General features: G+C 51.1%; 3 protein-coding genes across 6 annotated transcripts in view; 1 reads left to right on the top strand and 2 right to left on the bottom strand.

The window, feature by feature from the left end:
- The window catches only part of PCBP3 (poly(rC) binding protein 3), a 76,355-nt gene extending 29,030 nt beyond the window's left edge, over window positions 1-47,325 (bottom strand). For both annotated transcript variants that reach the window (XM_062578391.1, XM_062578392.1), the window contains exons 1-5: window positions 47,250-47,325; window positions 28,657-28,780; window positions 2,745-2,816; window positions 1,683-1,706; window positions 590-622 (exon numbers count right to left, since the gene is read on the bottom strand). In XM_062578391.1, coding sequence (XP_062434375.1) covers window positions 590-622; window positions 1,683-1,706; window positions 2,745-2,816; window positions 28,657-28,722 — 195 coding nt within the window. In that variant the 5' untranslated portion in view covers window positions 28,723-28,780; window positions 47,250-47,325. The remainder of the gene's footprint in view (window positions 1-589; window positions 623-1,682; window positions 1,707-2,744; window positions 2,817-28,656; window positions 28,781-47,249) is intronic.
- Window positions 47,326-61,725: 14,400 nt separating this feature from the next.
- SLC19A1 (solute carrier family 19 member 1) lies at window positions 61,726-71,426 on the top strand. Its single transcript, XM_062579333.1, has 6 exons — window positions 61,726-61,828; window positions 66,890-67,212; window positions 68,688-69,432; window positions 69,694-69,886; window positions 70,010-70,151; window positions 70,410-71,426. Exons 2-6 carry the CDS (start codon window positions 67,036-67,038, stop codon window positions 70,596-70,598), a joined length of 1,446 nt encoding a protein of 481 aa, XP_062435317.1. The 5' UTR covers window positions 61,726-61,828; window positions 66,890-67,035; the 3' UTR covers window positions 70,599-71,426.
- On the bottom strand, window positions 71,222-136,363 carry COL18A1 (collagen type XVIII alpha 1 chain). Of its 3 annotated transcripts, XM_062579332.1 has the most exons (43): window positions 136,294-136,363; window positions 135,871-135,938; window positions 92,302-92,846; window positions 88,156-88,239; window positions 87,862-87,921; window positions 87,063-87,201; window positions 86,818-86,921; window positions 86,707-86,733; window positions 86,411-86,581; window positions 86,251-86,277; window positions 86,094-86,156; window positions 85,908-85,994; window positions 85,704-85,757; window positions 85,447-85,596; window positions 85,248-85,310; window positions 85,046-85,090; window positions 82,754-82,894; window positions 82,573-82,644; window positions 82,073-82,099; window positions 81,779-81,823; window positions 81,567-81,629; window positions 81,001-81,036; window positions 80,786-80,875; window positions 80,440-80,469; window positions 80,305-80,331; window positions 79,532-79,594; window positions 79,316-79,390; window positions 79,077-79,112; window positions 78,891-78,944; window positions 78,368-78,442; window positions 77,911-77,982; window positions 77,290-77,332; window positions 76,576-76,638; window positions 76,161-76,204; window positions 75,830-75,952; window positions 75,493-75,637; window positions 75,296-75,369; window positions 75,003-75,131; window positions 74,739-74,774; window positions 74,306-74,611; window positions 73,830-74,027; window positions 73,220-73,335; window positions 71,222-73,033 (listed from the first exon to the last, which is right to left on the bottom strand). In XM_062579332.1, exons 1-43 carry the CDS (start codon window positions 136,302-136,304, stop codon window positions 72,820-72,822), a joined length of 4,095 nt encoding a protein of 1,364 aa, XP_062435316.1. In that variant the 5' UTR covers window positions 136,305-136,363; the 3' UTR covers window positions 71,222-72,819. The 3 variants fall into 3 exon arrangements, with proteins under 3 accessions (XP_062435316.1, XP_062435314.1, XP_062435315.1); XM_062579330.1 differs by lacking the exons at window positions 135,871-135,938; window positions 136,294-136,363 and adding an exon at window positions 100,955-101,845; XM_062579331.1 differs by lacking the exons at window positions 135,871-135,938; window positions 136,294-136,363 and adding an exon at window positions 100,058-100,625.
- Window positions 136,364-141,172: the final 4,809 nt, after the last annotated feature.

Genomic DNA, 141,172 nt, shown 5'->3' with positions numbered 1-141,172 from the left:
CAGTCTCACAATATCCTGTCTAACCTCAAAAACTCCCAGCAATTTAGATCACACACCTGCCCCAAAGGTATATTCCAGTCCTTCCTTATCCCAGCCTTCAGAAAGGACTGACAAATATCTGCTCTGGATCTCTCTTACTGCAAGGTAAAACTACAAAGTCAAGACCAGACTGGTTCATGGGAACACTGCTTTTAAGAAGAGCATTTCCCGCTGGTATGATAACCCTTCAGTATCTAAAGATACAACAGTCTTACATGAACTCACACATCTTGCAAGTAAGTTCATTTTACTGTTTCATTAATATCAAGCTCTTGGCTCTGTAAAAATCCTATTAAATGTAGTAGAAGTTTGCTAGAGTATGGAGAACAGGAAAATGGATAAAATAGCTCTGGGGACAGCTGAGATTTTACTGCTATGTAGCCAGGTTTCTTTTCCTTACATTAAGACTGAAACTATGAGTAACTACACATTCTTTTATGGGGCAAATAATTGTCCACACTGCTGCTCCCCCAGACAGGACAGCCCAACTGGTCTTTCCGACACCTCTCTGCTTGTCTTACAAATTGTTTTACAAGTCAAGGTTGCTCACCTCCTCACGCATCTTTTTCACGGTCTCTCCTTTCTGAAATAAGAGACAGAAACACATACCACTGTAAAAAGTCAAGTTTAACCTTCAAAGCAACCCTTCTGAACATGTTCAAATCTTCCTCTCAGGCAGTTCACAACCAAACATTTGGGCAGCTCTCTGATGCCTGGCCCTCCATTCCCATGTGATGCATTTGCTAGGTAGGCTAAAGAGCTGACAGTACAAACCCACCCCTTTATGATCTGCTCCCATATCTTTAAGATACTACAGAGGCAAAATATCTACCAATATAGCTTCAATCTTCCTTTCTAAATTTCCTACTAGGAGAAAAACAGCACAGAAAAACCTCAGAAATCTGCCAAATGTTCAGAAAAGCTGATGTGTCAAAGTGCTTGGAAGGGCTGTTTTTCATCTAGTATCTGGAGTGATCTAGTATCTTTATATCCAGATATAAAGTGGGTAAAACTATGAATCTTTCCAGATCTGACAAACTAGAGGAAAAATTATGCACAAGCATAAAAAAGAAGGTGTTCTTGCAGCAAATCTTTGCCACCATGAACCTGCTTTTTAAAAACATTAGGAAATCAGTCCTATATAGTAAGGATTTTTCAAAATACCTCAGGAAGTATCAATAGCATCAGGGAACAGAGCCTCCCATTAAGCTTTCTGCACAAGCTATATGCTGTTTGGTGGTATTTAGAGGCAAGGGCCATGGGGTTTAAACTGTTTCCCATAACATTTCTTAATCTTTCTTAAGAAAGATTGCCCTTTACATATCAGGGCAAAATGATCATAAACATCTGCCTTAGCAGCCACAGTGAAGCAACTAAAAATGGCATGAGGTAAGGGTTGTGGTTTTGTTTTTTGTTTGTTGTTTTTTTGGGGGGTGGAGAAGTGGGGAAGGGTACTCTTTGATCTCTGTTGGTCTCCTAACATTTCCATCATGGAAACACCGTGATAAGCTCATACACAGAGAACATTTGAAGGGACATCTCAGAAAAACAGAAAAAGGTAATTAGCATCTATCAGAACACAGGTAGTAAACAGTGTAGGCAATTCAAGGAGCATCTAAATACATATTTAAAGACATCATTACCTTTCCAATGATGCTCCCGACTTCCTAGAAAAAAAAAAAAAAAAAAAAGCCAGACACAAAGGAAATGACATTACAAGATGTGAAGATAATCCAGTCAAATCTCATTATAGAATAGAGACCTGGTGCACACACTAAGTCACACTCGAATGCACTGTCCCTAGCTAAAGGACAGTGAGAGAACAGACAGGGAAGTATCTAAGAAGGTCCATGAGCACTATGCTGTGGAGACTATCAACACAGCTGCAGTTCCCGTGGCAAATGCAAGAAAAGTGCATGCTGCAACAGTGGCTGAAAAGGGAGAGAGTGATGCAGCCTTCTACAGAGGCTTCGCTGAGGGTCTATCTTTGTCCCCATCTCCCCAGTTCTTGCTCTGCAGAGGAGAAAAGAATCCAAAATACTGACTTGGGATAGTTCCCCTCCACATGGGATTGTAGAAAACCACCACCTCAAGCAGGAGTCCAGTGTTGAGATCTCAAGGCAAGCATGTCCAACCAGCTCCATCCCAGATGAGCACTACAGGAGTGTCCTCAATGAAGGTGTCTCCTGGTCCTGCCTAGGCAGTAGGAATCTACGGCTGGGGCTGCTGTGGTGCCTGCCTGGGTAGGCACTGGAATCTTTGCAGGTACGTGAGGCTGTGGGGATGCAAAGCAGTCCAAGTGACTTGCTAAGAGGCCACACAGGCAGAGGGAACAGTAATTCAACAGCATCTTGCATACACAGGCTGCCCCAGTGCCTCCTCAGGCCCACAGCAGCCCACAATATGGTAAGGAAGCAGTTGGAATGGGGTTGGGCGAAGCTCAGACACCTGGGAGAGAGGGCAAAAAGCCAAGGCCAGCACGGCCCAACCCTTCTACACATGGAAATAGCTCCTTATATCTGCTCCTCTTCTAACAGTCACAGCATGGGGCTTCAGAGATGCCAAACAGGCTGGCAGGACCTGGGCACAGCCAAACTGAAGACAAGAGAGGAAGCTACCTCCCTGAATTCTGCAAGGAGAACATCCTTCCCAAGGAGGCCTGTGGCAGGTGAAATGCAGGCACCTACATGCCAGACCCCTGTTACCTTGCCGTGCATCAGCAGCCGGATGGTGAGGGTAACGTTCAGGCCACCTTCAGAGACCTTCGATTCCATTTCCTAACGAGGGATGGGAGACGTGCGTTAGCTGGGAGGGGAGCCCCGGCGCAGAATGACCCAGCACCAGAACAGTATCACCTGCGAGGACAAAAAGGGAGAATGGCTCAGAACCACCTATACAAATGCTCCTCTTGGTCCCTCTTTTTGGCTTTTTCTCACCTTTCTCTGCTGACCCAGACATGAAAATATTGACCCCAGTGGAAAAATAACAACCTTTTCTCCTTTTCTGTCTCTTTTACTACAGCAGGGAGGGTGAGATGAGCACATTAGTTTTTTTCTCAAAACAGTTTTCTTCATGCAGGATGAACCCTGCAGAGTAGCAGCAGGTACATGAAAGCAATAGCAGGAGGAGTTGCAGGGGAGATGTTACAGCCTGAGAGCATTCATTGGTGCAAATCAGGCTGGCCTTTTACTGCAGAGATCATGCTAGGTGCAAATCCAGAAACACTGTGGAGTGCCAACTGCCACAGTTTGTCTCCAGCTTTAAGTAAAAGCCAAAGCAGAAACAAAAGATTCAAGCATCTGAAATGAAATAGCCACAGCACTAGCTCAAGCCCATTTGAGCTTAAAAGAAATTGTGTTCCAGCTGAGGGCATGGAAGCAAGAGCAGGAAGTCAGGGAAGCAGTAGACCAAAGACTGGCTGCTGAATTATGACTTTTAAAGACACAGAACACACATCCAGCAAAACCAAACTCATAATTTCAAGTGTGAATGGCGCTCAAAAAAATCTGGACTGGTTAGAGAAGCTGATACTTCAGTAACAGGGAAACATATACCAGGCCCAAAGAGCAAAAAGCAGGTAGGACCAAATTGGTGTCCTGATTACTACATTCCTGTGTTTCCTCCAGATTTTTAAGTTGGGCACAGCTTGGGCACTGTGTCTGAGGAATAGATGCCACTTCCACCCATACATGTTCTGCATGCTATTTAATGAAATATCTTAACTTTTTCCAAGTGTTGTTCTTTCCATTCCCTTGCTTTCCTTCTCTGACCACTATATGGAAAAATATCATTGCTATTTTAGAGGCAAGAGAAAAATCATAGTAAAGCAACTTTCTTCCCTAACACCTTAACACCTGAGCAGGGACCACATATATGAAATGTCCCTGCAGCCTACTATATGAGGATACTGTGCATGTGGTCCTGTCTCAAAGAAAGGTGTCACAATCCTCCTGTGTGCAATCCCCTGAGATTTGCAGTATTCTGTTCCATGTTACTTAATCCCTCAGTTTATTACTGATGGAAGGTTTTTCGTCACAGTTATGTGATGGCATCTGGCCTTTTCCTTTGCTCAAACAGGGACTTATGGGGCAAAAACAACAACAAAAACAAACAAACAAACAAAACAAAAACCTCAGAAGAGCTGCTTTGGGACCTAAACCAGTGCTCAAGTATTACTTTAATGCAAAGAGGCATATGGGATGTATAAAACAGTCAACAATACATAAAGCATGGCTGGAAGGCAGGGTTGATATAAAGCTTCCTCTTCCAATAGATTTTTATAAAAACCCAAAAGTGGATAAAAAATATGTGGTTAGCAGGGAGATGATATTCCCGTTGAACTAACAGGAGATCAATTCATTGGTAAAGAGGCCACTTGTAACCTACTTCTAAAAGTCAGTCTTGAGGCCTTTGACTTTCTTTTCATTTATAGCATCCTCACAAGAAAAATAAGAAATGAAATGTGATGAAGATATCAAGCTAAGATACTGGTAAGATATTATTAAGAGTGGAGAGAAGGAGAATATCACAGAGGAAGAAGCAGATGACCTTGGAGACCAGAGTAATGGAAATGGGATGAAATGCCATAATACAAAATGCGAGATCAGGAATTTTCTGTTTCAAGATCGAGTTCATTGCAGGCAAACAATAAAGGTAAATACATAACTGATTTTATTAGTCAATCCCAGGCTGACTCCCATGTATGGGAGGTAACCAGAAAAAGGACAAATGCGGTGGGAAAGGCAGAAATTTCAGGGCTGATTCACGAAGATCTGCATTGCCATTTGCTGTAGGTGAAGCTGACATGGTATGCCAAGAGATAGTGCCTGTACCAAAGAGATACTCCCTGTGAAGCAAAGCTCTGCCCCATGTCCCAGTGCAGCATGGCCCTTCCACAGGGATGTCTTATACAAGGATCAGTTTAGCTCTGCCACAAGGGAAGACACAGCAGCATAACTCCACTACAGCTACCTACAAGCCCAATGCACATCAATACAGATGCATAACATCCCTTCACAGCTGGTACACATCTGACTGATAACACAAACAGAAGAAGGTAGAGGCTGTCCACAAATAAGGCATATCCTCAGGTAGAGACTGTCCTGTCTTCCAGAGGCAGTGACTGCAAGGCCATCCTGCCACATACACTGTGCCTAGGGCTTCCCTGTGCAAGTTGCCTGATGACCATGGCCTAGGCAGCAATGATTCGGGCTGTCAGCCCAACAGCTAGGGGTAGACAGGCAGGTAAGAGCGGAATCCAGGAACAATTTGGATTTTGCCACTGGGGCAAAGGACTCCAAAACTCAGCTTGTTGGCAGAGCTGTTATAAAAACAAAGACATCCTCCTGCAGCACCAAGACAGCCACGGTACTTCTCCCTTTGCTCAGCACAAGAGCTAGCAGGCCCAAATAGATGGGTTACAGCTCGCCTTCTAAGAACTGGCCAGATTTGCTGTTTCGCTTTCACCAAATGTAGTGTAGCATAATCACTTACTGCTGCAATTTCTATCATGCCTTGCTCTGTATCCCTCACATGATGAGCTCTGAATCAGGCTGTTATGTAAATGTTTCCGATTGATTGAAAAAGTGGGTCATGTGTTAGCCAAATGCTCCTGGCTTTAAGATTTATCAGCATTATTAAATTAAACACGCTTCATGCTTCAGTGAATAGGAAAGCTACATTGGCCTTTTCTTAATCAGACTGATGAAAGGTATGTCTTTTATATAGGAGTTCATAAACTCAATGGAAATGATGGGAACAATAGGGTAGAGGCATTTACTCTATATACATGCCTTTCCCCACATAGTTAATTCTTCATGGACAAAGAATAGTTCTCTCCAAAACACCATTTTAAGCATTTCAGAGCATTTCCTGCCTGAAAAGAGACCCATCTAAGGCTCTTCCTCTTCACAGGACCATCATATTCTGCTTATTTCAAAGAAGGTTTGAAATTGCTTCTTTGTCTTTCTACTTGAAAGCCCTGAAGATACCATTATGTCCAGTCCAATGGATAAAATAGATAGGATGCCCAATTCCATCCCAGTGCAAAGCAGGTACAGCTCCACTGAAGTCAAACATGCTGCATCAGGAGACAGAAAATCAAAGTTTGGCCATGAGATGGAAGAAGCAGTATAGCCAAGCAAGGTTCTACCAAGTGCAATGACTGGATAAACACATACTGAGGACCAGTGCAACATCTTCCCAAGCATTGCCATCTTGGAGAGCAGCCTTTATTGGTCTTTGGAACAGGTTTCTATTGCAGTAAGGGAGGCTCTGCAGGGTACTCGCAGAGAATATGGTACTTGACACAACACTGATCTGCCCAAAAAGAGCTGGGGAACATTTTACAAGTGGCAACTAGCAACCCCACAAAAAAAAAAAAAAAAAAAAAAAAAAAAAAAAAAAGGCCTTTTAACTCCAGTTGTCTTTTGGAAGAATTCTCAGAGGTTTCACCAATATTCAGAATAATCCCATTCTTTCTTTCCCTCAGCATTGAGATTAAAAAATATTATATTAAATTATTAAATTCTGGAATTTTTTCTTAATCTTTCAGGAATTTCCTGCATCTGAAATCTGAAAAGGCTGTTTAATCACAACTGACACAACAGAGGAAGGAAAAGAAGAGAGAAAATGGAAAAATGAGAACAATGGAAGGACTGTCCCACAAACACATTGCTTTTTCTCCATATTAGTTTTTTGTGGGCTAGATTGATTGGTTAAATTAATGCTGTTTTAGGTTTGCTAATGCCTCAAATACCAAAATGCTCCTGAAGATCAAGTAAAACCTTATTATTAAAAAAATGCTGAAAATTATGTATTCAATTAAAGACTATCACTATTTTCACAGTTATTTCCCATACTGACCACTCCTGGCAGAAGCGTGTGAAGCAGAAGAGAGGAAAGGGAAACTGAGCTCTGGGCTGGATTATATTATCCAGTGGGGCTTCCATATGAGAGCTCAATAGACAGCTATTAGGATCCTGCACCCCACAGCCCCCATCAAATGGTGGGCAACAAGCAGCATTTTGTGCAGCAGGTTCAGCTGAGCCCCAGCAGACCATGGACCTGGGTTCACTGCCTGGCTCTGTGGTTGCTGGCAGTGTTGAGTGCATGCATTCACGTCACGTCAGAGTGCAGATAAGTCACCTCAAAAGGAAGACTAGCTCCTGTCACTACTGCAGCTGAGCTTGTGACACATTTGCCTGGGAAATACCTTGCTGGAACAACATCCAAATGCCTACACAGCTATACAGTAGTTCAGAGTACTTTGCTTTTCACTAAAATGCCATTTCATTTCCCTCCAGTCATGGGGGAAATTTTGAAAAAAAATCTCAAATGGCTCCTTTCCCACTTAAATGCTTTATTTCTTTGTTGCAAATGTTTTGCCTAAGTTCAAAGACAGCACTGTGTGAGCAGGAGGTTGGACTAGAGACCTCAAGAGGTTCCTGCCCACTTGAATTAGCCCATGATTCCCAATTCTTCACAGAATGAATTTTAACTCTTTCTCCTCCTAGAAAGTTGAGAAAAAAGGCTCTTCCTGGCTGTCCTGCAGTCTGTGCTTCTCTATCCCTGAAGTCATGCTGTGCCATGGGTACAGGTGCCTTCCCCATCCTCTGCCTCCTGTGAAAGCAGACAAACCTCATATCAAGCAGAAACACCCCCACCGCCTGCCTTTGCCATGCCAGCCCTCTTCCTCTCTAGTGCATCCACTTCTACTCCCTAGGCATGCTAGTCATGCATGAGTGAGTCCTGTGGCACAGCTATAACAAATGTTGCATGCACTACCTCTATAAATGTTCAGTGGAGACCCAAGGCATCTGCTACAAATACCAGTGGGCACATCTGGGATCAGCTCCCCAGTGATAACTGCCTCCTCTCCTGGGACACAGAAACATTGGCATGCATTTTAGAAGAGCTAGCTCAGGCTCTCCTCCCATAAATAAGGTCCATCACAAAACTGTTCCCTTTGCTTTGGTGCCAACATTGCTACTTCCTAAAGACTCTAAATTCGGAGCAGGAGTCTCCCTTCTCATCCTTTCAGGGCTGGGGTAACTGATTGAGCAAGGGCATGTACTTCCCAGCACAAACTCCTCTCTTCATGCCATGGGTTGGCACAGGTGTTTAGCGGGTGATTTCCTTCTTATATTTTCTCTTTGTGGCAAGGAGGTGTTTTTGATTTCTTCTCCAGAGATCTGTGAAGGCCATAGTAAAGTAAAATTACCCCTGTCCTAAGCTGACAGCATTTTTCAAATTCGTTCTCAAACCCTTCTTCAAAGCAGAGTAAGAAAAAACACAACAAAGGCAGAAAATATGCTTGGGTTATCTTCACTAGGTCACCCTGTTGCATCTGGGAGATACAGTCATGCCAGAAGTTGGACACGTGGTAGATTTTCTGTTGCAAATTTCATCATGGAATGCTCTCATCAGTATTACGGAGCCCAAAATTTATGGATTTAACTAGATATTTATTTGGGAGGATGAAAATGTTTTGTTCAAGCTGTCTGAAAATAAACAGAGAGGACAACTTGTTGCAAAAACATTCCACAGGCACAACTCACTCCCATCTCTGAAAAGTTTGAATGGAAATTTACAGGCACTGCCAAATCAAACTCAAGGAAGAATGTCTTTGTAGCCCACATCACCCATTACTTGCTTTTTTTTTTAAAAAAAAAAAAGAAAAAAAAAAAGGAGGAAAGAAAGAAATCACTGACAAGTTTTGTCAAGCTAGAGATTGCACTTAAAGCACAACACCCCTAGCCCCTTCTACCAAGGACTCTGGTAGATCCATACAGTCCAAGTGCTTTGCTGTAGGTCTGTGGACTCTGTTGATCTGGTGCTGAGGAAACCATGAAAGCCTGAGACCCTGCTAGATACTAAAGGCTTTACAATCAGTGTATATAATTTCCAGGGTTTTTTTTAAGCCTCAAAGGTTTGTAAGAACTTGCATCAGGCATCAACACTGGGCAAAGACAAACCAGCAAATATAATCATGAGACTTCCCTGAACTGAAAGTATAAAAGGAAATCATGTTCACTACCCTTGCATTAAGCAGAAGCTATATGGTTAGTACTTTTGCAAATATTTTTACATGCAAAGCTCCTGGGCTTTATCTAATTTCCCTCCTTTATGGGGAGGCTGTGCAGCCTGTCTCCTGGAATCTGGCCTAGGATCATCTTGCCAGTTGCTTAAAGGCACTATCACCATATTAAAAACATCCAACATGCTTCATGAACTCCTTGGTGCTTCAGGAGTCCCACCATCAGAAATCCAGGCATTAAAGACAACTGCAAAACTTCAGTGTCCTTCAGCACACCATGATATGTCGCAGCAAGGCCCATATTTCTAATGTGGCTGGTTTAGTTTCCTGCTGGGGATTAATATCTTGGCCAGAATGTCTATAACTCAAGAATGCTTTTTTTTTTTCCTGTGAGGAAGGAAATGTTTAAACACCTCTGACTTCTCAACACTCCCTGCACAAAATTCAGTTCAACGTTTTCTACTCTTTAGAGACTGAAAGTCCTGTGCTGAATGCACGTAAAAATGTATACAAAAGGGAAATTCCTCTATTTTACACTTTCTAGTTTGCTCTCCTGAGAAGAGTTGCCTGCTCACTTAAGTAGGAGCTTTCTCCCCACTCACCTCCCCGCAGCTTGATCCTGCCATTAAGACCTAATCTGGTGATTTTCAACATTGTGTTTTAGCAGCTGGAAAGCAGTGCAATGCAAGAAATTCAGGATTATGATGTCAATACAGTCTGGCCAGATCAGGTTGGAGATGGAAGGAGCAAGAAGATAAACTGCTATAGCAGAAAAAAAAAAAAAAATCTAATATTCCCTCAGACACAAACTCCATGTTGAAATGCATCAGCCATCAACAGAATTAAGTTGTCAGAAGGTCTGACGCTATAAGGAGAGAGCACTAGCAAAATCTACATGAATGATGCCAAACACTATTTCACAATAAAACTGCATTTCCAGCAGCTGCTCATTTTGGCAAAGCACAACCATTTTGGCTCACATTTCCTCTACTTGGTCTCCAGTTCCAATGGAACTGTTTTAGAAACCTCTTACCCAAGAAGAAAACCCTGCTGCCAACAGCACATCTCCACATCACCTCAGTATGTCAATGGTATTCCTGTTCCTCATCTGCCTGATTTTTAAAAGTGTCACAGGAGACAAATCTTCCTGCTCTTGCTCTCACAGCAAGCATCTCCTGAGGCTCCATTCTTGGTCACCTGCTCACATCTTCCTGCTCTCCTCCAGGCAATGTGTCACCACTCATGGCCCAGGATGTCAGTCGTTGGCTGCTGATGAGCAATTATAATCTGCTTCCCCCTCCTTGCTTGTGTACACCACAGAGCTCTTTCAGTCCCACTCACCTCTGCACTCATTGATCAAAAACTAATTACTCCAATTTCTATCACAGGTTTCCAGATATGACTTCCTCTGGGCCAGAGCCAGGCAAAATGCCTGCTGAGAGCCTCCCTCTGCTTCCTCCCTTACCCTCTCTGTTTTGCCAGCTTCTTGGCCTGCAGATTCAGAGCCAGGACCATGATTGCCATCAGCCCTTCTGACTTCTGTCAGTGCCTCCCCCACTCTCTTGGTTGCTACCTCCTTTCCTCATGTTGCTTAATTCTGCTTCTCTTACCAACCACTTTCCTAGCTGCAGCTCTTGGGAACGCTTGTCTCCTGTTTTATAAATAACCATTTTCTAATGCTGCTTAAGTCAGGATGCTTTTTTCTCACTAGCTCTGTTGATCCTTCCCATGCTTCTCTACCCTTGCCCTCTTGACAGCAGTTTTTTGTTTGTTTGGTTTTACACTGGATGACCTTGCACAGAGAGATTTGCTCTAGATATTATTACCTAGATATTGATATTAGCTGATACAGATACCTCTGAATGATGGCCCATGGATCCAGCCCTCTCAAACCACCATGGGCTCAGCTACATCCAAACCAAACCAAATGCACGTCTCTGCTCCGAACTCAGAATAAAGCTGTGCTAAATCTACTCTTCCCTTTGGGAAATTCCCTGCTGGTCACTCAATTTTCTTCTTTTATACGGCACATCCATAAGCTGGTTTAAACAATCCGCCTTCACTTGAATTTGTTTTTGGCTAGCAACAAGCTATGCACCTTGCTGTGGTTGTAGGGCATAGCAGATTGCTTCACTTCTGCTGAACCCACTGTAAATACACATGCTTTCAGCTGGATTGTTGAGTTAACTTTTGAAACAGAGCTCAGCTCCTCTTTTCTTTTCTAGAGAAAGAGGAAGAAGAAAAATTCTGTACAAACTGGAAACATTCCATAGTAATTTTAAAATCATTAAGTGACTGAACATTGTACCGATTCTTGCTCAAGATTTCAGGTATTTCAGAGTGATTTCTGGCCTGATCAACAAACCAAACGAACAGAAACATAGCATCATATACCTCTAACAGACCTGACTCATGAAGCAATGAAAGGTAGCAAGTCTCTGCACTGAAGAGCAACATAGACCCCTGGATTCAGCCACCAGACACCTCAGGTAGGGGAACATCCAGTATGAGTTTCCACAAAGCCATTGAGAGCCATGCTATTCATCACAACCCACTGCATCTCAAAAGCTAATGAAAACCAGCAGCAGTCTCCATCAGAGGTGAAACGCAGGCACAATTGATGCATGTTTGTCTAAGATAGGAAACTTCCATCAGATATGCTGGGAATATGGGTGGTGATATCATGGTCTAGTCTAGAACACAGCACAGAAATGTTGGAAGAACATTCAACAAATGTTGGAAGAACGGCTTTAATATAGCACATAACTCAATTGCAGGGTATTGCCTATGTTCTACTGATTTGAAGGCTTTCACAACAAGTGAAATCAGAATTAGGCCCCTCTTGTCAGATGGTATTAAAATCTCTGATTTCTAATGCAAGTCCCTTCTAAAAAGAACTGTTTTTGTTGCAACAGCTATGTCATTTTAGTGATCTTTCATGTAAAGGTTAGTGATAGAAACTGCAATTTTTCTTACTGATCACTGCAGGATGAAGAGGTCTTGCACACAACGAGGAGAGACTAGTAACTTCATTTGATATGACAAGCCAGCATAATTATAGTACCTGCTTTTTCCCCCGATGCATCAGAAGACAAACTCAGAGGTTTAGGCAAAATATCTCAAATACCTAAATATATCTGGACATATCTATAGAATACAGAATTTCCATTCATTCACATAAACCACTGCTGGGTTGCAAACAGGTTAGAAATAATAGTGAGCAAAAATAAGTTTAGTGTGACCAAGTAATTACATGCCCTTGTGCATCCTAGAAAATTTTCCCTATCTGAGCTGGTTTCAGTGCTCAAGCACAGTGGGACTATGAGCAAAATCAGTGAGTTAAACTTGTTAAAGCAGCATTTCACCAAGCTTAGATAACCCTGCTTGGAATAATAATGGATCTTCATTGAATTTAAGTTGTTCCATTTTGTAGTGAATTAAAATCATTTTTGGAAAATTGTCTACTTGGGGTTGGAGTAAGAGGGTGGGCAATGGAGTTCAATTCAGTCACTTTCAATTCACCCTGTTATTTAATTTTGGAACAATTTGCCAATATAAATAACACTTACAGTGAATGTTAAACTGCTTAAGTACCTCAGAGATTTCAATTCATTATATGTTTAGTCAACCAAAGTGAGAGCCAATGCTGTCTGCACTACTCTGTTGAAAGTATTATTGCTTAATGATCAAGAGCATCCTCAGATCTTGAGATGTCTTAGCTTTTAGCAAGTGCTAGGTAGACTCAAGAGCCCATGCCTTGAGAAATAACATTTCCTAGGACAAGGAAAACAGCTCCATCTCCTTGATCACAGTTTTTTTTGCTTTGCCAGTAGATAAAACCAATACATAAAACCAATCCATTAAAGATTTTCCTGAAATAATATGCCTGTCCCTCTATTCCTGAACCAACTTGCTGTAGAGGCTGTACAGCAACAGCCCTATCTGAGCACTGGAAAGAAGAGCTGCTGACAGACAGTCAGCTAGGACCAAATATTTGCTTGGTCTCCACTCACTATATGTACCCTGGACATCTCAAGTAGGCAGACCTGCAAGCACTGCATTGTGCAGTCAGGCTTGAATCCTGCTACAGGGCATAGTACTCTGCAGCAGGGCAGACTCTGCAGCAGTATCTGAGTAACAGAAACCCTACCAAAGCTTTAATTAGCTCAGTGGCATCACTTTACACTGCTGAGTCTTGGATTAACCTGGTTCAATGCCATGCTCCATGCTTGCACCCTTTAATATGTCAAAGGATCTGGAGAAACACTACCAACTATGCCAGGAAAGCAGCTGGGCTGAGCTACTGGAAAATGGAAAAACAGATGGAGTCAGGGTAGTCATCTGACATTTCAGCAAGAAACAGTAACAAACATGTCCTTCTGGATGAGTCCTTGCAGAAAGAAGAAAGGCCCTAGTTGGTAGTATAGTAATGAGACCATTAACACAGTCCAATGTGACATTGTCCTAAATGAGCTAGAGAAGCCTGGTGAAGATGGAACTATGGAAAGGTGGCCTGAAAATCGGCACTGTAAAAGACATTTACTAGTGATACGTGTGTTAATCTGTCATCTCAAAAGCCAAGAGAGGGAAGCCAGAGTAAGACCACCAAGATGCTTGACAAAGGGGGGGAAAATGAGATGCAGCTCATCAATGAAGAAATCTGAGCTTGGCTGCATGTAATTAAGTGCACAGAAATGGAACAAGAGTTCCCCATTCACCTCAAAAGGGCTGAGAAGGTTACACCAACTCAACATGAAAGTTCAGAATCTACAAAATAAAAACAAAAATGAAGAGGTCTTTCTTCATGCAAGATACAGACTAAAAATGACAAACCAAAGGAGAACAACCCACGTTCCCAAGGGCCAGGAAACAAAACCTATGAGGAAAAGCGTGGAGAAATTAAGGTTTTGGGCAATGGTCTTGAATCAGGGGCTTAAATTGCAGCTACTCAGATGCTCAAAAACAGCTTGCTAACAGAAAGGACACTCATATACTGTCAGTGAAAATGTTATGCTTCAGTCATATTTGTTTAAATCTTACAAATGGTTATTTTTTTTTTTTTTTTTTGCAAACAAAGCTCCTCTGAAGGACACGGACATGCGTAGCCTTGACATTAGGCTATGCCTACAATCAGTCATGATTCAGGGTATACATCAGATTTAGCCTTCTTTCTCCACTCAGAGAGTAAGGAACTGGAGCCAAGAAATGCTATCTCACACTAAGAGACACCACAAACAAGCTGCCCAGCAGCATCTCACAGAGGTGCAATTCCTGGCTTTCAACCCAGAGGAAGTGCGTACTGCTACATCTTAAGGTTGTTTCTTGCAAAAAGCCATAGCTCATTTCTGGAAGAGCTCCTTTATCAGTTGTATCCCCTCACAGGTTGCCAACCCCACTGTCAAGTCATGTTCATCCCCTCCACTTGGATTTGGTCCACATTATCCATACTGGAAGGCCTGCAATGGCAGTCCTCAGGTCACGCACATGCTATAGAGATCTGTCATTGCCCTGAGCAATGAAGTGATACAATAAATATTTACTGCTGAGGAGAAAGAATTGCCTCGTGCCTATGCACCACCAAGCAGAAACCTGCCTAAAACTCTAAATTTAATGAATATATTCAGTGTGAAGCTAATAAAAAACATATATTCTCAGCAACACAATTCAGACACTTCACTTTGGTTCAACATACATGTTCACTGTGATCCTGCTGCCTGAAAGCACTGTCAGGCACAGACACCACAGGGAGCCACTCTGCCAGGAATATACACCAGCTCTGAAGCACCTGCTTCTCACTCAAACCAAAGGATGCTAGGGCAGCCAACATTAGTTATATGCTGGATTGTCCCTTAGAGAGAGAAACAAGGACTGTCAAATTGCCATCATCTGCAGTTCCCTATCTGTAGTCTTTTACATGTAATTTTTCAGGGGAATGCCAAGACACCCAAAACAGAAACCGCACAGTCACAGGTCTGTGACAGCTGTTCACAAAGTGGCAAAGGCCACTGCTGAGCCACATGGAGAAAGGAAGACCTCAGAGGACAAGCTATTTGACCTCCAGCAGCCTGGAAATGAGAAATCACATTTTCTACAAAAACATCTCCAAATACACTCCTGGTATCCTATTAAACATCAGCACAGCTTAGAAGAGAGCACCTCTGAGAAAGACTCAGGAGAGGTCTCAAGACTGGGGTGGGTCTCAGGAGAAAGACCTACCCCAGAAAGAAAGCCCCCAAAAGGGCTTCAGAGAGCAACAGGCATGTTCATCCCATTCCCGTGCCACAGCCTACCATGTCCTTGACTATAACCGCCCATCCTTGACCCTCAGACATGGCCTCTTCCCCTCCTCCTCCTCCCTCCTCCCTACCTCCACCTGCCAGGCTGCACACCATTCCGGGCATCCTGGAGAATTGAGTTCATGCTTCCAAAGTGGAAGATGTCACTTCAGATCTCCTGACAGAGCAGCCTTGGAGATAGCTGATGCTCCTGTGTCTGCCTGCTTAGAGCATGGCGTGGGGCCAGACAGTAGCTGTTGTGAGTGGCCTTGCTTTTGCAGTCTTCACTCTCCTTGGCACACTGCAACAAGAGGCACTACTCCTCAGCCTAATGCAGGCATGCTGGAGCTTCACTTGGAGAAGGTAGGCAGCCATAGGCCTCTCCCTGAAGGAAGGAGGTATTCAGCCACTCAGACATTTTCAGCTTGTTGCACCATGTGCTTCAAGCCTCTCACACTACAGATGCTACAGGAAGACAAAGGAAATGAAGAACTGAGTAAAGGCTTGACTGAGTAGCAGGGAAGGGTAGAGGCAGTCCATATTCTCAGAGCTACATTTCTTGTTGCAACCTATCCTGCCAAGCTGAAGGTCCATTTGAAAAAACAAAACAAACAAACAAACAAAAAAAAACTATGCTTCATGGATTCCCCAAAATGAAAGGTCTTTGCATTCCGCTTCCAATATGAACCACTCTCCCTCTCCCCCACCATCATTCACCTTTGAAACAGATAGAGGTAGCCAGGACTATTTTCCCATAGCTTTTAGTTGCACACAAAACAGGCATTCCACAATCTCCCCATCTGGGATCCCCCTTAGGCCCCTCCACCAGAGCCTATTGACAGTCCTGCTTTTAATTCCACAGGCAGTATCATCCCAATAATCTCCCTCAGTTTTCAATCTACTGATCTGGGGGCAGCCCACAAATCCTCTCATCCTGAGAGCAAAGCAATCTTTACTGCTTCATCTCATCCCATCTCATTTTTTTCTCTCTAATCCTTGGAAATCGGAAAGAGCCCTGCAGAGGGTGGGCTGCCCTAGAGTGGTCTGTCCAAGAGAGACAGATACAGAGAAGGGAAGATGGGGAAAGGAGGGACCAGGTCAAGACCAGCAGGGAGAGTCACAGGAAGAGCAAGGCTCCATTTGACAGGCTGGGGAAGGACTGAAAACAGAGATATGAGATTATTTTCTATCCTTCACTCAGTAAAATTAGGTTTCCCATGATTATCAGCTGAACAGACATTCCCCAAGTAGGAGGAGAAAAAAAAAAATCTAGTTCACTGCTCTCTAAATCACCCATGAGATTTTAACCCGTTATTGGCAAGACCCACAAACTCAGCTAGGAAAACACCCATGTCCCTGAGATCAGGGACATGGGCTGAGAATTGGATCCATCCAGCCTCCTCCAGGAGCATCTCACCTACAGTTTTCAGGGATGAGAGGAGAGAAAGGCTGAAGAGAAAAAACAATTTTAGGGAGAAGGGAAGGAAGAAAATTTCTTTAAAAAAAAATAGGACATGCTTCTTCTCAGTTATAGTGGTTTGAAGTTGCTTTGTGACTTGGAGATGCTCCATACAGGGGACTTAACACAGACATCCCTGCTGACACTAAGCTCCCCATGCCTTAGTCTGCCAGGACATGGCTGATGACAGAATCTGGGCACAGTCTAGCTGCCCTGGCCATTACGACAAAGCAGGCAGGCCATGCAGTTATTCATTGTTGATGGTCAGGCAGGCTGTCTTGATGCCACAGCAACCCCTTGGCCTCTCTGCTTCTACAAGCCACTCTAACGTATGACATGGGCTGCTGCAAGGTGCCTATGGCCTTCTTACAGACAACAGGACTGATTTAAGCAGCAGCCTGACAGATTTGGCCTTGGTAGTAGCCATACTGGGCCAGACTCAATGCCCTGGCACAGTGTCTCCTTGATAGCTGAGGAAGGATTTTCTTCTGTTACCGCCTGGTCTCCTTAGATGTACTCAGGGATTCTTCTGATCATTCTCCAGTCTCTATAAAACATATATGATTCAGCCAATTTCCAATTGCATGCTTTTTAAAAAATTAGTTCAATGTCAAGCTGAGCATGAAACGGCAGGGATTTGGGGCAGGGATTTTTCAAAGCACCTCAAGGTTGGACTCAGATGCTTTCTTTTCCAGGGACAGCAGAAGCTGAAGGTGAAGGAAACCGGTGGGCATCCTCATTTTCCTGACCATGGGCTGTGTGTAGAAGAGATGGACTGGATGCAGTGTGGAAGCCATTATTCTGCCTGACAACTCTGCGCTTGGCAAAAATACTTGAGGACAAAGCAAGACTGACAGGGTGGCAAGGCAAGCTGCCCTACCCTGCTCGCTCCAGTCTTGTGCTACAAACCCCATCTTCCAGTGCCTGTGGGTTCAGGTCAAGATCCAAACATGTGCTCTACCTTAATTTCTCCCGTTTGTGCAGGGTCTCTGCAAACCCAAGCCCACCTTTTCCACCTACAATCAGAAACTCCTTGGTCTGTAGGCTGGATGAGTAGCTGCCAAGCAGGGCTCCTGGGAGATGCTCTTTGCGAGAGGGCATCTCATAAGAAGCATGGGGAGGGAGACCCTTGAGGCAGGGGTCTCTCCCAATCCTTAGAGAAGCATCCTGGCACTGCTCAGTTAAGATAGAGCAACTTCAGGGAGCTCAAATTGTCAGGAAACAGCAAAACAGCACTTAACAGGCTTTCCTCTTTTAAGCATCTATGCATAGAAAGCTGGAAAATTAAGCAAGATGAAGACAGGCTCAAAGAGCATGACATGCATACAGTTCACCTAATGCTATACCCCAGTAGTGTGACCCCCTTCCCACTCCTCCAGCTGAAAGCACTGTGAGGAACAAGGATGGCACATGAAACAAAGCTGACTGGTGGCCGGGCTGTGCAGGCAGCCCTCGGGCCACAATTTCTGCAATGCAGGAGGTGGAGCCAGGCCATACCACCCTCTCCACTCTGCTTGGTAGTCACCCCACGGAAAGGTTAGCTCACTGGGCAGCCTGATGCCAGCAAGGCCGTAGTGGGTCTTCGGGCCACCATCACGCCTGAATTCGGCTGGCAAGGACAAGGTACAGGGGAAGTCATTATGCAGCTCTCCACGGCCGAGGGTGGATCGCCGGCCGTGCTATGTTCAGACCCTGACAGCAGGCTCCAAAACTGTCACTCCCTATCTATTTTCACTTCAGCTAAATCTCAACCTCGATTAAAATCAAGGGGAGAGTTGTGTTTTCCTCTCTACTTCTCCCTGTAGTAGGTCCTCTATAACCTCAGGTCTAAACAGTGAGCAAAATACACCAATGAGTAAATTAGTCTGCTTGTAAAAATCTGCTAGCCCAGGATTCACCAGGAATCACCAGGAATCCAGGCTGTTGGCTATCAGGGAAGGGGCTATTCCCATCCACAACTCTGAGTGTGGCTGTTCCCACATTGTTCCTCCCTGGCCCTGGCTGCAAGGAGACTGCCACTGCAATAGTCCCAGCAACATGGGTCTAGGACTCACTGTCCCAAGCTGGCAGGCAGTCAGGGGAAGGATGCTCTGTAATTTGCCAGTCCAGACCTGGGCTGTTCCTCCTACCTTTCTGCAGCACGCTGAAGAGGGTCAAGATGCAGCTATGCCTTCCCACCTCCCTGAAAGTGCCTGCCAAAAAACAGGACAGGCTGAGCAACCCACACTGAGCTACCTCTGCCCTATGCTGAGTTGTACCCAAACAGCAACTCTGGTAGAAAGTACATTCAAGGGCTTGACCAGGTCTGATTTTAGTAGGATGCCCTGCATTGGCATTCACTGCACATTACCAACTCTTAGTAAAGCCTGAGTAACAAACATGCATATGCATATACATATATATGTACATATACACACACACACATATATGAACACACAAACAAAATTGCAGCACCGCAATGAATGCAAACTTCTTTCTGCCTTTCACTGTAATGCTACAGGGATAAAGACAGCTCTGACCCCCAGGGAAAACCCTGTTTAAATTTGCTTTCAGTTTCCGCTAGTCAAAAGGTGCCCATGGAGGCCTGGTAAATTCAGTCTGGACAGGCTACAGTCCACTGCTGTCACCCACCCTTCTGTTTCAAGGAAGGAGGCATTACGCCAGACACGCAACCCTGTGCAACCACCCCAGACAGGCAATGCAACATGTCCCCGGGCTTCAGCCACAACTGCAGTGCTGAGAAAGCATCCTTTGTTTTGCTTGCCAGGGACCCAGACAGCGAGACACAGCCACCACAATGGCAGACCTAGGGCTGCACAGTCATAAACCCCTTCATCATCCCCTCACCCAATCGTGGGGACCACCCTTACCCCCTGGAGCATAATGCTCTGCAAAAGCAAGGGAAAAAGCACACCCAGGACTATAAAAGCTTAATTTCTAACAGTATTCCAATCTGTTCGTCCCTGTGCCGTACAGAATGAGCTAGTGCTGCAATAAGAACCACAGAAACTCTTCTGACCACAAATGTGCTGCCACGATCTCAGCTTCTCCAAGCAGCCCTCTGTGGGCTCAAGATCAGGCTATAAGAGGTGCAAGGGGCCATATTTTTTCTCCTACCGCAGAACAAACTACTTCCTCTAATTGTGGGAAATTTTATTTCTCAGGTGGATGTCATACTTGATGAAAATAATTATCTGCTTGCTTTAGAAAAGCAGTTCCACATCTTTATGTAGAGACAAATAAGGACCACAGAAATGTGAGGAATGAAAGCATCATTTGTAAATTATCTAAAGGAACTTTCTACAATGTGATAAATGCCATCTCTTTAGGCAGCACAGGAATCCTTTACTTCCATCAAAAAATCATCGTACCCTACAAAAGATAGCTTGCTACATCCATTCCACACAAACTAATGCAGATCATGACAGCATTCATATTTTCCAATTATTTGCATTAAAATCCCACAGCTTCTTCAAAGCATTTTGAAGACAACTTACGTCAATTGCAATACAACCATTAAAATAATGTTTAAATTGTTTTAAGATCTTTCTTTTGATGTTGATCAAGTCTTTTCTTTTCGTCCTCCCCTGAAACAATCTATTTTGTTCAGAAAGAATATCCTTTTAATTTAGCTAGACTAAGAACACTTCCAAAGATTATTTTTTTAGGAAGAAAGAATTTTAAAATTCCCCTTTATATCTGCAAATACTAAAAATCTTCATATAAATTATTCCATAAGAGAAGAGTCTGTGATTGAGAACTTCACAAATATTACTGAACTGGTTGGGAATTCTATATTAAAAATGAAATCCCAGATATTACGCAAAATTGCTTTTTCAGAGTTTGATTTCTGTATCAAAATACAGGCTAGCATCTGTCTCTGCATCTGTCAAAACAAAGATCAGTCATTTTATGGAAACTTAAACACAATGCCCTTGATCCAATGCACCTGACTTATTTTTAAGCTAGACATGACTTTTGAATAATACAGTAAAATTTTCTAGTATTGCTCGAAGTTACATTAGCCAAGAAAATTCAAATTTCAAGAAAAATGTCAGAGTATTTTTCCTTTACAATAAGATGTTGATATTTTGGTGTTGATTTCAACAACACTTAAGCCCTTCAAAACATTTGAAGCTCATATTTTGTTTTCATATGTACATAAGAATGATTTAGCGAAAGAAAATGTAATAGAAATATAGTATCAGGAAAAAATTAGCTATGGAAAAAAAAACTTATCAAAAACTGGCAAACAGAGAAGAAAAAGTGAGCCTCAAAAGATACTCCTCTTTCCAAAAATCTAATTTCAGTCCATTTCCTCAGTGCATGAAAAGGGAGGAAAAAAGGAAACAGAATCCAAAGGTAAAAGCTAAATAGGTTTTATATATTTGTATCCTAAAAACATCTTGGTTTGGGGTTTTGCTAAATAGCCACAAAAAGAAATGATTAAAATCTATTTTAGCTGCAATTCCTTTCATCCCGATTGTGCTATTTACAATATCCAAAGCATACACCAGAAGTTATATGTAAGTAGAATATTTAAACTCTCCTAGTTTAATACAGAAACAAAAGCTTCACTACTCACTCAATGATACTCTCTTTAGCGTTAGCCGTTAATTATAAGGCAAAACTAAATTTCATGAAAATAAAGCGCACACTGCAACAAGTAATGACAATTTTTCAAATCTAAGTATTTTATGGGAGAGACTCGAAGAGTAGCCATTAACTACACTAAGGCATTTGATTATTTTTCCCATAATTCCACTTCCATTAACATAGACTTAAATTTTTCTCAACTCAAGAGATTCACTTCAGAAGGCTCTTAAGTGTTCAAAGCTCTTTTAACTCTTACTAAGTCCAAGCTCTGACTTCACGCTTCCTCACTATTTTTCATCTGTACGAAAAGTTACATGCAGCAGGTGGTCTTCCACCAATACAATCTTTTAAATCTTCTTACCTTCCCCAAAGAGCCGTGTTAGCAGTGATTCCGTGTGATGGGGTTTTGGACAGATGGCCACTCTTCACGTTTAGAAAAGACGAAAAATGCAACGGGGAAAAAAAATCCCAGTGATCTTTTGCTGTAAAGCACAGAAGGCTCAAACCCTCATTGGCCCTGGAATGGCAACCACGTGGCACAGGATGAAGAGCATGTGACCTATTTTCTCCCAAATCCCTTGGTCTGCTGGAAAGGGGGATGCTCCCACCACTGATGTTTGTCATTTCAGTGGATTTTTTTTCTTTTTTTAAAGGCCACTGAGCAAATCAAGTTGCCTCAAGGCAATGAGGACAAACCAGACAGTGCTTTCAACATGAAAGAGAAAGGAGCTCCAGTATGAGACAAGCAGTGGGATTCTGCCTGTTTATATGGAGAAATTTGAAGCCACTTTGGCAGGGTATCAGGAGAATGCTGTCTGCCCACGAGCTCCAGGGAAAGGGGTCTCTGGGAGGAATATTTTCTACAGTAACGCACATTTAACTGCTGGAGACGGGGCATATTAAAATACTTATCCTGGGAGGAGATCGTAATCAGTGAAAGGCTCAGCCCTCACTGTAAACCCCAGCACTCAAGTGGCACATTCCACCCACTGAGCCCAGTAGGAAGGGGACAAGGAGCGTAAATGTTACGACAGCTCCTTTGCAAAGAAAAAAAAAATAGGAAAAACCCCACTCACCTCCCCCTGCATTTCTCCAGACCTTTCTCAAACTGATCTCATTCTCTGCCCCCATCCTGGGTAACACACAATGGTTACACCAAAAAAAAATGCTCCTAGAGCCAATAAATCTTCTGTTTTACAGGCAGAGGGGCCATGAAATAGTTTTCTTGGGAGAAGAACCAAGAAGCACTGCACATACGGAACAGTGGAGGGATTGTGGGCAGGTTTCATGCGTTCTTGCTATACGGCCATGGCAGGCTTGGAGGATATTCCAAAGTTTCCCCAGTTGATACTTTCCAAACATGCAGAAGCTGGGAACCCAAAAACCAGAGAGTGGTTGCGGGCTCACTCTCAGCGGGCTTAGCATGCAGCATTTCCTAAGACAGAGCAGTTCAGTAGGTTTTTAGGAGAAAAGCCTCCTTGCCTACCTCGTATCTTGCAAAATTCAGTTCAAAGAGCAGATACCAAATCTGAGCCAGCAACAGTCCACAGACCAAGCAGCTTTTGGCCTTCCGTTGCTAACTGCAGGTCCTGGTGGCCTCACACACCAATGGTTAATAGGAACACAAGCCCCAGGAGTATCCTGAGGTCTGGAAGCTGATGGAGCAAAGAGCTGGAGTTTGCTCCCTTTTCTTTTAGGTGATTAAAGAGGAAATGTGCTTGAGCTCACTTTGCTTCTGATTTTCTTGGATTTTTTTTTCTTTCAAGTTAAACAATTCTTTCATACCAGCACATTAATTTGGAGTCAGAATGCTTCATGTGGGGAGGGAAAAAAAAAAAAGGAATTTCAGCTTTTTGGAGCCCAGGAGAATCTCTTATTTTTCCCAAAATTTATGTCCATAGTTTGCCTAGGTAAATTTTCTGGCAATTTAATTCTCCACCTGGAAAAATCTCTCAACTGTGCCATCTTGTCATGACAGTGATATGCTTATTTTTCACTCAGTCAAATGGAGGATCTCAAGTGAAGATACCTCTGGCATGGGGCCCTGAATTTCAATGAATTTACTTCTGCAAAGCAGCTGTCCCAATCTACAGTATTATCTAAGCGCTTGAACAACCAGCTGAACTTTGATTTCAGTGAGAAAGAATCACCTCAAGGCTTTCTAAGCATCACCACCATGTCCAAATCCAGTGCTCAGCACTGCTGTTAATTCTTCATCGTTGTTCTTCCCAAGCATGCAGCTCTACACTGGGACAGGAGAAGTCAGATGTTTCTTCAACTTCAACGCACAGCCTATTTTTCCAATTCCTTCCTGAGACTGGATCGTCTCACTGTGGTGTTATCAAAGACTGAAATAAAGTGATAAAGTGACCAGAACAGTGCAGAACTGCAGAGAGGTAGGTGCAGGAGCAGCACGTGGGCCAAAAGCAATTGATGTTATACGGCAATGGAAGTTATTCTAGGAAATATTTCAGGAAGACTACATTGGACATGGGTTCCCAGAGGCAGGGAGGGTGCTGTGCTCTAAGAGCATGGGAATAGCTGGTCCTACTATAGGGTCCCCCAGCTGTAAGGGGGACCAAGTGACCATGGCCCATCTTGGGCAGCCAGACACAGAAAACACTTTTGTTGGCCCCCATGCGCAGGCATGCAGAGCGTTAATCCACTTCCAATTTCTACTGAAATCCTATCCGGACTGGAGGCCCACACTTCTCCAGCTACCAGCCAGATGCTGGGGCATTTTAACCAATACCAACTGAGGGACAAACTTACTCACTATTGCATACTCAAATGCAAGTTTTTCATACAGCCAAAACTAACCAGCTCACTGCATTTCCCTGCTGCATTTTGAAATGGACAGCATTCAAAGAAGTAGTATGAGAAACACTCCACCTTTAGCACCATTTCTCTCCATTCAAAGCCCCCTCATCCTTCGCAGGCAATGTCCAGTTAAATCTGGCTCCAACGTAATCTTCTGAATAATTATATAATAGGCAGAGAAATAATTTTATGCTGCTGTGTCAGTAGAAAGCAAGCTGGATTAAAAGATCAGAACAATACAGAGATTAAAATGGTTGGTTACTTTCAACAGCAGAAAATCCGTAGCTAAGGGAAGAAAGATGTTGGGAGAGCATATAACATCTTTTTATTCTCCCCAAAATAATTTTATGTATTAGGTAAGGCAATTCTAGGTTTCCAGGTTATATTCAGGTTTTATGTGCTTTATTCTCCAACAGGCCAAAGAAAAATAATCTGCCAGATGATACGGCGTTTTATCTAAAGACTTCTCTAGGACTAGTAGAAAAATGCTTCGAGTTATTTTGCTCTGCAAACTGAGGCTAGATCAAACAACTAATATTTCATTGCTTGTTAAGACATCAATTTGAGTAATCGGTTCCCCTGAATAATCACCATGGAGTTTAACCCAAAATATCCTTACCTACAAGAAATGTGCTTCCTGACACACAGTTTGAATTGGATAAGTGCCAAGCAAATTCATTTTTCCAGTAGCCAGACAAGACCTGTGCTTTATCAATACACAGGCTTTCCTTTTAAAATATAAACCCCCAAACCCTCAAGCCAATACCAGGCAAACAATGAACTTACCAGTGCTGGAGATGTGACAGCGGATGGGAGAAGGGCCGTCAAACACCAGGGGCAGCTCTTTACATGCGCCTATATGCCATCCTCCCCCTGGCCCCCAGCAAGGTCAGCGGCACTCACAGCACGGGGGTGCTGTGCTGGGGTGCCCGCTTTGACTAATTGCTTTGGAAGGGCGTGAAGGGGAGGCAGGAAAAAACAGTGGGAAAGGGACCAACTGCTCGTGGCCATGCTCTCTGCAGAGCAGGGCACAGCACTGATAATTCACATCCCGGATCGATGTTGTTAACTTTGCTAGTTCACCTTCAAGTTCAGATTAAGCAGAAGGGTCAAACTAAAATTGTTTGTGGTTGACAGGAATGTTTCCTCCACAGACTTATCTAACACCACAGTCAATGTTTCTCCTTGCCAACATCATGGCCAGCACCTTGCTCATCCCACAACAACCCCAGCCTTCATTACTAACAGTGACTGCTTTTAGTATCACTTCAAACATAAGTGAAGCAGTAGCATTTACCTGATGCCAAATGGTCTGAAAAAAAAGGAATTATTTTCCAAGTTTCTCTAGTACCTGTAGTTCTGCTATAAAGTAACTGACATGCAATCAGCAAATCACTAAATTATATACATAGAATCAGCTCTGAGTTCAAAGGATGAAACACAGACCCATGTTTCCTTGCTTTTCGGAAAGAACCAGCTTTAAAGAAATAAAATGCAGTTTTGATTTCACAGATAGCTCTAGGCAGAGCAGCAGGTCCTAAATCATCATGTTGCTCCTTAGAAAATCCCAATACAGAGGTCACAAATGATAGCGAGGGCTGGAAGGGAAGAGAAAAGGCATTGCAGGCATGCTCAAGGTCACAGGGACAAACCACCATCACCAGACTGTCACTGCAGGGCTGTATAACCTATTGTTCCTATAGGTCCCATGGGAAAAGAGATCTGAGACACAATCTTGAAGATGACTTAGCATTTAAATGAAAAAAAGAGAGCTAAAGCAGACTTATTTCAACATTCCACTTCCATCTACCACTATCATGAGAAAGCTTTTAACTGTAGTAGCAGGAAGCTGCCAAGCTAGGAAGAACAAAGCACTTCCGCAGAACAAAGCTGTGATTTCACTACCATGCTGGTTTCTCAGTGTCATGTCAAGGAATAATTACGTGCCCTTAATAAGGGCAATCTTTCCTGACAAACTGGGAGATGATATTCAACAGGCCAAATACAACCTGGATATGCCACAGTCCTTCCATTACAGCTGTGCTGCCCTTCAAGCTACAGACAGCAAGGGCTTCTGAGCCACACTTCCCCTTAGAGTGGGCACAAATAGTCTCTAACCTCTGTTGTCAGGTATCTGCAGGTAAGCAGGGCAGAGCCATGCCACCGTGGTTGTGTGACCCAACCCTGTCACTACCAGGCTCGAAACCACAACCCTACATTACTACCAGCTGAACAGATCCACAGGTCACTAAACAGCCCTTGACCAACCACCTCTGCAAGGATCTTTGGACAGAATAAGAAGGGGCAGTCAAAGACAACCATGTGCTCAGCTCCTGTTGATGTCCTAATGAAGAAAAAAATAATAATCAAACCTTGTCTTGCATTTTGAGGTTGAAGAGCCAGAAATTGCTGGCTTCCACACAGGTATCAGTGTGTCTCCATATAAAGTGGCAGCTCCCGCAACCACGTGCACCTCTCCTGTCCACTTGGGGATGCAGGAGCAGGGCCAGGGGCATAGTCTTAGGAGAAACTATTGTATTTTTGACATCAGAGCATGGGAAGGTAGAAAAATGAGGTTGGAGACCTGCCAGGAGGAATTTGGGAGTTGCAGGGCATCATGGTGTTTGTACAAATGATGCTTTAATAGCTTGTTTGCAGAAGAGCGCCTTCACTAAAACTAGAGAGTAAAATGCAGGTGCCAGACAGACTACATAGTTATGGCAGCTTGTGGGAACTCAGCTTGGGGACTGGATCCCAAGCTGGTCCTCACTACACTCAGCTCCCCACAGCAAGGCTGTCCCCAGTTTTTGTCCATAGTATTTGGCTATGAAAAGCCCCCACCTGAAACCTGACTTGCACAAGCAGGAAGTCAGCTAGCAGAAAAGAGGCACAGCACTCAAGGGATGTACACCAAAGCACTATTACCAAACAGGCCCTTCCTTTAATTACGTTGAAGCTTCAAGCTCCTGGTAGGAAAGTCATGGCCTCCTGGAAAAACTATAGATGAATAGATTTCCCAGAGAGACTGCCCATAACACACAGGCGTAGTGGACCATGACAGCAGAGGCACTGTAGGTCCTGGCAGAACAGGATGCATCCTGGAGCATCTAGACAATGGCAAGTCCTTCCGGGATTCCTGCAACACGCAGCCAATGCTAGCGGCAGATCCCACACCCATGTCACGTAAGCTGCAACATCAGGCCTTGTATGAATCTGCTTTTTTCCAGTTCTTTCCATGCTTCCCTGGGAAGCCTGGGGCCTTCAAAAAGCTGCAAAACTTTAGCTGTCCTTCAGCTGAGTGTGTTCTTACAGACGAGGAAAAAACCTTCTTGTTCGGTGTTCCCTGACCTCTCCCAAACTCCCTGCCTGGAGGCCCAGGCACAGTGCAAAAAGGAGACCTGGGGCAGATTTATCCCCTCCCAACTTCACAAGCAAGTGCTTGCTCATGAGCTGAGGGAGGCAGAGTTGCAGCTCAGGTCAGGACTGCTTGAAACCTGGCACAAACAGCACTCACCACATAACCAGTGATTTTGTGTAAGACCTCCTCACAGTTTTTCGGGCAAACTCTACCCCTGCTAAGTGTCTTAGTGGATCACCCTGCATTTCCTCTAAGAAATTCTTGTAAAATTTTATCCACTTGTCCAAAACACATCATCTTTTCACAGGTATAAAGAATTCCTCTGGCAGCTCTCCCCCAATACTTTATGCTTAGAAAAATGGGAATCAGCAACCTTGGCACTTTTAAAAGTAAAATAAGAGAAGAGAGGTGGATTTATCTGTCGCCACAGCATTTCTGTTTTATGGAGCTGTCTTCTCACTGAGATGCATGTTCTCCTCTTTGCTAATGGAAAATGTTGCCCTGCCATCCATTTGCAATAGTCAATGCCTGGGACAACATGATGGCTTAAGGCCAAAGCAAATCTATTTTAGTAACAAAAGCAGAGCAGCTGATGAAAGTGACCCCATCTCTGCACTTCCTAAGCTTAGCTCTTTAGCTGGTTATAATGGACCCCTGTGACCAGTGTGGTGGAAAGTAAAGAGCAGAGTACAACCGAGGGCAGACGCGACAGGATGGAAAACCTTTGTGACAGCAGGGTAACACTGCCCCCTTCGCAAAAAGAGTCCCTGGCAGCAAAACACACCTAAAGACAAACGCTTCCCAGTGCGTTGATTTGCTGTTTTAATAGCAGCTCCTTTACTAGGGTTGCACTATGCAGGGTGCAAATCCCCTTCACATTTTTTACCATGTCACAGCACTGTCCCCTCATGCAGTCCAAGGTCCCCACGTTGCAGCACTATCTTTCTACCGGAGAGCCCAACCACAGCTTCTTTGCAAGTGTGTTATAGCCTAAGACTGTACTGCAGCTGCACAGACCACTCTGTCCCACACCCCCAGCATTTATAAAGGGACTGGTCTTGCCTTACCTTACCCTGCAGGCTGGCCTCAAGCTCCAGAGTGATTCCTTGGAAAGTCTGGTTTCAGCAGAATATAGCATGCTGAGCGCTGCACGGAGCCAAAACCTGCAGTCCACAGCACGAACAGACAGCACGGGCCTGCAGACCAGGGCAAGGAACAGGTTAGACACAAGGCAAACCAAGCCCAACAGCAGTTCAATCCAGCTAACGTGGGACTGCAGAGCCCTGCTCGAAGTCCTGAGCGGACAGAGCTGGCAAGAGCTCTTTTGGGGGAGTTGAAGGCTGATTGTTGATCACTTGCAACATTTCTCAGCCCCTGCTCTTTTGCTGGAGGCAAATTCCAAGCAGTTCTAGGTAGCATAACCCCTTTAAACAGTCCAGAACAGCATTGCCAGCTCAGTTCCTCTAACTCTGCAGGCAAAAATTCACCTTCACGGAATGGGTTTCTTGGAGGGTTGCTGCTAATGGAGCTGGGGCTTAGCTCAAACACCCTTCCCAGCAGTGTGACAGCTGCTTAGAAACTCCCCCATGAAGCAGATATCTGAGAGAAGAATAAAATGGCTTGAGGATTTTATTTTCTTCTTTTAGAGGGCTAAAATATAATTTGTATATCGCTAGTCAGAATCCAGGTGTTACTGGTATTTCACTACTGAGCCCACTGGATCCATCTTCTGTTGTCAGCTGTTCTCCACAACAGCCTTTCAGCTGACTAAAAAAACCCAATATATAAGCCCCATATATTTGGGATTGATTTCTTTGTCATCAAAATGCCACCACATTTACTGGTAACATTGGGACGTATGGGACATGACCCTAGTGACCCCTCCCCCCCCCGATAACCCACAGCCAGGTGGTGTGGCTGCAAAAAACTGCACCCATAGGGAGAAACAGAGCACAAACCGTGGCTCTGCTTTGTCCAGACATCAGATTACAAAGGCAATGGAAATAATCCAGCACATTCCTGTTACTTGGGTGCTGGGTTATTTTTATCCCTTTATTTTTGCTGCTGCTCCTGGTAAGTTAACTGGGGCATGCATTACCCATCAATAAAATCAATCAAGCAGCCTGGGATGCTAATAAGCTGTATGCCAGAGGGCAGAAAAAAACCTCTCCATTACCCAAAACTTCCTTTGAGCATCAGGATGGGAGAGCTGCAGTCCTTGCTCACTGCTTGGACTTAGCACTTCTCTTAACATGTCATGGCAGCTTATGCTTTTTAAGTGGAAGCATTTTATTTCCAAAGACTGAACCACCACTGGTGTAAGGAGCTACAGAAATATCCAAGGTTCCCAGATTTGTTTTCAATAAACTGAATGTGGGATGCTAATGCAGCTGCCATGGGAAAGAGTCTGATGGTGGGAAGGGAGCCCCCAGGACTCCCAAAGTTCGAAAGGACCTCAGGAAGTCTCTGGTCCAATGTGCTGCTCAGAGCAGGGTCAGCTCTGAAATCAGACCAGATTGCTCAGGGCTTTATCCCGTTGGACCTTGAAAAAATCTCCAGGAACAGAGACTGCAAAACTTCTGTGGACAGCCTGGGCTTCACACTTCACTGCCCTCACAGTGTTTTTTGGTTTTTGGTTTTTTTTTTCCTTTCCACCCTGATATCCCATTATCTAGGTCCCCCTGAACAGCAACCCTGCCTTCCAGTAAAGGACTACATCCCCAGTTGGTGTCATATGCAAACAGAAAAAGTCCCAGGATAGACCATGAGGACTTCCACTTGTAATCAATCTCTATGTGTAATGCAAACCACTGCTACCTTGTGAGCCTAAATAACTAACCTAAATTTGAAATTCCACAAACAAAATGTCAAAATATTGGAACACCCCCCCCCCCCCACAGACTGCCAGGAGATGGGGGGGGGGGGGGAGAAATCCAAACAAAAACAAATCACCAAAAAATGGAAAGGAACTTTCCAACCCACTGAGAATTCACAGCAATGTGATGGGGAATGGGAGAGCTTCCAAATACATTTCCTTGCAGCTGGCAGCAAATATTTACTCTCTCCCAAGCCTCTCCCAGGGAGAAGGCACCCTGCATGTGTAGTCAAGGGCCAAAAAGGTCTCCTGGCTTTTGCCTGGGGTGCAACCCTTGCTCTTGGCAAAGTAGGTCCCCAGCACAGCATCTTTTTCTGCCTGATTTATGGTGTCTTTCCAGCCTCTGTCCAGATAACTGCAGGCTCACCCTTGGAGGAGCAGGTGGCAGCAGAGCAGGGAGGCCAATGGGGACAGAGGGTTCTGGGGTCAGTGGTGGAGATGATGGGAGAAAACCTGGAAGAGCGAGCGAGACCTCAGCACCCTGGTGTGGGCCTGGTGAACTGCCCTCTGCCTCGCACAGGCAGGGTGACCTGCAGCTGACTGGCATCCCACCACTGTGGCCAGGTCTCTGGGAGGGCCAGGGAAGGGACAGCTTGGGGGAAGCAAACAAGCAGCCAGGGTCTGTTGAAGGGAAAACAGCCTCAAGTCAGTGGATTTAGGGTAATTTTGGTAATTTTGCCAGTCAGAACAAATTGCTGGTCATCAGTTGACCTACTGAGAAAAAGAAGAAACCCACCGAGTCTTAAACATCTATCCTCCATCTTTCTTAAGTCAAATTTATATATTTCTACCATGGTCATGGACCCTCAGGGGCATCTGTACCTCCTTTTAGCAACCTTCCTTCAGCTACTGACTTTTCTTAAGCATATTAGAGCAGGGGCACCACATGATCCTCTAATTGGCTGAAGCTTCAGCACAGAAAGATAAAGTTTTGAGTTTTCCTCTGTGTTTCAGAGCCAACAAGAACAGCTGTGAGCAGCACACTGCAGCCCAAGACCACCTCCTGCACCAGTCCACACCACATCCCTCTCCAGGATCACTCCCAACCTTATCTGAGCTTCATCAAAACACATGCAAAGGAGGAAGCTAAGATAAGGATTCAACCTGCAGGAGAAGAGAGGCTTCAAAGAAACCTGACTTGTACTTTCCACTGCCTGCACTGGGCCACCACCCCCTCCGTGCCCTGCACCAACTCTCAACCAGCTCTACAACTCCTCTCTCCCAGCCCCAAGGTCACATCCTACATAGCATGCAGCACCCTGCCACCCAGCACTGCCCTCCTGAGCACCACATTATGGGCACACAGACAAACAAGCTGCAGAGATGCAAGCAGCACTCACTGAAGGGCTCAGTGATGGATGGACTAATCCATTTGCTCTGGGGTACAAAGGTGTTAAAACTATTGCATCTGACTTTTTGCAGCACCCAGGAAAGAAGGGTCTCATGAGAAAAACTGAAGAAAGCAGGGGACACGGCAGAAACTGTCTCACTTCAGCCTGCTCATTTCTACTCTAGGCACAACTCAGCTCTGACTTGCAAGTGTGAGGCAGGGAGATTGGAGGAAAACAACAAAAACAGGAACACAAAACCTACTTTTTCTACTTTTACTCTTTCCTCATACAAGAGAGGAGATGGAAAGCAATGCTCCCTTCCTTCACTGCCAGCTTACCCATTAGCTCTCATTTATTAAGTACACAGGTACCATTCCCAAATTCAGCCTCTGTCTCCAAGATTAACATTCAGCTGCGTGTGGTGGCTACACCCTACAAAGGAGGGCAGAGGAAAGTCATCCTCTCCCGTGCTCTGCCTCTAGAACTGCTTCTCTGCTCCAGGATGCTCAGGCCAATTTTGATATAAACCCAGAATAAACTAACAGTGTATTAATCTCTGCCTGCCTCATTCCCTAACCCTTCACCCTCCCATCTCCATTAATAGGATGGTTTTGAGGACAATCATCTCTTGATTCAGCTATTTCCCATGAAAGTTAATTCGAATAATAAACATTAGATATCCCTGACCTCCCGAACAGTATTCAAGTGGAGTCACTCAGGATGGATACAGATAGGATTCCTTTATCAACCACGTAGTGGCAAAGATGTTCATGTCTCCACAAAAATCACATCTCTATTACTCCCAGATAAAAGCATATGAAGATGTGATTAATCCCACTGCATGCATCAGTAAACAGGAGTAGGAGATGCTGCAGCATTGACACAGCGAGTCCCTCAGAGCAGTGTTCTCCAGAAAAAGGCAGAGTAGACAAACATTTTCACATCCTTAACTCTGCCCAGAGAAGCACCAATTGAAACTTATGACTGACTGCTATCCTGAGCAGCACAGATCCAACATAGGAAGGTACTTCTCAGTAGGCACAGCCTAAAAAAGCACAGACTGACTCCCATGGAGCTCAGCAGGCCTGTTTCCTTGTTTGAAGCATCCTGTACATGCTGAAGGACTCGGCCAAATCACTTTAATCTATTGAAAATTTTGCAAGATTTGGTCTTTCATGGTTAAGGGAAAAATCATATTGATGTGACCAAGTATTCTTTAAAGATGGGTTTGAACACGTTGCTTCAATAGAAGGCAAAGTTATAATATGCTGATCACCATGCATGCTAAACTGGGCCATGGACAGGCACAAGGAATACCTTGGGATTTTCATTCTAGGGTATATTATGTGAAAGCCTTCAGTAGCTTTTGAAGGCAGCCTGATGAGTCCATGCTATTCCATTAAGTTCAGGGGAAACAAAAATCCTGTCTGACCTGTTGTTAAAATATAAAGACCAGAGTCTACATATTCATACAACAACTGGGCTCATTGCAAATTCTTAGAAAACAAGCTCTTCATCCTGACATAAAGAGCTGAAACTGGGTCTTACTGGAACACACAAAACAGCAAAAACCACAATTTTATGGGCAAGGCAAAAACTCTGCTTCACTGAGGAGTCACAACTGCTCTTTTCCCCAGGAAGAATGAGCCTTCAGACATCATCCACTTGAATGGATCTGAGACAAGAGCTGCTGCTTACCCCTCCTTGTGCGTGTAGCTAATTTGAGGTGCACTGACAGGTATTTCTACGCGTGAGCTGGTCCTGTGCATGTTTCTGTGAGGCAGCCTTTGAGGCTGTGACAGCTCTCCTGCTTCCATTCTGGCTGGAATAGAGACAGTAAGTGATGCTTCTGAGGACATTTGCAGGCATCCAAAGTGTCATCTGGAAGTCAAAGCTACATCAGACACTGTTTGGGGGCTTTTCAAAAGTACCTCAGGCCTGTATGCTTTGGGGCAATGGGTGGAGGCCACATCCACCTGGAGTACCACAACATTGGCTTTCAGCCTCACTTGGGAATAGTGCAGACAAACCTGGGAAAGTTATTGTTTAAAAATAACTATGTAGGCACTGAGGAGTTTCAGTTCCTAAGAGGCATCAGAAGCTCCACCAACACAGTATAACTACTGCAGCTTTGCAACATGCGAATAAGGGTTGAAGCTTTAGCTTTTCTTGCTAGATTTTACGCACAGATGAATCTAGAAGATGGCAGGGAAAGGTTTCTTCTCTACTAAAAAGAGTTGGATAAGAGGCCTACCTGGCCTCAACTTAAGGATGAGAGGGAGCAATGAGTACCAGCAGCTGATCCTTCACCATCACCAGCCTTCTACCACAAGAGTTATACCCAAGCCAAGAGCATGGTCCCTGCAGGTAGCACACCCACCCTGGGCATCAGCCCACCCAGTACAACAAGCAGAGGAGAGCAGGCCAGGCTGTGAGAGGCTGTATGTGCTGGGTAGCTTCAGGGCAAAAGCAAGAGGTTTGCCTTGTTCTCTCTACAGCACTAGGACCCTTTGCTGCCTCCTAGAGCATGAATACAGAAGGCCAGGAGCTGCTTCCCTCCTTCATTAAAACTTTCCCCTTCCACTGGCACAACTTATCACTCCACCATCACTGCATCATGCAGCCAGGCAGGGTTTGAACTCCCTCTTCCCTTTCACTATCCCCATTTCCCCTCCTGTCTCTGTAAAAGGCTGCAACCTCCCCATATATCCAGCACCTGCACACAGATGCAAGTCTGTCAGCCCCCATAGGCAGACTGAAGGGCAAACTTATCTGAACAAGAAAACAAATGACATACCATATATACCAGCTTTAACATCAGGGTGGGGGAAGCAGCGCACAGCACCATTGCATAGTGATGCACTAAAAAGAGCACCATAGCTTCCTGCTTAGCCTCACAGCAGGCTCCTACACCACACAGGGCATCATCCAGGCTCATGCATGCCCTGGCTGCTCAGCTCAGCAATGGCTGGTGTGCCTCTGGTTGAAGCCATAGGATCACACAGGGAGGCACTTTAAAAAGCTCTCAAAAGAAAGCTTGCTCAAGCAAAAAAAGGATTTCAAGTGATCCTGTCTACCCAGAGTTTCCCCATTGCTGCACGTACTTAAGGCTAGAGAGGCAGAAGCACCCTCCTTGCAAGATCCTGTCAAGCTACCCCATACCACAACTCCAGCATCCCAAGTACCAGCAGACCTTCTGATGCCCCTTACCTCATTTCACATATCTCTGCTGTGGGGAAGTAGTACGAAAAGCCTGCTCCAGCACCCAGCTTGCCTTTCCTGCAAACATGAAGACTGAAAAAGGCTCAAAAAAAAAAAAAAAAAAAAAAAAAAAAGAAAAAAAAGAAAAAGAAAAACAACCTGTGCCCCTATATTTAAAGACTGCATTTCCACCTGCCTGCACAGGTGCCCCAGATAAAATCAGCCAGTCAAATTTGATTTTAGCCTATCCTCACTTGTGAGCATTTGGCTTTTTATACCTCTAATGGAGCTTGCTTGGTCCTATGCATGGAGTTTGGGAATTAAGGGAAACTCAGGGCTCCCACAAGGGGTTAGAGTTCCTCCAAAGGAAGAACTCTCTTTGCAGGGAGCTCTAGCAGCTCATGGGTACCCTCTTACTTTACTGCAAGTCCACAAGGAAAACACAAGCTTTTTTATTTATCTAAAGGAGAGCATGCACTGCAGCTTGCAATGGATGCACTGGAAAAGAAGGGGTGTTCTTCCTCCATATTACCAAATTCATGAGCTATAATACATTTTGCAGATGTTACAGATGGGAATCTCTGTGAGACAGCTCCATCTGTGTTGCTCTCTCAGGCTGCCAGCTTCCCCTCTGGGTCAACGGGACCCTACGCCATGCTCCAGTTAAGATGAGGTGCAGCAGCTCCTGTGCACTGGGCTGGTGGGATCTGTTTTGTTTTGCTCTTTGGGTTTTTAGTGACACTGCTCATCGCAAAAGAGATAGAACAATCCTTTCCTGACCTGTGTTCCCATCATTCGACTTACTGTATGTTTTACACAGACAGAGGCAATGATTTTAATGTCCCAGTGAAAAAGCTGTCAGAACGAATCAGCCTCAAAGGACAGACTTCAGTGATGGTTTCTCCTCCCAGGCACCGCCTGGCTGAGGAAAACGGATTCAAGGGCTGCACACATTCAGGTGCATGCGCACCACCACTACCCATTTTTTTTCCAGCCTTTTCATGAAACACCCTTCAAAACCCAGTTCCTCAAGATGGAAATATGGGGAGCCAAATGTATGGGGCATGTAGGTGAGCTTCTTCTGTAGATACGCTGCTGCAAGAAAAGGAGAAAGGGTAGCCCCACACAGAGAAATCAGCATGACATGATAGGAAATGAGCACTCTGAAGCCATCAGAGTCTATGCAGAGATAAGCTGAGAAAAGCCATGAGCTACATGAGCAGAGCTGACATCTGCCCCCTGGGTGGGTACCTAATGAACGGAGACATTGTCCATTTGGGGAGATGAAGTAAAGTTAAAAGATTTCCAAGCTGACACCTTGTAGTCTCCATCAGTATTCCTGTCGGAAATAGCACTGCAAGGCGAATGGACATGGGGGAACAGAAACTCAGCCTCCCCCCAGGCTCTGCAGCAAAGTGGGTAAGCGGGCCGGGGCAGAGGGATGCAAAGCTATCAGCTAGCTAGCTCAGCATCTCATCACTGCATCCCCCTGCCAGGAACTCCCCGCTGCAATTTTCTGCCACATTACTGAGCTGAAAGAGAAAACAGTGCTTTGTGCAAGCTGCCCCAGGAATGCATTGGGAGCGTTCTTACGGGGAGACTGGTGGGGATGCAAAGCAGTCATATGCCTTCTGAAAAGGCAATGGCACCAGGAGAGAGCATTCCCAGGGCCCACTCAGCCCAGGGGACTCATGCATCCAGCTCTTTTGAGCAGTTTGGGTGCAAGAGCCTCCAAGACCCCCTCCCCCCCCCCACCTCAGCTCAGGTCTGAGCACAGGGAAAGGCTCTCATGTCCCTAAGTACTTGCTGGCACTGGCATGCCCTTCAGCACCAACCCTATCCAGCAACCTTGGCCAATCCGCACTGCGGGCTGGGCTGGGACTGCTGCCAGAGCAGTGCAGGAGCAGACTGGTGTTCGACACGCCTCCATCTCTGTACCATGGGGGCCAACAGAGGTGCGTTGAGAAGTCCAACCCCCAGCATCACCCCAGAGCCCGCTCCCTCCTCCTCTGCCCCTGCCGCTTCCACAAACCTAGTTCAGTCAGGCTGTATAAATCCACTCTCTGTAAGCTCACGGGTTGTTAGCTCTTTTTTAACTTACCTCCAGCCTCTTTATTAGCTAGCACCTTAAACAGCATCTGGTGATGAGATGGGATTGACAGAGCAGAGCGCAAAGAGGGGGGTGTCCTTTTTCTCTGGTATCATTTCTCTCAGCAAGAGCTCCAGAATACACTGATGTTTAAACATTTGCGAATGTTGGCTAATAACTCCCCCTGCCAAATTTATGCCCAAAATTCTTGCAGACCCATCGTGGGCCTGTTTGGGAAAGCCCATTTCTTTCACGCCCTGTGAAGGTACTTCCCTTTCTTAAGCCTCTCCTCCACTCATCTTTGGTAAAGTGCCTACTTTACCAAAGACTGTGTTTTTTTTTTTTCCAGGGGAATCCTCTCTCTTAGCCTTTCCCAGCTTGGTGGGTATCCTCTAGCATCTGCAATGCTTTCTATCAGCTAACACAAGCTTAAAAACATTGCCATCTTTGTTAGTTCTTTGTATAGTTTTCATCAAATCCATCAACAAACAAACACTTGTGGTAAATCTAGGATATAAAACATCACTATCAGGATTTTTATCCATATAGGTGTGGGATTGTTTGCTGTCTTTCTAAACATGTAGCCAAGAATACCCTTTCCCTGCATTGCTCAGGACAATCATCTCCTGAATGCACCTTTCAACAAGGTAAGATATTTGAACCCCTATCTATAAGACAGAGATGCTTTTATCCACACACCGCCAACTTTTCAGCCTCTTTCCTTACAATGTGGCTGCCCTGCCGTGTGAGCACAGCCTGCAGAATTTGCTCCTTCTTTTGCAGTGGGTCACATCTCATCAAGTTAGAGCTCCACAAATAGCCCTATTTACTTTCTGTGGTCTCTAACTGCCATGGCAAAGCATGCATCATGCACAAACTGGAGCAGGTCTGGTTTAATAGAGCTCTGAAACCATTGCAGAGAGTAAGCCTGGAAGCAGCCTTCCAAAAGACATGTTTTCCCTGGGATCACTTTGATCTGGCATTTTGTTTGTGCTTTGGTCCCTCAGTGCAGGCATGATGGATGTTACTGTGTTACATCCTGTCCCTTTAGGACATTAGCCAGAAAAATGCCTACCTGCAGCCAGCAAGCAGATCATGCTCAGGGCCAAGGAGATATCCCATTCAGGTGCACAGTGCAGGAGATGTGCACAAAGTGAAGGTGATGTCCTTGGAGAGGAGGTATGTCTGCAGGTCCAAAACCATATGGGTGCACAGCAAACCTAAGGTCATGATCCAGAGCCCTACCGAGCTTCAGTCAGTGGGGAACAGGAGGTGAGACATAGCCTCTGTGAAGGCCTTTGTGCATGAGCCACATGCAGGGCCACCGCAGTGTTTATCACAGAACATCACTGGGATGTGTGCAGTCTTCCACTGTGTGAGCTCAGGAAGGGCTTTTCACTGAGTACCTGAAATAGATTGTGGCTGCTGGCTTTCCTCCACTGAGCTTTCACTTCCTGTCCTTCAGCGAAGGCTTTGCTTGTCACTTTGATTCTTCCTGAGCCCTGGCTCCTCAGGAGTGCTGGCTGCCTGGGGCCACGTGAGCGGCTGTTGGGGTGGCTTGCGGCATGGCAAGGCATGACAAGGGATGTCCTGGGACCAGAAAGCGGCTGGCAGGCCTCAGCGAGAGCAAGTAGAGTGCAGGAGGAAAGCAGAGCCAGCCCTGGGGATGGTGGTGGAGCTCATAAATGCTGATGACCTGTGCAAGAAGTACATGCTTGCAGCCCCTGAAGGGAGCTGCATTCTCCCCTGCCAAGCCACACTTTTGGGGGAAGCTGGATGCAAACCCACCTGCAGCTACACCTGGAGTGTGGGAACATCCTGCTGGGGACAGCAGAGCCAGTGCCAAGGGGCCAGGTTTAGGAGGACCTCACAGTCTGTGCCTGGGGGTCTGCCCCAACTTGACAGCTAAACAACAGGCGCTGCCTTCAGCTACTGCTGGCATAAGCACAGAGCGACTGGGCTGCGCTGCCCTTCACTTTCCCAGTGCCAAAGAAGTACTGAGTGAGTCCAGGAAGGAGAGACACAGGCCAGTAAAACAGCATGGTCTGTCTCTAACTGGGAAAGCAACGGGGAAAATGGACCAAGCGCTTGGGAGGACATACCACCACCAGCATCAGGACTGATTCCAGCAGCAGGGAGAGAGCAAGCCGTGGTGGGTCCTAGCCCACCACTGACACAAGCAGCACAGTAACAGGGAGGAAATGCAGCCACAGAGCCCAGGTGCGTGTGTGCAAGCACATTGCAGTCTGGGCCCTGCAGACAGTGGCTGCTGCTCTTCCTGGGAGGCACAGTGCACCGGCTTGTAGTGACCTGCTAGACATGAGCAGATGGAGCGGCCTCAAATCCTCCTATAAACCAGGCAAGGGAACTAATCTTTTAGAGGACAAATCAGTTGGCAAGGGGGAAGCTCAGTGATTGGCTTTTTCCCCTTCTTTAAACAAAAACTGATGGTGGTGTGATGGTTTCAGAAAAAAGCTTTCTTTCTGTGAAATAGAAGCAATGCTAGGCATTGGGCTTTTACTCCTTATGGGCCTCAAAATGTCACAGTCACTGTCAGCATATTGGACATGCTGCATCCCCTGACCTGCTGATACTCAGCAAGGCCAGGAGCTCCTTAAGAAAATCTGATTCCTGACCACTGTTCATCTCTTTTTACCTGGAAGTTAAAGGAGAAGAACACGCTGTGGTGAAGGGCATTTCTGCAGGCTGTTCTGAAACGATCCTCAGCTTTCTCCTCCTCTTGCTCCAAAGGAAAAATTTTGTATCATGGTTTCCATACTATTTCTTTCTGTTTAGTGAACTACCAGCCCAGGAAATGCACTCCAATGCCAGATCATGGTAATAGTTATCCTATGGGTTCCAAATGCCTGCACCAAAAACCTGGTAATCACATCACATGGCCTGTCTCTGCTTGGCTCACAGAGTCCTATTTTTCACCTGGGGGAACAGATGAAAACAGCATATGTGTGGCTAGATCAAGATGATAACAGGAAACTAGGGCTCTTGAAAGCAAGTCAAGAGGTCTGCAGAGGAGCTGAAGGTTGGCCAAATGGCAATGAGCAGACAGGTGCGAGGCAAAGCCCAGGACTGAGAACAGCTTAGCTCATCACAAGCACCTGGGACCAGCCACCTGCACCATGGTGGAAGACTGAGCAAAGTGATTTGGGGATGGCTGCCATGCTCTGCTCTTCTTTCTGGCAACCCTACCTGCCACCAGCTTTCAGTTTCTTCCAGAGGGACCCAACTGCCATGGCCTGCAGGGCAGGGATCATGAGATACTACAGCTGAAGCACAAACATTTATGCTACCAAGGCTGTAAGAGGAGGCTCTGGGGTCTTGTGCCTCACAACAGGCAACTGAGTTCCCAGCAGAGCTGGTGGAGCCCTCGCTGTTTCTTGTTTTGAGACAAGCAAATACTGCTTCTAGGTCACAGCGAGCTAAGCAATATATATCCTACATAGGGAGATAAGGCAGATGCTTTTCTACTTGGGGAGAATCACATCTGGCAAGTTTTTAAAACTTCCAAAGCATTCTTCCGCCCATATCTCAGGCGGTTTTGCTGTACTTGAGAAATCCTTGGTGGGATTAAGAAGCATTAGGAACAGCCCCCTGGATAAAAAGTACAGTATACAAAGGAATCCAAAATCCTTTTTTGCCTTTATGGAAGGACAAGGATTAGGTCCATTAGACCAGGCTATTTTGGGTCATTTGGAGGGGATTTGGAGAGTCAAACATGCTGATGCACTCTCCAAATCATGGAAATTACTAAAAGGATTAGGAGTGACGTAACAAGCTGATTTCAAACCACAGTTAAGTACCAGCTCTAATAACACCTAGTCAAGGCATTAGTAGAGCTGAGCTCTAGCTGGAAAAAGTCACTGGCAGATCACTGTCCTAGTGAACACAGCATGTAGCTTTATCACCTACAGCCAGACCCACCTTACACCAGTAGAGACGCACTTCTGAGAAGAATTGGGAGGCATTTATTTCCGAAATACCTGAGAGCAAAAATCAGCCTGAGGATCAACAGGGGTTTTGGCACTGTAGGATGTCCAAGCTTGTGCTGGTGTGGCTTTGCAGTGGAGAGCACAGTGACAGAAGGCTCCTTGAGCCTGGATTTGGACACATAGCCCAGCCCTGATCTCTGGGTCATTTGCAAGAAACAGAACCCCCTGGTTCATTTTCATTCTGCTCTGGGGGAAAATGAGAACAAGGAAGTCAGCAAATTTGCTACCCTTCTCTAGTTTTCTGTCTTTTTTTTCCCCATCCATCCATCCTTTCTTTATCATTGTCCCTCTTTTCTTGCTTAAGGGCTGACAAAAATACTCCTGCCTGCTTGCAAAAGAAAAACAACTTGCCAAATATTGTCTGTTTTACTCCCAAAATTCTGGTGTGTTTTCTAGCAGTATCAGGGAGAGCTGCTGACAACACGCATTTTAGCTCTCATAATCACTTGAGAGAAGAAGGCTGCAATCCAGAGGATAAGAGCAAGGGCTGAGTTGAGACCATATGGATTGGGACATATAGCATTCAGCTATGGTTTGCACCCTAGTTCCCTGAAGGAGTAACACAGGCACCCGATAGTCTAGCAACTAACTAGCCAGAGTAACTATGGAGGTTGGTAAAGTCCTGGCCGAGGCCTGATATGCTTCTGCATGGCACAGCATCAGCTACACCATCATGCCGGACCACCACCAAAGACTGCGTTACAGGGACTGAGAGCTGTCTGGCTGCAAAGCAGTGTCACTCAGGGCTGATGTTTGCTCCATGGAGAGGTCTGCAGGAATGAGCTAAGCAGTTGGATCAAAGGAAGATAAAAAACAAAAGGAGGGAGAACAAAGACAATAGGACTTGCTTGGAAAGCCAGACCATAACTGAATTAGTAGATGCAAAGGGTACAGTACTAGGGCTGAGCTATCAGTGACTCCACCAGGACCACAACCACCAAAGGATGTGCAATAAAAATAGGCAGCTTTGGGTACCTCACTCACCTGTCCTCCATCATGCACTGAATGTAAGGCAGAGCAGGACCAGGTACAAAGTCAGCTTGGAGAAAGGGCTCAGAAAATTCACAGAGAAGCAGCAGCTCTTGATTTAATCAGAACCCATTTGGTCACTCACCTTGAACAACCTGCCCTTGTTTTGACGTTAGCCCAAGGGCTGGACTAGAGACCTCCAGAGGTGCTCCTAACCCAGCTCTCTCTGTGCATCTAGGCAACAGCAGTGATTGTAAAAACCAGACAGCAGAGCATGGGGTTTCTCTGCATACAAAACTGCTTTTTCACACTGCAGCTGGTGACAGAGGAACTTGCTCCCACCATGTCCTGCAGAAGCCAAAAATCTGCTTGGGCTCCAAAGGGCTCATGTATGTCCATGGACACTAAACATCCGGACAGGGCCTGGGATCCTGGGTATGCACAAACTGGAGACTGCTGCCTGGACCAAGGAAGGAGATTAAGCGAAGGCTCATGCTATGTGTGCTCCCTGCACCCCTTTTGCATATCTGTGATCCTGCTGCCTGCTCGCAAAAACAGGGATCAGTACCTTCTGATTCCATCTACACTGAGTGCAAAATAAGGCTGCTTTGCTAGCTGGAGCCTGGACTCTGTTGGACTTTATTGGGCCTTGGTGCTCAGTCTGTGTATGGAGCCATGCCAGCTGGTGTTATCCCATCAGCAACCCTTCAAATGGCAGAGCCAACTGCCGTCCCACTGGCTTCACTGTGAACAGAGATGGGATCCTTGCTGGCAGCACTTTCCAAGGCTCTAATTGAGGAGCTGAGCATGTTTGTAAGGGTCCCCTAAATCCCTTGGAGGAGCACATTTACCATATGGGGAAACTGAGTCACAGAGCTGTCCAGACAAGCAAGGTGTATAAAGAGATCATGCCATGAGGATTTTTCATTAAGGACAAAAAAAATCCTCACCAAAACCCAAGCCACATTTATGCAAGCCTCCTGCAAAATTGCCCAGACCGAAAGAGAGGTGAGGTGCTTTCCAGAGCTGTCAGCTCTGCGGGCACACAGAACAGCCCTTTGCTAGGAAAACCTGCTGCTAAAATCCTGGACCCACTCCTCTCCCTGTCTCTGCAGTGGGCTCTGCTCATCTGCGTGGCATTAACATGCCTCCTGTGAATCCAGGGCAGTCATTTGTAAAGAGCAAATGTTGCGGGGGAGGGATTTTTTTTCCTCTAGGAATTAAAAAGGTCATTTCAACACAGTTGCTAGCAAAATGCTGCCACCTGACCTCCAGGGATACTGTAGGATTAAGGAAAGTGCCTCTCCTTTGGCCCTGCACAGCTGGGGTTTGTCTCAGAGCAGGGCAGGACTGTCTTGGCCCAGAATCAGAGGACACAGGGATGGGGAAGGACTGGGCAGGGTTAACCCACTCCAGCACAGTTCTCCCAAAAGCAAGGGATTTTTCCAGACCCAACGCTACTAGACTCAGGATTCGGCTTAGCAGAGGACACAATCAGAGCAGTGACACTGTAAATCGCCAGCACCCCTCTGAATTCAGAAATCCCACCCACAGATGCAGCACGCACTTCCTGCGAGAGTCACGTCCTAACCACAGCATTTATGGGTGGTGGGAGTGGGAATCATCTGCTCCTGATGGACAAGGAATCAGACATGGGAAGGGGATGCAGCCAGGGGAAAGAGCCATGTGTGGAGGAGAGGGTGACCAGGCCTGTACGTTATTCCTAGGCCAGCAGCTGCCAGCAGCCCAGAGGAGAAGGAACTATCCAAGTATCAAATATAGGTCACCACTCAAGGGGAGAGGGGAGGCATTTTTAGTGCAGTTCAGCTTGGAAATTCAGCTGGCATTTGGCACTGATGTGCCAGGTGGCCTCCCACCACAGCTTAATGTCATCCAGGAAAGGTGGTGGTGTCTGAGCGGAGTCTCCTTGGAGCTGTCAAAGATCCACAAGGCTGTTTCTCTGCACCTTACTATACATGTACCATCCTTCCCATCAGATGCTTGCACCTGGCCTCAACCACCCTGCAAGATCCCTCTCTGTGCTAGTGCTTCAGTCCTCTCATGTCTGCCCAAAGGCTGCCCAGCTTCACACACTTCTAGAGACACAACCATCTGAACAGTGCTAGCACAGTGGGCCGGACGCCTGGATTCTTCTCTGAGGACATGTAGGGAGAGCTGTGAAGATGTCCATGCTGGGTGGTGAGATGGGCACTTGGGGACTGGAAGGAGTGTGTCTTGCACGCTGAGGGGGAAGGAGCAGGGAGCTCAATCCTGAGCAGTGCCTGAAATATCCTACTCTTCCCTTGCTTTTTCTCAGCAGCTAGCCTGTCTCTGTACATGCTGTCCTCACTAGAGGACCCCTGTGACTGTCTCTGCACTCTGCTCTGCAAGAGGACACATCTCTGCTTTAATTTCCCATGGGAGACTGTCAAGAACAGCTTCAAAAGTTCATTTGGAAGAATAAAAAGAGTCTGTGTTCTACATTGCAAAGACAGCACAGGTCCATGGACCCTACATTTAATTCCTTCTCTCTCACAGCCCCTGCTAAGACCCCAGAGTCCCTGATACAAAGCATCTAAAATAGTTGGATCAGGATGATCTTCCCCAAAGCCATGAGATTTCAGAAATTTAATGATTTTGCCTGCTAGCTTTCAGCATTGCAGCTTGCCAAGCTTTCTCCATACTACAGGGTGCAGGTGCTTTCACAAAATGGCCATGGGCTGCAGGACATGGGGCTGTGGAGGATGTCATCTGGACTGCCAAGAGGCCAGCAGCATCTTCAGAAAGAAGAGTTTCATTGCAGGTCTCATTTCCATAGCTTCCAAAAATGTTGATTTTGTGTTATCAATAAAATAAATGCCTTTAAATAGTGAATCATTTCAGTATTTGAACAAAGAGCAGAGAATCAAAGAGAGATTCAGGCTGCAAGGCATCTCTGCAGGTCCCCCCTTCCACCTCTATCCCAAGCAGCGTAATTCCAGAGCCAGATTAGGTTGCTTGAGGCTTTGCCCAGTGGAAATTATTTTGCCCTGAAAACTCAAAAATCTTTTCCCATGCCCCTTAGACCTTTGCCTATATGTGGGGAGAGAGGTCTCTTGTGGGAAGGCCCAAATAGGAAGATGGCTGCAGTGAACACGATTTTCTCAAAGGAGAGAAGAGAAGAGAAGAGAAGAGAAGAGAAGAGAAGAGAAGAGAAGAGAAGAGAAGAGAAGAGAAGAGAAGAGAGAAAAGAAAAGAGAAAGGAAAGGAAAGGAAAGGAAAGGAAAGGAAAGGAAAGGAAAGGAAAGGAAAGGAAAGGAAAGGAAAGGAAAGGAAAGGGGAAAAGAAAAGGGAGGCGAGTTTAGTTTTCACTATTCACACCTGCCCATTGTACCCCACCATGCTGGAAGTTCAGACAGACCTGCTCAGGAGAAATACAGCACTTCCTGAGATGAACAGATGCAGGCGGCTTGACTACTATTCATCTCTTGTATTTTATTTTGCCCCATAATTGTGCTATATTTCAGCCTTCAGAGCTCTACTCCTGCAAGTGGGAAAGACTCAGTATCGGCACTAGATGGCAACCCTGCATCACAGACCGGCTTCACAGAGCCCTGCTCCCCTCCCCACCCCACTCCAGACACAGCCAAGACTGGACTGAACAGCATCTCCAGCTTCAGGAGCTTCTCCCCATGGAAGAAGCCACAGTCCTCATCAGGGGCCAAACCCTTTTTTTCCTTTTCCAGGCATTTACAGAGGTGATGGTGGGTCATGCCTCCTCTGCTCCCTGAGATGTAAATATGTTTCTTCTTAAGCAGAGACAGTCACTGGCACTTTTCCTGCCAGGGTGATGTTTCTTTCTGATGTCTGCAATGCCTGTGGATGCACCAGCCATGGTGTTGTAGCCAGACCAGTCTTGGAGATGGGAAAGGGAAAGGTGACAGATCACATGGAAGGAAAAAGCAGACAAGAAGGGCAGAGAAGCTGGCAGGACTGATGCAAGAACTGAAACGTGGATTCCCGGCATACACCTGCCATTTCTGGAAAAAAAAAAAAAAGCCCCCAGCCTGTTGCTGGAGAAGCTATTTCCTCTCCTGCTGGAGCTACTTCCAGCATGCAGAAAGCCTTTCCCAGGAGCCAGCATGTGCTGGGGCATGGGGACATCCAAGCTCCAGCTGAAAGAGCCAGCTGGATGCCTGCAGCCTTGGGAAGTGGCTGCCTGGTCAGGAGCTGGACACTGAAGCCCGCAACATACATATGTCGCAATAGAGCTCTGCTGAAGGGCCAGCCAGCCTGGGTGTCCCAAGGAGAAGGGAAACCCTGCCCGCCAGTATCATACTGTCTGTAGAAACTGCCCCAAGAGTCTGGCCAAAAGGTGCCTCTCTGAATATCTGCCCTTTTATAACCCATGAAAGTAGGAAAACCAGATGTGTTGTATAAAAGAACCACTGCAGAGCTCTCATAGTTTGCTGCCAGTGTATGAAAGAGACATTTAAATGTAAAGTGCTATATAAGACCAGTCTCTCTTCGCCGGACCCCCACAGCCCTTCTCTGCACCTCGCACTAGGGGAATTCATCTGAGCAACACAATATGCACCCATAGCTGTGAGTGTCTTCGGGTGTCCACTCCCCATTTACTCAGGACCACCATAACTGCCTTCCTGCCACACTGGGACTCTCTGATATCCCTCACACATTCTCTGCTGCTCAGAGGGACCTACGGGCTCTGGGGAAGGATGCATTTTCCCCACAACCTTTCACTGGCTGAATTTTAACAATAGCCACCCAGATAAATAAATAGCTGAAGCACTAGTGTTTTGTAAAGCAGGAGCATGAGCCAGAGCCTTGAAGTGTTATCCTGACATAGATAAAAATGTTAAGTCCTTCTGTTTCTCCTTTCAGGAGTGCAACAGGCTGCACCGCCTTTGAGGTGGCTGTGCAACCAGCAGGCTTAACACCTGGTGGTGACCTGCAGCGAACATCTCTACCCACAAATCAACCAGCTTCCTAGCATTACGCAGGTAGGAGGGGAAGGGACCAAGTGGCCACACACCATTGCTCAGCAATGTGGAGCTCATCCATCCTGGGCTTCCCACCAGCAAGCCCCGACCTGTGCCAGGGAGGGATTTTGCCACTGTCAGGCCTGGTGTCCTCTGCGCCATCCTGGCAGGCTAGGACTTGCCAAGGGGCTGTAGATCTTCCCTACCTCCTTACCCTTGGAGCCGGTCCCTTGGGCAGAGCAACTCGGAGGCACATTTGGTGACGTTAGGAAGTTTGTGATGCGGCTGACCAGGCAGCTTTTGCCCTGTGGAAAAAGGAGGCATGAAAGTCAGGCTTTGTTGCGGCCAAGCTGCTGTCACTGAAAGCGTCTTCTAAATAAAATGCTGCTATACAATGCAAGGCACCAAACCTCCCCAAATCCTGGAAGGGTGCCATACTAAAAACAGAGTTGTGTGTGTGCCCATGATGCAGGGGGATCTACGTTACAGAGCAGGTAAGAGGAGGCAGAGCCCATGTTTGCACAAGGCAGGAGGTTTCAAGGAGATGATAGTCTAAAATGCTTTACTACAGGGGATGCAGGAATCAGACCATGTGCTGGGACACATGGCTCTGTTGCTCTCTCTGGGCAGCTACCATTTAGCTGAGAAGATGAGTGTTTTTGTCTCTGCTGCCTTGGAGCGCACCTGGGCAACGTGGGCTTTGCCTGCAGGCACCAGAGATGGAGGAAATATCTCACATTGGCACTGGGCTGTCCTGGAATGTGTAGGGGCAGAAAGGGGTGCCTGCCCAGAGAGGCTGAGAGCGAGCTTAAAATGCCTCCTGTGACTGCTTTCATCATTTGCAAGAGGAAATACCCACAACCTGGTGCTAGTCGGCAGGGACTGGTGAAAGAGCTTGCATGCACTGCAAAAACCCTTTTCATCTGTTTGCTCCATTGTGGCAGTTTCAATCATTGATGAAGAGGATCCAACCACTCAACTAATTACAGAGACTAGCAGACTCTGCTCAGAGAGAGGGAGAGGGGCAGGGAAGGGGCATCAGCCTGCCTAAGGACCATGTTATTAAAACCCTCTTGGCCACAGTGACATGGAGCTCCCTGCCCCATCAGGGCTTGGTACTGGCATCTCAGAGGATAGGACAGTCCCTCAGGGTTTTATCTGAAATGAAAGGCAGTTGCTTCGCTCCCTGTACTGCGTCCCCCTGAACATGGGACCACCCTGGAACAGGTGCAGAGATTTACCTGGCCCCAGTCCCAAGCCCCCAGCCCTGGCTTTGGCATGCCCCTGCTTGAGGCAGGAGTTGGGGCAGAGACCTCTAGCACTGCCTCCAGCCCATTCCATGAGTGAGGCTTGTGTCTGCATGCTGGGGGGCAGGGGGGTGGTAATTACTAGAGAAAGTTGAGCTGTTACCCACTCCCAGCTTTGCTGGAAGAAACCACATCTGCAGCTTTTACAGATGTGCGCTTCCACGATTAAACAAACGTTCAACAGAGAGACACCCCAGAGACTTATCACAAGTTAGCTTCTCTCTAATATAATATTATACCATCAGATTCAAATCAAGCAGGTTAATATCAAATTATCAGGTTCGTTTGAAGCAATCCTCCTATGAGTACCATCTAATAATCTGTGGAAAGGGCCCATCAACTTAACAGCAGGTGAGATTTCAAGTTGTACCAGTCACTGGCCACTTTTGAACACTTATGGGGGAACAGCAAACTGTGCAAGTAGGAAAGATGCACTTAACAGTAAGAAACCTCAGCTAATTATTCGCTGTACTCTACAATCAGCAGCCTAACTGACAATATTAGAAATAAGCAGAGTCTTCAATAATGTCCATTTGCAGCAGCACAGTGCTCATGTTCCCTAGTGCATTGGTTAAATTAATATTTTTAAATAGCTTTTAAGAGAAGCCCAACTTTTGGGGATGCTGAAGAAATGCGAACAGATGGGAAATCACCTTTTAAACCAGATAGCATTCACCAGCATCAAATATCCACCTCCCACAGTTATGCGGCTAACCCCAGACCTTCTTAGGGAAGTACACTGAAATGATATACCAAAAGTCTCTGTTGTTGCCAGAGACTGATGCTGCAGCCTCAAGCAAAAACAACTCAGGCCTGAAAAATTTATGATTTTTGAGTCACTGTTGCTATTATGCTTTAGTTTTTGAGGCCTTTGGCGTGTCTGTGGGTTACACTTTCAAACCTGGCTTGAAGGACCCCAGGAAACGTATGGCTGCTTTGATGCCCTGCAGCAAGAGGCTCTATTTTGAGTGCCCTGAACCTGAGGGTCAAATTGATGGGCCTCTACTGTCTGTGTCCCGGCCCAGCACACCAACAGGTCATATAATAATAACACAGGCAGAGCTGCTCAAGTCACAGTAAAATGAGACGATGCATAGCTTTTTGTGTGACCAAAAGTGCTGAGTTTGTCGCAGGAGTAATCAGAAGCTCACGTGGCCAATGGCCTGCAGTGTGCGGGCAAAGCCCGTGCAAATCCCAGCAGCTTCACCAACCAAGAGAAGCCGAATGATGGTGCATTATTTATTATTCCTCCTGCTAAAAGCTTTAGTCACTCAAGCAGAGAGATGCAGCAGTACCCTGTAATTCAGGCAGCCATGGTCAGGAGCAGCACAGGCTGCCAGGGCTTTTGCAAATTAATTCCGAATCACGGGAGCTGGGTGTACAAGGACCTGGCCATAAGTCGGTCATTAGTATCATAAACAAGGGCTCTGTTTGAAAGTCTCCATTTCAATAGTCGCTACCTAGCATTTCAGATCTCTTACAAAAAGCCTGTACTGGTCAGGACAGCTCTAGTCCTGCACTCTTCCAGTACGGCAGGGCTTTGCTGGAGGTGCTTGGAGGTAACACTAGTGCTTGGCCACTAGATGCCCTATGAAGCAGGTTCTGGGCCGAAGTCAGGCTCTGCCCAAATCACAGACATACACTGCTTGTCACAAGGTCCTGAACATCACTGTGCCCTTTGAGGAATGCTGTGGGACAATGGAGAGAAATGGAGCTCTTGCACACCAGCACATTGCACACCACCCTAAGATGGCTCTTCCCATGCAAGCTGATAACAAAGAACATTGTATAGCTGTGTATTCTTCGCTAAGAAGTGCAAAGCTTTCCAGGTGCCATGGGCTGGATTTCTCTCCTCAGGCTTGCCTTGCAAATTATAGCTTTCCTGAGCCCTTGTGAAATCAGAGGAGGGAGGAAAACAGATAATTCTCCAAAGTGCCTGAGCTCTCCTGGGTGTTTGGGAAGTTGATGTCCCATATAGCACTTAGCAGGAGTGTACCAGGAAGCCCAGCTGGTTAGAAGGGGGACATAAGGAGGGCTGCCCAGTTTGCAGAGTAACCAGGCACTAAAAAATGGGAGAAGGGCCCTAAGAGACCCATGGTGCACAAAAGACACTTCAATAGAGCAATTCATTTGACCAGGCAGTAGGAATAGGGACTCACTCCAGCTACTGCCACGCAACACAAAGACTTCTCCTGCAGCAGGCTTCTCCTGCAGCGATGGTGCCAATAGCCCCTCAGATTCAAATCATAGCCCTGAGGGGATACAGATTTCCCTCTGAATTTGCTAAGTGAAGCCATAGTACTTGCCTCACCCAGAATGGCAGCAGTCTCCTGGGATGCAGATGCAGACCCAGGCGGGTCCCTGCAGGATGGTGTGCTGGGATGTGCATGCAAGCTCTTCAGCAACGCCCAGCACTGATGCCTCCACTCTGTGCAGGGAGGCCTTTGAACATTTCAGGCAACAGGGCTTGCGGGCTGAAAGGTGTCAAGTCAGGTGTTCCTGCTGGGCAGAAAAAAACTCAGGAAATGCTCCCAGGAGATGGCTGGAGCCTCCCTGGCAGCTCGGGATGCTGAGGACTGCCCAGTGCCCCTCATTACAAATCGGGATACCTGCAGCTTCAATCAGCTAGTCACAAGGAGCATGGGCTCAGGGATGTGCTAGCTTAGCACGAGAGGAGCCAGCCTTCCTCCTCCCGAGAGGTTTAGCAATGCAGCCATTCAGCTGGGCTCTCACCACATTTGGGAAAATCAAGATTTTGTTGTTAGGCCCCTTTATTGATCCTGGCCACTTCCTGGTCTCTAGCCAGATAAAAAGAGCCAGCAGTCCTGCAGGGAGGGACACTGCTGCCTCTTCCTGAGGCTGGTGAGCAGGGCTGAGGCTGAATGTTTCCCCAGTGGCTAATACTGGCACGTCCCTGGCAGCTTAGGCTGAGCAATGGAGACATACTGCTGTATCTCTGAAAGAAGGAGGGATCCTGCAGGTGGGCGTCACAGCTCAAATCCCTTAAGAACAGTGTTCTCCTAGTATCTAGGCAGTCTGATGAGCAGCAATGTTTCCTAAATGGGCCTGGCACCATTAGGCCAGCAGACCAGGACCCTGCAAGCACTTGAATTTTCAGGAAACATTCACCTTGTGCAGGGAAACTGGAATAACAGGTTTATTCCTTCGTGGCAGAGGAGCATGAGTCATCCTGAAGTGTCTGCCCTTGAAATGGAGCCAAGGCATAAAAGCTTTTATGGAACCCAGATGCAAAGCAGCCATCAATAGGATATCAGATCTTGGCGGTTCATTGCCTGAGTGCTCCTCCAGGATTAACCCCTTCCTGGGAGACTCCAGCTGGCTCTCCGGAAAGGCACTGCTGTCACACATGGACCCTCCTCCTTCAGTGACCATTGAGTTTACAAACTGTGGAAGCCCTGCACACTCGCCACCTGCAGCTCGGAGAGCTGTGGGAAAGGCCAGGTAGCAAACGCCATGCTGCCCCCAGGGACGGTATATGCCATGAGTCCTCAGTGATGGGCCTGAAAAGAGCCTGATATCAAACAAAATGGGGATGGAAATGCATCCTCCCAACTCAGGAATGACATTTCTATTTTGCAGGTTGTTCTCTGATCTGAAATTAGGACCATCTCCTTTCCACATGAGGTTGTCAGGGGGATGAGTCCTGCCTGCTGGGGTAGCAGTGTCCCCCGGCCCAGGCTGACCTGCCTCCAGAGGGACTGTTTGTGCTGGAGGATCCCAAAGAGAAGCTCCTGTCTGTCATTTCAAGTATGTTTTACATTTCACCTGGTGTAAAGATCTTGTTGGTTTTAGTGGGAAGACATCAAGGGATTTCTTTGCACAAAGGTATCACAACAAATTCTGTCCAGGAAACCTGCCAAAGTTTCTCATGGAAACATAGATAAAGCCTAAACCCCTCTGCCATCCCCAGAAGTTACCACAATGGGGTACATTAGGGAGGAGAGCCATAGTCAGGAGTCATATTCCCACCTGGGGGATGAAGCAGATATCCCACCGGCTACCTGCCACATGGTCTGCAGGCTCATATCCTCTGAGCTTCCCTTACTATCGCAGAAAAGGTTTTGCCTCTGCTCCTATCGCTGAGCCTGTCTAAAATCCCTCAGATGCTGGTTTTCTCAAGAATGCAGAGTGCTGCTGGCTGCACCCATGTGTGCAGGCAGAGCTCCCAGCCCTGGCTGTGTGGATGGCAAGGTGCTCCACCTCTGCTCGCAGCATAGCTCATGGCCCACATAGACTTCAACAAGAGAAATGCACTTGCAAGGTGACCAAAACCACTTCTGCAGTGCTGGACATTTGGCAAAGGGAAGAAGCAACATAAAAATAAAGTGGAAAATTCAAAGGTCTCCATTTTTCCATTTTATAAGAAAAATATTTGGTTCCTTCATTCCCAAGTGTCTTTTCCTTTAGAAAATCACCAGCTGTCCAAAGCTCCTGTAAATTCTTTAAAGGAGGAGTCATTAAACCAGACGTCACATATTGTGCTGGGTCAAACCAAGTATTTCACTGGATCCAGAGTGAGAAATTGTCATTCTTTCTTTTCCCACAGTGCAAGCAAACCAAACAATCAACTGGCATTGTGTTCCGTTCCAAGGGAAGTGCTTGCAGGAAAACTTTAGGTCCACTGATAGGGGAAGTCTTGTTCGATGCATCCTCCTTCCAGTGCTGAGCACAAGACCACAGCAAGCATCTTCCAGTCACATCTCCATCCTTCCTGCAGCCATCCCTTTCCACCGCAGCAAAAGGAGGGCCAGTTACGTGCACATGTAGGAGAGAGGAAACTTCCCTGGAGAATCCTCAAGCCTCAAGGCATCCCTTTCCTGCTACTCTCCTCCCCAGCGTAGGAAGCATGATGAAGGATTGCAGAACACCTCACTGGCAGGCTGTTGATGATGCCCAGCACTCTGCTCTTTCTCAGTCAGGTACCACACATATCAGGCTTGGCCACCTCTCAGGGTTACTTGGGAAGGGCTGCCAGGCTGCTTGGCACAGCTTGGATGGCAAGGGAGCAGTTTGCAGGTTGCGCAAAGCCTCAGCAGGGGGAGGCATCCTGGGAACCACCATCTGGCCAAAGGGTACTTCTGTGTTGACTGGTGTGGTGAGTCTTAACAGGTGGCCTCTATGAGTTAGAGGAAATTTGCTCGCTGGAATTATCATGAGGAAAACCCTATGCAAACTTGCTCCTTCTTAAAAAGAAAATGTACTTGCACAGAAAAATTTAAAAGAGTGACTATGGGTGTTAAAGTGTTCACTTTCTCTGCATTTTTCCACAGGAGGTCAAAAAAAGTGTTAAAATGCAGGTGCAGGCCTGAAGTTGCTGCTCTGTTGGTGAGAGCTGAGGTTACTCTGGGAGCAGCAAAATGAAAGGTACTGCACCTCCAAGATGTCTCAAGTCCCTTCCCCATGGAACATCGCTGTGTCTCTGTGCTGTGCTGTTGTGCAAGGCACATGTCAGCATGATATGGGGCTATGGGGCCAGGGCTTGGAGCAAAGCACCTACCCAAGGGACAGAAGGATGCCCCTCAATCTGGTGTGCATCCCCCACATTTCTGTGGCCTTGCTGCCAGCTCATGCTACGCTCTGCAGAAGGGCTGCATGAGCATGGAAGTACTGGAGAGGGCCAGACTGGGGGAGCAGCATCTACAGAGCTGTACAAAGTGCCTGGCCAAGCGAACTGGGAGGGATCTCCCTCACAGAGTGGGCGTTTAATTCATCAGTCCAATTAGCAGAGTGAAGCATCGTTTCCGGCAGAGTGCGAGGCCAAGAGGAAACAATTCCATTAATGCACTCCTTAATGCAGTCCTCGCAGGGGGCCGCTGGGCTGGAGCGTGCCAGCAGCAAGGGCTGTGCCGAGCATCCATCAGCAGCCTGACTCATGCCTCCAGCCTGGCCCTGTTGGGTTTTCAGGGAAGTGTCCCCTTATTGCATGGCAGGAGACAGGGCATAGCGGGCAGCTTGGCATGGAATGGCAGCCAGGGAGATGCTACATCCATTTATTCCCACCTACTGATGCTCTCTGCAGAGAGGGCCCCAATCTGGCACAGAGATACTGTGCAGTTAAATGTGCAGAAATGTCACTGTGCACAAGGACTTACTAGGCAATCTCCCAATATACCTACACAACTTCCCTGGGGCAGGCACATGAACCACATTGAGAGTGAGCTTGAGCCCTGACACAAACCCACACCCTCTCAAGGCCGTTGCCAAGAAAAAGGAAATGATATGGGAACATTTGCATTTGCTGCGATTTTACACACCAGACACAGACGTGTCTTTGAGATACCCATTTACTCGATGTGTTTACCCGCAGCACCCTTACATTGCCCTAACACACCCAGAGATGCAGTCTTCTCTCAGCCAAGTTAGCACAGGGGGTAAGCATTGCTAGACCCAACCTGAAAATATCTGGCACAGATTTAGGTGCCTGTGTTGGACTATCTTGATTTTAGAGGCAGAGCTACACCTCCTTGTCCATCATTTAAAACAGGTTGAGGTACAGGTTCCTTGTTACACTCTCCTGGAGACTGCAATGGAAATGTTCCTAGAAAGCATGGACTGGGTTGTAGGGATTTTGGGTGCCTTCCTCACTACCCCTTCCCTGTGGGGATCTCCATCTCTGGGCAGTGCCAGGCCACTTGTTTACAGCCAGAGCTGGTCTGCAGCAGGAACTATCCATCTCCCTCACCAACAGGGACCCTGGCCTGCTTCCCCCAACACACACATACACCAGACTCTGGTGCAGAGAACCATCTGCTGCATCTCCCACTGGGACCAGCCAATACGTACCTCCTGCATCCCTCCTTCAAGAAGTAAGCATGGCAGAGAGGATTCTCCTTGACTCCGTAGGACCTGCAGATGGTCTCTCCTCACCTGGGGATGGAGAGCATGCACCCTTCGGGGCCTGACACTGGCTACAGACCTGGAAAGCCCAGGACACCTGCCCCTTGCCTCTCGTCGGCCAGACTCCATCTCCATATCCCTGGGATCACAGGTGGGCAGACGTGGGATTTGCTGGAGGCACCACAGCCCAGATCTACCCCTCTGCATGGACAGGCTGTGCTCCAGGATGGTCAGGGCTGGGGAGAAGATGCCCTGCAATGCCAGGACTCTGCGCCATTCCCGGGGGGCCATGCAGCATCCGCACCAGGGTGGGGACGCTTTGCAGCAAAACAGCTGTTGGAGAAGGAAGCACAGGGCTGAGCAACTATGGGGACCACTGCACAGCCTCAAGGATCACTGCAGCTCCCACCATTACCACCCCATAGGAGCGGTCACCAAGGCCTTATCCAGACTCTAGAGGGCTTACCAATAGGGTCCGGACAGTGAATGCTATCTGCCTCAGGCAGTGATGCCCAAATAAACACATCACTCCATGCCTGGCTTCAGGTCCTAGGGAAAGGCAACCAGCTCTGGTAGACAGCAGGCAGCTACCACAGTGCAGGATACATCTGTGCTCCTTCTGGATCATGCATTGAAAAGCCAGCTAAATTTGGGAAGAAGGACAGAAAGGCCCCAGGGGTGGGGAAATGTGCTCCCAGAAAATAATTTGCTCAATCCTGAGAGAAGTTTGGAGATGTGTGCTCAAGTAAATAAATGCCTGAGCCCCCTTCTTTCCCCCTCACTGAGATCAGGGCTGCGTTCACCCTCACTGGGAGCGATTTGTGATGAACAGCTTGGTGGGCACTTGGAGAGCAGCACACCCAGCCCCGGGGCACCGAATCAACCACCAAACTGACAGGTTGCAAAAGCCTCTTGCCACAGAGCCCTCTCCCTCAAGCCGGGAGGACCCTGGGGGAGACTCGCACCTGAAAGCCACCGCCCAAAAGCCAGTGCACAGGGCTCGCCTGCGCAGCATCCCTGCCATCCCCCATCCTCACCCATCACGAGACCCATGTCTCTCCCTGCAAAAGCAGGCAGGGGGACTTTGCATATGCCACCCCAGACCCACCAGGCCTGGGAACCCTGTCTTTTCCTCCAGGGACAAAGAGACAGCACTTTGCACCTTGTTTCCCTAGAGGCCAACCCTTGCCAAGCAAAACAGCAACTTAGGATGGGAGTCAGGGGCAGAAAACTCTCAGCAGTCCCTTTCTTGCAAAGCCACACACCCAGGGAGGTGGCAAAACACAGCAATGAGGTTGTCTCCTTTCGTGCTGGGGACAAGAGAAACCTCATCACTTGGAGTAATTGCCCAGGATTTTAGAGAGAGATGGGACTGGCTTCTTAAGCAACTCGTCGCAGTGGCAGCTGCTTCTGTCTCTGACTCATGAGCTGTCTCCCGATGCTGTGCAGGATTGATGCTGCACAGGGAGCCAAGACAAAACATGCGCCCTCTTCCCCAGATCCTTCAGCAGGGCGCAACCCCACACTGGAGACATGCTGTGCCACTTGCAGGCATTTTCCAGTTGCAAAGTGATCCCAGCCCCAGTGACAGGTCCTGCCCAGCTTGGGCGGATCAGCACACATCTGAAGTGGGTGTGATGGCAAGGGTATGGAGGTCCCGTGCAGGAACAGTAGTCACCCATCCAACACCAGATCTGCCCCTCCGCACATGTGGGAGCTGGGGAAGGGGACACACTAGTCAGCTAGAGCCCACTAAGAGTGACGAAGAGAACAAAGCCCTGGGGAAGGAAAAAAAAATCCTACCTGTCCCGCAGACGGATGGATGGAGTGACAGACGCCTGGGCTCTGAAGAGGTGGGGAGGGATCGGGGCTGGTCCAGGCAGGGGAAGGTTCGTCTGGGAGGGGGGAGAGGGGGGAACAAGGAAAGAGCAAGGAGAGTTTGGGGAAGGGGCCGGGGAGGGGAGGGGGACGCGTCTCCTCAGCGCAGCAGGGCTTGCTCCGAATGAGCCAGCAGCCAGAGGCAAGCCAATGCTCCCTGCCCTGGATCCTGCAGGCCCTGCCCACCCCGCCGTGCAGAGCCCACCCCATCCTCCAGCCTTTCCCATCCCGGCGTGCAGGGCACAGCCACAGCCCGCCCCACCAGACCCAACACACGGCCCCAAGCCGGAGCCAGTCCCTGGCAGCTGGGGTAACCTGCAAAGACGGCAACAGGCAACCGAACAGGAGCCAAGGGCCAGGCAAGGACCACAGGGAAGCAAGTTCTCAGGACAGCTTGCAGGTCTGCAGGGATGCTCGCCCCGGCTGAGCTGTGCCAGGGGATCAGGGGCACCCCACACAACTTGTCTGCTTTGCACGAAGTCACCTGCTGCTCCAGCCCCGCTCTGCTGGGTGCTATCGCAGGCCGGGGGGAGTCCAGTCAGTGACAGGGGGCTGGTAGCAGCAGTGTGATTTATGGCAAGGTGGGGCAGGAGACTCACCCCACCCTTGCTGCACCCTGGCATCCGGATGATAGCAAAACCCTGGGGTGCAGGGCAGGGAGATGGCAAGAACAAAGTTTATTCTTCAGCAGTGAAGGGTGAGGATGACAGAGGCAGTACAGAGGCCTGTATTGCATTTCACATTAAAGATCCCTGGGATGAGGTTTAAAGAGAGAATCAAAAGCCCTGGGCCATCAGCAGAGACACTCCACATGCAGAGAGTACATGGTGGGGAGTCAGGGCAGGGACATGGCAGGGGGGACACAGACCTGGGGTGGGGGCAAGGCCAGGTTGCCCCAGAGGAACCCTACGGCAGCCTGTTCGGGGGGGGGGGGGGCGGAGGAATTACTGAGGATCCTGGGGCTGGGAGGCACAGTTAGATGGAGCCACAGGGCCAGACCCCACCATACTCAGCTCAGAGCTGGAGCTTGTTCGCAGGGAGCAGTGATAGCAGGGCTGCCCCACCGAGTGGGACAAGCCAGGAACCAAGGAGGACCTGGGAGTAGGCAGGGCTCTCAGCAACAATGCACAGTCCTGCGGAGTCTGAACCAGGCATGCAGAACCAGGTGCAGGCAACAGGGTCAGTCAACAGCCCCAGAAACAGCCAAAGGACAGGCCAGGGACAGGAGCAGCAAGTGACAGGGCTGGAGAGAGGCACAAATTTACTATAGACTAGGACAGGACTGAGTGCCCAAAGTGGAGCCTAAATAGGGCCCCTGGGCCCACGGGCAGGGGTTAGATAGGCAGGGGTCCCAGGTGAGGCTGTTCAGGGCAATTAAGGCTTGCTAATGCCCCTAGCAGTACCCTGCAGTCTCCTGTTCAGATCTGCGTTGTCACTCATGCCAGGGACATGTGCCTATGGTGGCCCTGCTCCCAGGTCCTGCTGGTGTCCCCAAAGCACGTAAGAGGCCTTGCTCAGCCACCCTCCTGGCAATCTAGTGACCGAGAGGTGTGTCCCACTACCAGCTGTGCATCTACTCAGCCCATACAGCCCAAAGGAGGGACATGGCTGGATGGGGGTGTAACACACTGGCTGCGGATAAGGGTATGCATGGTGCTGAGGGTGCTTGGGTCTCATCTCCCTCACTGGGAGCAGCACCTGGTCAGGAAGGGGTATAGCACCCACCCGGGAGAGGTCTGCTGGTCCCCCTGGAGCTGGCTCATTCTGCAGCAACAAAGCTGTGCCCTGGCAGCTCTGCATGAGACCAGAGGCAGGGGAGGCTTTCCCCAGCTGGCTCTGCTCCATGCTAGCCATGCACCCCTGTGTCATGCTCATGGGCTTCCCACCTGGAAGGGAAAGCATCAGATTTGCAACAGTCCAGGGTAGAAGTCAAGCTGGAAGGAAAAAGCAATGTGACGGTGAGCATCGTGGTTTGCAGAGCTCAATTAAAAACGACATTAAAGCTGGTCAGTCTGGTGTGGCTTCCCTAACAGAACCAGCACTTCTCGCTGCTCTGCAGGCAAGTGTCTTGCCCAGTGCTAGCAGCCTGGTTACCCTATCACTCCTCTGTGTGTGCCTCTGCCTGCACCTAGCCAGGAGGTTTGTCAGGGAGAAAATCTCCTTTCCTGGCTCCTTCCATGCTGTTTTCCAGGCCCAGTGGGGAGCCAGCCCACACTTGCTGGAGCCACCAGCAAGCGGGAGCTCCGCCATGTCTGCTCCTCTGCTGATTTCTTCGCTGTGTCCACAGATCTTGTTTGCTCTGGCTACAGCTCTGGGAGTGCAGTGAGAAGCTCTTAAGTGAATCTGTGCCTTGGGGATTTCAGAGGGGATGTAGCTAGCAGAGCAGCCCATGCCACACTCACGGTGGTGTGGGAAGCAGCAGCTGACCTGGTGTACTCATGATCTTTTTGCAGGCACAGTGTGCCATGCCTCCCATGGCAGCAGGTCTGGCCTGGCAGGTGGTGCCTGCACGGGGCTCTGTCTTGAATGGTGCAAGTGGGACGTTGGGTTTGTTTGTCCCTAGCCACATTCTTTAGTCTTTCTGCATCCCTTCAATCTCATCCTTGACAACATCCTCGTTATTTGTTTGCTGCTGTCGGGGCATCAGGGCCTGGGCATGGGGCACAGGGGAAATGATGCACAGCCCTGGGTGGGGGCAGTGGGGAGGTTTGCTTGTGAAGACACTGTAGCAGTCTCTGGATGTTGAATCCAGCTCCAGGTTTCCAGCTTGAGCCCAGGGGAGCATAAATATTTAAGTAGAGTAGCCGAGGTCTGTCAGATTGCATTTGTTTCTGGCAGGGAAACTACTAGGAGAGGCAGAGGAAGGATGGAAGGAAGCATAAGAGGGAAGACGAAGCTCTGTCCTGAGAGTAATGTTCTTGGAGAGGGAGGCATTTGCACCAGCCCCGGTCCCCAGCACTCAAGGGTCTCCACCTTCTCTTACGATGCTCTTACCTCCAGGAGCAGTTCAGCAACACAATTTAGTGGCTGCACTGGGGACAGGTCCCTGTAGTCCTGATGCCTGGGTCTCACCCCATTAGCTCATCTCAAGGACTGCCATTGGGCTATGCCAGGGGAAGACGAGTCTGGCAGGCTTGCTTTGAGCCCTGTGCACAGCAGGACACCCAGAACCACCCCAGGACCAAGCACAGCCCCTTTCAGCCATGGGTCTTTCTCCCAGCAGTGGTTGAGGCTGACACACCGGGGTTGCAGCAACGCCAGAGCTACCTTTGAGATAGGCAGCCGAGAGGCCTCAGGAGGCACATTTTGGGGAAATGCTGATTTTCAGCTTTTTCAGGGTGACGCTGCAGTGGAGGACCATTTATTGAGCTAGCTCCATGGAGGTGATTAAACGTCCCATTGCTGTGGGGGGTCACTCCAGGTGCCGTGTGTTGCAGGGAGGAGAGAAGTGCATGGGATGTAAAAGAAGGAGTGACTGGGAGGAATAGGGAGGGCTCAGACAGCAGCAGGAAGGTCTTGCTATGAGCAGCACAGACTGTGAAGACGAGATGCTGTTTCTAACACAAAGCCTCAGTGGCAGCTGCCCCCTATAACAAATGGGGGCCAGAAGTAAATCCAATCAGCTAATGGACTGCGGGGCGCACTGCGGCATTAAATCAGTAGAGGGGAGACAAGAAAGACAGCCTTGTGCAAGACGCAGCATCTCCCCGGGGAGACTACTGCACCGTGCGTGGAGAAACCTCGTGGTTTATGGGGCAGCCAGTGGTGTCATAGGGAGCCTGGGTCCTGCGGACCCCATCGGCAGGAGGTTTAGATGTGGATATCCTCCACGCGCCCTGTTAGCCTGGTGGGAAGTGGGGTAAGGGCAGCGGAAGCCGGCAGCGGGGAGGCCACTGTAAATGGGCAGGCAGCAGATCCCAGTGGGGTTTGCTACCTAGACACTCCCAGCTAAGAGCATGCAAAGAGGGATGTCCCCAAGCTGTGATTCTATGCTAGAAGCAGAGATTTGGAGCTAATACGTTGTTTGCGGGGGCAGATTGTCCTCCAAGAGATGCTTTTCTGTCCAAACTTGCTGTGAGGGATGCAAGCCCTGCTTGTGAAACGCATCCTGCAAGCACCCGGCATTTGCGGAGTTTGGGGCCTGAACGAGTTCGTTAGCCAGCATCGTCTGCTAGGTTAGGCTGCAAGGGGAGAGGATTCTGCTCTGGTTACAGCCGTGGCCATGCAGGCTGGGAGGGACAAGCCCCGTGCTTTGTGCCCGTGCCGTAATGGCAGGGCCGGATGGGACTTTCGCTCCTCCCTGCGCGCGGTCTCCTGGGCCAGGCGGGGAAGCCGCAGGCGGCAGTGAGCCAAGGCAGAGGGGATGGGCTGCTGGGGTGACAGGACGGATGGATGTGTCCCTACGGCAGTTTACGGGAGGCGGCTGCGGGGCTGAGGGCAGCGCGAAGGAAGGGGAGGGGAAGAGCACGCAGAAGAGAAGCATGCGACTGCAGTCGCAGCGGAGTCCCAGCCCCCCTCCTTCCTCCTGTCTCTTCCTCCTCCTCTTCCTCCGGCCCGCTGCACTGTGGGGTTTGTAGTTCTCCCGCCGCCCTACACATGGGCAATGACTACATTTCCCGAAGGGCCCCGCTACCCTCCTTCTCCTCCTGCTCCGGCGGTTGCGGGTGGCATCGGGGCTGCGGGGCGCCGTGAACCACGCCGCGCCCGAGCAGAATCCGGCCCGCCGCCCCCATGCCCACCGGCTCCGCAGGTACGGCCCGCGGGTGAGGGGTGCCCGGCTGTAGGGTGCCCTTGGTGCAGGGCTCCCAGGGTGCCCAGGGTGCTGGGTGCTCCGGATGCATGATGCCACGGAGGCATAGGGCACCCGATGTGCAGGGTACCCGGGTGCATGGGGTGCCTGTGGTGCGGGCTGCCAGGATGCATGGGGTGCCTGATTTGCAGGGTGCCCATGTGAATGGTGTGCCCGTGATGTGGAGCACCAGAATGCATGGGTGAACAGGATGCAGGGTGCCTAAGGGTGGGAGGATTCCTGGTATGAAGGGTGCCCAGGGTGCAGGGTGGTTGGGGTATGGAATGCCCAGGTGCAGAGCCCTCTTGGTACTGGGGATACTGGGTTCCCAGGGTGCAAGGTACCAAGGGTGCTCAGGGTTCAGTTTGCCAAGGGTGCAGGGTGCCAGGGTGCTCAAGGTGTGGAGTACTTGGGCTTTGGTGTTGCTCAGGGTGCCCATGGTGCCCAGATTTGGGGTGGGCAGGGTGTCCCAGTGCAAAGTGTGCAGTCTGCTCAGGGTCTACCAGTGCGAGGTGTGCATGGTGGCCCTGTGTGGGGAGAGTGGATGCCATGCACTCTTCCAAGTGCACCACAAATCGTCCCCCTGACACCCAGAAGAGCCCACTTCCCCCCCCCCCCCCGCCCAAGGCAGAAGAGCTGTCCGCACTCTTTAGTTTGCATGCTGCAACTCCTGCTTGTTTGGCTGCATCTCCCTGCAGCTTGCAAACTGTGTCCTTTTTTGTGGTCATTGCTTTTGTATCAGCTTAACTCCCACTTGCCACCAATTATCAGTAGTGGCCATAGCCATGGGTCTCTTGCAGGGATCTCGTTTAGTTCTCAGACGTCTGTGAGGAGAGCATTCCACATGGCCCATACCGGGGCTGTAACCTTGGGTCTGCCGTGGGGTCCCTTAGCCACGTGGGGTGGTTGTGGTTCATGTAGGAGCTGAGCCACCTTCATCAGCTGTGACCCCAGGCACTGCCTGCATTGGCCAGCCCATGCTTCACGTGACCATGGTCCCATGTCAGGTTCACATGGCAATAACCTGGCAACAACCCAGGCTCGTGAGGTGGTAACCTGTCAGTGCTGTGTTTGCTCTTCTCTGTTTTGCTTGCACCTGCCAATCTGTCGCTTCTGCTGCAGGCATCTCTAGGGGACGAGTGGTTTAAATAGCAGTGGAGTTACTTTGGGGGTACAGGGCAGGAAACTTCTCAAGGCAAGATGGCACTGTAAATGCCCTTACAGTGAACCAGGAGCATCCCATAGGGCCTCATGTCCACTAAGCTTGAGTGGCTGCAGTTGGCCAAACTTTCTGTCCTAAACTAGTGAGATGGGGTTAGGCCAGGCCAACAAGGTTCGGTGCTCAGGTCTGTGGATGTGCAGAGCCTTTCCATGCTTTGATGCACATCTCTCCAGCCAGGGGAGAGAAGGCCTTTCCCAAACCACTAGTAGGATTTTCATTTCTCTAAACAAGGAGGAGCTGGTACTGATTCTGTTCCTCAATCTCTTTCATCCCCTCACATCCCCTGCAAGGAATTTTTTTCATTCACAGCCTCTCTGAGTGTTATGTGCTAAAAGTGAGATTTTTGAGGTGCTCTGTGAGCCATAGAGGCTCAGAATAGGCAAAGTCAGGGGCAAAGATGTGGATGTCCAGCACATCGGTGCCCTTGGAGACATCAGCTGGCTCCTCTCCACCTCTTTATTCTTGTGCTAGTAGTCTTGCCTTGACCTGGGGCAAAACTGGGAAGCTTGCCAAGCTATAGGCTTGGAGCGGGGATGGAAATTGCCAGCTAGTGGGTCTCAGCCTGCATGGGTGATTTAGAGGGTGATGCACCTGGGGCAAGGCTGTGGACCTGGGGCTGCCATGGTTTGCTCTCTGTGGGTGCATTGCTTCTGCTTGGGGTCATTCCCAGCCCACTCTGGAGTGAGGAAGGCGTATCTATACTGAAAAGCAGCTAGCTTTTGGCAAGAGAGCTGCCTTCCCCTCAATCTTGAGTTGGTATGGGAGGAACATAGCACCTGCCCAGACAGCAGGTGCAGATTTAAATCCCAGCTGGTGAGCTGCTGTGCTCCAGGGAGGATGGTGGCACTGGGATAGCCCTCATCTTGACAGCTATCATGGAGCTGCAACCTGTCCTGGGTTTAAACTGGGCAGAAACTTGTTCATTTGGGCCAAGTTTGAGCAGGTATCTTCATTCTGGGTGAAGATCTGCTGCCCTTGCCTGGAAACTGGCTCAGGGCAAAGGGTAGGAAACAGCCTTTGGGGCTGTCTGTGCAAGAAGCAGTGTGTGACGCCTGGTTGCTTTGGCTCTGGACACCCACAACTTGTGGCCAGGGCAGGGGGAGCAGGGCTGATGTGGTGACATGGCCCAAGCTACCCCGACACACACACGCTTCCGCTTGAATTTTAATGAATTTTAGCCCCCTGGCATCAGACTGGCTTTTGGCAGCTCCAAGCCCCTTTGATGCAGCCCCTCAGGGAGCTGGAGAGGAAAATCAGTCACATCCCGGGGCCCTGGCCTGGCTGAGAACTCCTGGGTCCGCTCCAAGCCTGGGATAAGAGGGAAATGGGTCATAGTCCAGGCAGTTGGAGCTGGCAAGGCCCCCGGTTGGGAGGTAAGGGAACAGCTCAGTCCTGGCAGCAGTAGGGGCTCGGAGGTGAGAGCTTGCTGCTTGCCCTTTCTTTTACCCGTGTTGAGCCCAGGGTGGGTCGTGCTGCTGCGAGCCACAGGGAGGTCCATACTAACGCCACTGAGTCCTGGCTTTAGGAGGCAGCTGACTTGCGGGTAAGCAAACATCACTTTCTAAATCACTGCTCCTCTGCAGGATTTATATTCCTAGTGTAGAAGGGGAGGCCTTGCGAAATGTGTTCTGTTTTGGCAAGTCTCCGAAGACAGGCTTTTGCAGAATAGGCTTTGCAAAAACATTTTGCGAATTAAAGCTAAGCTCAGGGGATCGGAGCAAGTTAGGGCTTGTCACACCAGTGGCTTAATTTTTTCCCCCCAAAATTGCTCACAAATATTAAAAAAAAAAAAAAGAAAAGAAAAGAAAATTGGAAAAAAAAAAAAGGACTGAGGAGGGTTTCCCAGGCTGTGGACCCTAAAAAGCTTCATTGGAGGGGTAGGAGCTGACTTCTCAGGAGTGGGCTCTGGGTAGGTGTTTGGCAACCCCGAGTCACTGGTGCTGCAATCACCCCAAGGGAATGTGGTTGGACAGGCGAGTCTCCTGCCAAGGCGAGGTTCCCAGAGGAAAACAGGGCACCATGCTGCCGCTTGTTTTTGCTTTGCTGCTTTTGCTTTCGATTGCGGCCCATCTCCCTGTGCCAGCTCCTGGGCTCTGTACGTGCGTGCGGTGACGGGCACCTCCTCCCAGGAGCCTCTGTGCCTGCCTGCCACAGCTCCTTGGCTGATGAGCCGCGAGCACTACACCTTTGGTGCCGGCTTTTCGGGGCCAGAGCTTTTGAAAGGACTGTGTGCACTTGTTTGGTAATTAGCAAGTAATCACATTTTCAGACCTTGGCCCTATGGTACTCATTTATATGCTCTGAATGGTTAAAATATGTGCTGTGAGGATGACAAGGGGAGAGGAATTGAAATTTCTCAAGTAGCAGCAGACCCTTTCTATGCACTCCGATATACCTTCCAATTGCATTTAAAAGGGGGGGGGGGGGAATTCAGGGAACCCATGCAGCTATTTTTATTTGCCTTTTTTTTTCAAAAAGAAAGAAAAAGAAGACTTTGCGGTTAACCCTGCCCAGGGCAAATTCAGTCAGCCTGGAAGAGAGAGAAAAGGGTGTGTTGGACCAGGATTGAGGCTAGGGATGTTCCCAGCTTTCCTGCCATGTGCGACTGGGGCATGGCAGTCGGAGGGGCGCAGGGGTGGCGGAGAAAAGAGGACTTCCCTGGTGTGCAGCTCTCCCCTGGGGTATCCGGGGTATCTCATCCACTTGCTTTACCATAGCATTGCTGGGAAATTGGCTCCTGGAGGGACCCTTTCAGGAGCCCCAGACCCACTCTCGGGAAGTTTAAATGCAACGCTTCGGCTACGAGTTTTCCCTTCCTGAGCTTCATCTTGTGACTGCTAATTAGGCCTCCACAGCGCTGCCTGCCTTCACGCAGCCAAGTCAGGGGAGCTGAGTGTTTCAGCCTTTTTGAGGCTTTGAGCTGCTTGAGCACCCCATTGCGTTTCTCATTCTTAGCAGGACGGTGGGCGCTGGGGCACCATGCCCCAGGCGCACGTGCGGGAGATGCCTGCCATCCTTTAGGGTGGCGGAGGAGGCCGCAGGGGAAACAACACACCTTCCGCTTGTCTAAAGTCCTGATTCCCGTGCAGCTAATATATAACGTGGGCAACCCCACTGCGGCGGTACACATTAACTCGCTTTCCCAATTGCCCAGGGTTGGCACCGCCTGCAGGGCGTCCTCGCTGCCGCTGGCAGCAAAGCAACCCGTTAGGTGTGCTCCCATTTCCCAATCACCTCTTGCCATCTCCCTCTAAACTTAGGTGTCTCAGTGGGTTCAGGGGAACGGCAGCCCTCCGGACACCTCTTGCCGCAGGGCGCTGCTTACCTTCGTGCATAGCTCGGGGTGAGCCAGGGCTCCCCAAGTTCAGTGCTAGCATCTGGGCAGCTCTCTCAGCCCTGCGGATGTTTCTCTGACCCTGGGAAAACTTGTTGCATCTCCAGCAGAGCAGCTCAGCTTGAAGGAAAGCTTTGCTTTGGGGACAGGATGGGGGAGGGGACGTCCTGCTGACTTTCATAATGGAGGGGTTACATGAATTAAGAAGGACAGACAGAAACCTTGCTGGAGAGTAGATTGTCTTGTGCATCCATCTTAGGTGCACTTTGAGAATCCTGCCTGAAATGAGGAAGGGGGGGGGGAAGGCCTATTTTGCAAAGCAAAATGCGGGGCTGCTTTTTATTTTTTTGATCTCTGCCCAAGATCGTCGTTGCAAGAATGTCTCCTGGGGAGAAGGTAGTGATATTTATTTGTGTTAGTATTCTGGAGGAATTTGATTTCATGCCAAATGCTGCTTTCTCCCCAGAAACTGCAGTGACGGGGACGTTGATGTGTCGGCAAGTGCTTGCAGCTGGAAAGGAGCTGCCTGGCCCGGCAGAGCCCGTCTATTTGACTGTCCCCTGGAGAAAGCCACTGTCTCACTGAAGAGCTGCTCGGACAGCTGGCAGAGCCATGTGCAAGAAAGATGAGGGCACCAAGAAGCCTGCTGTGGAGGCTGCGCCAGACCAGCGCTGGAAGCTCCAGGTCTTTTACCTGTGCTTCTATGGGTTCATGACACAGATCCGGCCTGGGGAAAGCTTCATCACCCCTTACCTGCTGGGGCAAGACAAGAACTTCACAGAGGTGGAGGTAAGCAGCCCACATCCCCCTTGCCTAGGGTTTTTGGCCAAGGTCTTCCTGCAGGCACCCAGCTGGTGGGCAGCTTTGCCTGCAGCATCCCCTTCTAGAGCTGGGGGGAGGATTGCTACTGCATCTCCGCCCCCTCCCCCCCCCCCCCCCCCGTGCCCCAAATCTGCCCCTGGAGCGATGTGGGTGCAAAGGGAGGTGCCGAGGCGCCAAAGGATGCAGATATGCCGCCTCCCAAGCATGACAGATCATAGCAGTATCTTTTGGGACGGGGTGGGGTATTTCCCCCACAATGCATGGAGAGAGGGTGCCGGGGCAGCATGGTGCAAACAGAGCTATCTGCCAGCAGCGCTTTCCTCTTCCTCTCGGCCGCAAGGTGGCCAGGTTAAACTTGGGTGACCCTGTCCTGCAAAAACAGTCCTCAGCTCACCTTTCTGCAGTGCCTGGGGAAAGATCTGCTCTTGAGCAGGCTGGAAGTGGCCCAGCGAGCCCATGGGCTGGCCCTGCCATGCCCTCACAGTCTGGCAGCCTGTCCCCGTGCCCATGCCACCCGCTTGCCACCTCCCCCCAGCCAGACTGACCCTCCCTTCCCTGTGCCTGGGTTGCCCGAGCAGGTCACTGCAACCATCCTGCTCCAGGGCATCTGGCAAGACATCCCTTGGCAGCTTTTGTCCATGCTCGAGGCTTGCTGGCACGATGCGAGGCAGCTGACCGCCTTGTGCCTTCCTGCCTCGGGTGCTAGAACCCAGGGGCCTGGGGGGCACCCTCCTCCCGTGGGGCTGGAGGCACCCTCTGGGTGCTGGCAACAGTTTTCAGGGTGCAGGGGTGGTGGGCCAAAACAGATTTAACGTCTGGCTGGGTTTGCAAAAGAGTGCCTGGCACAAACTGCCAGCACACGCTCCCTGTGGAGCTGAGGCTGTGCCTGACCCCTGTCCGCCCGGGTTTATGTTTAAGCCCAATAAATGTCAGCTTAGCAGCACGAAGGTTGAGCTTTGGGGCTGGCTTTCGAGGGTCAAGTTGGAGAGGAAGGTGGCAGGAGCACAGCAGGGCAGCCTGCGGGGACAGGGTGAGAGTAGTGGGGATGGCAGGGAGCTTTCCCCAGCGCTGCTGGCATGGTGCACGGCGCTGCATGTCCGCGGTGGGGAGAGCGCAGCGTTGGGCGCTGACGGGGAAAGTTGTGCTGCTGACAACAGCCGAGTTAGGCAAGGAGGGGGCCACCTCTCCGCCGCCATCAAAAGATGTTGGCCCTGGTCCCAGCAGATTGCCGCAGCTATGGGAACGCTGTGTTCCCAGTGCGGGATCCTGCCAGGGCTTAGCAGGCCCCCTGGGTGAGCACACGTCAGGCCGAATTCCTCCCCAAGGAGGGGCCTTGTTGGGCCAGCCACAGCTGGTGTGCTGCAGGCTAAAGGGCCAGCTGGGGATGTGGCCCGTGGGCAGCAGCACGTGCAAAGCTCTCAGGTTGTCTCCATACGTGGCAGGTAACCAACGTGATCACGCCAGTGTTGACGTACTCCTACACGGCCGTGCTGGTGCCCGTCTTCCTGCTGACCGACTACCTGTGTTACAAGCCAGTGCTGGTGCTGCAGAGCCTGAGTCACATCTCCATCTGGCTGCTCCTCATTCTGGGCACCTCTGTCCTGGCCATGCAGCTCATGGAGTTCTTCTATGGCGTCACCATGGCTGCCCGCATTGCCTACTCCTCCTACATCTTCTCCCTCGTTGCCCCGTCTCGCTACCAGCGCATGGCCAGCTACTCACGCTCCTCTGTTCTCATGGGTGTCTTTGCCAGCTCAGTGCTGGGGCAGCTCTGTGTCACCCTGGGTGATGTCCCCTTCCTCACGCTCAACTATATCTCACTAGGCTTCATGAGCTTCGGCCTCATCCTCACACTCTTCCTGGAGCGGCCCAAGCGCAGTCTCTTCTTCAACCGGGTGGAGGCAGATTGCAATGGGGCTGCACCCGCAGAGCTAGACAAGATGGCCAAGGGGGGTGATGAGGGGACACGGGGCTGGCGCGATGCAGTCCTGTGCCGCATGCTGAGGGAAGTGGGCACAGTGGCCAAGCAGCCACAGCTCCGGCTCTGGTCCCTTTGGTGGGTCTTCAACTCAACTGGCTACTACCTGATCCTGTACTATGTGCAGATCCTCTGGAACGAGATCTATCCTGCCAGGGACAACCGCAGGGTGTACAATGGAGGGGTGGACGCCGCATCTACATTGTTGGGTATGCTTCCTTAGCCTCCCACGGCTCGATGGAAAGGGATCAGAGTACCCCCCGCCCCGGTCCTGCTCTGTCCCTTCCTGATGGCAGTCCTTGCAGTGCTTTTGCAGGGGGAAGAGGGGTGGATTTGAGGTTGGTTTGGCAAGAGTTGGGTAGGCAGGCATTGCTAGCCTCGTAGTTACTACCAGACTTAGGCAGAGCAGGAAGGAGAAATGCTGTTTCTGTGGTGAAGGTGTCACTCATGGTGCTCCCATCCTCCCCCAGGGGCTGTTGCATCCTTCGCAGCCGGCTATATGAAGATCCATTGGGCGCTGTGGTCGGAGCTGGTGATCGGGGCTGTGACGGCCTTCCAGGCAGGGCTGCTCTTGCTCATGAACACCACCAGCAACATCTGGCTGTGCTACACCGCCTACGTGCTCTTCCGCGGCTCCTACCAGTTCCTGGTACCTATTGCCATGTGAGTGTTGCCCCAGTCCTGCTGCTCAGGGGATGGATAAGCTTGAACTTGTCTGCCTGCTACTGTGGTGGCCAAGTTCGTAGCACTGGACTGGCTGAATTTACTGTCTTCCCTTTTTCCCAGTTTCCGGATTGCTACCTCCCTTTCCAAAGAGCTTTGCGCCCTGGTTTTTGGGGTCAACACCTTCTTTGCCACTGTGCTGAAGACCATCATCACCATTATTGTGGCTGACAAGAGGGGCTTGGGCCTCTCTGTGCATCCTCAGGTAGGGATGGGATGGGGCACGCCCAGGGCTCAGAGGGGCACTGAGGACTGAGCTGGGGTCCCAGAAACTGTATGGGGGAAAATGGAGTGAGAGGGAGCTGGACTGGTGGTGTGTGGGACCACCACTTCCTCAGGCGTGTCCAACATTAGCAGGCTCGCAAGGATGCCAGGTCCCATGGTGGGAGGCAGGTGACTGGAGTTGCCAAACACAGGTGTGGGGGACTAACTGTAGGCGTTGCTCTCTGTCCCCACCTCGCAGTTTTATGTGTACTTTGGCTACTTCACGCTGCTTGCAGTGGCCTACCTGCTGGCTGCCATCAGTGTGGGCGTCCGGCACAGCCGCCACAAGCAGCCCACGGAGCTGGCCTTCGCTAAGGAGCTGCACCAGCCCACTACTGACGGGCCAGCGGAGGAGAAGAGCCCAGAGGCAGGCACCATGCAAGCCTGAGCACCAGCCCCATGTCCTCACCGTGCCTGGCTGGGCTTGGTGCTGAGGACAGTCACGGACCATTCAGGCTCCCTTGGAGCAGCGGTGTACTTGTGGCCCCATTGCTAGCCCAGCCTCACTCAGCAGCAGGGCTAGGAGCCCATGGCCTGTTCCTTGCCCCTCCATGGGTGCCCGCTGTCCCACAAAGTGGTTTGCGGCTCTTAATAAACGAGTATCATCATGCTGTGGTGTGCCTCATCTCCCACCTGCCCAGCCCACCAGCAGCCCCAGCACTGTCCCATTGAGAAGATACCTACTGGGATCTCTTTTTTGCCCAGCTCTTTCATTATGGCCAGGGAAATGTTCCTATCCAGCACTCTTTTGGGATCTGCTAGGAGCTGGTCTGGTCTCTGAGTGTGAAAATCTAATGCAGAGCCACCAACCTGTACTGGGGCTTGTTCCTTCGCTCTGTTTTTGGAGCTGAGGAGGCCCCAAACACAACCAGAGCCAGAGCCAGGATGCCCAAGGTGGTGTCACAGCCTAAACCAGAGCTACCTCTAGGTGCTGTGTGAGGTAGACAGTTGGAGTCTGTGGTCTCCTGGCTGCTGGCTCCCCATCCTCCTGCTCAGCCTCATGGAGCCACATTACAAGAGGATAACATTTCTTTATTCAGTGCCTTTAGAAAATGGTTTATAGGACACAACCAACAAAAAATATAAAGCTCCACAGGCTTTAAATCGCATTAATTACACAAAATACAGTAGATGGTAAGAAATAGAGACCATGTGACTCGCACAGCTTTTATGGTAAGAATTTCTATACAATAATAAAAAGCTAGTTACAGACTTATCTTTTTTTTTCTTTTTTTTTCTTTTTTGTAGCACCTTGGATTTGTCCACACCAATTCAAACCACCTTTGCTTCGCTTTGGCCTTAAGAGCGCAACAAAGGTGGCATGGAGGGTGCTTATGGTTTCTGGCCTAGGTACCATGCGGTCCACCTGCACACATGTGTAAACACATGCCAACGGCAGGCTGGGTGGCCCCACTCCCACCCTTGGCTGTCCCAGGTGGGAGATCTGCCCTCCCTAGTGGCAGCCCTGGGAAATGCCCCATCTCCCATCTCCTTGCCTGCCCCCCCTCCCTCCCCCAGCCTTTGAGCTGATCTCACAGCAGGAAATGTTGCATTTTGGGAAGCAATCCCTCCTCCCCAGCCTCCAAAGGAGCCCAGGGAAGGGCACCTGGATGGGGCTGGGGGGGGGGTCATCTCAAGGACAGGTGGAGAGGCTGGGATAAGCCCATGCTGGGGCAGCGAGGGAAGGTGACCTGGAGGTGGGGATTTCGGGGCAGATGGGACCGCCAGGGCAATCCCTGCAAAGGCAGCACCATACCTGGTGAGAAGGGCAGGCAGTGGGATGGGAGGTGGCGATGAGGCCGAAGAGCCATGGGGAGCGGCACCAACTGGGATGGACCTTACCTGGTTGGAGGTGGTTGGGTGCAGAGAGGAGGGGGCAAGCGCCTGGGAGCCTGGTCCCTGCAGAGGTATGCTCTCTTGCATGGGATGGGAATGCTGCACACAGGGCCAGCTGCTCTCCAGCTAACACCAAGGACACCTGGGGCAAGCACTGTCCTCCCTTGGGTGACCCAGAAGTAAACCAAGGCCCCAGCAGCACAGATTTGGGTCAGGACCTGGGCTCCTGGCAAGGACAGGGCAGGGTTAGGGGGCTGGGGGGGGGGCACAGACCTCTGCTTTCCAGGAGGACACATCACAGCATCTCTGAAATCCTGTGGAGCATCCCTCTGTGCTAGTCCCCACCAAGCCTCCCTGCAAAGAGCATCCTAGCAGGGAGGAGGCCGAGGAAGCAGTGGTTGATGCACATATACAGCTAAACTGGTTAAATATTAGGGGTTACAAGTGAAACTGCTGTGTCCAAAAGGAGGAGGAGGAGGCTGAGGAAGAAGTGGCAGGGGACAACCTGCCAGCCTGCAGCTCCCCTGCCTCCGGGCCAGCTCACCCCATGCAGCCCGGGCGAGGGACATCACAAGCCCCCCCCCCCAACACACACACACTCCCCAGTGGGCCAGCACAAAAACCCCACAGCGATACTCTTTGGCTTTAGGTCTGGAGTAGGGAAGAAAAAAAAAACACCCACCCTGCAGGGTGAAGGCAGGAGCATAGCCAGGGAAGCTGGCTGGCCCGGCCTGGCCCTCCCTAGGAAGGTGTGCAGCGTCCCGAGAGAGGGGTTATTTTTTGGAGGCAGTCATGAAGCTGTTCTCGATGCACAGGACGATGAAGGCGTGCTGGCAGCTGCTGGCCACCTGCTCCAGGAGCTTGCCCGAGCTCAGTGAAGAGGCCTGGCCCACCACAGCCCGCTCCTCTGTCCGCCACGTCTCACAGTAGCTCTCAGTGAGGCGTCGACCCTTGGCGTCTGAGCCATGCCACACGCTCTTCTGGGGCCTGAAATACCGAGGGATATGCAGCTGCCATGGAGGGCCATACTCCCGGGAAGGTTGCAAGGCCCCCCCCCCATGCTTACTGGACAGCAGCTGTGGTGGGATGCAGGGAATCCCATCCTGGCCCCTCTCGCAGCTCCCCATGCTGCCTAACCCCCCACCCCGGGAGCCCCTGGCACCCTGCACTCACCATGCCGAGTCCCGCAGCACATCCCGGCCATCAAAGGAGAGGATGCGTGCACCGGCCCGGATCGGGGCCTCACTGCCCGCAAAGAGGGACTCCCAGTTACTGAAGAGCACCTCATCCTGGTGGGAGGGGAACAAAAAAGTGGGTCAGCAGAGCCACCATCCCTGCTCCCTGCTGGAGCATGCCCCTGAGATGCTCACAGCTCCGGAGGGAGCAGCTCTGGCACCCCGCTGCACAGGTCTCTAGGACTCCAGCTCAGCAGAGCTGCACGCAGTAGCTCCCATGCAAGGGACACGGTGTGCTCACTGTTCCGGAGACAGACTGCAGCTTGAAAAGGGTGCTGGCACCTTTGGGGAATTCAGCTCTACCCAAGCCCTGGCACCAGATGCACCCCCCCACACACACACACACCCCCGTCAGCACCACACAGGAGGGACACAGTGATGGAGCCAAGGTGGGGGGGAGACAGCCGGTGGCATCTATGCCAACAGACGCAAGCTTGGGGAGCAGTCCTGCCGGCAGCTCTCTCAGGCCCCAGCTCAGCGCTGGCTCCTCAGAGCAGCATGGACCATTCCAGTCAGCCCATAAGCACTCCCTGGCTGAGGACACATACCCGGAGGTTAACGATGGGCACAGTGCTGCGGTCGGCCCTGCGCACGATGCTGTACAGGTCCTGCAGGCGGGAGGAGAGGAAGGCCCGGAAAGTGCCCAGGAGGCCAACCTCGCGGGCTTGCTGGAAGCACTGGAAGTCGGCTCCTCGGATGCCACGCATGCTGCCGCTCAGTGGGGCATTCAAGGCCACAAGGTGGAGCTGCCAAGGGAACATGGGTGTGAGAAATGCAGCAACCAGCCAGCGGTTTTACTGCCAGCTGCACTCCTGGTGCCAGCTGGCCCTCCAAGCCTGGGGATGGTCAGCTGTGCTCCGTCATGGTGCCCCAAGGGGCTGCCTCTCTAGGCACCCTGCAGAGCATAGGGACTGGCAGGCCGAGCAGGATGTGACAGCAACCAGGGAGCACTGGGAACATGAGGGACATGCCAGTCTCACTAGCTGGCCACAGCAGACATCTCCACAGCCTGCTGGGAACTCACGGCTGGCTGGAAGTCCTGGTGCACGTGGGCAGCTACGGGAGCTGGATCTGGCCGGCGGTTGATGTAGTAACTGTTCAGGAGCTCTTGCTGATGCTGGGCACCGTGATGGAGCAGGGGCTGCTCAGGAAGGCGGTGCTGGTTGGCTACGATGTCATCCCCTCGCCAGGGCCGGGCAGTGGGCGGGGGGTTGTGGTTGCGGAGAGGGTGCAGAGGTCCACGGGGCTGGAAGGGGTGCTGGGATCCCGAAGGGACAGCACCGCCATGGGAGTAGTGGACACTGGGTGGCTTGTCATACACCTCATTGTCCTAGGACAGGAGGGAGAGCCATGCTCAGTTGGGGCTGCCCAGAGCCCTGTGCAGGAGCTGGCCTGTGGCAGCTGGCAGGGTGCCTCTGCCTGCATGCCGCTGTTGTCAGCAGGATGAGGGGACTCACCAGCGTGGAACTGGAGATCAGGGTATGCTCCTCAAGCTGGAAGGACAGAGCACATTAAAGCTGAGCACAGCAACCCCTTTCTTCTCACTTATACCAAGGGGAAGGCATCTCAGCATCTCCCAACCGGTGGTGCCAAGGTGTAGCAATTCCAGGTGCCCAGCAGCAGAGCTGCCACTGGGTCCCTCTGATGCTGGATGACATCACTAGGGCATGCAAACCCCAACATGGGCATAGACTAAGCCGCCATCCCTACCCAGCACTCACCAGCACCCTGCGGAAACCATTGCGCACGCGTATGTAGAGCTCTTGTCGGTCAGCAAGGAAGACAAGCCAGCCCTCAGGCAGCTCATGAGCAGTGCTCAGCATGGCCTGGTATGTTGGCAGGACGCGTAGCTGCGGGTACAGGGAAGGTGGGCGCTGAGGGCTCAGACAGCAAGTCCAGAAGGGGAGGATGCCCAGGGCATGGTCCCTGTGTCCCCCCTGGGCTCTGCACTGAGGTCATGGGGGTGGGCAGGCAGAGGGATGACCTTCCCCTCCTCCCCACAGCCCCAACTCACCCCAGGAGATGTCCCGCCGGTACCTGGTGGTCCAGGGGGTCCTGGTGGGCCAGGAGGGCCAGGGATGTTGATAGCTAGGTAGAAGGGAAGGCCAAGGTGGAGATGATTGCGGCAGTTTGGTGCATGGGACAGGGAGAGGATAAGTGAGGAATAGGGGCCAGGAGGGGAGACAAGACAACCTCTGGGCAGGTACTCACTTTGTCTGTGTGGGCCAGGGAAGGAGGGAGGACCAGGGGGGCCAGGAGGGCCAGGAGGGCCCTGCCGCCCCTCATATCCAATGCCAGGGGGTCCCTGAGGTCCTGGAGGCCCTGGTGGCCCAATAATACTGTCCCCCTTGGGGCCCTAGGGAGAACAAGAGAGCATCCTTCAGGTAAAACGCACAGCCTGCCATCCCATCCCCCTGGAGATAGGAAGACTAGGGATATCCTGGTCTTCTCCACTATCTTGCTGCAAACGCAGCCCTCCCCAGCCCGTTCTTCACTGCTTGGAGCATGGAGACACCCCTAATCCACCCTGTGCCCCTGGGGTACTCACCGGCAGGCCAGGGTAACCCTGGGGACCTGGTGGGCCTGGCAGTGCGGAGACACTGGAACCATACAGCGCTGTCCCGCCTGGTTCGCCCTTCTCGCCCTTGAGGCCTGCCTCCCCTTTTTCACCCTGTGGGATTGCATGTCATAAGCATGAACTGTCTGCGCCTCCTGTGCCCAGTGTGTTCCACCTGGGCTCCAGGAATATGCCCACACTGCCTCAGCACAGTACAGCCAACCCACAGCACCCAAGTGCACCAAGTTGCCCACCAAAGGGCTCTGGTCACCTCAATGCTCCCCAAGTGCTGCTTGCAGTCGCTTGGGGCAAAGGGGCTTACCCGCAAGTTGGCACTGAATCTGCTCAGGTCATACGGGAACTGGCCTGTGGAGGAACAAGGAGAGGAGTCATGGTGGCCAGTATTCGCCACCACACTGGCATTGTCTCACTTTTGGGCTTTGGGCTTGGGAGTAGGTTTGGTGATGTGCTCTTCTCCCAGCCAGCAAGACCACAAGCAGAATCAGGACCTGCTGCATGCTCTCTGCCCCACTGTGAGGAGGATGCAGAAGGCAGAAAGCCACTGGGATGCCCTGCAAAGGGGCTATGCCTGGCCGGGCTCTCCCGCAGCACCCAAGAGCATGGCCCTCAGGAAGGCTCGGAGATGGGCCATTGGGACACATGCCGATGTGAGCACAAGATGCCTCCAATGCATCTTTGTGTCTTCTGAGCCTACAGAGATGGACCTGGTGGCTCACCTGGTGGACCCGGAGCACCAACATCTCCTTTTTCTCCCTTTTGTCCTGCAAACTGGTGGAAATCTGTAAGAAATGCAAGTGGTGATGCTGTCTTAGACCTGCAGTATTCCAGGTCTGTTCCCAAAGGGGAACAGCTTTTTTTAACAGAGGTAGCGAAAGCCAGTGTTATGTTGGGGTTCACTTCTTTCCTTATTGAAAGCAAAGAGCATGGTTTTGAACAGTACAAGGAGCCTGATCCTCTGTTATACAAGGTGTACGATCCATTTACTTGGAAACATGGGGAATCACCTGATTAGAAAGCATTTCTGTTGGTCAGGAACACTAGCAAGAATGACAGTGGGGGAAGCAAGATGAGCCCAGACAGAACCTGAGGATGGCTAGTGAGATGGGACACAGGAGCCAGCCCACACATGGGACCCTAGGGTGCCTGCTGGCAAGGTGTTTGGGCTTTTGACACAGCACTGAAATGATGGGGCTTTCCACTGCACAGGGGTGGCTTTGCAGATGGGAACTAACCCCTTTAGTTCAGTCTTGGCCGGAAAGGTCAGGATATGTTTGCAGAAGACATTGCAACATCCCAGTTTCCACCAGGTTTGCATGTCTGCAGAGTCCTACAGGTGCAGGGGCACTCTATCCAGGACTGTTTCCAGTTCCCACCCTTGCTGAGGAACCCTAAAGTGCTCTGTGGGGTTGGGGCATAGAATCTCCCCTTACCAGGGAAGGCCGGCAGTGCAGGATGGTTGGTGTCACCGAAGGCCTGCAAACATGCAAGGAAGGCAGTTTTTAAGATGGCTGTTTCTCTGTAGAGGTCTCCTCGAGAGAGAGTTCACTCAGACTAGAGCTTGCATCCTTTCCTGCCAGCATGGGATGTGGCAGCCCCCGCCGAGCTGCCCATGCTCTGCCAAAGGGGCACGAGCAATCCGCCAGTAGGACCTACCTAGTCTGGTGCCATCTGCTCTTATGATTCAAATCCTCCATGCATCCCAAAGAAAGAGCTTTTGGGCAGATAACACATCATACATCAACCTTTGTTCTCCTCCCTGCAGACCCCAAGTGCTGTTCCATCACTCTCACATCTCTCCCACTACCTGGGCCGCATGGGGACGGGCCTGGGGAGGCTGTTGGCACAATGCTGACAACATGTCTGCATCTCAGTTCTGGCAGAGACACTGCCACTGGCATCTTTCACCCTCTCTATCCACCCACGGCACCCATGACACAAGGAGAACAGAGCCCATGAGCACCATATGGTACCCTTGGCCAGGACAGTGGCATTGGGATGAGCCAGTCTCTGGCCTTACACCTCTGAGAAGAGGCGACTGTGGTGCTGCTTACATTGTTGCTGTTGTAGACTGCACTGCCAGGCAGCCCAGGAGGCCCTGGAGGACCTGGGGGACCTGGGGGACCCTGTGGAAGAAGAAAACATGTTAGGTTTGGGCAAACAGGACAGCGTGACAGCTCCCAGCAGGGAGGCCAGGGCCATGTCCTGCCCCAGAGAGGACCGTCAGCAGTCACTGGGGTACCCTGAGCATAGTGACTGCTCTCTGGGTTTGTAGATATGACTATTCCCCTCTACCAGCTGCCCCTCTGTCTCTCTCCACACCAGGAAGGCAATGCAATGGGCAGAATTGAGAGCTGTTTCCCTCTGCACTCCCAGGGAGATGGCTCTTTCTGCTGCCACCAGGCACATTTTTGCCCTTCCCTAAAGGGATTCAGGGCCCAAGTGAGCCCTTCAGTCCCCTTTCCTCTCCCACTCATGTCCTCACCCCTAGCGCCAGCAGCACCCACTCACCCGCAGGCCCGGCATGCTGCTGACATCAGCGGGGTCGCCCTTCTCACCCTTCAGTCCATTCATGCCTGGACGCCCCTGTGGATAAGGAGCACAAACAAGTTTTGTCCCCATTTCCAAGCCAGCCCCAGTGCTGGAGGAAGGGTGATGCTGTGGCACAGACACGAAGCAAAATCAGCTGAAATGCCTGCTGGCGCTGAGCCTCTCTGCTTATCCCCGGGAAGGCCAGCATTCTGCCAACACCCCACTTCTTGGGACACAGGGCTCAGGGGATGCTCCCCTTGTGGCATCTGGGTAGCTTCAGGCTTGCACCTCTCTGGCATCGGATCTGAGATCCCACCCCTCAGAGCTCTACCTCAGAATGCATCTGGCATAATTTCAACATAAAAGGGAGAAGGTTTGGGGGTTAGGCAGGTGAAAGATAGGCAACTGGGAGGGCAGCTCTGGCAGAGACAAAGGAAGAGACTGAGGGCTCAAAGCAGATGTGCCTGACAAAGATGGACAACAAACCAGGAGCGGTTCTTACAGGTCTGCCTGGAAAGCCGATTTCTCCCTTCGGTCCAGACCGTCCATGGGGGCCCTGGAAGGGGAAGAAGATGGGGACAGAAGAAGCATTCATTCCTCCCTGCTTTCTTCCTAACTCTGCCCCCATCCCCGCAGGAAAAGCCTTCTCCCCCTGGTGGAACTACAAGGACAATAGTCGTCAACTTACAGATGGGCCCATCGGTCCTCGTGGCCCTGGCTCCCCCTGCAGACAGAGAACAGGAAATATTATCATCTGGAAAATGAGGCAGTCCTCTTTACAACCGGCAACTACTGGGAGCCTAGTGTTCCCGGTGCAAAGAAATGCTGCCATGCACAGAGCCAGGCTCAGCACTCCCCATATCCCTCTCCCAGTGGGGCTTTTGGATCAGGAAGCCCTGTGCCAACCCTTCCCACAAGTACACTCACCTTTTCTCCTTTCACATTAGCAGCTACGATGGTCCCATCTGGGCTAATGATGACACCAGGCTCTCCTTTTTCACCCTAGGAGAAAGAAGGAAGCAAAAGAGGAATTGGATGGATAATGCTCTCTCTGTGGTATTGCTGCCTGGACCTGGGAGCCAGGAAGGACAGGAGCCTGGGACCACAGCCACCTCATGGAGCTCAGTAGCCAGGAGCAGTTACCTTCAGCCCTGGAGAGCCTGGGAAGCCAGGTGATCCCTGGTCTCCTTTCGGTCCCACAGGGCCCTGCATGGAGAAGCACAGAGTACCGTGTCAGCCTCACCAGCAAAAGCAGATCCTGACCCCGTGTTAGTTGTCTTTCCAATGGCCACTTCCGCTGCCAGTCTTGGAGCTCCCTGGAGCCAGGCGCATCCTTCCCACCATTACTGGAGGCCAGGGCTCAGCCACACAAGTCCCATAGAAGTCTGACCCAGCAGCCCAAGTCAGGCACCAAAAGGCACTAGTGCCATACAAAGGCAAAGGCTTGCTCCCTCTTGGAAGGGCATGCAGGAAAACAGAGGGCACCAGATGGGTACAGCAAAGGTAAAAGGTTTCAGTAGCTCTCTACAGTGGGATTTTAACTGATGTCAAGCCACAAAATGTGGGACAGTAACTAGACACTTCAAATAAAAATTCCTGGACCTCTCTTCCCAGCAAGGAAGGCTAGACAGGCTCATAAGATTTTCAAGCTCTCATAAATTTTAGCATTAAGCTTCTTTACATGCAGTTAGTTTATTTCAGGCAAGCATTCACCTGCTCTTTTCCCCAATGGATGATTTGGCTAGATGCATTTCATATCAGTCCTTTGGATAATTTTATTTTTTTTTGGTTCCTCAAACTCTCCTAGATCATGCATGGTATCCTAAGCTCCCCCATGCTACACACCTCACTTCACAGCACCTGGCTCCCACCCGGCCACCCTTGCAGCCCCTGCAAAGTCCAAGCTGCTGACTTACTGGGAAGCCGGCATGGCCTGGTCTGCCCTGCAGAAAGGAGTAAAAACGCTCATAAGAATGAACCACATCTTTTCAAGAAATGGCATGCACTCCCAGATGACCAAAGGTGCATGTGGGCAGGGATAACGTACTTACCTCTGGGCCTGGCAAAGCTGGCAAAGACTTCTGGAAAAACAGACAAAATGGATCTTTAAACCCAACCTTTGCCCTTTCCATCAGCCTGGAGCACAGGCAGAGGTACTGGAGAGATCCCCCTCAGGGTTTTGTTGGTCTTTACTCATGATGAATGCTGGCTTGTCACCTATTGACACAATTTTAGCTCCCATCACATGGCAGATGTTGAGCTCCACCCGACATGAGTTGGCTGCGATCAAAATTTTATTTGGGGGATCCAGCCCTCCCCAGTTCAATTTTATTTGGGGGATCCAGCCCTCCCCAGTTCAGGAGCAAGTAGCCAGGCCAAAGGGGCTCTGTCACTTACATCTTCATTTGAGAGGTAGATGACCTGTCCTGGTGGGCCAGGTAAACCAGGGGGGCCAGGCAACCCAACACCATCTTGGCCTCGCTCACCCTGAAAGATATAAACACATTCAGCCCCTGTGTTTCCCACCAACAGTGAGCCTAGGGCCAGCTCTGTCCACATCTTGCAGCCGCTAGCAAGGGAGCATCCCCTGCACAGACTGAACCAGAGCTTACCTTCTCGCCAGGGCTGCCTCTGTCACCTTTGGGTCCCTGGAAGAAGAAGCACACATAGGGGAGATTCCATAAGGATTTGGAGCACGCATGGCTAAATCTAGCAGTGTCCAGGCAAAGGCTGATGGAAATGGAGATGGCTCCTATCTGAAGCTTAGTAAAAATCATTCAGGCCACCCCCTGCCTGCTAGGTTCAGGTTGCAGCAGGATGGACCAGTGTGAACCAAAGGGAGATCTCCAGACCCCTAAGGTGCATTTGGATCCCCTTGGATGGGCTGGGCAGTTTTCAGCAGTGCCTGCCTGCTGAAGGCACAAGGAACCGGCTGTGAGCAAGGCAAGATGCTGATGGGATTGGGGCCATGGACAGCACAGACCTCCCTAGAACACAGCAAGGCAAGTCCCAGATCAGGGGAAGAGCTGAACATGCAGGGGCATTTCGGCTACTGAGAGCGGAGCTGGTAGAAATGAACCCACAGTGTGCAAAGAGGCCCTGCCTGGGAGCAAGGACCAGGACTTCCAGGTGGCAAGGATGCTGAGAACACGTGTTGGGATGAGGAGGATGCTCCTACCTGTGGCCCAGGGAAGCCCTCCAAGCCGGGGCGGCCATCCACACCAGGTATGCCAGGGTCCCCCTGTAAAACGCAGAGGGCAGACTGAGACGCAGTACAGGGCATCCTCCCAGGAGCCCAGGGTCCAAGAGACTGGAGGTCCTGTTCAGTCCCTGGCAAATCCCAGAGGGTTGCACACAGCCTCCCATTGGTACTGGAGGAACCGAACCTACCTTAAGTCCTGGCAAGCCAGGCTGCCCAGGGCTGCCAGCATCCCCCTGCAAGAGAAAGCAGTGTTAGAGAGCAGGGGAACAAATTGCCACAGTGTTCACATTGCTTGGCCCCACGGCACTGCTCCCCCAGGCTCCCTGTGGGCCCACCCTGCCCTCACAGCCAAGGGAAGGATTTCTCAGGAGTGCAGTTGGAAAGGGTCAGCCCTGGGAGCACAAAAGCTGGCTGTGCCAGCTTCTGAGGCTGGTTCTGCAATGGCATGGTGCTAGGAAGGCATTATTTGAATGGCTTCTCACCTTGATTCCTGGCAGTCCTGGCAGCCCCTATGAACAAGGACAATGTGGCCGTGAGCACAGCATAAATGCCTGAGTTGCCTGGAGCTGAGCACTTCGCTCACAAGGACCCTGATCCCACCAGGCTCTTTAGACCTCCTTAGTGCTGCCAGCACCTTGAAGCACCCAAGGATGCCATGAGCACAGAGGGGGGGGGTTCTCTTTGCCCGCCTACCCGCTGGCCTCATGGGGATGTGGTGACACCCTCCTCTGGTCCCTCCCACTTGCTTAAGCTGGAGCAGAGGATTACAGCCCAGACACTGGTCACTGAGGACTGGGAGAAGCAGAGAAAGGCCCTTCATGTGGCTGTGCTGGCCAAGACAGGGGCAAAGCACTTGGTTTCTCCTGCTTGTGGTCCCTCCCAGGCACAATGCTAGCTAGGATACCCATGGGTTTGGGACCCTCTAACCGCTGCACCAGCTCTTCTAGGGTGGAGGGGAGGGAAGGGGCAAGAAGGGAGCTACCTGTGGTCCTTCAGGCCCGCGTGGTCCAGGGGAGCCAGCTGCAAATGGCAGCCCCGAGCCCTCCATGTCACCCTAGGGTAGGAGAACAGGCTTAGCCATATCTGCACCCGCTCTTTCTAAGCCATGCCACAGTCCTCCCCTCTCAGCCTTCTGCAGGTAAGAGGCCATGCTTGGCACTTACAAATCCAGCTTCATACCCCAGCCCTGGTGGTCCAGGAGGGCCTGGGGGACCAGGCTGCCCTCGGGGTCCGATGGGCCCAGGAAGGCCAGCTAACCCCATTTCTCCTGGAGCTCCTGCTGGCCCTGTTTCTCCTTTGCTGCCCTGCAAGGAGGATAGAACAAATGGAAATGCATGGAACAAGGTGCCATGGCCCATGCTTGGAGTCTGCAGAGCCATTCCTACACCAGGAGCATGCCTAGACAGAGCGAGGGGTGCAGAGCAAAGATCCTTCACAGCGCAAAACAAATGCCCTAGCTATGCCTGGGCCAGACAGAGAAACAAAGGCACCCACAGGCCCAAATTGCCCCTCAGGGCAAGTTCTGGATGCTCCTCTAGACAGCACGTCTCAAGGGCAAAAGGGCTTTGTGGGAAGGAGTAGGGCACAGCTCCAGCTTCCTAGATGCTGGCACTTCAGGGAGTGCCCTGACAGCTGGGGCATTGCCCCTGGCCTGCATGCCCTGGCTGTCCTCGCCTGGTCCCTGTGTTCCTGCCTATTTGTTCCTTTGCTATGTGCAAGGTGGCCACTAGAGGCTAGTCTAAAGTCAAAAACGTAACTTTTTGCAGTTCCCATGCAAATCTCGCAGAGCAAGCAGACAGTGGGATCTGCCTGCAAAAAAGGCAAGGAGGCAGTAAGAGCCAAGGTTGGACACCCTCCCAGCTGTAATCGCCGATCCCAGGAAGAGAGGCAGCAGGATGTAGAGCCACTTTGGGCACTGTCTCACCTTCTCCCTGAGAGCTTATGGGCAAGCAGCACATTGCCATCCAGCTCCGTGCGGGCGGCAAGGACACACTGGTAACAGTTAAGCACACAGCAGGCATGTGCTATTAAGCCAGGCCAGCAATCAGCATTATAAGGTCAGCATATCAAGCACTTTGCTTTGATGTGGGGAGCTGGAGAAACAGCACTGCAAACCCAGCGACAGAGAGGTGTGGCTGCCCAGCACCAAAGGGGAAGACTCTCATGCACCCCTTCGTTTCACTGCTGGTTTCTAAACCATTTGAACCAGTGCAATCGGTCCTCACATCCGTCTCCACCCAATGAGTCCGCTTGCTGGCAGATGGCAAAGTCAGTAAGCTTATGGCATTAAGCTTATGGCATTCATTAGCAAGGCTCTTGGCACTGAATGGCTGTACTCTGCTTGGGCAGCAATAGGGGAGCTGCAAGGGTGCAGACATACTAGCTATGCAGGACACAGGTCCCTTAGGTGGCATGAGGGACACGACTGCCCTCGAGAAATGGGAGGGCAAGCATGCACGTCTCAGCCATGCCACCTGCACGAGGGCAGCATCAAGCCTTTACCTCGACCCTCGCCTCTCCCAGAGGCCGGGATGTGGAGTGGAAAGAAAGAAGCTCTAACAGGTAGGAAGGGAGAGGAGGCAGTTTGCTCTGGTTAGATAGGAGAAGAGGGAGTGGAGACAGAGAGAAGAGTGACGTGCAAGAAGACAGACTGTTTCCAAGCAGGCTATAAGCATCCACCAGGTCACCCGAGGACCTCCCCCATGTTTTCATACACAGTGATGTCACCATGACCATTCCCATTAAAACCCCCCTTTCTGTGGGCAATTCACTCTGCCCCACATGCCCTCCTCCCAGCTGGAAGAGCTCCTCCTGTGTGCCCCAGGTGCAACCAGGCACCTCTTCCTCACTGAATTTGGCAGCCCTTTAAAACAAACAGGATTGGTAAAAGTGGCCAGGAATGGTCCATGGCTGTTTTAAGGAGGTGAGCTACTTGCTCTACACAGAAGTGTTTTCAGTTTTCAGCCATCAGCCCTGGATTCTTATCAGTAGTGCAATCCAAGCAGGTACTTGAAAGCATGCCTGGCTCTGCTAGGTCCCTTTTCTCTCCCTCTGTGCCCTAAAAGCCGTGCATGGAGTCCCCTTTTGGGGATTATAACACAACGCTCGGCTTTCCCGGCTTCTTTCCAATAGGGTAGTGCCCTGCGCAAAGCAAAACAAATGCTGCAGGAGGAGCATGGCTAGAGGAGTCCTGGTAGCCATGTGCAGAAAGGGCTCAAGTGTCCCTGCAGCTGCTTCCCAGGGAGCAGAGGTGCTGTTTGCAGGGCTGGGCGGTGTGTGCAAAAGCAGAGCCCTTTCTGGGCGTGAGGGGAAGCCATGGCGCTGCTCTGCTCCAAGAGAAACCTAAAAGCAAGTAGAGCCATCTCCTTCCTGATGCTTCCGGAGTGGCGGCCCTACCTCTAAAGAAAAAGCAGTGCTGCCAGCGGGAATCCCCACACAAGCCCTGGGTACTGTACCTTGGGTCCAGGTGCTCCGGGGAGGCCGAGGTCTCCTATGTCACCCTAGGAGGGAGGAGAAGAAGGGAAAAGAGGGTATGAAGAGGCTGTCCTGCCCCGGGAACGGGAGATGTGCCGGGGGCACAGAGCCGTAGGCAGCTGGGGTGCCAGCTGCCCTGTGGAGCTAGCAGAGACGTGCAGCCCACGGATGGGGGACACTTACCTGCTCTCCTTTGGGCCCTGGCTGCCCGGCCATCCCATCTTTCCCAGGAGGACCCGGAGGACCCTGGAAAAGGTGCTGGCTTCAGTGTGGCAAAAAGCTACAGTGCAATTTCTTCTTAATCCCACGCTCTCTGGGGTACAGAGCCCCCAGTTGCTCTAGGGAACTGCTACGGCTCCCCTCAGCCACCCGGTGCACCTACCACTGGCCCCGGGGGCCCAGGGCTCCCATCTCGGCCTGGCAGCCCCGGCGGTCCTGGCAGGTCTGTATGGTTCATGCCGAATCGGCCCGGCTCCCCCGGCAAGCCGGGCACACCGGGAGGCCCTGGGGGCCCGGGTGGCCCGCGCGGGCCCTGCAACACAAGAAGGCGTTAGCAGCTGAGCGCCCTGCTGCCGCCTCATCGGCAGCGCGGTGGTCCCCGGGACGAGCTGCAGTGCGGCCACGAGCTCCCGCACTCACCCGCAGGCCCTCCAGGTCCCCGCCGAAGCCAGAGCCCTCCATGTCGATGAACGTCTGCCAAGGAAGCCCAGGGGGAAACACTGGGGCTGGGGTCGGGGGGAGGCACCAGGGCCGCTTGTGGCAGCGCCCGGTTCCTCCGCGCCTCCCGCCTGTCCTCGACGCGCTTCCCAAGCTCCTACCGTCCCCCCACCACCGGCCACCTACCAACTTGTCGTGCTTGAAGGAGGGGCCTGGCGGTCCAGGGGGGCCCGGCGGTCCAGGGGGGCCCCTGGGGCCCACACCGGGATCGCCCTGGCACAGAGGAGAGGAGGGGGGTTGGCGAGTTGGCGACCATCAGCTCCGGGGCCACCGGCACCGGGGCCGCGCACTGCCAGCTGCACTGGCACTCACCTTCTCGCCCTTCAGGCCGGGCTCCCCCGGTGTCCCAGGGAACCCCTGGGGCCCTGCTTCACCCTGCGAAGGGAAGCGCGGCGGCAGGCGTCAGCGGAGGAAGCCCGACGGCCACCCCCCGGCCCTGCCAGGCTCCCGCCCGCCTCTGCGCACTTACGGGTTTGCCGTCTTCGCCGGGATCGCCCTAGGGACACAGCGGAGAGGAGGGCAAGTTAACGCACAGGGCATGGGGGGACGCGGCGGCAGAAGAGGAAGAGGGCAGCCCCGCTGCCCTGCCGTCCCAGACGGGGGCCCGCGGCGCGGCAGCTTTAACTCACGGGCTCGCCGTCTCTGCCGGGGGCTCCATCCTTGCCAGGTGGCCCTGGTGGGCCGGCGACCCGCGCCGTGGCAGAGCCGTCAGGGTGCTGCGCCAGGGTCCCGGGGGGGCCGGGCTCGCCTGGTTCACCTTTCTGGCCCTTGGAGCCGGGGTAGCCAAATCCGGCGCTGCCCTGGGGACGGGGTGGGGGGGAAGTGTCCTCCTGCGCCCGGCTGCGGAGCAGCATGGCGCCCGGGCGCCCCACGTTCGGCAGGCAGCCCCAAATGACCCCACTTCCACTCCCCACCCAGTGCTCACCTTGATGCCCACATCGCCTTTTTCCCCCTGCAGAACAGAGAGGGAGAGGGACAGACGTCAAGCGATGCCGCCGCGCGCAGCCCACCGCCCCGCGCCCCTCTCGCCACCAACCTTTGCACCTTTGGCGCCTCCCGTCCCCGAGACGCCGCCTGTCCCCACGTCCCCTTTGGGGCCCTGTGCGCCCTTCTCGCCCTTCTCTCCCTTGGGGCCAGCGCCTGCAGGAAGGGAGAAGGTGACACCGTCACCTGTGGGCTGTGCTGGGTGCCCATCATTTCATGGCCACCACCACTGCTGGGGTCCTCCCAGGACCGGCCAGTGCAGCAGGGCAAAGTTACCAGGGACGGGGTCGGCATTACCTCCCGCGGACGCCGGCAGCCGCTCCTCTGCTCCAGTGCGTTCTGCCTGCGGCAGGGAGCCCACACTGATCCTCGAAACGCCACCCGCGGCCACGGGGGGAGACGTGACAGGGACGGCATCCAGCAGCCCTGGGACGCCCTGCACCAGCCACGGAGGGGGAAGCAGGAGAGCGTGTGAGAGTGGAGCCGCCAGCATGCAAGACGTGCGACGGACCCAAGCCCGCAGCAGCAGAGGCAGAGAGTGCAGGCACGGCTCCGCTTCAGGGACCGACGGCCTTGCAGAGGCCTCGGACGGGACGCGGTGTCTCTAACAAATCCACCCCCACCACCCGGAGCCACGGCTCCAAAGCGTGACGGCCTGGCTTGCTCTCACGTCCTCAGATGCCATTGCCTCGGCAGCCGGACACTGTTTAGACTGGGATCCGCGCTCCTGATGTGCAAACGGCACATTTCCAGGCCCTAATGCACAGCTGGGAAAAGGGAGGCTTAGCAGTTCTCTCCATACACCCGGGAGCGGGACGCAATCCAGGTTCAGCAACTGAAAACGGGAGCGTGCCCACAGGCTACCGGATGATCTTGTGACAAACTGCCTCCCTGCAAAGGTCTAACAGAGCCATCCACTTACTGCATTGCTGGCAAAGGATAGCTTTACCCACAGGGGAAATGCATCGCCTGCCATGTGTGGGCAGGCCCAGAGTGGTATCCTTGGTAGCTGCACATCTGGAGGGGTTGAGGACCCAGCTGGATGTACCGACTAATCTCCTGCAGCTAAAGGCAATGCCAGCAAGCACCAACTCACCCTGTCTTTTCCCAAGGGGTGGTGTCTGTCCTCTGCTCCACTGCCGAAATCACCAGATATCTACGTTTGGCCAGGAAGAAGCAGAGAAGGTCAGTGTGCCACACATCCAGCCAGCACCATGGAGTAGGGGTCAGTCAGCGGGATGCTGGGTCCTCTCCTCCCACAGATGCACCCCAGCTCCCAGCAACATTTGGAAGGTGGATTAGATCAACGTTCAACACTGAGGAATGAGGAATTCGCCTCTGATGACCTGGAGCGCACACTGTTCAGGGCTGGCAACTGCCCAGCACTTACCTCTTCAGCATCGTCCTCCTCTTCTTCACACTGATGCTCGGCTGCCCGGGGATCCCCTTTCAGCTTCAAGTCAGCAATCACCCCCTGGGACAAAACACACCAAGGATGGTCATGGATGCAGCCCCTCAACAACTGTGTGCTGCAAACTCTGCTGTTTCTGGCCACTCTGCTACATGACCGGTGTCATGCTCCACAAAGACAACAGTGCCCCCCTAGCTCTATTGCCACATCCTTGCAAGCTGCATGTAAGAAAATGGATTGGATTAAACACCCAGCCCTCAACATGGGTTTTCTGCCCTCTGATTTAGGAAATCAAACTATTGCAATGCAGCACAGTACATGATGCAGGTACAGAGGGAATGGATGAAAGCCTCTCACATCCGGATCCAGCCTGCCACATGCCTTTCATTGCATAACCACTCGACCGTCCAAGGGTTTGTTCACCTGGCTTGGAAAACACTTCCCCTCCAAGCAAGGAACCCAGCTCCCAGCCAGCCCTTGCCAGCCAGCTCCTCAGGCCCAGCCACAGGGCTGGTGGCAAAGCTCGGCTCTCCAGTACGCAGCACATTCCATGAGAAAAATTCCTCTGCCTCCTCCGAAACCAGGCATGCCGAGCAGAGGTCATGGCCAGGGTCAAGGCAGCCAGACAGTGACATTTTCACAGAGAATTTTTGGACATGGTCCTCATTTTCCCTTCTGCTGGGCACGGGGAAAAGCTTCCTCACTACCTCATTGCTCCAAAGAAAGGGCTGCTGGCCAGCCCCGCAGTCCAGTGCAGCCCTGATTTTGTATTTCTTAGGCTAATGCACACTTCCTTATCATTTCTTGAGTTTTGCAAGTGCTGTATACAGTCCAACTACTTATTTATACAGTGCAAATCCTTTATACAATGCAACTCAAATTCTTTCGTAAAAAAGCTGCTTCCAGAAAATCATGCTGCCCCATAGCTGAGCTGCCAAAGCCAATCAGGAGAGGAGCGTCCCCTCTTGGCACACTGCAGGCAGTTCCCAACAATGGCCAAACCTGGTATGGTAAAGCAGCAGCGACACCACTCCTGCCCTTCTTTAGGGCTTTGGGTCCAGCAATGTCTTCACCTCATACCAAAAGCAGAGTGTACCGTAAGCATTTCTTTCCTTTAGGAAGAACCCCTCCATGGACCATGTGATGCTCCTGCTGGCCCCCAGCCTGCAGAGCTGGCTGACAGGCTCAACAACAGTGAGCCATGACAAAACTGACATGGCCGTGCTCTGAGGATTGTAGCCATCCTCTGATCAATCCGCAAGGCAGCTTACCGGCAACAGCAGTGCAAAGGCTGCCCTGCCAGGGGAAAGCCTCTCCTGAAAGGCAAGAGCCCCAAGAGCTTTTCCATGTGCAATTTCATTTTTAATTCCCCCTCTGCGCTCAAGGAGGACTCAGCTAAACCATCCTGACTATAGAGGGAACTTTTAACAGCTCTCCAGGAGCAAAGGACCCACAGGAACATAAGAGGTGAGCAGAAACAGGGACTGTTGGAGCCCTTGAGTCAACTCAATGAGCAGGGTAGGGGGATAAGAGAACTGTGTTCAGGTAGTAGCCTGAACTCAGTGTTTTTCATGAAGAAAGGGTTATGCTGGGCATCTCAAGGCAATGCTGCAACTCTCTTCCCACCTCAGGTCCTTCCCGTCACTCAAGGGGTAAACACAGCGCATTGCCTCGCACCTTCCCAGTGCCTCCTCTGGGCCAGGTTGCAGAGCTGGGATACAGCCCAGCCATCTGATCTCTGCAGGGAGGTGCAGAGCCAACCACCCTGCTAGGGGCCACCCAGCCCACAATGGAAATCATGCTCACAAGTGAGATTGGAGAAGAAGGATCTCTGCCCACTGAACATCCTTCTTGTGCTCTCTCTCCCCCTCTAACTCTGAATGAGACACCTAAAATAATATTTGGACTCGCTTGAAAGCACAGTGCAACATGTCCGGGAAATAGATCTGTGCTCGGAAACACGATTTAATTAAGAAAACAAAAGCAAGAGGCAGTTACAAACCCAGTAACACTGCCTGTAAGCAGCAAGGCCTGGCTAACCCACTCACAGCAGCTTAAGCAACAACCATGTGGCTCTGTGTTGCCTTTCAAGCACCCAGTATCACACTCCTGTTTGCATTTACTCAGCAAATGAACAGCCCCATGGACATGTTTCCGCAACTGTGCTTCCTGAAAACAGTCTGCCCTCAAGGAATTTGCCTGGCATCCCATTGCTGTGTACCAGGAAGAAGCAGGCTTGCTCTTTTGACAACATTCGGTGCAAGGCTTTTCAGAAAGCATGATCAGCCTGAACAGCCCCTTTCTCCAAAATCGCTACTTTGGAAAGTCTTCTGGGATGGAAATCTCTACTGGAATGCAGTTAAGGCTACAGAACTAGCCCACAAGCAAATGCTCCCTGGGTGGGTTTTGAGCCTCCTCCAGCTTCCCCGCCCTTGTGACCAGCTCTTATCAAATCTTCTTCTTCCTGCCAAGCACCATCATCAAGTCTAAGCTGTCTCTCAGCCCTTGCCTTGATAAATGCAACACTTAAGGTTTGCTTTTCCGGTCCCAGGGTTCATAGGAAGCTTCAGAAATAATCCAGTTCCAGCCCTGAACTGAAACATCCCCTTGAGGGATCTGGCCCAGCAGCCCAGATAAAGGGAACAGTCAACATTCTTGGTACCATAGGTTTTATCTTGCATGCAGCTGCAATCACATCCTCTTGCCGAACTACAGCTGAGACCCCATTAATGGTAACCTCCTTTTTATCTGCCATTCCAACGGCCTCTGCATTGCCTGTAGACTTCACCCTTCCAGGTTTTATCCCAATGCCTTCATTGCTGATAAAACCACTAAGGCATCTCCAGAGGAAGAACAGATCCCAGGGAGACCCTGCCAGAAATGGTCAAATTGCCCATTAGCAGCTCTGTGATTTGTTGAGGGACCAGGTTTTAATCAGCTCTACACCCTGTTAGTTCCAGATAACACGAGTTTGGGTTGGTTTGTAATGGAACAAGTGCTGGGAGTGGGTATTTTGTGTGCTTGCTTGCTCATAGCCTTCCTCCCTGAGCCAGACCCATCATGAGTTAGAAACGCATGGGTGTTTGCCCTTTGCTCTGGGCTATTTCTCTGCATTTGCCTTCCAAACCAGGCAGATGTTGTACCAACTCCTTCCAATATGGGGACAAAGCATTTCTCTGTGTCAGTGGCCTGGCCGGCTTGGCAGGTTAAAGAGTGAAAGATTGCTCTCTAGACCATTCAGGAGCCAGTGCCACATTGAGACAGTAATCCTGGTCCCCAGCCCATCAATGATTAACCCTTTCCTGAGTGAACTTTCTGCAGTCTCCCTCCTTGACCTCCCTGGTTTAATTGAGTCAGAACTGCAGTGGTTCTGGTGGTTGGTCAAGACAATGTTTAAGCTAAGAAATGCACTTTGCAAAGCCCAGCAAAGCCCAAGGAAAGGCATAGCTCCCCATAACAGAGTTTCTCCCACTGGGCAAAACATATTCAACCTAAGAAAAAGTCATAGAGTAATCTTGATTTTCACTCTCCTCAAGTATTGCAGGGGGATTTCCATGTTGGTTCAAGTGCGGTGCATTTTCCACACACTTTCCATAAATCTTATCTAAAACATAACTCATTCTTAAATCACAAATTCAGCTATCACCTTCTCTGCCTGCTCTCAAAAGTCTTCCTGCATATATCATCCAAAGTCAGCTAGCAAAGATAAGCTCTGGCTCAAACATTTTTTTCCAGTCAAGAGACATATTTTACCAGCCAGATCACATGGCATCAAAGGAGATGGGTATTTTTAGCAAAGTGGAGATTCAAACAGACTCTTTGTTTGCTCTACCAGTGGCTGGAGAAAGTACAGGCAATGGTGGCTGCAGTCATGCAACCCAAACTCTTCCTGACAGCCTACCTTGCAAACTTTGCCTTGAAAGACTCAAGAAAATAAAGTTTATTGCATCATAAACCATCGTGCCCTCCCCAGACTTCCTTGAGAATGAACACAAGAGTATATTCACTAGTTTATCCTCTGGGCACAGAGGCTTAGTTAGCTCAGCATAGCCTGATGTCACATCCCTCCAGTTTCAGACAGGTTTTCCTTTAGACATACTGAGTTGGAGTTATCTGAGGCCTTACCTGGTATTTATCTGGGTCAGCTCCTCCAGCCTGAGCAACGAAGAGCCCAGAACCATCTTCCAGCTCCATCTCGTCTGGGGAGCGCTCGAAGCGGACCCGCTCGTGCTCCTCACAGTCCAGGTAGAGGACAACTTCATCCTCTTCCACACTGATAGCAAAGCGTGTCCACTGGTTCAGCAGGGTGGGCACAGTGAAGGTGGCTGCTGCATAGGAGCTCTGGGAGTCTGGCTCTGTATAGTAGAAGATGATCTGCTGCTTACCCGCCCGGAGGTCTGAGAGCTTGACGCCCACGTAGATGATGCTCTGTGAGGAGTCTGTGATGGCAAAGAGCACACCAGCCCGGGGGGTGGTGGGCTGGATGTGGAACAGGAGAGAAAAGTCCCGGTAAAAGGGGCTGGGCAGGTGGTACCGGGCCACCTGGCCGGTGTTGGCATTGGGTCCAAAGACATAGCCTGGGTTGTTGTCGGGGCCATAAATTTTGAGTATCTCTTCTGGTGGGGGGTCTCCGATCAGCTCTAGGAGGCTGACTTCAGTGCTCAAATTCTCTGCAAGAGAGGAGAAAGAAGATGGTCACAACCAGCCTGGTGGTGCCACACATCCCCATATGGCCATCCCGCAGCAGGTCTCCCCTCTCCCAGTGTCTTTGGTATTTCAACTTGCCAGCTCACTCGCCAGATAAGGGCTGCAGACCAGTTACAGGAGTTCTTGGACCGGAGAGCATCATCTCTAGGGAGAAAATTCAAGGTCTTCTTCTCCCCATGCCAGGCAACATGCTAATGCCACTTCTTTATGGGACCTGCTTTTGCATCTCCACAGAGATGCAAGAGAGTAGGGAACAGCTAGATCCAAGACCAGGGATGTGATGTCCTGATGGACTCCGTTTTACTTATCAGCTGCTGAACCCAAAAACTCCATGGCCAAAGAAAACATTTAATTCAATCAATTGCTCATTTCATTTTTCACACTCTTTCAAACCTTTCAAATCAATTGAATACCATCTTTTTTTTGGGGGGGGGGGAGGCAGCTCTGACATGACACCAATGCTTATCATCCCTACAGAAACATTTTGATATTTTCCCCCTTGCAGCTAAATCTACTCCAAATTTCAGCCTCATTCCCTGGACAGCTTTGACTCTGCGCTGTCTGCATGATGCTTTTCAGTAATTTCCTCTGCTCTACCTCCCTAGGGCTCATCGGCTCATCTGAGCTGCACCACTGGCTAGTCTCCAAAGCTAGTTAATGGCAGGCAGAGATTTTCCCCAAGGAGCAAGGGGAATTTTTACGTGTGGGAAAGGAGGATACTCAAGGGCTGTAGCCAAACTATAGCCCTTTCAGATCCTGCTAGATAATCCTGGCTCTGCATGGTCTGGTGCTGTGGCCCATGCCAATTCAGAAGTGACACAAGCAGCACATAGGTGCAGTCAGGCTGGGAGTGAATCTGGGGAACACGATGCCTTGGGAGAGCCTGTGCATCATAATGGAAGAATCAGGACTGAGATGATCCTGGGGGACAGGGGAGGGAATTGGCATCTTCCCATGCTCCGGCAAATAGCTGTATGGCCTACTGCTGTATTTTTTTGGCATGAGTTTCCTGGAACCCCAGCATGGCTGATTCATGAGGATACAATTAAAAACCATGGAGGCTAACTTCCTGTCAGCCAGGGGCTAAAAACAAACTCAAGGCAGGCCAAACATCAGGACTTGGCTCTCCCTTCACCTTCTCCCCCAGCACTGCCTAGCAGTTGGCAAGAAAGATGGCTTTCCACCAGCATCACCCTAGTCACAGGTCACCCTTAATCTTGAGGGGCACTCCCCAAGAGCAGAATTTGCACATGTCCATGAGGGCCCATGGAGCAAGAGAACATGCATGGCCCTAACTCTGGTCCAGCCCCAGAGGCATCACCAAGCGCTAGGGGGCAACTAGGTCCCCCACTCCCACTTGCAGAGCCATGAGGAAGCATGTTATACACATGCCCATGCCCGCCCTGAGGTCACTGTGACCCCTATGTGATCCTGTCCCTGTGGGAGGCTCCAGGCTGTGCAGCTGCAGAAAAGCTTGCAGGGTCACCCTTGCTGGAAATAAATCACAGCCTTCCCACTAGCAAGCCTTCCATTGCACTGCCTGGGAAAGCATCTCAGATTGATGCTCCCCGTGTCTGCCTAGTCAGCTTCCCAGATGATCTCAATTTTAAGACCAGCTCCTTTTGTGACTCTTTTTCTCAAGGCACTTTGGGGATTTCTGGTCAGAACGGTCTCTCCTACCAGGCGCAGCTGAACATCTGGCCATGCAAGTCAGCCCTCTGTATGTAAACTCCTGTTGTTTTGGCAACATACACGTCCTCATCGCCTACACAACGGGTGCTGGATTCTTCCTTTCCTATGTCAACCTCTCGGGCTGATGCCAACTGGGTTGTTCTACTCTAGTGCTTTTTAACTCCAGATTTCCCAGGAGCACGGAAATCCAACAAGTCATCCTGCACACATGCTGCCCTGTCATCAGCATGGTCCCAGCTTCAGGCTTAAAGCTGACTTTCTTCCTGGGGTCACTCCTCCTCCTAAAAAGGAGCAGTTCATCTGGGGGTATCTGAATCCAGAAACTGGAGATAGGTCAGGACTTGGACCTAATTCACCCACCACTTGGGAAGTTTGGTATAAATTTCAGCCTCCTTGTCCCAAGTGGGGAACATGAGGAGCCTCTGGGAAGAGCTGAAAGAATTCAATGCCCCTCCCCCCCCCCCACACACATCTTCCCTTCTCTTTAGCATAAGTGAGGGGGATTTCAGAGTGGAGATGTGCTGAGCCCATTGAGAACCAGTTAGGCAGTGGTATAGGAGGCCAGGAACCTACATCTACTCTAGATTCAGGTATTTTCCTCTGGAGCTCTTAAAATTTAAGAAGAAATCATCCCAACCCTGCCCAGCCCAGAAGGAAAACATGTCTTTTGGGATGGTGGGAGGAAACAAAAGCGTTGGTGCCTCTTCCAACGCCTGGAGGTACCTGCACAACTGGCTGGTGCCCACCCAGCACACACAGCACATCATCACCCTCCCACAGCTGCTGAGTCAACAAGGCTGGGGCTGGCCCCATGATGAGGTGGGAGGGATGCTAGAAATACTGTGGATTATGGATTAGTGGTGGGGGTGGAGGTTTCCTTTCCAGAAAATAAAAGGTTCAGTTCCTCCAATCCTCTCCTCTTTAGCTCACTGTTTTGAAACTGTTCCGCATCCATCCCACTATCCTAAATCCCCCCAGAGCTTATCAATGATTTGCTCCAAATTTGGTACCCCAAAACTGAGCATCCAGGTGCAAGGAAAACTCCATCCTCATCTTGCACCCACTCACTCCCTCTCATACCATCCTGCTTCCCTAGAGGAGTATCTCCATCCCACTCCAGGGGGAAGGACCCCAGTGCTTCCCCGAAGCCTCTATCCTTTAAACACAACATGCACGTAAGTGTCACAGAAGCTGCCGCCACTCAGAAACTCCACAGTCTCAATGAGCTCTGCACTGTCCCAAAAACATCAGCTCTCCCTGAGGCATGCAGAAGGGAACGCCAGCCAAGCTAACCCTATGACAGGCTGTGGGGATGCCGGGATAAGTTTATCTTGGGTTGGAGGAAGCCAAATTCAGAATAGCTTTAAGTTAAGAGGAAATCAGAGCTTCCTCCCAGGGGTCTGTGCAGGCTCAGATGGGTGTAAGAGCTATCGCTGTGACTTCTGCATCTGGACAACCTATCCTCTGCCTTTGAGGCTCGGTGGGGAAGGCTGAAAGAGGCTTTTGTTAGCAATGCAATTTTCAATCATGTTTTCTTTAGTGTTTTAACTGGCTCAGGGATCCCCCTGCCTCTCCAAATGCACCACTTGTTCCCTGGCTTGGAGTTGGAGCTGGGCAACGATACAAGGAGGCTTCTCAAAGAAAACAGGGCTGTGTCTTTCCCATGCACAACATGCAAACAAATCCACAGCCAGGGATGAAAAGCTGGATGGAGCCTGGGGAGCAGGCAATAATGGGACATCCCTTTAAATGGATGTCCTCCTGAAAACAGAGGGGCTCCTAGCAAGTACCAAGCCTCGGACGCATAAGGGTCCCAACCCAGTTTGCTGAAAAGCTGCACTGGCAGGAGATTTCTGCATGCAGCAGAGTCAAAGCTCTCTAAATGTGCACATTTAGAGGGCAGGCGGCTGACCTGCATGACCCCTAGCCAGCCCAAGTATGGTGGGAGAGGAACACGTGGGTTTGCAAGCTGCTGCTTCACAAGGGCCTGAGCTCTCTCAAATCAAATCACTGGGCTCTTTCCAGAAGGAGAGGTAGGGAGAACAACTAACCTCCTAAAGCAGCGCTGGGAAGATCAGTGGAGGACCACTGTCTCTATCACTTCATGACACCATAGCTCAGAGCTGCCCTGGGCTCCATAATGAGTGTTTCATTGCCCCACATGCTTTGGCTTTCCCCTCCACACAGCTGTCAAAGACCAGGGTATCCCTGCTCAACTGCCTGGTCCCATCCCCCTTGCCTGTCCCCCACAGCCTCCTTGGGTGCTCTGCCACCCTTGCTGCTGAGTGAGGGGTCCCAGAGCCTGTGGGAAAGGGCTCTACAGCACAGAGCAAGTCCCTGCACCATGCAGGGACACCTCTGGGCCCTGTCCCGTGGTGGGGAAAGGATGCTACAGCCTCATGCTGACAAGACGCCTCTGAGTGGCCTGCTGCCGAGCATGCTGGGGCTGTGCCAGTGCACCGGGATGCACGCCTGGGTGCGCCTGCCATGGGAGGGTGGGGATGGGCCCTCTGCCAGTGAGAAATCCTCATCCAGACCCAAATGCGAGATTTTCCAGTACTGTTGACTACAATATGATATTATACTCTCGCCTCTAGCAGCTGGAAGTGTTACAAGAACAAATACCAGCAAGAAATGAGATACAGCGCAGCTATTTTGCCCATGAGCTGGTGCCATTATCCAAGGGCTGACTTGTTGCAAGTTCCTGACTTGCTGAAACTCCTGGCTGTGCATGGGAGAAAATCCACTCCCAGCCCTTTTTCAGAGCCCTTCAGGCCATAGCACTCCCTTCTTGCCTTTTCTGAACAGCACCCAGAGCCTCACAGAAAGCAACACTGCCCAAAAATCCCACCCACATCAGTCCCCCTTGTCCCTGTGTCAAATCGCCAGCATCTGCCCCAGACAACAAGAAAACACCTTAAGGGCTTTCTGTGCTGGACCTTGTCACAGCCAGTGCAAACCTAAGGGGCTGCTGGATGCTGCAGTGCTTTTTGGTGGAGCTAACATGGTCCCTTCCAGCAGTGTTGCAACACAAGAAGGAGCTGGGCCATGGCAGCGGGGTGACTGCAGAGCTGGCACTCAAGAGAAGGTAAAGCCCTTTGGCAGCAGGGACATTTGCAAGACATGCAGCAGCTGCTTCACTGTGAGGATGTCTCTAGCCAAGATGCCTGGTTCACGTGTCAGGATAAGGCACTCCACGCTGCATCCCTTGGCCTTTGGCTAAAGCAGATCACCGGTATTTCTCTAGAGGAACCTGGGAACTGAGTATTCAGCCTTCAGCAAAACCTCCCCAGTGACAGTCCCTGGCTCTGAGCCACCAGCCCTTGAAAGGCACTGACTTGCTGGACACAGAGAATGCAGCACCTTGACCAGGCCCCAGAGATCTGCTGACCTGTCCTGCTGCTCCACATCCTTCCTGTCTTCCCCTCAAGCACATTAGCTCCCACTGGGATTGCAGAGGGATGTACACAAGCAGGAGTAGTACCTCTCAACCCAAGCCACTCTGGTCCAGCATCGCACCTTGAATACCCCAGCACCACGTAGTGAGTGCACTACCACCCCTACATCCACCGCCCAGCCCCATTTCCTCCAGACAGCTGAGAGCCGCCAAGCCTCAACAGGCCACTTGGCTTCTTTGTTGCTAAACGTCTGGGAACTCAAGGCGAGCATTTTGGTGACCCCCCCTCACATCACCCTGGTGAACAGTACTGCTTTAACACTGAGGGTAGAGGGGTCAGAGCCTGGGGGAGTCATCCTCCCTCCATGTGTGCATCCCTTGTCTGCTGGTCCCTTCTAATCACCTCTCTGAAGGCAGTGGGTGTCTTTCAAGACAGCCTCAAGGCCATTTCTGGCTTGAAAGCCCCAGGATTGTACCAAGGGGGGGCTGGGGTCTGCTGTGGGAACACAGCCTCATTCAGAAGCTTATTCCAGCATGTCGATGCTAGGATGTTGGGAGGGAGAAAAGCACAGGGAGGGTGGCAGAGTGAGGTCGGGCACAGCAAGATGCCTCCCCCTAAACTTTCAAGAGAGATGCTCTAAATCCATTAGAGCATGTAACGTTAAATAAGAAGATTCCAGGCCTCCCTGAACGCAACAGCTGGTCCAGTCATGTACCACTCCGAACTGAACTACCACGCGCAATGCCAGCCAGGAGTCAGTGTTGTGGGTGTTAACACAGAAGTCCTGGGAGAATGAAGAATGACACGTTTGGTGGAAAATGAAGGTACTACCTACCACCCTAATGTCTTTCCTGCCCTTTTTCCCCAGCACATTCTCCCGCTTTCTTCACAAACTTCATTTCTGCTCTGACACCTAGACATACATTTCTATTGCTCTAAAGAACATCTGCAGTCTGCCTTTCGCTTTATCTCTCCCTTTTGAAGGGGGGCATTTTAGTTTGTCTGAGTGATCCAAGGGTCAAAACCACCCAAGAATGAAAGTTGGACACAAACTGCCTCTCCCGCCTTCCAAATAGAGGGGGTCAAACATTAGCTGCATGTAAATCATTAATCCCAAGGCAAAGGTGTTTGAGCAACTTGGGAAGAGAGGAGCAAGCACACGCATGTGCATGCAAGGTCACAGCCCCCACCCCAGCCCACAGGGGAGCAACACCCAGGCACTTCCTTCAGCACTCACTGAAGGTCACCTTGAAGCATCCCTGCTGCCATGGCTGCTCTGCAGTCAGACTGTCAGCCCTAAATGCTGATCCAGACAGGTGGGTACAGGAAAGAGCCCGGCACTTCCCAGAGCAAGGAAACAGACCCCTGAGCTCAGCTGCAGGTAGGCAGGAGCTGTCCCCAGCCTCATGCCCATAGAGGAGTTCACCAGAGCAAATTAAGCTCAGTTCTGCAAACATCCTGCTCCCAGGGGGACAGGAGACTCAGAATACTGCAAACCACTGCTGTCCTGCTCCTTGGGCCCCCAGACAGCTGAAAGGTCAGGTCACAGTTAGGAACAGCACTGTAACAGGCAAGAGTGTCTGCAAACTGCCCCTGGATACAGGCATGAACACAACCCTGCCATATATACTCAAAGGGCATCTCATAATGGCCACAGGGATGTTGCCTCTTAGCCGGACCAATGAATTTCACGAGAGCTGCAACAGTCCAAGGACAGGACAGGGATGCTCAGTACTGGGGAGGGAGCCAAAAACCGGCAGCAGTAGCTGCATGGAAGAGTTGAGGTTGGATGGAAAGAGAGCGATGTGAGTAGCTAAAGCATCTCCCAGCTCTTAGTTGCTGGCAAGACACTGAAGCCAAGTCTGCCTGGGGGCACAGCTGTCTGATCGACAGGTATCCACCATGCCATAAGCTCTGACCCATACCCAGGAGAGCAGAGCCCTGAGAAAGGGGTAGGCTCCAAAAGAAGAAAGAGCACCTAACAGATACATACTTCAAAACACCCTAAAAACATTGCGTACCTTACCTGATGAGGTTTAGGGAGGGGGAGACACACACAAAAAGAGATTCCCCAGCCACATTACCTGCAGAAACATTAATAAAGACACAAGAATACCCTTCATCCTCTGCAGGGAGAGAGTCACACGGGAGAGGCAGGTGCCCAGTGGCCAAGTGCATCCAGCACAGGTCTCTCACGGCCTCACAGAAGCCCTGGCATGGCGGGGGGGTTATGGGGACAAAAGCATTACACCCAGGGACCAGGAGCAAGCAGAGGAACCACTCCAAGTAGCGGTGACACCGGGATTTAAGCAACCCCTCCCACTCATGCAAAGCAGCCTGAATTTCCGCCTCGCTGCCGTGGTTGAGATAATTTGGCAATCTGAAATGTTTGATGCCCAAGGTGGTGCAATAGGGCAGGTGGGCTGGAAAGGGCAGGCAACGACCAGCCTCTGGTGTCAGTCCAGGAAAGAAGAAAGCAAACCCTGTGCTGTTACTACTATAAAGTCGCAGAGTGGAGGTTAGTAAATCAAACCTAAGAGGATCAGAGTTATTGGCAGAAGGAAAGTCCACATCATTAGTTGCATTCATGTTAGGAGCAGAATGACTCCGGCTCCCGTTCACACCAGCTAGCGCAAGCCCCCAGCGGCCAGCAGGTCTTCCAGTGCCTTGCAATAGTTGACTGCTGCTGCTACGTTTCAGGCTCCGGTCCCCTGGTGGGGTGGCACTTGGAACAGCACGTGGCAGCCCAAAGCCTGCAGAGGGTCGCCTGGCTCGCGTGCTGGCGCGAGGGGACAGCTCCAGGCGGTCTGCAGCACGTGGCATAGCCGATGCTCCATCTCGGGCCCAGGAAGGCACTACGTGGGCCAGCTGTGCTTTGGGGCTGGCAAGGCTTCCCAAGCCCTCTCCTGAGAAGAGCTCCTGTGGAAGTGCCACCTGCTCATGGATACCATCACCTGGTGAGAAAGCGAAAGGAGCACTACCTGGACGGGGTGCCATTGGCCTCTGCAAGGACACCCAAGTCCCCTTGCGTTCGCCAAGCAGCTCTGTTGGCTCAGGGAGCACCAGCTTGGGTCCTGCTGGTGTCAGGAGGTGGGGGCCTTCAGTGGTGCTGCTGATCACATCCTGGCTGCTGTTGGGTGCCGTGCCGCTGGGAGAAGTGGCCATTGAAGCGATGCTTGTCGGCAGTTGCGCCGTGCTCTCCGGCATCCCCGTGACATTCTCATCACCTTGCTCAAACCCACTGTGGGTGCCTTCAGCTGCCTGTGGGACCTCTGTGCTGGCAATGCTCTTGTTGCCCGTGAACGCTGCTGTGCTGGGATCTGGCTCCCAGTCCTGCAGGCTGGTGACATCCCCCGACCCCTCGTCGTCCTGTGCTGCCATCCATGGGGACGCACTTGGCTGGGGAGCTGCTGAAGAGGAGAGCGGCTCCGTCGCCAGCTCAGATGCAGTGGTTCTCCCTTCAGGGGCTACAGAAGTTCCTGTGACTTTTGAGCCACCCCAAAACCAGTTCAGGAGCTGTGCTTCAGAGAAGCAGCAGCAAGCCAGAAAGAGCAAAAAGCCCAGGCAGCACGGAACTGGAGCCATTCAGAGGAGAGAAAAACAAGCCTCGTTGCTTTGGAAGGAAAAACGGAGGGGAGAAGGGAAAAAAAAGGAAGGGCAAGCCAGAAGTTTTACCCCAGACGGACGCCCGGAGTGCTCACATCGGTCTCTCCGCTCCAGCTCTTGGTGCACAATCCTTCAAACAGGAGCAGCCAGGAGGAGTGGCTCTGCTGGGCTGGCTGAGTCAAGCCCTCCTCTCCCAACTGCCGGCCTCCCTCCTTCAACACCCCTGGCAGCAGGCACATCCCACCAGGGCAACGCAGGATCTCAGGACCCGGACCCACCTGAACTCCTGCCTGGAGCCATCTCCCAGCTGGTGCACTAGCCTCCTCTAGTGCACCCTGCTCTGCATCAGCCTGCTTCTGCTTCCAGCTTTTAACTCCTTCCTACCCAGAATGTCCTGGAGACCCCCTTTTAAACCCCTCGCAGCTTTAGCTAAATGACTGATGCTGAAAAGCCATCTCATGCACACACATGGTCATGTGCTGCTTGTGGACATGGTTTCCATCACATTGCCCAGCTCGGGGCGGCCTGCAGAAACCAAGGCTGCTGCGAGCACGGCTGTTCCCCGCACTAGCCGGCATTGCCTTTCTCCATGGTCAGGCCCAGCTTCCCAGATAACGGAGAAGCTTCCAGCTGTGGCCGTCCGCACTCCCCGCCGGACCCTGTCCTCATTTGACATCCTCGCTCCAGGAGGAGCCCCGCCAGGAAGCCCTCCAGCAGCCAGCACTCTGGCTTCTCCTCCAAAATCTTGTGCCTTGGGATTTTCTCGGGAGACCTGGCTGCAGTAATAGGGATGCTGTCAGCACACCAGGGCTCCGGCGCAACCTCCTTGCCTGGCCGCCAGCAGCCGGGACAGTAGGTCAGCGTTCAGCTTGGACACTCTTCTTCATAAAGGTTGTGCCAGGTTGTTGTGGCTCCAGCATGACTGCTGGGAGAAGCCTGCTGGGCAGAGCCCTGGTCTGCTGGTATCACTACAGGCAGCACTGCCTCTAAACTCTGAGCTAACCTGCATGGGCGATAATTTCAAAGTGGGATTAAATGAGAAAAATCCCAGAAAACACTTCCAAGATTTCCATTGTCCAGAAGCACAGCAAGTCTTGAGAGCTTTTGAGATGCTTTCCTGGTTCCGTCACACATCCAGAATCCCTAGATGCTATCAAGTGACTCAGGAGCTTGTGGGGGAAGCATAGGTAAGCCTCCCTGGCTCACATCATGCACCAGCTAGCTTTGGAAGCCAAGACTTCTGAGCATTTTACCCTTTAGCACTCCAAGACCACTGCATTTAACTGACACCAGCTAGAAAAACTTCTACCGAGCAGCTTGGTATTGGCTTTTTCCCACTGAGAGGAAAGGCACCAAGCAAGCTGCTCTGCTTGCAGAGCTGCCAGCCCCGGGGCTGCAATGCAGAGCTGAGCTGCCCTGGGGACATGCAGTGTCTCAGTGCTCCCCCAGCACCAGGGATCCTCTCTGGGGGACAGATCTGGCCAAGCAGAACGTCCCTCCTGTACCGAGCATGGGGATTTGTCTGCTCAGAGCCCTCTTAAAATGCCACAGCACAGACACTGGACTCAGAGCTCTCTTAAAATGCCACAGCACCAACACAGGAGCCCTCTTCAAAAAAAGGAAAAAAAAAAAAAAAAGAGGGAAGACATCAATTTAATAAGGAAGGCTACAAGCTCTTCTGACTTGTTCCCACAATTAGCCAACTGGCACATGCCAGGAGTCCCTTTGCTCTTCACGCACAGTTAAAAATAGCCAAAAACCCAGTTATAAGGTCCATTTCTCCACCCTTTAGATTTTTCGCTGTCGTCCCCAGCACTCTTCTTTGTTGCAGAGACACTCAGGGCCACACTCCAGTAAAGCACGCTGTGGCCTCAGCCAGTCCATCTGCAGCATCCCGGCCAAGTCACTTGCCTGGATAACCTTGGCAGTGGCTTCAGCTGCAGCTTCCCTGCCCAGACCATTCACCCCACAGCTCAGGTGCTCCCCAAACAGCACACGAAGAGACTAGAGGTGTACTCTGGAAATGGGGGATCGCAGGGCAGGCTGCAATCTCAGGATCCCCCCAGCCCACAACCTGCATGGCCGAGAAAGCCAGGTCTCAGGTAGATTCCCTACTCCACATTGCCATTGCCAGCATATTGCAGGAATGAATTTTACTCTTCTTCTTCTCTAACATTAAAGAATAAACAGAAACAAAACAGAGTTAAAAGTGCAGTGAAGCTCGCTATCATTTTAAACTACAGTCAAGAAAGACTCAGGAAAAGAGTGAAAGCAATGATTTAAAAAGCTTTTAGCTACAGACAGTGTTTTCCACACTATTTTTTTAAAGTGTGATATGGGTAAGCATTTTGATTAAAATGCCGATCAACGTGGCAATGATGCTGTGTCAGTCCCTTTGCCCCAAAACTGATGCTATTACAATGGCATCTTGTGGAACAGATCTCCCCCAACCATGAACCTGCCTCCAACTAATCTAATATGGGATGCATTTTTGGCTTTATAGAGAAGTTTCCGTCTGTGCTGCCTGGCCCTTCCAGAGCACTGCACAAGGGCTGAGAAAGTCCAAGGCCTGAAGCTTCATTTCTGACACCCTGAAGGGGAAAAAAATCACCCTGCAGCCTTAAAAGTAGCTCCAAAGTGAAGCAATGGCATGGAGGAATTTGCTTGTGGACGACTCAGGGGGTTTCTTTTTGGACTGTCTGCCAGGCCGGCTGCCCCGACCATGAAGGCGGAAGCTCAGCAGACCCGGCTGCTGTGTGTTGTCTCGTTGATCTGCCTCCTCGTGTTGGGACAGGTCCCCGGTGCACCCTGCTCTGCTTTCCAAAGCCGCTCCACCCCAGGTGCTGGGCTGCTCCTCCGGCCGTGTGCCGCTTCCCGGTAACCCCATCCCTGCCGGCGCCACCAAGTAACCCTTCAGCAACAGGCCATGCTGCCTTCTCCCCACCAAAGAGGGAAAACTAGGATCTCAAGGTGCTTCCCAGCTGCTTAAGGGACATTCTTGATGGTTTCTCCTTGCACTTGATCTATTAGGTGATGAAAAGGGGGAGGGAGGAAATACTGAAAAAAATCCCTTCACTCTGCGAAAGTCCTGAAAAATGAGCAGTTCCCCCCTCACTCCCAAGCAAGCTGTGGTCAAGCACATGGGCCAAAGGAGCTGGGTGGTATCGCAAATCCTGCTCTAGAGGAACTTGGCAAACAGAGCTTTGTACAGAAACCAAGTTTGATCTGGCACTGACCAAACACAGGCTGCCACTGGCCATCCCAGCGAATGGCCTGGGCAGGAGGCTGGGGAGGCAGCACAGGATCATGAGGACAGTTTGACAGGCTTCTTCCTGAGCCATCCAGATGGATGGACAGTGAAGCTTGTTCCCTGGACAGAGCCCAAATTGATTCCTCGCGGTGGTGAGTCAGGGCGACCTGCGGCGGCTGCTGCTCCAAACATGCACAGCTGGGTGGTTTTGCAGAGCCCCGTCATGCAAGCTGAAGGAGATCTCCAGCTGTTGCTGGAAGAGAGCCTTGGAAAAAGCAAGGCACGGCAAACAGCAAGGGGTTGATGGGCCAAGCTCTCAAACACAGCCCCCAGGGGCACCAAGCCATGTCGGGGGCTGTGGCAAGGACGGGTTGACCTCCCATACCCTGACGGGCCATGCGGAGGCCAGGGAGACTGCAGCTCAGCACGGCCAAGAGGCTTACCACTGCTCTGCTCACACCTCACTGAAGGCAGGCCAGTGGAGAAAAGAGATGGCTACGGAGCCCCCATAGCGGGCGATGCCATACCCACCCTGGTGGTGGGCCAGCTGAGAGACGCAGAGTGTGGTCCTGGGCTGGCCGCCTCCACTACTTGGCCTGTTCCCAAAAGAGGGAGGGCCACCTGCCTCAGCAAGCCTCCTTACTTCCCCTGGCAGGAGGCTTGGCTGGGGTGCCGGGGGTGGGGGGGGGCACACCGAGCACATGAAAACACTACAGTGACACGATATATAAAAATATGTATCTTTTTAATGAAAAAATGAACAAATTAAAAAATTTAAAAATAAAAGAAGAAAGAAGAAAATGAAGAAAAGAGAAGAAAAATGGAAAAATGAAAAGTGGAAAAATGGAAAACAGAAAAATACTAGAAAATTAAAAATATTTTTAAATTTTAAAGCTTTCAAAAATTTAGAAAATAAAATTTAAAAATAAAAATATATTTCAAAAAAGCACTATCTCCCTTTTGCTTGGATTAGGCAACTCATCATGCGCAGGAGCCAGGAGCTGAAGCGGAAGGGAGCAGGAAGCATGCAGGAGGGGTGCTGCCAGCGCCGGGCCCATCGCCACCAGCCCTCATTAAGGCAATGAGCTTCCTTTCACTGCACACTGCAAGGGTAGTGGTGGGACTGCAGCGCCGGGGGCTAAGAAGCTGCTACTTGGGTATCTGTGAGGTGCCCCACTGCTGCTCCTGTGGCATGTGCTCCTGAGTTGCACTGGTTTTAGGCTCACTTGCAAGAGGGGTTGCAACAGAGCCCGCTGCCGAGGGCGAGAAGTCCAGGTGCGGCAAAATGTGGAGGCATGCTACGCTCCAAAGGAAAAGCATTTCCCTTAAGGAGGCAAGACAGGCAGCATTCCTTGCACAGCATGATAAACTGCTCCAGAAGACAGCGTGCCAGCACTGTGCACCAGGCTTAAAACCGTCCTCAGGACACGTGCTGTTATCTTCTTTGTATCTCCTGGCATTTCTCTCTTTCTTTTCTTTCTCTTTAATTCATCTCAGGACTGTTGCACAAACGGGATTCAAAGAGCTCAGAAAAAGGGGTGCCAAACAAGCCACAGAAGCCAAGGGGCTGGAGAAGGTCCCAGCGCCCCATGGCACTGCTGCACCTAGCATGCCACTGCCACAAGGGAACCCCCTGGTTTTAGCCTCCTCCCAGTTCAAGGCTCTAGAAAGGTACTCTGCATTTTCAAGGGGATGCTCCTGAAAGTTCCTCCAACCCTCATGCATTGTTACAAGTCAAACTAGACTCTTGATCTGCTCTCAAATCCCTCCTGAAAAGTCAGTCTCCATCTTCCCACTGCTTCCCAGCATCAGCCGTGGCAGCTGGCTTAGCCCAGTGAGAGGGTCAGCCATCCCCTAACCCTGCCCCGGATAAGGGGGATTAACTAGATCTGCTATCCTTGGATTTAGTCTTTTCCCAGCCCCTGTGGGCTGTAAAAGCCTGCCGCACTCTGCAGGAACAGCATTTGTAAGCGCCCAGCAGCGCATACCTCCTCCAACGGGTGCCGGATGGGCAGCAAAGCCACATCTGGATGCTGAGCTCAAATCTCTGTGAGCTCACCAAGAAGGACGGACAAAGTCGGGCTGTGGCCCAGAGGGAGAAGAGCCCGAGGTAAACCCCAACTCCTTCTCCCTCCACCCTACATGAGCGACATGTCCTGTGACTTCAGCATCAAGAGTTGGCACAAAGGGTGAACGTCCCCTCTTTGCACAGCAAATGGTGAACAGCTTGCCCCCTCCCCCCCCCCCACCAACTTCTCTCCAGGGTCAAGATGGACTGGCAGCCTTGAACACCGAGGTAGGTGAGGAATGAGGAAACCTTGAGATGCAGCTTAGGAAAGTGGTGGTGAGAAGTCCAGTGATATGGCCAACGTCCCCGGCTCCCAGGCAGTGGGTTATTCCAAGCCCTCTCAGACCCTCAAAGCCAGTCTCCTGCCATGCCCTGGTGTCCACAAATGGTTCCACTCCTGCACCAGGAGCCTGCATTCTGCCCCCAAGCTCAGCCTCTATATTTGGAAATGAGGGGGGAGGGGGAATCCTTCATCCTTCAAAGGAAGGAAAAGCCAAAAAGCAAAGAAAAAAGCTCATTCCACTGGTTTCAAAACAGCAGCTTCCTATCAATAGTTAAAGAATAACTGCTTTTAAAGTGGAACGTCCGGGCAGAGCTGAGTGAGTGGGTTTCAACTGACCCAGCCGTGTGTGCCCCAGTGCATTAGGAGGACCTTGTGTTTGCAGCCAAGGACAAGCCTAGTCAAAAAAATATTTGGTTTTGACTCTGCCAGTGCTCCACAGGACCTGGGGTTTGTCCATCTCTCCCATGGCTTGATGTGTTTCAAACTCGCACCAGGGAGAGCTCTTGGCACTTGGGACAGGGCATCTGGGGATGGAATGGGAGAGTGGCTCTGCACAACGCTGCAGTCTGGCCTGGGATAGAGGGGATGAGATGAGCTCAGCAAATCCTTTCTTGCAGGCTGAGGCTCTCTGGAGACATGGGGAAGGTGGATTGTTTCAGGAGGCAAACTGGCTAGCATCATCCCAGTGGGTCAATTTTGGAGGTTCCACTTCCACCCTGGATGGTGGCAGCCAGCACGTGAAGCCCTGGGTGCTCAAGAGAGTTGGCGAGCACAACCCAGAGCTTTGCAAGCTCTGGGTAAGGGCACAAGCCAGCAGACAAGGCCCTGTGCCAACCAGCTGGGGAGAGTGATGGCTTTGCCAGGCCTGCGGGTGCCCTCTTGTGGCTGGAGCCACACGGGAAGGCGAGCACCCAGGGAGAGACCGATGTGCGGCGCCCAGGCCTGATCCCACGCAGGGCCGGTGACGATGGTGATTCTGGAGAGGACAGGAGCCAACAACAAGCTGTGGCCTGCAGAGCCACTTGGCACAGGAGCATCCAGCACCGCTCTACTCTAGGCAGCTAGGAAGGAGGACGGCAATTTGGAAAGTGGCACCGCAGCAGTAGTGTGAAGGCCAGGAGGAGGCATAGACAGCAGAGGGAGCTGCAGACTCAGTCAAAGCACATGCAGCGGATGGATGGAAATGCCTGGAAGAGATGAGCACAAGGGCTCTGCACCTCCTTTAACCAATACCTCTTTTTGTGTGCAGTCACAGCGCCATCAGGAACAGGGTTTGCAAAGCCAAGGTCCATTAAGTTCTGCCTCTGTAATGCAGTGCTGCCGAGATTGGGCCCCAGGGAAGTCCAGTCCCTGCACACCAGTACCTAACATGTCCAAATTCCAAAGCTCTTAACTTTGCAATATTTATAGCCTTCTTTTAATACACTCCCTTAGAGAGATACATGAATTTTAAAGATGTGCTTCCCATTTCCCCCACACACACCAGGATTTGTCACTGCACAGCCACTTGGCACACAAGCATTCAGCATTGCTTTACACTAGGCAACAAGGAAGGAGGATGGGAATCCCAAGAGCTCTTTTGCAGATCTCAAACCTTCACCTATGAACTAGACCCTTCAGCTAGTGTGGCCTAACTGGGAGTGTGAAGGGGAAACGACTCTGGGATGGGTTTTGACCCTGGTTACATCAGGGTTCTCTCCCATCTAGACCCAACTTCCCAGGGACTCAAAGCAAGCCCAAGGAAGGGAGGAAGGAGGAAGATGCCCAGTGAAGCAGGGGCTACATTCGGATGAGGGAGTGGGTTAAGAATGCTCTAAAACCAGGGAGCTTCCCAATAAAGCTGCTAATGAGAATGGGGCCAGAGGAGGAAGCTATGGCTGGCAGTGGTTTTTGCTGATAGTATTAGTTCACTTCAAGGCTGCTCTAGAAAGGCAAGGACACCACCTCCATCATTCTATCCTTCCTCAAAGATTAAAGACAAAGCTACTAAGACCCTACAGATAGGTAAGAACCTCACTGCCTAGAGAGAGCTCTCTCTTAGGAGACTCTTGGAGGAAGATAGAGGCCACCTCTCCTCCCAGACACACCTGCCCCAGCCAGATCGCAGCACCCCATTCGTGCACTTCCATGGACACCTCTAGCAAGGGAGAGGCAAACTCTCCTTCAGCAGCACAGAGGCAATCTGTGGAACATAACCTCTCCCCGGATTGGCAGACCACAAGCACAACTACCACTGAGGGGCCTCACTGCTAGCAGGGACCAGTAATGATTTTTAGATGGGCAAGCCTGGACACAATGCTGGCAGGGCAATCCGATCCCCTTATCACTGCAGCTTCCTTCCTCCCCCTCCCCAGATTCCAAGAGAAGGTCTCTGCAAGCCCAGCAAGAGCCACTGGGTGGCTAGGTGTCGTTGTGCAGACTACAGATGCAGGATAACCCGGGGGAGAAGTGTTAAATACATGACATGCAGCTATAGAAAGGGTTTTTAGCACCAACAGTGGAGCCTACTATTGAAAGACAGAGCAAAAGAGGGGAAAAGCACATGTGTGCTGAGAAAGGGGCATTCAAACCACACGGAGCTGAAACTGGGAAGAGAGGGATCTTGCAGCTTCCACACTCAGCTCATGCCCTGGCACAGATGAGAATCAAAGCATCAAGCCCCAGGGACCACCTTAACAACCAGGGGTTTCAACTAACACACACAAACCATTGCCAGGCTATTTTTACCAACTCTTTTGTTTTCTAGTCTGGCACAGACTTCCTCTGCCCTAGATTAGCTCAACAGCCAAGAAGGCTGGAAATTTCCTTTTGCTTTCAGCTAATGCTAAAAATGTCCCTAACCCCTTCTGAATGGCCAAGGCAACATCCACATGCACACACACTATTGCAAGATGGTTCCTGCAGCTGCCCAGCTTTGTAGGACTCACCAGGACAGCAGGGAGGACATCTGAGCTTGCTCCTGGCTGAAGAGAAGTTAATTCCTGCTACACACACTCTCCTCTCTCCCCTGTGCATGCGCAAAGCTCATTTTAGCCCAGATCCTTCCACTCATGCACCCCTAACAAATCTTCCTTTTTGCAGCAGTAAAAGGGTTTGATGGTGAGGGCTTGCACCTGGTTGCAGAGATGTCCACAGACATGCAGTTATGTTCGAGATGCCAGGCTCCACTGGGGCCTCCCCTAGCCCTGCACATGGTGCTGCATACTGCCTGCACAGCTCAGCCCCAGTAGGCAAAGGTTCACCTCTGCAAACACGTTGGAGCCTTATGCCCTCTGCAAAACCTGCTGTCGCTTTACACCAGGCTCCTTTATTTCTTGCAGAAGACTTGCACAGTTAATATCAGCAGGTGATGACAGCACTGTTGCAATCAAAAAGGGTGGCGTGGGGCCTATCCAGATTCAGGGACCTGCCCTGCAGACTCTGCTCTTCGCTGGCAGCTCCAGAGGAACAGGACAGGGGGCTGTGGCCTGGACCCAGCTGCCTGTCCCCTCCACCATGTCCCCCAGCCTCCTGCAGACAGGCAGAGCTGACCTGAGCAATTCCAGCCCCCCTGCCAGCACACAGCGATGTTGCCCTGGAGCCAATAAGGGATCAGCTACAGCAGTGAGGGCCTGGATAGAGGGCATCCAAAGGTGGCTCTGGCCAGTATCATTGGGAGCCTGAAGGAGCCTGTATTTCCTCCTGCTAAAGTTCAATACTGGTTCAGCCCTAGAGAGGCTGAATTGTATGAGCAATGCCAAAATCCTGAGGAATTTGGGAGCTGCAAAGTGCTGCTTAGAAATAAAAGCATGCAGCTATGCCCCATCTGTACACCTCCCCTTCCATAATTGCTGCTGGGAACAAGAAAAGCCTTGACACCAGCACAGCAAGGCAAAGCAGAAATGCTGAAGGCAGAGAGCACTTATTTACCCGAGCAGAAATGCTCAGCACTGTCAGGAGCAGATGGTATCCTTAAATCCTATCAGTGTTTGGGATTTTAATCTGTTCCTCATCTAAAAGTACAAACAACAGTTAAAAGACACTCATCAAGACGTACATAGAAGAGACCCCGAGGATATTGCCACATCCCGAGCCAGTGACCTCGCACATGGAGGCAGCCCAGGGACAGACCGCAGGAACCCAGCTGCCGGAGGCTTGCAGTTGGCCCCCGCTGGCAAAAAGATTGGGCCGAGCAGGCAAAATCACACGATTGGCAGAAGGTGATGTCGAGCTACTAATGTGAGGGACGAAGAAAGCACACGTTCCTCATGCAGCGCACTCTGTACTCAGCTGCTCCTGTAGGAGGCACTGTGGGAGAGGCAGATTTTTCCCAACTTCCCAGGTGCAGGAGGAAGAACTGGTCCTGGCAATACTTGCCTGTGCCATGTCTAATTTGAAGAAGCATGAACCCACATCGTCCAGAAAGTCAACCTTAACTTCGCACGAGGTGGGGGTGGAGGTGGGGGGGAATAAACCCAGAGCAATTCACTGTCAAACCATCTTTTAATCTTCCCTTAAATAAGTGTAGGACATTGCTTCCTTTGACGTCAGAGTCGATGCAAGATGAACACACGCAGACACTCAGCAAACGCTGAGAAATGTGGTACATGGGGGAACAGGACATTGCTGCACCCAGAGCCTCCATGTCAATGGGAGCAACAGCATCACTAGGGCTAGTCTGTGCCCCCATTGGCACAAACATGGGGCTCAGCGAGTGCTGGCTCTCTGAGGGTGCTTCTGCTTGGACCTGCCTCCAGGTCGTTAGCGGCCCCAACCACAAGATGTCCAAGACCGCCAGCGTTCCTCAATGTTTACTCACTGCAAGACGGAAACATCCTCCCAGCAAATTGCTCGATAAGATAAACTGTTAAAATGTCACGACCGTCTGGGAAAGGGAGCAAATAAGCCAGAGGATAATGAACGCCTCGTCCAAAATGGGCGAGCAGCCCCGAGGCGCCCAGGAAAGAGCCCTGAGTGCCTGCCCAGCCCTGCCAAGACTCTGCCAGACACCCACACTCTCCTCCCGCTCCCAAATACAGTGGAAATCACGTTATCGTTTGCTTTGGGGCTGCAGCACCATGCAGCCCAGGGTGAACATAGCACCCTTGCAGCCTTTGAGCGTGCGTGGCACCTTGCGCACTCCAATCCCAGCCCACTGCTCTTGCCAGGGACACCGGCCGACATTAGAATATTTGCTGCAGGGGGATTTTTAATGTGCTGCCCTCACGGGAAATAACATGGACTATGGCAGCAGGCATGGCAAGCTCTGGCTGTGCAAAAAAACAAGCTTGCTCCCCTCTTTCCCCAGTGAGGCTAAAAAAACAGGAGGGAGACAAGTTCCCAGGGAGCAGCGTAGAGAGGTGCAGGCAGTGCCGAAACCTTCCTCAGGGATAAACCTGCCTGTTACAGCTCTGCTTTCTTTCAGCCCCCTTCTCCCCCCCCCCCGCTCCCGGGGCCAAGCGGCGGCTCAGAGATAAGGCGCTGGGAGGCGAAGGAAGGAATGCGACCCCCTCGCAGGCAGCCCGGCATGCTCATAAATCACCGCGCAGCCACTGGCCCCTGGCTCCACTGGGGAGCCAGGTTCCCACGCGCCGGGGAGCTGTTCTGAGCCAGGTGCCTGCATCTCCCCGTCTTTGCTGGTGTTAACTGCTGGTTTGCTGACAGCGCTGTGTTGCCGGGTTTTTCCCCTGCTGCTGTCTGACGTGGGCAGGTGACAACGTGGTGCAGCAGTGCTGAACATTGCTCTCCCCTTCCCGACAAAGCTGGGCAGCAGAGCAAGCAGGCAGTGGGCACGAAGCATCCTGCCTCTGCCCCTCTCCAGGACCCTGCTCCTGCTGCCAGCCCCATCAGGGCTGCAAGCCTCCGCAGCGACGCTGACCTCCTGGGAAGCCCCCGAATTTTAATCGCGTTCCAGGCATTCCTTCCCTGACGTGGCCCCCGGCTCCAGCATTCAGCACCGAGGGGCTCCCGCAGCCAGGAATGCCGGCAGCCGACCTCCGCCCAGGGCTTTGGGGGCATGGCCAGTTTATCTGAGCCAGGGCGGGGGGTATCAGTTCCCATCACCATCCGCAAGGCATTTGGCAGCCCCACAGCTGGGCAAGAGCGATGGAGACCAGGTGGAGAACGTCAACAGGCTACTACTATCCCCAGGCACCTATTCACAGTCCCCCAGGGACTAGTTCTCCTGGCACATTGCAACTCGCTACCAGCCAAATCTCACCCCTTGCTCTTAAACCCAGCCAAAACTGTGATTAAACTTGTAGGTATACTTAAATTGCTTTTTTCCCCCCTTGCTTCCAGAAAGACCTGCACTTGGTAAAGGCCACCGCCCCAGCCGAGCCCTCTGCGCCCTCATCTTCTTAACAGTGCCAAAACCAAGCATGACGGTTCACAGAACTGCAGCTCGCTGGTATGGAGCGGGGCCTGCAAGCCTCACGCATCCGGCTGACAGAGCAGGTGGTGAGAAACACCGTTTCACTATGGCAATGGGAAGAAAAAGGAGGATATTTGTGTTTTCATTTATTTTTTTAAGCCTTCAGATCTAACGTTCCAATGATTCAGCTGTACTCTGTTTTATCAGCTCTGACCTCCGGCAGCGCAGGGGACTTTGTTTATCTTGGAGCCTCATAAAATCCGTGACCACGTTGTTCACAATAAGATTCCTTGTCCAATTTGTTGTCCTGCCACCTCTTTGCACCCTTCAGACAATACTTGGTCTGTAGCACTAACTTTGGCATCTCTTGCCTGCTCTTTTAGAAGTTTGCTCTGCGTGAAAGAGCCGGGCTCTGACGTCCTCCTTTTTGGCAGCGTGTCCCATGCCGGGGCTGCCTGCCGAGCGCAAGGTCACGCCACTTCGCCTTGGACCTTGGCGAGGCTCTCGGCACCAGCCCCCACAGTCAAACCGGGGAGCTTGCAAGGGATTACAAGGGGGATGAAAAACTGGCTGGCTCCAAAGGTGGTTCAAAGCAGCAAGCCAGTGACCGCTGGTGCCTCTGGGAGGTGGCTGCGGGGCCAATATTATTTAATGCCTTCAATAGCAACCCATGTGATGGGCCACTTGACTGGGAAAAGCATCATACGGCCCTTAAAACTATGCTGCTGCACACGTCCCCGAGTTAAAAAAAAACAAAAACAAACAAACAAACAAAAAAAACAGGCAAATGCACAGAAATTAATTTGATCACAATTTGATGTCGACCAAAGCCTGTATTCTTCACATCCTACTAGACTGAGAGTCAAACTCTCAAAACAGGGACGGAGCCACGCAGCGTAGCACCCCGTCAGAGCCAGATGGCACCTGGCCCTGTGGATACCCCTCGGCCAAGGGCACTGTCGAGGCAAACCAGCTTTCAGAGCAAAAAGGGTTAAAAAAAAAAAAAAGAAAAGAAAAAACCCGCAGGCATGTCTGAGGCGAAGGATTAAAGAGAATAAGGCCATTTCTCAGCAAAGACTATGGCAACATAAATAGAAAAAGTAACATTACGCCCAAGACGGAGCCCTTTCGATTCATTCCTGCCCTACAATGTGGCTATTGTCTTGCTGACAACTGGTAATTATCCCCCAGCTGAAATACACTGGTATTCCCACCCTTCAACCAAGGGGATTTCACTGCAGCCAGCCCTCTGACACCAGCACAATTCACATCCCACGAGGTTCAAAGGAGCTGGGCGGCGGGGGGGGGGGGGACTGCAAAGGCCAAGGGACCACTGGGGTGCTTCACTTGGGAAGAGCCCTTCATCCATCCCCTCCAAGCGAAGCCGTGTGGGCTGGGTTTGCTCCGAAGAGGCAGGTTTGAGGTTCAATCTGCGCTTCCGTTGGGATGGGCTGCTTGCTTGGGGACACCGGTGAGCGTTGCGGCATGCAGGCGCTTCCTTTTCTTTTTTTCTTCTCCTGCAGCTGAGGTTGCCCCCCCCCCCGATGTCCTTGTGCCAGCGCAGCCCCCCTGCACCCTTGGAGCCGGGCAACTCAGGAGCCACGGGTACAGCGATGCTCCCCTCTCTCCAGGCAAGGAGAATTTGCTTTGGAGCTTCCCCACGCTGCAATCAGGGCACTGGGTTGGATGCGCGTTCGCTGGGGGAGGAGGGAAGCAAAAACGTAGCTGGCAAAGGCTAAAGCCAGGACCCACTTGAGCACAGGCAGCCAGGCCAAGCAAACTCAGAATGTAGCTATTTGGGAGGAGGGATCAGTGGCAGAGGCTATAAAAGGCCACAACAGCCTTGGTTTTTACTCCTGGCAGCTCTGAGCAGGAGGGCAGGAAACCCAAAAACGACCAAAGGAGCGGAAAGCAAGCGATAAGCTTGCAGCCCTGCTAAAAAGGGGCAGGATCCATTTTCCACCCTGATGCCTGAAGGCTCCAGCTCTCCTCCACTGTCAGAAAAAGTGGACAGCTGCAATGTAAAAAAATAAGTAAGTAAATAAATAAATGAATAAAAAATTCAACTGCTGCCTCCCAAATTGTTCAAGTTTACATGATGCATCCTTGCTCAGCCTGGCAGGAAAGTGAAGAGAAATGCAAAGTTGTACAAAGCCACAAGCCTCTCTCCTATCTTAAAAGCTCAAATGCTCGTGGGGTACCCGGAGGCCAGGCTGTCCTCCTGCTGCATGCAGCACTCGCTCATTTTAAGGATGCAACATCCCATTTTCCTCCTGCTTCATGCCTAGTTCCTCCTTCCCCACCAGCACGGAGCAGGACAAACCCTTCTTAGCAGACCTGCAGCGTTTATACCCACATGGGATAGCAGTGATTAATGGTCTAAAAAACTTCCCAATCCATACAGAGTCCAGCTTATTGCTAGCATCAGCTCAGACCTGGTCTTTGCATTGCTGCCCTGTATTGCAATACCACCTCGCTTCAGCGTGTTCAGATCCTGCATATTCAGCAAGGCAGAGGATGAATTCAATGGCCTAGAGAGCAGACTCTGAGTGCGTGGGACTAGCAATACAACTAGCTATTCAGAGATTTTTGCACTGTGTTTTATGCTGATAAATTCACATACATTTCCTCCAGACAAGAGCTTTGGAAGTCAACTCCTCCTGCAGCAACACCAATTCCACAAACACTATCAGCGCCCAGGAGAAGAGCACCATAAATGAGCGTGGCAACATCTTCTCCTTGGAATCATTGTCAATCTGCTCCACAAGGCTCCTTAAACCCCAATAAACTGTCCCTAGCCCCAGCAATCAGGCAGCCCAGAGCAGAGCCACTGCAGACAGTGTCTGGCAGGCAACTATGCAGCTTGAAAACTCCAGGCTGCCCGCCAGTCCAACTCACTTGCATGGGGCCATGCTGCCCCTCGCCGCTTGCTTGCATGCAGCTGGGGCAGGATTGAAGCCCTGTGCTGCAGTTCAGTTCCGGTCCGGCGGCAGGACAGCAGTTGAGACGCTCAAGCGTGCCCAGGCCACTCGAGCCAAAAAAAAAAAAAAAAAAAAAAAAAAAAAGATCGACGGGCGTTGCAAATGGCAAATAGCAAAAATACCATGAGCCGTAAGTCCCCTCCGAGGCTGCTTTCATGATGCGGTCAATAAAACACAAGAGGTTTTGAAAAGCCTCCTGCCCCGACACTTCCCCCAGGCGCTGCCACGCTGGCCCACGTTCACAGACTCCAGCTCCAGAGCATGTCGCAATTCGGAGCGTAGCTAATCCGCGCTGCCGGGACCAGGCACAGCGCCCCTCGGCAGCCGAATTAGCATTCCCTGGCGAGAAGGGGAAGACGCTGAGTTAAATAAAGGCACAAATAAAATCCAAGCAAGCAGGAGGTGTTGGCTATGGGGCTCCATGCAAGTTTGAGCCCGTTGAGACTTTGCGGGGAACAATATGCATTTTGCTGGCCCTGGAGCCCTGCCAGCAGCTTCTGCAGCCCTGCTCTAATTAAAACATGTGGCCGCTTGCAGCGCAGCGCAGCGCTCCGGCGGCACGGAAAGCCGGCAGCCGCAGAAGCGCCGACCTCAGCGCTTCTAACGCACGCGGGTCCCCCGTCGAACCTCCCTCCCGCCGCCGAAAGGAGCAGCGCCACGCACCCGTGGCGGACTGCTCGCAGGATGCTGAACGGACGGAAATTTTTTTTGGGGGGGGGAGGAGGAAAAAAAAAAGCAAACTTGCCAAGGCTAAGCTGGGATTAAGCTGGCACCCAGACCCTTCTCCCGGGAACTGGCAGGGAAACGTGGTGCTACAGGTCAATTTTGGGTTCATCTTCATGCAATGGGAGAGCGCAGGAACTGGAGCTCAGGCCTGGCCTCACGCAACGGGAAAAGCGAGTGGGAAGCACTGGAAGCCCGAAAGCAGATTTTTAAAATGCTTTTGGCCAGAGGGAGTCACTTAATGCAACGCTGCTGCTCGGAAGACGGCGGGGGGGGGGGGGGGGGGGAGAGGGGCGGGGAGGCTCTGGCAGCTCCAGCTCGTTTCACCTCCAGCTCCAGTGACCAAATTACACACTTCGGGCAGCAAAACTTCCCTCTCCCCCTGCAGAGCTTGCATAGCCCGCAGCACCTTGACAACCCAGCAGCTGCCTGGAACGGGACCGGCATCCAGGCTGATCCCTGCAGCAACAAAAGCAAGGATACAGCATGAGGCTCTGACATTCAAGTGCTATGCCTGCCGGTTCATTTTTCCCTGCCCCGTAGCTATGGATGCGTGCAAGCCGGTCAACTAAGAGACAGCTGGGCTGCTGCTTACTGTGACTGTTTTCTTCCCCCTAGCTCTGTGGAGTGGCCCATTTGCTCAGCCGGGACCAGACCAAGCTGGCACCATGCACGCAATGGGGGCCCCAACCTCCCCCCCTGGAGTGGGGTGGGGGGGGGAGGGACTTTCTGGGATATCAGCACCCAAACGGCAAAAGGAAAAAGCAAAGAATGGACAAAAGGGACCAGCTCGTGCATGCTGTCATCTCCGAAAAGGAGGTGAGAGAAGGAAAGCAGGATAAAGTCCGGAAGGGTCTGCAGGGAAAGCAAAGGAAGTACTTAAAAGACTAAAATGGGACAATGTTATCAGCACGCAGCTGCTCCTCAGAGTCACGGGAGCTGGTTGCACAAAGGGAGTGAGGGCATCCACACTGGCTAGCAGGCTGTGCTGCAAAGCACACAACGCTTCTGCTCTCCCAGGTTGATACTGGAAATATTTTGGAGGAAAGAAAATGGGAGAGGTTCTTAGGAGCATTTAGAAATGACTCAGCACCAAAACAGCCCGGAGATGGAGCTGCATGAGGTGCCCGCCATGGCCGATGGCTGAAATCGTGCCAAGGGCGAGGTGCTGCAAGGCGAGGAACGGCCTGAGCGCACTGCTGCTCCAGACACATCCCTCCTGCAGTGGCTGCAGGATCAGGCCCTTTCCTGATGCCACCCCAGAACCTCGTGCAGGAAGCCCACAAAGAAACATCCACCAGGGTCCACTGGGAAATCCCAAGCCCTCAGATCAATCAGCAAAATTCAGCCATATGCTCAGAGCTGCCTTAAAACAAATACTGTTGCCACAAAGGACCCCATCCATCAGCCTTGCAGGTGTCCCAAGCAGAAAAGTGTGGCATCTCACCCTGACCAAAAGCATGGCTTCCTGAGGGGCTGCAAATTGCTAGGAGAGACCAACAGGGCCAGCACAAGAGCTAACATGCTTCCCTACCACCAATACAGTTTTTTATTCCCAAAGAAAGGTGGGATTTGGCTCCAGGTGGGATTCAGCTCTGGGTGATAGGCACCTCAATGCAGGTGTTTCCATATGCTCTGGGTGGTTGCACTGACTTCTGCCCTCAACAAGTCTATAACTACAGTTATCAGAACCTGAAGAGCCACTTGGTTCACCCTGAAGGAGATGTCTATGTTTGGTGAGCCAGGTGGCCCTCCGAGCTTTGCTGATCATCTGATTCCACCTACACCATGCACACAGGGTGCTCAGACTCCTGGGTCTGCACACAGGGACTCCTGTGTGATTGGAAATACCCTGTGGTATCCAGCTGACCTCCACCTGCCACTCCACAAGGCCACAGATCTACTGCTCAGGCACCAAAACACAGGACCTCCTCCTCAAGGTGCTGTTTTTGCTGGCTATGGCCGGTACTGAGTGCATCTCTGAACATGTTCCTCAAGGAGAAGCCTCCAGCCCTCACAGGCATGACGCTAAATCTCCTTGGGTCTATAAAGCAAAGTCAGGAAAACTCATAAGCACAGCAGGGTCATCAGAGATTAAACAGCAAAAATAGATTAACCAGCAAAATGGAGTCATTTTTCCATAACCTAATAAATGCAGAGCTGTTATCTTGAAACACTAGGGGCTGGTGTAATTTTTACTGGTATTAGTAGAACTGTGTTTCATCAAGATACGCCACATTAGCAACACCCCAATGCAAGAGGGATACAGGTTGTTAACAGCAGCCATTGCACACTAACTGTTAACGCAGCCACACAACCGTATCAAACTGCCAGAGCAGTGGGAACATTAGGATGCAGGGAATGTATTAAGAGGTTTGTTTCTACTGCATGGTTGTATTTGTCTTGGCACGGTGAGAGTCAGATTTACAGTGACATCGACTCCCCACAAAGTCCCAGCAGGGTCTTGTCTAAGCTGGCATGACTTAGCAGAGCAAGTAGACTTTGCTCCCGTCTTCACAGGCTGGCAAAGCATCTCCTCCCACGTGCTGGAGTGCTTCCCAGGCCGTGCAGGAGCTGTGTACTATCTGACCTAAACTTGGTTTTGATGGAGGCAGGCATGTTTAGCGACCAGCTCCTGCTGAGTGTGGGTAGAGGAAGGCTGGCCAAAACATTCAGGAGCCCGTTTTACCACCAATAACTTTTCGAGAGTCTCCCAAATTTCCCTGCCACCTGGAGCAGAGCAAACCCCCCACCATGAGAGAAGCCTGCAGTACTCCAGGGCATCTAAGCAGGCACACATAGCATGGCTGTGCAAGCTCCTGGATACGTCTGCTCAAGATGGCCTCTGCAGAACCCTGCCTTGACCCTGCCCAGGCTTCCTGGGCTTCCTGGGATAAACTGAGGACAAGCATCAAGCTCACCTGTGCAAAACAGCAGGCATTCGGTCAATGAACCATCACTGTGTGATGGAGCAAGACCCAGCAAACACCCTTCCTACACTGCAGCATTAATCCCTGTTGCTAGCACACCCACTAGGGAATAAATACAGTATTTATGGATTGGCCTCTAGACTGCCTTACCTTTCTTTTGGTTTTCTAGGTAGGTAGGACTGGGACAAAAATTGGGCCTCAGGCACTGATGGTGATATTCAGTAAAAGAAAGTTGTTTGTAGTCTGCAAAAGATCTGAGATGGGGGGGGGACATTTCTGCTGCTAAAAAAGCCATATAAACTACCTGCTTCAGGAAAAGGATGTGCAAAAGAGAAATTCAGGCCTTGCAACCTACTGGCAAGCCCACGGTTTGCCCAGCAACCCAGCCTGACAAAAGACTCTTTCATGAAAGCGGACAATGTCAACTCTACAATTAGCAGTGGAAAAGAAAGAGAGCTGAAAGAAGATTATTACCTCCAGTGCTGCCTTTGAGGACTAGAGGCTGATGGGCCCCTCTCGAACATTTTCATTAACTCTTTAGGCTGAGTCCAAGGAAGAAAAGTGGGAAGCAACTGTGGCATTTCAGAGCTGGCTGCTAACATCTGCCCCAGCTCAGATCCCGAAGCCCTGGGGAAGTGTTCAGTGGAGGAGCCTCCTTTCTAAGTTCTGTGGGGGCAGCAGCTTCCCATGGCCACATACGGGTACTCCAGAGAGGGCACATGGGCTGGCACTGAGGCCACCAGAGAAAAAGTCCCAACCTGACTGTGTCCTCTGGAAGGGCAGCTGTCCCCAAAAGGGGCTCACAAGGCTTCACGCTGTGGAAGAACAGCAAAGGAATCTCGGAGGTGGAGGGAGCTTTTAATCCCAGCTAGACAGAGAGGTCAGGAAAATCCCAGGAGACAAATCATCACTGCACACAGAGCATCTCAGCAGGTCTCCACTCTGGAAGAGCCCATTTAAATATTTAAATCCCATACAACAGAAGAAACCTATCCTGGCCTCTGTGGAGAAACCAGCTCAGAGACTTCCTTTCTCCACCCCCCCCCAAAAAAAAAAAAATAAAAAAAAGAAAGCTTTTAGGAGAGGATTAGGACATGCATTTCCATTCTGCACCAACTCTCCACCAAAGCCTGACCTGCCAATGTTGGACATAAGGTGGTGTTTTGCAGTCTCACAGAACACAACAAGGAGACCTATATCCTTGAGCACTTTTGGGTTAGTTTGGCTGCAGCTGATGACTTTGTACCTGAGCTCCAATGCTGAACCAAATCCAGTAAGCAACAGTGAACCAGAAGGGACCAGAACCATCACTACTATCCCCTCCATGTCGTATGTGGCCTGGGGAGGCCTGTGGAGTGCTACCATTCCCTCCATTGCACAAAAGCATACTTCGTGCTGTAATGCCATTTTCTCATACCTTTCCCTGACAAATCACCCCTGCTGGTGAACTTCACCTGGCTAACCTGCAACACATGACCCTCTGCACAACTTACCCTCCACCAGCAGACCTCCCTTGCTTTCCCTGACAGCCCTCACCTCCTTCCAAGACAAGGCCTCATTCTGCAGCATCTACTCTCCTCCTAGTCTTCTGACCAGTGTTGCCAATACCTCGTTTTTGACACTCTCAAAGCAGGACACAGAAATTTTCCTGACAAATTGTCACAAAGAGATAAGCAAGAGTTTGCCTGACAAAAAGCTCATGCTCTTCCTATGATAATCTCCAGACAAACCTTGGGGACTCCCTACAAAATCAAGTGCCTACTGGGCATCAGAGAGAGGAGCACAGGGAGCAGAGTTTTCGCTTGGCTTGCTGACCAAAAGGTGGAAGTTTGCCTCTAGATAGTGACAAGGCTCACAGTGCCAGGTACAGCACAGCATGGCAGAAAAAAAAATAGGCAGAACTTTCTTCAAAAGGGGGAAGCATATTTCAGCTTGCAACTCCATCTTGCAGGCTCATGCCTTCAGCACTAGCACAAAGTGACCAACAGAGCCACTGACAGAGGCACAGAGCTTTTGGAAGCAGCTGGCAGCACCAAAGACTTTCCCCTGGGTGAGTGTGGAAAATGGGACTATTTGGTGAGCATGACTGTAGGATGAACAACTTCATTACTAAAGACGTTGTTGGTAAGAGTGGTGCTCAGGATGCTGCAAGCCATGCTGCTGCTGCCTTCTCCTGCCTTGTTTAGCAAAATGAGGGACTCACCTGCGTTCACAGAGCCATTTAGGGCTGCAGACAGCCTACCCCATCCCATCAGTTATGATACAAAGGAGACATCACCAGATTCCCCCCTCCACTCCATTAGCCTTTGTTGCCTGGTGCAGTGTGACATCTCCATCCCCCCACCAAAAAGATACAGTATCTTGGTATAAAACAACATTTTATCTGACAGCGTCCCGATTAACCAGTAGGAAAAGGTCAGAAAACTCCCTCCAAATGTTTCTATAGATGCTAGCACTATCCTCTGGTTACAGCTGCTCTGCTGGGGCTCACAATAGCACCTTTCAGTTTATCTCATGGCAGAGGTGACATACTGATAAGCTTGTAACCAAAGCTGGGCTGCCCACAACCAATACCCCAGAGGCACAGATGGCTGCCGAACCCAGCAGCCGGTTGTGCATGAGATACTTCACTAGGAAAACAGCGGGGCTTTTCTCTTCTAAATACCTGGGGTGAAACCTAAAACCTCAGTATTTCCAGCAAAGCTTTCCCTTTTGCTGCTTGCCACGAGGAGATCTGAGGGGCACCCAGGCTGAATGACCTGGCTGGGGGTGGTTCATCCCAATGGTGCCTGTCGTTCCCCAAGCCATGGGGCACAGCCAAAACAACCGGGGGTAAAGCACTGCTCAGAGGATTACTTGAAGTAAATCAACCAAGTGAAAATCTGGCCAGACTGCCATCCATTTAGGAGCTTTAGCAGGAAAGAGGCCAGTCTGAACACCATCACAGGACAGGCATGCATGGGGACAGCTCATCCTTTTGCCAGGAGAGGCCCCATGACCTTTGCTTTTCAGATACACCATGGGTCTGGAGACACTCGCTAGCTTAGAAGTCAGCCAAGGTTTCCCCGTGTCTAAGATCTGCACTTGCAGGGACCAACTGTAGTATTGGGCTTGTCGCAGAGTGGAAACAGAAATTTAACAGCGAGCGTAATACGTAGCAGTACACAGAAAAGCAGCAGAAATAATAACTACATGCAGAAATACAAGTTTTCCCCTCCATTTCCCTTGAAGAAGGCCGCATCAAGCTCTGGATAACAGATTTGCAGCCATGCCAGATGCAGGCTGTGCGAAGAGAAGACAGCATGCCACGTGCTCAAATGATGCAGATACCACTTCATTGCAGCCCAAAATGCCCAGTGAGCTCCCAAGCGAGCCAACCTCTGTCTCACCAGTGGGATAATCTATCTGCAGGCTGGGCACTGTCAGCTAGACCCAAAGCCACCTCAGGCTCCATAGGCTGGAGAGCTGCCTGGGGTGTCTAACTTGCTGCTCCAAATTCAGCCACAGACATCATCTTTTAGGTCAGCCTGGCTGCCACCTAAGCTGGGAATTAAATCTGCACTCTGAATTTGCCCAGGGGGATAATATGATATCCCAGGTAGGAAGGTATCAAGTGGAGGAGGAAGGACTGAGAAACTATCATCAAGCCAGGCACAGAAAGCTTCACCCAAGCCTCTCCTGCATTCATCCTTGTTTGCTCTGTGACTTGGGATGTACTGGGGACATCTCTAATGATGTCCATGTCGCAGGGTCTGTGGCAAGTGCCCTCCTGCCTGGCTCACTTTCCTCTGGACGTAAAGGCACTCTCTCATCTTAACGCCTTCCGATCTGGCGCAGAGCAGGAATGCAATGCAATGCTGTGTGCAGTGCTAGGAGGCTTTGGGAACGGGAAACCCTGCTCCCAGCACAGCGGGCAGTAATCTCCTTACAAAACGCAGGGCCTCCGGGCTCCAAGAGAGCCTGTCCCCTCCCCGTTCTAGCCTCGGAGTTAGTAACTCCACACACTGGCTTCGCACATGCTCAATAGTGGAGCACAAATGAATCTCATGAGCCATGTGAGTGGTTATTAAGTTTGGGGAAATCAGCAAGAGGGAAAGTCAGGGCATACCCATGCTGCAGCCTGGGGCTCTGCATAACCCATGAGTCCCTGGTCTCAGCAAGCTCAGCTCCCACCCAAGTGCCTTGCTTGACATCAGGATTTATCTTTCCAGGCAGAAGATGACCCCTTCCAAAGGAGGAAACTGAGACATCAACCTCACTCCACCTAATGGACCAGGGCTAGACTTCGTGTTTTATTGTTTTCATCTCAGGGTTGAGGAATGATTCTACATTTGCTGATACACAACCTCTGTGCCTTAGGGGTCACTAACAGAGGAAAGGGGGGACACCAGCTACCGACACCACCTCCCTGGGGATAGGTAAGAGAGGGGGCTGTTGGAGGGAGTGGGGAGCTCCTGTCCTGGGACCCTCACACAGGAGGGAGCTGATGACCCCAAGCTGACAAGAAACCCTGGATTTAGAAAGATGCCTGGCAGCAGCTCCCTCTTGGAGACCAGGCTTGCAATGCGAATCAGTCCTGCAATGCCCTAATAAAACACACTGTGGCTGGAGCAACCACCAGTATGTTTCCTCTGCTGTCAAAGCCTGAATTACACCTCAGGGGCACTGGCTTATACTGGGGAGGGAGGGAAAGAAAAGGGGGCACATGATGTCTGAACCCTTTCTAAAAATCCTGTGGAGGCTGGGGCTCACCCTGCTCTGGGGCTAGGGCAAGGTCTTGCTTCTCAAGGAGGAGCTCCAAGGCACTTAGGAACAGCTGAGTAACCAGTAACTCAATTTCTAGGACGAGAGCAAAGATCAGAGCTGTGCCAGAGGAGAGGGGCAAAAACCTGCAGGCAATGTCTGCTATTGCAGCTTTACTCTAGGTTCTGGAGCACCACTGCTTTATACTGGAAGAGCACACCCTGCTTTGGAGATGTCTGAGGATCAAGGGGAGTGAGGGCTGGAAAAGAGACTAGACAGTCCAGACAACTGCTCAAGAGAGGGGTAAACTGTGTGGCTGTGCTGCTGGCTACGATTGACTGGCAATGCGTATCCTGAAAAGCAAGATCTGCCAAACCACCCAGAAAGACTTCTCGGATCAGGGCATTTCTTCCAAAAGCAGTGAGCCTCCACTGTCCTAGCTCTGAGGCTGAGCCTAGGGTCTCTTAGTCAGCACTCCCTCTGAGTCTGCATTTCCCCAAGATACTGACTCTGGCCCTTCTGGAGAACGTCTGGGGGCCAGAGGGGAAAGAATATGCTGAAAAGATGCATTCCCATCAGGAATGGCCCTGGGGAGCTGGCTTAGAATAAGACAAGTAGTTGTTTCACCTCACCGAGAAGCATAACGCACATGGGCAACCCACCTGCAAGCCCTGCTCCATCCCAACAGGAATGAACAAACCTCAGAGCCTTATACTGTGACATCCAAGAGGAATGGAGACCAAGTTTGGGATGGAGATCAGAAGGCAGCCTTGGTTCTGCACACTCACTTCAAGCAGCACAAGCTGAAGCAGGAGAGATGGCATCCCTGCCTGCTGCAGGCGAAGGCAGTGGCAACGTAAGGGTATCTGTCTCATGGACTCCATATTGGGCATGGGAATATGCCTGGACAGTGGGGATTTGGGGATCAGAGATGTCAGGAATCAAAGACAAAGCAAGTTTAGAGCAGGAGAGTAGAGGACCTCTGGGCTGCCTTGCTACCCTAACATCCTCTCCTCACCCTCCTGCCAGACCAAGTATATGCATAAATGAGTGCAGGTCGCCTCCTTCCTCCATCAGGGACGACCCTGGTAATCCCCACCCAGGCAGATGCAGCAGAAAGCAAGCGCGCAGTTCCCATGTTGGCAGGGAAGAAAAAAAAATCTTTTGGCACTCTTTGTATTTCCTGATCTCTCATTGCTACCTGTTTAATAACTAAAGACTATTGCCAGCCAGAACAAATACAGAGTCCCCTAATCCAACACTGTCAGCCATATCAGCCGTCTGGGACCAGCCAGCAGCAACAACTAGCTAAAACCTTGTGCATCAGACTGCGAATCAGACACAACCTGCTTCCTTGGGAGAAATACCTTCACACTTCGCTTCCCTGGCTGGGAACGTCACGTGGCTGTAAGGACAGCAGACAGGTCTCAAGCCAACGTCCACAGCACTATCGCAGTAACCACGCACTGCGTGCTTATCGGGGGTTATCAAAAAGGTGAAGTTTATCCAAAAGTCAATAGGCGCCAACTCAATTAAGTTATAGACTAACTAGAAGAGCAGGAAAAAAAGAAAAAAAACTTGTTTAACAACAGCATTTACTGGAGGGGAGACAGGTGGCTTACTTAAGAATTATAAAATCATAGATAGCTTTAAGGGCCGTTGGGCTGACACAGAAAATAATAACTCAAAGATTTATGTCAACAGCAATGCTGTGAAGAATGTCGGGATGATAACACAAGAATTGCAAGCTGTGGAGCATATTTCCAGGTGCCCTTGCTGCTGTTTGCATCCCAGCCTGTTCCTGTGTACAAGGAGCTGCCCATAAACTGCAGACAAGGGCAATGCTTTTGCTCAGGGAAGCAGTCACAGGAAAAGACGAATCTTCAAAGCCCTTGGCCTGAGAGGAAGAAATGAGCAGATCAAGCTTAGGAATAAAATAAAAATATAATAAAGCTCAGTAATGACTAATTTCCTTGTAAAAAGAGCTTAGACACAATGCCAAAAAAAGCAATTTAAAAATTCCACAAAAGCACCCTTTTTAACTTAAGACTACCAGACACAAGATGTTCCAGGCCAGATGTTGCTTACTGAGAAAGTGGTCGGCACTGGAGATGCTCCTGCCAAACGGCATTTCTGGTCAAAGCTGAGAGCACAGCTCATCCCAAGAGCATTGCTCGATAAACAACGCTGTAACCTGCAGGGCTCTAGCCCCAGCTGCCAAGCTCGGTTCCTACCTGCTGCTTGGGAAAAATAAAAAAAAAAAATGGATCCCTGCTGCTCCCAACTCCTTCCTCAGCCCAGATCGACTGCTGGGAGGATGAGCGAAAGCCTTCACACCTCCAGCCCTCAGGAATGGTCCTCTAACACCAAACAGGTTTATTAATTGCATATATGCCTAAAATCCTTTGTTCATTATGTTTATTCCTTTGCAGTCTCCGTGTGCCCAGGAAAGAATGGAAACCAAACTGAGAAACAGAACATATGCTGATATCTAAATACACCCGAAGAGTAACGAGTGCAGATGCAAACCCAGGCAAACACATGGGGCACCAGGAAGGGAAATCCACTCATTTTGCCACTAACCTCCCATCCCACTCCGAAGGCGACCTCGCTCTCAGCAAACAGGAAAAAAAAATAATAATAATAAAATAAAAAAGAGAGAATGCAATCTTGCATCCTGTATCTAAACACAACAAGTTTTCAGTTTAACAGTTTAACAAAGGCTTTTTGCTCTTTATTAGGATTTAATAACAGAGCTGAGCTTTTGTGTGTGTGTCGGGGTTGGGGGGGGCAGACTTACCAGAGTCCAAACAATTTAATCCTCAGTCTAAATCTGTGTGAGTATCATATCAAGTGTGTTAGCCACAGGAATTTCCCAGAAATCTTTAGTAAGTCATCTTAGAGTCTTAGAGTCATCAATCTATGTGCTCTTAAGGTTTCTCTACCATAGTGTCCTTGCAGCTGTGCTCTTTGGCTGCTTCCAGAAAACACTATACATTTTTGCCTTCTGCTCTCCCAAGCCTATTCCACCTTTCCCAATGCTTTGCACTCTCTGCTTTCACATTTCTCCTAATGGCTTTGAATCCACATTAATGCAGCCTCGGAAGTCCTTATTAGCTGTATAAATGTCCAAACCATTTTTTAAATCTTGTTCAGCTCCATGTTTCAATTACATCTTTGTACGTTAATCAAGTACTATACTAAAAGCCAAAAACACACATGCACTGTGCTACTACACACATTCCTCTACCCACAGAGTCAGGGGCTGGGACTTTCTCCCACTCCTTGATATTCAGGGGATTTGGATCTAGCCAACACCTTTGCGGAGGCTGATATTTTCCATGCCATCATCCAACTTCCTGCAACTCCTCTGAGCACCAGCTCTCCGTAAGACCTGGCCCACCTTCCCAGAGGGTGGCTGCATCCCTGCTGCTGCTGGCTGCCGTGGATTGAAGAATCCCAGGAAAAGCCACGAGGCGCACACACACACTTGGGTACCCAAAGGAAGACTAAATCAGCTTGGTGAATCTGTGGATGATGAACACAAACCGGTGAGAGGTCCCCACACTCCCCCAATCCAGAGAGAAGAGATCAAGCTACAAGGTTGTAGCTACAAGGTTGAAACAGAGCCCAGCAAAAGCTCCCCGTTCCTCACAGAAGATGCTGTCTCTGAACAACCTCCTAAGCTGTATGCACAGTCAGAGATGCACAGAAAGCTCTTGGAAACTGCTCCTCTCCAGTACATTCTCAAACGTCGTCAGATATGCTAGAAGATCATTAAAATGCTTTATTAATCCCATACCTCTGAGCTGCTGATATACATCCGATATTTAATCCCTGATGTCTCCTTTAAAGCTTTGAACTCTCTACTGAAATGCCAGAATTAATTCTTTTCTTGGTAAACTACTAAACTTCTGGAAAAGACAGAGTATGCTTGCTGGGACTGTTGTTTCAGAGCTTGGACTATCATCTGTAGCAATTGCCATAAACTAGATCAGTGCAGGAGAGATATGTACTGCGTACAAAGGAATGCAGCAGCTGGGGGAAACAAAGCAGGAGAAACGAGGCGTAGGCAAGCCTTTGCTAGCAACGCTTCACAGCAGCCCCTGACAGCCCCACACCTAATGGCCAAGTAGCCTCCTAGGCTCCCTCCCTCGTTCATCTCAGGTTCAATAGTAGGTGATGGATAAAACCTACCCTGTAAGTCCCCACTAATGCTTCTCCATGCAGCTGATAAGCCCTTGTCTCATGCATGCAAGGCATGGCAAGCTCTTGGATCTCCAAGCTCCCTTCTGCTACTCTGCATCATGTCAAACCCTCAAAGAATTCTCTGCATGATTCAGATCATTGTCCTCTACCACCTCCATCTACCACCACTGGGACTTTCTTTGTGCACATGCACCCCCAAAAAAAATCCAAAGCAGAAGTGGCAACTGCTTTAACTTCTCTCAACTCTCTTCCACTGAGAGATGTTGCCTCATGCAAAGTAGCCTCAAACTTGGGGCATTTTTCAAGGTGAGACGCAGGGAAAACATTCTAAATCTTGCAGTTAGAACACAGCAAGGTCACCCGTGGCTGCTTGCAGGGTGTCAGGGGTACACAAGGAGATTCTTCTTCCTCTGCTTTCCAGACTTGGAACAACTACTCCTCATTGAGCCCAATTCCTCTGTACCTCTCTTCTAAACTCAAAGAGTGGCTCCAGCCCCACTCTGAGGACCATATCGGAATAGGGCTCCTCTCAGACCTCCCTGAGACGAAGAATCTCTCAGATACTAGAGAGCTGGTAGAAAGAGAACCAACAGGAGCAGACGCCTGCTTACTGCAGCCACTGGTGGGTGGAGGGCTTGTAGGTGGTAGGACCAAGGACAAGATTCCCCCTGAGCCAGGGGAAGAAACATGAGAACTTTAGCACTGGAAAGACGCACCATAGAGAGTCACACGTTAGCAGAGACCATTTGTCTCCCCAAACAGCTGGGTAGGGAGAACCTTTCACTATCCTCTATTCAATGCTCTGGAAGGAGATGATTTCCAGTGGAGGGAAACGTAAAGCAAGACATCAAATCAGAGCAAGATCCAGCAAGTCGAATGGAGAAGTTGGTAAATTAGCAGAACTGCATGTATGCAAGGATGAAATGTCTTGGGTTCCCATAAAAGAACTTTCACCTGCCTCTGTGCCAGCCCTAGACTTGCTCAAAAAGCTGTGCCAACAAGACACAGTCTCACCAGAGGACACATCAGCCAGTGAATTCAGCATCCCAGGACATGACGGGGATGAGAATAGCTCTTCTAAGGTGTTCCTCACCATCCTAAACAGCAAAATCTAAGGCCAGACCTCAGCTCCACCATGTTTTCCCAGGCACCCCACAGGTGTTCATGGGAGGCTGGTCTGCAACCTGTGGCAGCCCTGTTGCCTTTGCACTAGGGTCCTCTGCATCCTCTTAGGGCTCAGAGCTAATGGGCATATGCACTTGCAGATCAGCCCTCACCCTCTGGGCTTGCTCCCTGCTCCATACTAACCACATACACTCTTGCCTCCTTAAAAAGAAGTGGTGATGTCCTCCTATAAGGGAAAAGACTATTTTTACTTTCTAGAAGCACAATTCTTTGTTTTTAACCTTGCAATGATGCTTGAGACAGATATATTAACAAGCAATGCCACAACAGTCTGCTATTCAAAGCAGAGTCCCCACTTCTCCCAGGATTTAATACCGCATGCACAGTATCTTCTAGTAGCCACAGGAAAAGTCAGCCTTGTTCTCTGTTTACCTGTGGAGATGCACCAGCAGGGAGTTCCCAGGTGCTCACAGCTACATGAGGCACAAGAGAAACTGGGGCAGAGCTCACCTTGCCCACAGAGAAACCTGAAATCCAGTCTGAGCTTGGGACAAAAGATACTTTGGAGAGACTGAGCCCAGATATGAGGCTGCAAAATCACAGAGATGACTGGGATCACGGCTTGAGATGTTCACTTGCCTCCAGGGAAGCAAAAGGAAAACTCCTGCCTGGGTAAGAAACTGCTGTGCAGGACCAAGCAGCATCATTTCCTTTTTTCCCTTTTCTTTTTTTTTCCCCCTTTTAAACAAGTTTCCAGCCCCGAAGCGTCCTATGACTGGTGCCATGCCCCAGCTTGCAAGCAGGCTCCTCTTGTACACTCAGCCTAGGCACAATCTATGCTCAGGGCTGCTCTCTGCAACCTAGCATGCTGCAGTGCAAAGAGGAGTGTGAAATCAAAGTATGACAGCAGGGGAAAGAGTCTCTCCTACTGCTTCATTACCCACTAGATCTTTGTCCTCAGGCTAACAGGGACCAAGAGCCACCCCTTGCCCCTCAAGCTGGCCAGCAGAGCAGAGCCCAACATTTAGGTACCCACTGACTGCAAGCTCCTGCAAAATGTTGCTGCTGTTTCTGCCTCTCTTCCTTTGCCGTGTATTTCTGCATGCTCACAACACCCTTAGACGTCCACTGAGAAGATGCAAGGGACTGCAGCAATTCTGGCATTATGTGGATGCAACAGCTCAGGGCCCGACCACTGGCACTGTCCCTCATCCCCAGGGACAGAGCAAATAGGCTGTGCTGTCCCTGTCCAAACCCACCCTGCCAAAAGGCCCTTGTGCAGTCGCCGCTCTGCCTAATTCCAGCCATCCAAAGAAAAGCAAGAGGCAGCTATTCTTAGCCTCTGCGTCCCAGCGGGGAAGTGACAGCCTGCTCAGAGCTTCAGTTCTGCTCCCTCCTCCACAGGATGAGCAGAAGGAAGCTTTATTTGCAGGCCAGCAACCACAATGGACCAGAGCCCACGCACAGGAGCAATGGGGCATCCAGCTTTGCTGGAGAGAGATGTCCACGGGTTTGGCCCCTTCCAGCTTCCTGCAGCCTACGCCTCACATGCAGGCAGGAGCAGCTCTCCCTGCCCACCCATTCCTGAGGCAGCCTGGTGTCCAAAATAAGGCTTTGCAAACAGAAATTTTGCCAGCTGTTAAGAAGATGAAGTGCTCACAAAGTTGCCCAAGCACAGCATCTCCAGTTGTGTCACTCCATCCCAAAGGCCACAGCAGTCCAACAACACTTTTAAAGCTGAGAGATGCCCAAAGGAGCCAGGTGGTGCATATGCTTAGCACTCTTAGAGGCAGGTCAAACTCCACAGCCCTTCATATCAGCTCCAAAACAGGAAGCAGCCCCCTCCTTGCTTCCTGTAACACAAAAAGCACTTCACTTCCAATGCCAGTCTGAGAAGTTCTCCCCAAGCTAAATCATCATCTGCTAGTGCTGCGTATGGTATGTCCCCTACAGCGCTTCTCCTAAGTGGTAGAAAAACTTCTTAAAATAATGTTTGTGAAAGCTCAGATCCACCTGTCAAAAATCCCTGAGCACTGATGCCAGAGCAGTTATGTCACACTTCATAAATCTCTCTGCATGACACCTGTTTGATCTTTGACAGCACGTGTTTGCTAAGAATCCAAACCATTAAAACCGACAAGCCACCGAGGATGGAAATAAAATCAAGCACAAGCCTTTACACTCATAGAAAAAAGCTCGAACAACTGCTATATATAACTATGGGAGCAGGCAGCTCCACTTTCCAGGTGTGACTGCCCTGTCACAGCTAGGCCCTCTAATCATCGTTAGCTGAGACTTCAGGGTACCAACCCTCCCAAACCTAGGAAGAACACTGAAAAGCCCAATGCAATGGAAACTTAATGACATCAGGTCTCCTTACAGACTCAGAGATGTGGGCTATCCCCAGCACCAGTCAGGGTGGCCCCAGTTATGTCTGGAAATCCCAGGGGTGGAGATCCCTCATCTCTGGGGACCTGCCCCAGGGTTGCCTTCCTCTTGGGAAAGGAGATTTCCCCAATGCCTGACCCAAGCCTCCTTGTCCCAACCAAGGCCACTGCCTTGTGCATGCACACAGTCACCCACAGCCCTCCCACACATGCAGCAATCCCCACGTGCTCTCAGGACTGTACCTACCTCACCTTCTCTGCAGATGCCTCCCCCTTCACACATACCCCCAATCACCTGCTGGGCTACGTGCTCTAGGATCCTGGAGATCTGGCGACAAAAGCCAAGACAATCTCCAGACAGCTAAATGCCCAAATTTGCAAGGAAGGCAGATAAACGGAAAGGTTATCTCCACGCCAGGATAGCCTTCAGAACAAATATTCCCAGGGAGCCCATCACAAAGGACAGCTGGTAGAACAGGCCCTGCAGTCCTTGGACACTGAACCGAGAAAAAAAACTCTTTCAAATTCTTTAAAACCTGATTCGCAGCCTGCCTTTGGGACATGGCCAAGTCATCTGGGTGAAACGGGCACTTCCCTGCTTGTGGCTGAAACGGAGAGAGGAGAAGCTGGAGGCAGCAGTTCATGACCTGCTTTCCCTTGGCACAAGACGCTACAGGAGCAATATCCAAGAGCAATCAGTACGGACTTACAGGGGTTTTCATGGAGCAAACCCTACCTTCTCCCACAAGACATCATTATCTGCTCCTGGCCAGAGACAGCCCAATCTCTTGTAATATGCAGTGTCCAGGAGAACCGCGGCAGAAAATCTCTCACTCAATGCAGCCCTTTAAAAGAGGAAACTAGCTCATGCATTTGCATCCCTGCTAGCAGGTGTCACCAAGCAAAATGCGGTCCCTAAACGCCTAATCCCCCCGTTTCCCATGCTGAGGCTCAGCGATGCAACAGGAGGCAGACCCCAAATGCCCACATGGGCTCTTCGAATGGTGCGGGATGCACCTTTAGCTCACAAATCATCCTGGCAAACCCTGTATTGCCCAGGAGCACAGGCGCCGGATGGAGGGGGCGTGGGTGACTAGCCTCTTCAGCTCTGAATAACCACTATAAAACAGTTCCCGGCCTTCAGACTTGGTCTGCTGTTCTGGACAGTCTCCAGGAAATTAAAATAGCTGATTCAGGATTTCACATTGGAATAATTTACTCTCTCTGGAGACCTCTAAGAGGGACTTTGTTTTCGTAGTCCTTCAGGAGTCTTCACCACAGGCACCCATGCAACAGAAAGTAGGGTCATAAATCCAGCTCAGGCCATTTCTATTCTCCATATATTCCCAAACATGCTCTGGGAATTCTGGGCATCCCTGCTAACCTGTGAATGCCCAGGCCAGATTCATATGAAATCAGGCCAGTGTACGCTACCACCCCTGACTTCCCTGCTGTGTTCTGGGCTCTCGTGCAGAGAGGCAGAGGCGGATCAGGGGCCATGTGCTCTTTCCTGCTGTCATGTGCTCCAGGCTACAATCCCACTGCTGGAACGTGACCCCAGTAAGGCAGAGCGTGACATAGCCAAAAGCAGTACCAGGCTCTGCATGGCTGTATCTGAGCTATTCCTAGATGGTATAAAGACTTGCTCCTGTAAATAATCCACCAATTTCACAGCCCAGTGCATGCCTGTGACTTCCAGTTCATTTATAGTAGGGCAGCTACTTGCCAACATGCATCATGCATAACCTGGGACAGAGATGAAAGACAGGGGCATGAGCAACACCTCCTAGCTTGCTCTAGAGGCTGCAGTACATAACACAAACAGAAGCTAACTGGAACATCTCCCTGAAGAAAAGGCACCTTTGCCACTTTTTGGATCACTGGTGGGCTGGGGCAATTACAAAAGCTCAGCACCTTTCGCAAGCAGAGTGCAGGCGAGCCCAATCACTCTGAACACACTTCCACCGGGGTGCATTTTACCATTGACTACGACCATCAAGTGCCAAGATTATTGCTAATGAACCAAGAGATGCCCAAGCTCACTACACGCTCTCCCACTTGACCCAGCAGAGCGAGCCCAGCCCCAGGACAAGGCCCCACTGGGAGGCAAAAGGGCACAGCAGCCCTGGGGCTGGATGCTCTCATGTCCTCCACTGTTCAAATATCACCCTAGTCCAGCTCAGGCATCTACATCATACAAGGGAGATTCTCCAGAAGCTCTCGGGCCACAAGCAGATCCAGGGTTTGCTTTGTCAGCCACAGCTCTCTCAGCCTGCCTTGCATTTGGTACACATCCACAGATGCTGGCTGTGGCTGGAAAGGGTGGAGGGCTTTAAACCAGGCTGGCAGCTGGGAGGAAGTTTCCCCAGGAGGACAGGTAAAGTTCACCTCACAGACAGGCTGCTCATGCACTCAGGCAGTGGGAGAATGGCCCACGTCCCCCCACAGCAAAAGCAATACTGGAAAGCTGAGTCGGTGCTGAACTCTGCCATCCATCTCGAGGGTATAAGTGGCTTGAGAGCTGGAACAATCATTCTCCAAGCTCTAAAGACAGGGGAAAGCCCATAAGCGGCATGGGAAGTGTTGCATCCCTGGGGCACATGCCTGAGGCTTTCTAGAGCATGCAGTGCTTCCAAGGACACTCAGCCACAGACAGGACTTCATTAGACAGGGCAGAAACCACTAACAGAGCACAACCACTTCAAGGCAACATCCCCCAGTCTTTCACATGTTCTGCATGGGTCTGACCAGCCCCAGGGCTGGCTCTCATTACAGCAGGTCCCCAAAGCATGCTTCCCTCAGGGGCACCAATTCAGGGTCCTCTCTCAAGCACTTCCTGGCATAGCACTTCTCCAGGATCCTTCCCTGGCATCCCATTGATAGGACAGGATGCACAAGAGCCCAGTCCTGCTAATCTCTGGGTCTGTAACAGAAGTAGCTATTTCTACACAGTGGGGAGCAGGGGGGAAACCACTATCCCTCTTTACCCTTCACTTTGGAAAGTGCTACACGCAGACGGGAGGCACACTGGCACATTTCACCTGGGTGGGAGTGGAACCCATGCCTAGCTGGCCGCGGGGCAGATTTTGCAGTCACTTCTCCTGGGAAGCAGCACACCTCTCAGGCCAGCATGAGAAGGAGGGAGGAGGAACAAAACTGGTGCTCCCTGCCTCCAAGCACAGCAGGAGGGACCTCGCCACGCCACAGCACCCCACAGCCACTGTGTCCCACTCACATTACCTGGCTCCTGGAAAGCGGCGGGGACCAGCAGGACAAAGAGCCCGAGCAGCAGCCGCCGCAAGGGACACCTGCAAGAGAAGCAGAGACCAAGCGGTTACGCCTCCCCGCAGCTCCGGCACCTCCCAGCACCCTCGGGGCATCCCGAAGCGCCCTGCAACCCCCCCCCCCCCAGCCCCCCAACCGGGGTGCGTCCCAATTCCGGCAGCTCCGCTGCGAGCCCGGCCCCACGCATCCCAGTCCCGGCGCCTACGGGCCGACGAGACTGAGGCACAGCCCAGCAGCCCCTGAGTGCTCCCGGAGCTCCGCTTGCCCTTCGCCCCGGTGCTGCGGCCCCGGTGCTCCCCAGCCCTCCTCCACGGTGCTCCAGTCTCGGAGCTCGCCGTCCCGGTCCCTCCCGCGCCGCGCTGCCACCCCGCCGCTCACCGCGGGCGCATGGTGCCCGTCGGGTGCCGGGTGCGCGGCTCGGCTCGGCGCGGCGCGGCGCGGCGCGGCTCGACGGGGCGGGGCGGGGAGGCGGTGGCCCGCCCCGGGCAGGCGGGGGCGCGGCGGCGGCGGGCGGTGCAGCTCATCCTCCGCTGCCGGGGTTGCTGCCCGCCTGGTCTTGAAGGAGCGAGTGAATCAGGGAGAAGAACTCACCCTTCTGCCTCCTCTCCCTGTAAGCAAGCCCTGGAGGCACCGGCTGGCCTGGTTTTGCCCGGCAGGGAAGGGTGCTTGCGTGGGGAGCAAACCCAAACCCTCTCCACCCTGCTGCGCGCCTGGGGTCCGTGGAACCCCCCTGAGCCTTTCCCTGCCACCTTGGTTCCACCTGGCTGGCTGTGCACCTGGCCGTGGGCTTGACGGGACAGGAGGCCCTAGGGGACCCTGGGCACCCCTTGCTAGGGCTGTAGGGGTGCCAGACCTCAGGTGATTCAGCACACCTTGCCTCACCTTTCCAGGCAGGGAAATGCTTTTGAGCTGGTGCTACCTCCCAGCTTTCATCTCCCTCCAACTCTATCCTCCATCTAAGGCAGGATAATCCCTCTGAAACCTGCCACACCTTGCTTTGTCTTCTGCAGTGCTTTAGTGCCCCGCGGCAGCAAGTTTCTGAAATTCAAGCCCTGGAAACTTCCAGTGGATCTAGCAGTGATTCTGTGATGGTGGAGGCAGTGTTTAGTCTTAGCAGTTGCTTGCCTCTAGCAGAATAAACCATGGCATCCAGCTGCTCAGCTCCTAGCTTCCAGCGGTGAATGCTATTGCTGTGTGTCTATTAGCTATGTGTCTTTACACTGTGTCTTGTACGAGAGGGCCAAATGCAACAAGGCCCCTAGCATAGCCCTGGTCTAGAGGCAATATATAGACACCAAAGATGCCTTTTGTTTGGGCTCAGGATGCTTTTGCACAGCTGAAACTGTGAAATTTGCACTTTCCCAGATGGATGCCAGATGATGTACTTCCTTCTTTTGCAGGTGGCTTCCCTTCTTCCAGGTGGATGCTGATGTGCATTGCCTGAGTATCTAAATTGTTCAAAAGGCAACACGTGGCAGCCTGGACTCATTGCAAGGCCATTTCGCACACAGTTTTTCTGCGAGGTGAATGGGACACAGGAGCAGTCGCAGTGGCTCCAGGCTCGGGGAGTGCATAGCAAATGGGAAGAGAAACCTGGGGCAGGGACAATGCTCAGCAAAACCTTAAAAACAGAAAATAATTTTCTCAATAGTGGTGGTGTCTTCAAAGTGAGCCGGCCTTTTATGGGCGTAGTATGAACAGACGGGGTAAACGTTCTTGCAGAGTGCAAGGGGTTGCAGGGCAGCTTTGGAATTAGGGAAACGCAGCACTGCCCTTTCCTATCCTTATCAGCACAGCTTGGGCCCAGCACCTCCCCAGGTATAAATCACAGCAGGGCTACCCTCACCTACCACCTAGCCCTTCCCACACAATTAAGCGGGCAGCAGTTCAGTGAGAGCAAAGATGTTATCGCTGTGAGCTTGAGGCACTTGAGGCGAGTGCTGTGCTGACTTGTGCTCCTGAGTTCCTCCTTGCCTTGGCGCAGTTCCTGGCTCAGTCCAGCCCAGCCGCCCTCTGTGTGCCTCCTGCGCTGCGCCACGGGAAATGGCCCTGGACTCGCTGGGTTCTGGTGTTGCATGTTCTCAAGGGGAGGAATGGGACCACGTTTAACTGTGTGGCCCTCCTCCCTGCTCTGTGTCTGGCCTCGTAGCCTACACTGCTGGCATGGAGGCATCTTCCCTGTGCAGTGGACCTCCTCACAAAAAGTCTTGCTCCAGCCTCGTGGACACCAGACCAGTTTCCCATGCTAATAAAACGTCCTCCCACTGGGCTTTAAAGTTTTAAAGCCACAATGGACAAATAATGAGGCTCATCTTTCCCAAGCAAACACACACTACCCACCATGAGGGGTGTGGGGGGGTGGGAATGCTACTCTTTCAAAAGCCAACCAAATGGAAACCAGCAGTGCTCTCCTGGAGGCTCAGTTGCTTGCAGCCACAGTTTTCCAAGTTCCTTCCAAAAGGCCCTTCTGCCCTGCAGGCTTCAGGCTCCAGCAAAGTTTTAGCATTTTTGTCTCTGCATTTCAGTGCCCTGCACAAATTCCCCAGGGTCCCACTTTTCTCCTCCATGCCTGGCTCCCATCCTCTCCTTCCTTGCTGCATCCCAGGGCTGGTAGCCTCCTGCGTGCAGATGGGTGGCCTGGGGGCAGCTGGTGCCTGGTGAGGGACAGGCTGGGGGCGTGAGCGGCTGCCACAGTGCTTGCAGCCCCTTGTCACTGCCAGCCAGCAAGGGGACCAGCAAACCATGACTGCTGGCTCCCCCGAATGCCGGTTGCTTTTGTAGGGGGAAAGGGGGGTAAGCAGGCAAGCAGAGCAGCGGGAGCCCTAGACTTGAGGCCCAGGGGGAGCAGTGAGGGACAAGAAGACAAAGGACAATATTTGGCAAGCGGCCGGGCAGAAAAACAAAGGCCGTGAGCAGAAAACCACCCGATTGACGGGAGTCTCCTCTGCCTGTGCCGGTCATTAAGCCCTTGCCTTAGTCACGGCGTCTGTGACAGAGCCTGCCTTTGTAACCTGCCTCCTTGACGTGACATTTAGCCATACGAAAGCAACTTTTCCGGCGCTGCAAGCCCTCAGTGAAAATCCTGAAGGAGCTATTTGCCTTCTACCTAGTCGTGCATCATGGTAATCTCCGTTGAGGGAAAATCCTTATTGGTTCTTACCCTCCCTGGCTGCCTTGGGATAGCCTCCAGGTGCGGGGGCTGCCATCACAGACCCCCTTGAGCAGCATTTTCATCACAACCCCATAGGCAGGGATGGTGCTGCTTGCAGTCGGTACGCATTAGATGATGAAGGATTACATTTTCCCACAGGGGAATTGACCTCAAAACCTGGTAGCTGTTGAAGACCCTCTCCATCATGGGGGCCCAGGTGTTCCCTGTAGGAGGCGGCCATGAAATCCAGCCAAAGGAGACATCTGAGACCCTCCTTGCCACTAAGGGAGGGACACGGCGCTGGCCCGGCCAGTCTCCTTTCCATTGCAGTGACCTCGGGCTGATCCCAACACGTAGTGAAAGTGCTCCAGGCTCTGCTGCACTCATTTTGAATCCCCCACCTTCTCCCTCCCCCTCCACCCCCCAAGCCTTTTCTCCCTCATTTTTTTTTCAAGTACTGGCTGATGAGAGGCTGCCCACAAAACATCAAAGTAAGGAGGTCAACCTCGCCAGTGGAGTCACTCACATAACAATTCCCCCCAGGCTGAGAAATGGGAAATGTTCCCTCCTCAAAGGCAAGGCTCAAGGGGGTTCACGGCTCCCCCCTGCACAGCTTAGTGCAGACTTCTCAGAGTGAAGGAAAAGAGCCCTGCTCACCTAGGTAAAGTCACAGACTGCGCAGGGCATGTGGACGGATTGCCCTGTCCCATTCTGGGGTGCATGCTGGAGTCCTCCCCTCCCACTGCAGTGCCCACATAGGAAGCCAAGATGGATTTCCTGGGCTGTTTTTTATGGCAAAAGGATGACTGCAAGCCATGAGAAGTGTCTCCCAGGGATTTCCAAGCCACAGTACCAGTCAATTCTGCATTTCACTGCCTTTGCTCTGACTCAGAAGTCCATTTACACTTGCAGCCTGGACAGTATGCTAGGGCAACGGTGGAGAGAGCTGGCCAAGGAAGGCTATGCTGCTGCGAAGGACCATGCTGTAGCCTCCCTTCAGTGAAGATCTGACAAGGAATGTAACAGCATCTTGACTCTGTCTGCAAAACGCATCTCCTCTTTCAGAGGCAAAGCATACTGAGCAGTGAGGGAGGGGGGTTGGGAAGGACCCAAGGAGCTCAGGCAGGGAGTGGGAATAATTGGAAATCCAGATATTCCCCAAAAGGGGGAACCTGGCAAATGCAAGACCTTGGCCAAGTTGGGAAGCACATTACCCATCCATGTGCACAAGGAATGAGCTAATCTGGACTAGAGTGCCAGGGAGGCTGTAACCACAGTGACACCACACCAAGCCACAGCAGCTGGCTTTGGCCAATGCATTAGCAAGGGGCTGGAGAGGAGCAGGAAGGAGTCATTACAGGAGTGGCTGGAGGCCTAGTCAGAACAGAAATATGTCAGGATCTGCAGCCCACCCATAAGCCTCCTGTGGATGAGGAGAGGGCAGGATGGTGCAGGTTGCTGTGTTTGGCAGGGAGGTGAACAGGGGGCCAACGTGCTGCCGACTTCTGCTTCAGCAGGGACAGCACAGGCTCCAGTCCAACAGGAGGAAGGTTGGTTGCACCAGGACAGGGCAAGGCTGAGCAGAGCTTTTTGCAGTCATCAGCCCAAAGCAGGGGCATGGTGCTAACGGGAAGGTGTCCTTGCATACAGCCAGCTGGAAAACACACTATACAGCCCTCACAATGCACAGCCCCCAACACTACACACCCTCACTGCCCAGATTGCACAGCCTCCCACGTTGCATGGGCTGGAGAGCCAGCAGGCTCTGCCTGGCACGTGGCCCTGCTGCAGGGAGCGGGGCAGAAAGGGGACCTGCACACAGCACTGGGCAAGTCCCCCGGGAACCCCAGGCCTGGCTGCCTCTCACAGGACACTGCCTCTTGCTGTCTGCCCCCAACCATGTGCTGCCGTGAGCTCTTGTTTGGCTGAGTCATGACATGATGGACATGGCCTGGCCCGATCCCAAGCCGGATATCAGCAATAAAAGAGCTGAGCAACACACTAGAGAGATAAGGACAAACAAGAGCACTTGATCTGGAGCCGGCAGATATGCAGCTACTAATTCGGCACAGTTGTAGCTCAGAGCTCACCCCTATGTGCACAGTA

Source organism: Rhea pennata, chromosome 6 (genome assembly GCF_028389875.1).
Source record: "Rhea pennata isolate bPtePen1 chromosome 6, bPtePen1.pri, whole genome shotgun sequence".
Classification (NCBI taxonomy): domain Eukaryota; kingdom Metazoa; phylum Chordata; class Aves; order Rheiformes; family Rheidae; genus Rhea; species Rhea pennata.
This window is presented reverse-complemented; position numbering and strand designations above follow the sequence as displayed.

What these genes read in the sequence shown, in the direction of transcription:
- COL18A1 (XM_062579330.1), bottom strand. Translation starts at nt 101,558, where the DNA reads ATGGCTCCAGTTCCGTGCTGCCTGGGCTTTTTGCTCTTTCTGGCTTGC. An exon ending in CCGGAGCACCTGGACCCAAG is followed by an intron (nt 82,895 to 85,045) that starts GTACAGTACCCA and finishes TCCTCCTTGCAG; the next exon opens with GGCAGCAAAGGAGAAACAGG. An exon ending in AGGGTTACCCTGGCCTGCCG is followed by an intron (nt 75,638 to 75,829) that starts GTGAGTACCCCA and finishes TGTTCTCCCTAG; the next exon opens with GGCCCCAAGGGGGACAGTAT.
- SLC19A1 (XM_062579333.1), top strand. Translation starts at nt 67,036, where the DNA reads ATGTGCAAGAAAGATGAGGGCACCAAGAAGCCTGCTGTGGAGGCTGCG. An exon ending in CGCCGCATCTACATTGTTGG is followed by an intron (nt 69,433 to 69,693) that starts GTATGCTTCCTT and finishes ATCCTCCCCCAG; the next exon opens with GGGCTGTTGCATCCTTCGCA. An exon ending in TTCCTGGTACCTATTGCCAT is followed by an intron (nt 69,887 to 70,009) that starts GTGAGTGTTGCC and finishes CCTTTTTCCCAG; the next exon opens with TTTCCGGATTGCTACCTCCC.